The sequence below is a fragment of the Fringilla coelebs genome, assembly GCF_963513975.1.
Source record: "Fringilla coelebs genome assembly, chromosome: 1".
Lineage (NCBI taxonomy): Eukaryota > Metazoa > Chordata > Aves > Passeriformes > Fringillidae > Fringilla > Fringilla coelebs.
Genome location: NC_140028.1, coordinates 26,351,387 through 26,495,565, shown reverse-complemented (window position 1 = coordinate 26,495,565; position 144,179 = coordinate 26,351,387). Strand labels below are relative to the sequence as shown.

The following is a 144,179-nucleotide window of genomic DNA, read 5'->3' as shown; positions in this document are numbered from 1 at the left end:
GAGATAACACTCTTTTTATTGGCAATTTGAGAGCTTTTTTTACTGGCAATTTTTGTATTACTGGTTTTCTCCTTCTGGGCTAAACACTGCCTTACTTACAAGGTGAACGAGTGGTACTTGTGGACCAGTCAGTTGAACAGCCCTGCGATCATAAGATCAGAGATTTTCCAGTTATTTGAGTCACATTAGTAACAGCTCAGCTAATTAGCAATTTTAAAAGGATCAACTCACTAACAAATTAAAAGAAGTATCTGTATACAAAGAGAGATTGTTCGATTTGGCTCCAGTCTTGATAGTAATAAATAAAAGCATCTATTGTGTGAAAGCGGGGAAATGTCTCATCTGTAGTGATAGGGATTCATTTTGGATGACACAGCCACAGTTTCTATTTTTTCAGTGTTTTGTGGGGTATGTTTTGGTTTCTGCTTATTGAGAGTGAAATTTAAGGTCAGAGGCTAAATGATGTCAAAATGCCTTCCAATCATTTGATGTGACAAGGCAGCTGAGCTGTTCAGGATGTGTCCCGAACGCCACAAATATGAGGCAATGTTTAAGGGCACACTGTTGGTGGACTTACTGTTTCTTCTTGCAGATAATATTTCAAAAGTAAAGTTAACAAGGACATCTTTGAAAATACTGCCATACTCCTCTAAAAGTGGAAATGCTTTTATTCTAAAACAAAGAGAGTGCAATAGAAAAAGTGATTCTAGAGGCATTGGCTGAATGCCCCATTGCCCCAAGCACTGTGATGTCTTTTATGGATGCTATGAAACATTTCAGTTTGCCTTGGATTAGGACACTGGCAGTACAGAGCATGTGATCCCAGCCTCAGCAAAGCATTCTTTCTCTTTGGGATACAGCTATGGAGTGATTTTTCCTAGGAGATGAGATGAATTTAGCCTAGGCATCTGCAATACTTTTTTCTTTCACATAATGGAAAGCTTTTAATCAGAAATGCGACACAAGCTAGTTACAGGAGCCCTCTTGGTTTTCTCAAAGCAAAAGCAAAGACACCAAACAAAATAAAAAACTCCAATGACCTTAAACTAGTACCCTAAATATACAGCAGAGACCTCTTATTACTGGGAGAAAACAAGGAACCACACGTTCCCATAAGTAACGTTGTTACTGCAAGTTTAAAAAATATTCTAAAGCAAGCTACTTGCTTAACATAACATTGTCCTTGTATCACAACTGAAAAAAAAAAAAAGTTTAAATTACTTCAGAATTGCTAGTCTGAACATATCAGGAGTACTATGAACACAGTGCCCTGACTTCCAGGGGACTGGTATTAGGCACTATGGAAAGAATAGATGGCCAAAGCCACAGGGCTTTAGTCTGTGACTATGAAGTCAATAGAGTTTGTAAGTGAATGCCATGACAGGATGCCTAGACTACAACTCAGCAATTTCTGAGAGGAAGATTATGAAAAGACATTGCTTTTAATGTGTTAAAAGCTCTAGTGCTCTTTCATGCAAAAAGTGCTGTCATGATCTGTCATCTTCTAAGATGAAGCTTTTCTGTCATTGTTTCATACTGAGCATGGTAGCCCACTGCTGCCATAAGTAACATCACATCAAAAAAGGTAAAATTTTGGCTGGTGGATATCCAAGGATTGATTTTAAGCTTTCCAGAAAGAGTCTAAGCACAAATTAAAAGAGTCCTGTAGATTTTGATTGTAGTTGAAATGATGTGCAGTTATATATATTCTGCTATGATAATTTCTTTTAGTGATAGAGTTTTGTTGTTCTCAGCTGAAGCATTTCTAAACAATATGTTAGATAAATCACAACAAATAAAAGCAAATAAAGGAAAGGTATTAGCGCAGAGAAAAGTCCTGTAGGGAAAGTAAGCTTAATAGAAGCAAGCTGAACACTGATGTTCATGCGCTGAACATATGGTGGTCTGAGGCATGAAGTGTTGGAGAATGGATTTGGAGAACTTGAAATGGTTTTAAAGCAAGAGAAGAAGGAAAGTATATCTGATATTTAAAATAGAAACAGTGTCATAAGTATCTTCAAGTATTTAACCCAAAGTCATGAACAGCTGTAGCTAAGTGGATTTTTTAAAATAAAGAACATAATTGAAGAGTGAAAAATCATTAGTGCATATCAGAAAAAGCAAAATTATATAATAATAATGCAATCAAGAAACTAAAGGCAACCAGAAAAAATCTGGGTTTCATACTAAAAATTATCAAGAGAAGTATTTTTAATTGTAACTAGTGACCAATACTCAGGGGGGAAAAAAATCACAAAAACTAAATTCTAAATATATAAAGCATTGCTTTTCTCCTTCTCTTGTCTCTAGTTTATTTTACACCAGCTTTGCCATGTAGAATTTACAAGCATGAGCTTGTCAAGGACCCAAAAGGACAAGTGCAAATAAAGAGACTCTACACTATTTTGCTAAAAATCCTTTGCTAATTTATCCATGCCTTTGCACACCAGAAGAGCTGCATAGGTCAACACTAAATAGGAAAGATGATGCATTTCCCAAAGCCATCTGATACAGCTATGGCAAGCAGACCTGACTGGCTCCAGCTGATGCAGGCTGCACACCTAACAGGGCTGTGCAGGCAGCAGCCAGAAATCATTCCTAATTCCCATTCCAGGTGGGTTACTAGAGTCTCATACCTTCCTTACCCTGCCAGATCAGTGTAAAATGAGTAAGCCTAAATTCTGTCCTAAAGTCCCTGGAGTTACTGAAAATTTAAAACAGTATCTTCACTTTCATCTGAATATGTGACAGCAAAATTGAAACGCATATAACACATGGTTTTCCAAGGATGAGGTCCCCAATACTGATCACTCAGCAATGCGAGTGCATCAGGGCTAAGTATTCAGATCCCACATTCCCAAGTAGTTCGGCTGAATGTGTACTGAAACGATAAATGCTTGCAATTGTTTTCTGTAATACGCAAGGGCCAGTTGGCTGGCATGTAGAACAGTTAAGCCTTTATTGTTGCTAGACTTAACATTTTCAGCAAGGTTGAATAAAGCTATTATCAGTGAGACTTCCATCTGTTGTTTCAGGAATATAGCATGGGGCTTTTTAGGCAAATGCAGAGACCTATGCGCATTACTGAGGCTGAGCCCAAACCAAAGGTGCCAGAAACAGTAAGCCACTTAAGAACAAGCAAAATTAAGGGTCTTGTCTGCTTCCCAACCAATTGTTCACAGCAACTCGTCTCCATAGATTTTCATGCAATCCCAGCAAGGAGGTAGATGACTTTATTTCCATCAGGCATTCATCAAAGAAAATTCCTTGAAGATGCAAATCAGTACATCTGGTCACCAGGAAAGTATATTTGACTACTGAGATAAATACCTCAGGGGGGATAATAGCATCTGCTTTTACCTGGTACTGAACACTGCTTATTTATTTAAAATACAATTATAAATATGCCTTTATATTGTAGTATTCTCAATTACTACAATCCAGACTACAGTATAAGAACAATACATGCTCTAGAAATAAAATAAAACCACATTACTTTTCCCTCAAATTCTGTAGAATTTAGTACTGGAGTGACAAAAAAAAAGAACAGAGGGATGAAGATTGCCCTATAAGAACTAGAAAAATAGAAATATTTGTTATAAACACTTTAAAGCATTATTATTAAATAGCCCTCAGATTTTATTTCACTAATTTTCTCCTCAAAGTAATTGCTATTGTTTTTCTTCAGACCTAGCTAAGGTGAAGCAAGTCTTACTGTTGAGTTCAGGTAATGCATCACGGTTCATTTGGATGGTTTGGATTTTCTTATCTAATTTCATCATCACTGTGTTACTCATGCAGATTAAATGAAAAACTCAGATAGCCTGTTCAGAAAAACTCAGATACCTCTTTCACTTCTTCCACAACTGAAGACTTCCTAACTCCATAAAAAGTACACACGTTTCAGCTGTGAAATGTGTAGGAGGTGGCCAAGTGTTTAAGTGTTTTTCAGCTTGCTGGAAAAAAAAAAAAGATTTGCAGTGATGAAGCTGCTAATTTTATCAGACAGAAATGCTCCTCGAGGAATTAACGTCCTTATATAATACTGATCTTGAAGTATATTAAGAGCAGTTTCTTTAAAGCTTTCTTTTTGGACTTCATCACAGCTATTACAGGCGGTCTGTGACATGATCAGTCATCTGTTTCAGAACCAGGTGAGCAAATATTTCCTACTATTCCATTATATCGAGGAGTTTGGCTCAATGACCCTGTTGGGTTCCTTCCAAATAAGTATATTCTATCTTTTTGTCTTCCTCATATGGGTTCTCGAGTTTAAAAGCATTTGCCGCTCCTCACCTTTGATGCTAAATGCTCTTTGGTATAAAAAAACATAATAATGTTGGGTTTTGACATGTTGTTTTATAACATGAAGAATTGAAAATACAATTTTTAAATAAAATTTTATAAAATTAAATTAAAATATTAAAAAAAATCTATATCACACCACATCAGATGTACTCATTACTTAAACACACACACATATATATAAATGAATCCTCTTTTAGAAATTGTGGTGGAAAATTTTACTCTGTAAATCTAAGAAGGGAAACTGACAATATTTGAATCCAAATTTTGATATTGCCTAAGGAGCAAAGCCACATTAAAAAAAATATGGCTCTTAACATTTCACACCAAGAGGTCTGTGTTTATTCTCAAAATGTGTCCTTGAAATTGTATTTCATTCTGCATTTTCTCTAACACAAAGAGGAACAACTGCTTTGGAATCCATCACATCTTATGCAAACTGCTGCTGAATTTGCAGCAATGAGAGGAATATTCACACATTCAGGCAAATTATCCTTTAGCCCATGTACAAGGAAATCAGAGAGAGAGAGAAAAAAAAAAATTGTGGAATAATCCATTTACTCTCAGAGAGAAAAACATATACTAAGTTGTTATTTATTTATGTGCCTCAAATTCATCCTTAAAAATGCCCATCAAGTACAATACATACTTTCTTCAGAAAAACAAACAATCTATGAGTACAGTTATTACTGGCAAATGCTTCCAAAACTTTTGCCAAGTAACTACCCAAGACAAACACCATTCTATCCTCAAGATCGTGTCCTGTGGTCTGCAAAAACAAGACAATGCAGAACAAAAGACTGGGTTACAAAAGAATGGGAAAAATTATGGCTAGGCAGGCTTACAAGAGGCTTGAAAATCTATTTGGTACAAAATATAAGCAAAAAATCCTGTTGTTGTTTCTAGAGCTTTCTGCAATACTTGTCAACGGGCTGGTTTGCTTTTTGGGCTGGATTTTGTTACTCATTAAGGACACCCATGTGTAGTTAAAGCACACAGAGAGGCATATGCATGATAACACCTTTTTGGTTCCCTCTCCTGTAACCTGCAGTCTCTGCTTTCCTACTACCTCCTTTCCACCTACTTACCTCATTACAGACTGGTCATACCTTATTCCACTCAAGTTCCAAGGTCTGTGCAGTCTTATACCTTTTAAAGACAGGAAGCAGTTAATAGATGGGACAATTAAAACATCGTCACTTGAAATAATGAGGCACGTTCATATGAACTGCCAAGGGTGGTTGAAGCGTTGCTGCTATGGAGGTGCAGCTATAACCAAGCTGTCAGTGGGTACTGGGCTCCTAGAACACACAAATCTAGCTTTCAAAGGCAGAAAAATTTTTGTATGGCTATTCTTTTGTTTCCCTTGGTACCTAATGGAAGGAAAGGCAGAAAGTTTGTAATAAGCATATGGTGGGTGTTGGATACTGTGAGAAGGGACTTGCCTTAATTTTCAGCAACATTCTGTGACAAAGATATAAATCATTAGCAATAGAGGGAAAAAAATCCAACAATTGTCACTTTTAATTATTATAGGTCAACTTTAGGAAATCGGTGTATTAGAAAAAGCAGGGACTAGCATTTTGATCATCATGTGGCAGAATCATAAAAGTACTGACGTAAATGTCACTAAATGTGATGTAAAATGTCACTAAATGTCACTTTATGTAGCAGTCAATGTCACTAAAACTGACATTGACTGCCACATAAAGTTTAGTGACATTCCAAATCAGCAGTAACTGTCATTTTCACCAAAATATTTTCATCATCTCCTATTTCATGGGTTTCTTTTCACTCCCACTTACTGAATTTGGTTTACTGCACAAGTTGAAAGGCCTAATCAGGAACAAGGCTCCAGGACAGCAGTGCCCACCCAAACACACATTGCTCTCCTAAGAACACAATCAGAAATAAAATATTACAAATAGACCTTGCAGATAACAGGAAAAGCAGCAAAGAAAAAAATAGCTGTTACTCTATGACCCAGTAAGTAATTGCATTGTCCAGTTCAGTAAATGAAAGCCTTTATTTTCCTTTTTAATTAAATATCTTTAAGAGCTATTTTTGAATGCTCCATCTCTTACTACTTGATATCCTCTCTCCCATAATCTCCTTCACTCCCAACTTCGGCAGTACAATCCATGTGTGATTTAAAGAAATGTGTAAAGTAGAAAAAGCAATAGGATATTTATGACAACTGGGTTCTGAATAGATTAAAGGAGGGAGGAATGCAGAGGCCACAACAAAAACCCTTCAGTAGGCTGGAGCCCAATAAACTCAACCTACAGTAACTGAATAATTTCAGCTCTTTCAACCCCTGAGGTTTTGTCCTTGTTTTGAAAACTATTATTATCATTCTTTATAATATTCTTCAAACCCTTTGGGCTTTTGTATATGCCAGCCTTGACCAGTTTGGTTGGCACACAATCTTCTCCTCACACTTTTCAAACATCCATGCGAGTACACAAAGCTTCCCCATGGATTTGGCACTATCCCCAAGAGATGCAACCTGACTTTCATAACAGGCAGCTTGGGCAATGGCTGGGAACAACCTGTGTTTCAAAACAGAAGAACTGAGAAACATGAAATTAACATGAATACAAATGCAGTTTTGACACTTTTAGAACTATGTTAACCTTCCAGACCCAGTTAAACCAATGGCAGAATTTTTGTCTCTTTTTTAATCACAGAATACTACATAGACACCTTTTGGGATGTTCAGGAAAATTGCACCTTGAGGTGCAAAAGGCCCATAAAACTGTCCCGTCAAAACTTCTGTAAGATAATTAGAATAAGATAATAACTTTTAGTAAGATAATTCTTTGACACAGAAATTGTTCAATCTTTATTCTCAAGCCAGTATTGTTTCATTAGCACTTAGTAACATCTGAAAAGGACCACTGAAAATAACTTTATTCACAGGTGATGAAAATATCCCAGGAACCTTACAGACTTGCTCCTTTAAGATAGTTTTATAAGCATCTTTTCTTGGTCCCTCTTGACAAGAATCTTGGCTTTCTGGCAAGATCTGTTACAACTGCAACAGAACTTCTTCACTGAGATTCTCCCAATTTTACAATTTTTTCTTTTTTTTTTTTAAACTTGGCCAGGCAGAGCGTTGTTTTTCAGCTAGGCTGTCTAGTTGCCATCTTGCTTAACAGTATTGAGAGCAAATAAACTCAACCCTTCCTAATCTCTCCTGGCCTTTTTTCAGCACCTCGTGCTTCAGGCTGAGTGCCACAGGCTTGTGGCAAACTTTCTATTTGCTCATGTCAGAAAATGTTTCATTACTCTGTCACTTGCTGGGCCTTGCAGTTCACACATCTTTTGGAGTCATTTAATGTCACTGGGAGCAAGTTTGCTCTTGATGAGACATCTGTCCTGGGTAAGCTCCAGAGCTGAGACACTGCATTATTCATTCAGACAGAGTTGATAATAATCCTGTCGTGACATTTGAAGCCTTGCAGGTTTATTTTGTTCTTATTTTGTACTTTAATCTCATATTGCAGTGGGTGGGGCCTGGGAATCTTACCAGAAGGTTGCAGTCACTTTCCTTGTTTCCCATGCCGTATGACAAGGTGCAGGTTGCATTCAGCACACAGTTAGAATCATTCTTCAGCTATTCACTGACCTTGTCACTTCTACAGAAGAGGATGAAGTCCTTTTTTCCCATGCTGTGCATCCTGATTTGAGGCAACAGCCTCCTCTTCTGATGCTCCCACCACAGGCAGGATTTTTAAGAATTCTGCAGCATCAAGTACTAAACATATTTAGTTACCAGACAGTTGATCAGGAGAAGCTACAAGTTTTGTTAATAATACCCTTGTGCTTAACAAAAGGCTGTTTAATGCATTTTCCAACATCAATAGTTGAGATAATGACTTCCCAAATACTTGAGGAAAAATATTTTCAAATTAAATTGATTTTGAAAAAAGAATATTCTTGAACAAATGTACAGTTTTATTACCTAAATTAGTATCATAACTGTTAGCAAGAGAAAGGATATTTAAATTAGCTAATTGGCTAGCATGATTTAAAATGCAAAGATTTGGAATAAAGCTAACAGACAATAACTGCCCAAATCTCTTTACAAAAATGAACTCAACAGGAAAAATAGATCCCTTTAAAATGTGAGAACAAATGAACTCAACAGGAAAAATAGATACCTTTAAAATGTGAGAAAATGTTTGCTATGGCTTCATGTGTTTTAGTCTCTTCTCATGTGTTCCAACCTTAGTGAAAAAAACTAATAGAAAGGTACATCTAAAGAAAATATATTTTATTCTGACACATGGAATTTAAATAAATCCCAACTACAAAACTAAGACATTTGAAAAATCCAAGTTAACATGTAGAATTTAAAGGGAACAGAAAATTTTATTTCTGGGAGAAACATAATTCATTGAAAATCCATGCAGAACATAATTTCCAAGGAGGCCCCACTAGTACTTTTTCCAAACCACCTTTATATCACAAACATAAGGTCCAATATAATCCTTTAATTTTAAATGTGAAAGCATGCTGGGGGAACATTTGTACTGACCTTAGACATGAACACAGAGTGTTTGCTTTCCTTCTCAAGTGTATATACATAAAGATAGCACAAACTAATAATAGGACCAGTACAGCTGAGGTTCTGTGTTATATTCTAGATGGCCAGAATGGTTTGTGGGAGGAAATAAGGGCAGTACTTAAAGCCAAATACATCCTTAATACATTGATTTTGAAGTCAATGTCACTTGATGCTGCCACCAAGTAACTGGTGAAACCCCAAAAACTTTTGCTTGGTTACAGCTAGTTTCCTTTAAATGTGAGGTCCTGAAGACATGGAGTTTTGTGTATGGGAGGAGATTGTCCTGACTATGAGCAAACTATTATGTGAAAAAAATCAATAGTTTTTTTCAATTTCTGCTGTAGTTTTCTGCAACTCACTGAAAAGCAGAACACAACCTTAATAAAACAGTATGACTATTCAAATAGTATGAGTTATCTGGTCAACAAAAAAACCATTCACATAGCTTCCTGGACTAAAGACAGTATTTTTGAGGACAGAGCAAGCTAAATACAACTTCATGTTGCTAATTCTGGTCTAATGACATATTAGACGTGGTACTGCACTGAAGTAACAATGTGTTTAACTGAATATGTTTCATCCTTTCAAAATATAGATTTTTTTAATCAATATTCTGTATTTCCTCAGTGGTACAGCTCAGCTCCTGTGTTCTTTTACCTTAAGCTTTTACAGAATACAAATCTAATAAAGTCATTCTTTGTACTGGAACCAGACCAGACTAATAAACAGTAAATATTCTCTGACTACAGACATGGCAGTGTTGAATGAGCAACTTTGAGGTGAACTGGGACTGTCAGCTGCCAACAGCTACACAGCAGCTCCACAGCGTTGTAAGATCTTGATATTGTGGATTTATAGAACAGATTCACAATGAAGAAATATCTAATTGTGAAGTTTAACTCTGTGCGGAAGGCTGTAATTGTTTAATTAATAGTCACAGATTTATTGGCATTCGCTCTTATTGTCTGGTAGACTTTGAGAGAGAAAAGCAGTGTAAGACATTGGTGTCTCAGCAGACTGACTACATGAGCAGAAGCTTAGAAAGCTTCTGGGACTGTTTAGCCTGTGGAAGCTGCGACTGTTTAGCCTGTGGAAGAGAAGGATTGGAGGAATCCTTAATCCATAAATGGGAGAGGAAGAAGAAGACTTAATCAGAAAATGGGAGGGAATGCAGTGGTTCCCTGGGAAACGATGCAAGTCAGTGGGCACAAACTGAAAGACAGGAAAATCCATGCGAACACAAGGAAAAGCGTTTTGATTGTCAGAGTGGTCAAACACCTGAGCAGGTTGCTCAGGGAGGTCATGAATCCCCATCCTTGGAGATACTCAAAAGTGATCTGGCCTTGGCTTTGGGCAGCTGGCCCGGGGAGCCCTGCCTGGTAACGGGGTTGGTCTGGATGACCTCCTGAGCTCCTGCCAAGCACAGTCCCTCAGACGGGTGTGACTAGGGAAGGAATGCTTTCTCCCCAGATAAGCACTCCTGCAAAATATTTACGATAAGACACAATTCAAAGCTACTAACTGATCATATATGAAGCATTGTTCCCGAATAGGTGGCTGTTAGTCAAAAGGTGCGTCGAAAATTTTTTAATTGTTTGATTTCTGTCAACTTCTTCATGCGCGTCTCTCGAGAACCCCGATGGGGCACAGCAGGGCGCTGCGGGCCGGGGCCCTCCCGCGCCGGCCCCGCAGCGCGGTGCGCGTCCCCTCAGGCACGGCAGCCCCTCACGGGGCCGCGGGGCTGCCCCGCGCCCTGCGCCGCCTTCCACCGACCCTGCGCCCGCGCCAGGCCGGGGCTGCCCGCGCCGGGCCGGCCTGCCCGCCCTCCCCGGGGGAGGCGGCGCAGCCCGCATCCTCCTGCGGGAGCAGGGCCGGGGGGCCGCGGCAGCGCCGGCGGGGGGAAGCGGTACTCTCCTCCCCGCTCCCCTCCCCTCCGCTTCCCTCCTCTCCTCCTTTTGCCTCGCTCCGCTCGTCCCTCCTCCCTGCCGGTGCTGGCGGCGGCTCCTCCTCCGCGTGTGACCCGGTGCCGCATGTGAGCGGGAGGAGGGACCGCGCGGCGCGGATCCCACTGTGGCGGCGGCAGGAGGAGGAGCGGGAGCCGGCGTGCGGTGTCCCCCCGCAGCCTCATCGCTGGGCCCCGCCGGCGCTCCCCATGCCCGTGTGGTGCTGCCGCTGCTCCCTGGCCGGTCACTTCAGGTGAGGCGGCGGCGGGGGGCGGTGGGGCGGCGCGGGAGCCGGGCCGCGGGGCAGCGGGCGGGGGCGGTGCGGGCAGGACGGGGACATCGTCGGGGCTGCGGCCTCCGCGGGGCTGCGGCGGCGACCGCGGCGCTGCCGGCCCCGCACGGCCCCGCCGAGCAAGGGATGGCGGCGGCGGGGCCCGGGCGGGCGCGCCGTGACCTTGGGCAGCGCCGAGGCGCAGCCGGGCCGGGGGCAGCCCGCGGCCGCTGATGCTCGGTGTCGCTCCGGGGTTCGCAGCGCTGCACCGCCCGGGATGCCGGCCCCGAGGGGCACCGCTCCGCCCGCTTACCTGAATGAAATGCAACAGTCTGGCAGTGGTGAATTAATTCTCTTCTCGAAGAGGTTGAGACCAAATTCAGATTCCTTTTATATAACGAGTTTTCTGTTAACCGCCCACCACACACAGTCCGTTTCTTCTTTTTTTTTTTTTTTTCCTGAAAGTACGCAGTGTATTCTAGCGTCTTTCAAAACGGCTACCTGGAAAGGTACCATTTATTTTAATAACTTGCAACAAATTATGCGTTGTTATCAAATTATTATTATTAGCTTTTTCAAATGGGAGAAAAATTGTTATGTGTATGCTGTGTTTTTTCTCTTAATGGGTTAAAAAAGAATAGGCAAAACCATGAAGGCACATTTTTACATATGTTTAGAATCTGTGTGTTTGACAGAATGTAATTCCCTAGGTTATTTGAGTGACCAGTATAAGATAAATTAGGCTCTAGTGTTGAAACTGGCTCATCTTGTGCCCACTTGCATGTCTGCAGGACTGGAGCCGTAGGTGATTGTGCCAAGTCCCCACCACTGCAAAGCTGTCTACCGTGAGTTTTATCAAGATAAAAACTGCTGGTACTTGGTGGCTTTCAGTGCTGCTCAGAGTTTAGGAAGGTAGTGGCCCCTAACTTCAGATCTTGCTAGGTTCTTGTATGATGTTCTTACAAAGGAAGAACATACTGCTGACAACACTCCTTCGTATGCACTGCATTTGGTGTGCAGGTATTCTGGTGCAAAGAACGAGAAACTGCACATTGTGTGCAGATGTTCCTGTGCAAAATCACCAGTTCGGTAATAAGCTGCATAGAAGCAACTTTTTTATTGTTAAAAGATTCTTCTACAGCATTGTGCATATATCTCTTAAAAGAAGTTTTGAGATTTTTTTTTTTTGGTTTTATGTTCCATCAAGCACAGCAAGTATAGTAAAGCCACACTAAAGCAGGCATGCTCGCCTTAAGCCTGTCTTTTGCAAAACATAAGGTAGTATGCCTTTGTCAACTTTGAGCAAAGGCTGGAAAATAAAACAGTCTTCCTGCTCCTTTCTAAAAGCAGAGGTAAAAAAAATCAGAATGATAATTAGATATCCCCTCTCTGACTCCTCGTCTTCATCCAACTCATGCTGTTTGGATGTTAGGTGTCTGCAAGAGCTAATGTGCAGCTGTAATCAAACACTAAGCAAATAATTTGCTTGTTTTTTTTTTCTGTTGTACTGCAGGGAATAGTGATATCAAGTACTTTCCAAAATAAATGCAAGCTCAGAATATCTCCCCACCCTTTTTAACAATGCCATCAGAGAGATGTGTTACAGATTGTGCTACTGCTGTTGTTACTGCACGGCTCTGTCTCCAGTTTACTTCAGACTTCCCCACTGAGGAAAGGCTTTTGAAACAGAATCTTGGGTGCTGTGGGAGTTGAGGCAGTACATGGTTTATGTGGCTTCTTGAAGGCCCTGGGAATTGGATCAGCATCTTACAGTTTTGATCCTGTGTAGAAAATAATTGTTGAAATGCTAGAATAGCTTTAGGATATGCAAAGTCTTAGGAAATAGATAAGAGTACTTTTATTTATTATTGATAATTACCATGTTTAAAAAGAGAATTGTTTTTTAGAAATTTTTCTAGAAAAATATCCCTTTGTTGATACAGGTATTTTTGATTAAAAATTGGTTGTGCTTACTTCACAAAAGACAAAATAACTACTGTGACAGACTGTTTTTAATTTGACTCTGTCTTTCTAGTTAGGCTGATAGTTTGTGTGCTTCTTCAATGACCTGGAAAGGTTTCAGAAAGGACTCCTAAATAATTAAATAGAAAACATTATAAGACAAGTCTTTGTATTCTAGAAGCACATCTACGTGGTGAAGAGTTACAAGAGAAACTTAAGTGTATTTTTCAGAGAAAGAACTGAAAAATCTAGGAAAATGGCCAGTGGTGAAAGCAGTCAGCTGTGCAGGAGCTGACCTGACTACATGGCAATTCCTTCTGTAAAAACTTTTAATAGTGGTAGGATGATTATGTCTAGGGCTTAAAGGGATCACTTCACAAGGATCCATCCTCGCACCACTGCCAACTTTAACCAGCCTCACTTCTCTCTGAATGCAGATATGTTGAAGTGAAGTCCTGTGTGCTGCTCAGCCAGCAGGAAGGGATATGAACACTGCTGTTGTACCTTAGCTGCTCTAAGGTACCTTCAGGCTTTGTCTGGCCTTAATGTTGTTAATTGGCTAGGCAGTGTGTATCTCCTGATTTGATAAGGATAATGAGGAATGAGTTCTACTCTGTGTGGGATCAAAATAATGCTTGTGGCTATACTTTGGCTTTGTATAAACTGAGATTAGAAATCTGCACTTCTGCAGAGCCATCTGTGCTTTTTTGTTATCCTTCTGTAGACTTTGCTAGGAGAAAGTAGTTTTAAAAAATCTTCTGTTAGAAAAGCTGTGCTGAAGAGTAAAATTGTGTAGATTGGATAAAACATATCTGTTTTGGTCTCAATTTCACCAGTTTCCTAGCTTTTAAAGAAAAACATCAAAAGCGACTATTTTTGAAGAGACTGTTCTGACAACAGTTCACTGTTTCATTTTAGTTTTCTCCCATCTGTCCTTCTTAATTAGAACTTACAGCGGCACTGAAACCGAAGGACAGCTTTTGAATTCCTTTGTTCAGTACTTTGGTGACAGTCTTGGGAGGAAGATTAAAAGAATGCCTTTAATTGAAGAAACTGTTCTGCCTGGCGACTCCCTTCTTACCCTGCCTGTAGTAATAATAGGTGAGTTTTTTCCCTTTTTAAAGATTCACTGTCACTGCCATTGCCTTTATCAACCTGCTGCATAAATAATGTATCAATAACTAGTGCTTAGAACCCTTATAGTGAAGATCTTTATTAGAGCAATACAGTTGTTATAATTAATAACAGTATTATAATTAACAACAGTAGCATTATATTATGTTAAGGGACTTGTTGGAGTATATTTGAATTTAAATTGTGCTTTGAAAAAATCAGCTGTGTTATTTAGCAGCAGATATGGGAGTATTAACAGAAGAACTGTATTGATTCTAGTGTTGATAACACATGTTTTGATTAATGTGATATGTCTATTTCTGTATGCATGGAGGTTGTCAATGGTACACCAGTAGAAATCTGTGGGGTGATGTGGAAGAGTGAGAAGCATAATGTGTGCTCTGTGTTGGTTAGGTGCTAACCTGTCATTAATTGCCTTTTTCTCTGTTGCATCCATCACTAATATCTAAATATTCTCCCATCTTTTCCAAAATGGATCCAGCTCAACTTGGCTAGTTTTAAATAATAAATTGTAGTCTTGATTGAACACTTAAGGTCTTGTACTTGTAAAATGACAGGGTAACAGAGGGAGGAGGCTCCATAGGTACACAACTTAATTGAGAATGTATTATGCCTAATGTGTATTGGGCTGAGGTTTTTCAACGACAGCAGATCACCAGCTCATTCTTGCCATGACTTCATGAGGGAATAAAGAAAAGATTTGAAGTAAAGAAGGTTTTCAATATTCTAGTCCAAAGCTGTTGAGACTAGAGCAAGTACCTACCTGTAAACAAGCAAATATTTTGGAGATTGATGTTGCAACATAATTGTGTTCACAGTTTCTCCACAACATTGAAAGACTGGCGTTTGCACAGTGCCTGTTCTCAAAGCGCTCTTTATGATAGTTTAAAATAGTGCTCATGGAGCAGACTGAGGTGTGTGTGACAGACATGAATCACGTGACGAGTTCTGCATCACAGTTGAAGAGAACAGTGTCCTGGCATTTCATCAGCCTTAGTATAGGTTTGTCATATGGTTTATGATTCAGTTTCCACTGTTTTGCAAAATGCGTTATGCAAATACCTGTACTCAATACTTGCTTTGTCTAGAGCACCTTTCTAGGTGCTGACACCAAACACAGCTGCCTTGACCACTTCTCCATCATCAAAATGCTTCTTCACAGATATATTTGAGCCACCTTGCAAGCTGATCTTCTCCACTGACAGCCTGTTATCACTGAAGAGCCTTTGATGGGATCTAAAATGATTTGATAATGTAGCAGAGGAGCATGAAAATAGTTGTCATCCCCCCTGCCCCCCCATATATGAACACACTCTCTACTGGTTTAATAACTTCTGTGCAGTAGCTGTGTACCTGGAAAGAAACGCATGTACTCCATCAGGGTTGAACAATTTCATGCTGAAACTCTTAAGTTGAGAATGTGTTCTATGCTAAACATTTTTATCTTCTACACCAGTTTTGATCATTACTATGTGGAACATTGTCAGTTCTTAGCCAAATAACAAGGCTGTTATGATACTTGAAGTTGAATATTTGCTTTAAATTTAGACACATAATGTAAAGGGATTGTACTACAGTTTGATGTTGATCAAGAGAAGATTTTGCTGATATTGAAATAAACTTCCAACTCCTTCTTAAATGAACAGGACCATGGGGTTTCTGATTTTATTCATTGTACAAATAAAGTTTGTGTAATAGTAGTATCTTTTAATATCTTATCGGAGGCACTGTGTGCAAATAAAAACCAAAATTTGTCATTTCAAAAAGATTTTTTTCTCTTTTTCCCAAGAATTTTCTGAGAAAACCGTAGCAAGTCTCATTGCAGACCTTGCAGCTGAACCTTCATCCTGTGTGTTCTTAACAGCATATCCTCAAGGGATTTCCTTTCCCTTGAATTCAGTCTGCTTAAAGAATAGGAGCTGGGTTTGGATCAGCTCTCTGGATGGTCCCAGAAAAATTCAGGGAACTCAGTGACTCAGTAATTCACCTTAACATCACATAATCTCTAGGTTGGAAGAGACCTTCAAGATCATTGAGTCCAACCCATGCCTTAACACCTCGACTAAACTGTGGCACCGAGTGCTACATCCGGTCTTTTCTTAAACACATCCAGGGACGGTGACTCCACCACTTCCCTGGGCCGGCCATTCTGCTACTTTATCACTCTTTCCATGATATCACTTTTCCCTAATATGCAACCTATATTTCCCTTGGTGCAGCTTTAGACTTGTCCTCTGGTTCTGTCAGTTGCTGCCCAGAGAAAAAGACCAACCCCCACCTGGCTACAGCCACCTTTCAGAAGTTGTAGAGAGTGATAAGGTCACCTCTGAGTCTCCTTTTCTGCAGGCTGAACCCCCCCAGCTCCCTCAGTCGTTCCTCACAAGGCTTGTGTTTCAGGCCCTTCTCCAGCCTCGTTGCTCTTCTCTGGACGCACTCAAGCCTCTCAAACTCCTTCCTGAACTGAGGGGCCAGAACTGGACACAGCACTCAAGGCATGGCCTCACCAGTGCAAAGTACAGGGGAAGAGTGACCTCCCTGCTCCTGCTGGCCACACTGCTCCTGGCACAGGCCAGGTGCCATTGGCCTTCTTGGCCATCAGGGCACACTGCTGGACTTAACCTCAATAAATTTGCATTCAGAGAGAAGTTAGGCTGGTTAAAGTTGGCAGTGGTGTAAGGATGGATCCTTGTGAAGTGATCCCTTTAAGACATCCATAGACATAACCCATCCATCCCATCCTTGGGCTTTGCCAGTCTTTGTTTGGGTGACATTTGTTAACCATTTACTTCTTTTAGGCTTATTCAGTAGGAATTCACTTTAACATGGCATCCTTGGCTATGCACACATTTTCCTCTTTCCATTGTGGATGAGCTTTCTTTATATCCCAATGGAAAAATAAAGCTAGCTGTGCAATTGTAAAAACATTAAAAAATTCTTTACTGCATTCAAGTTATAATTCTAAAAACAATTAAGAATTTATTCAGCCAAGGAAATGCTTGTGAATTACTGGTATGATTAAAGTGTTTTCATAATTTCATTTGATTTTGTTATGGATAGTTTCTCTGTATTGCTGCAGTTCTCTCTCACATCTATTTCATGGCAAATGGGTGACAGGAGGGGCTTGCATCTTCTTTAAGCTTCAAATTCCTGGACTGAAGCATATCCAGCTATCTTATGTTGATCTGTTTGCGAGAGGGCAGAACAGTGTGAGAGTAAGAAAGATCTTTTTCACTGTCTTTAGATTCTTTAGATGTTTTCCTGCAGCCTATGGCTTTACCAGTCTATGTGCCCAGAATTGTAATAAAGTATGGGATTTTCTGCCACTGGGGACCAGGTGAGTATAGCCTGGTGAAAGAGGAAAGAGAGATCCATTGTATGAAAAAACTGGGAATAAACAGGGCCTCAGCAAAGTAATGGGGGATTTAGGACTGAGGAATCAGGAAAAGGAGAAGAGACAGGCATTGGAGAAATGGAATTGTTAACAGGTGATGAAAATGGTGTGTGCAGAGGTGATGGGGAAAAGTTAATGAGCTGTGAATTCTTGACATCAAGAGGTGAAATGGTAGGAAGTAAGAACAAACATCCAACAATGCCTGCTATGTTAAAGTATGAATGAATTAATAACCTAAACCCAGAATTTGCAGTGTGTGCTAAATACCATGTGTCCAAACAAAGACAAAGTACTGACAAGTGGCTCATTAGGAGAACACTGTGCTTTTCATTCAGTTAATGAGTAAGAGGAGCTATAGAAATAACAACACATGGCCACATATTTAAATTTTGTATCATAGCACATACTTTTCTGATTTCTCTTTCTGTAACTTTTGATGTCTGATTTTGCAATATGAATGTTACTTCTGTATCTGCATGTGATAAATATGGTCCCCTACTTCGTTTAATAATGTTAAATAAATAGGAATATTTACCTTATGGTAATGTTTTGGTTCCATCTATCGCATACTTTTAATAACATTTTAAAAATAATTGTCTATAAAAATTGCAGCAATACACATATACAAATTGAAAATGCTACAAAGCTGGTTAAAGTTTTTAACTTGATACTCTTCCTGAACAATGAATGTGAACTTAAATGTGTTTCTTTTTCTCTACCACTTACCTACAGGATGTCTGTGGTCACTTAACTTTTATGTTGCTGTTTTGCAGTGTCTGTAACTTCTATATTGACTTTCAGTTTTAAGCTTTCTGCTTCTCTTCCCTTTATTTTATGGACAGACCTGAAGAGAATATAATCCAGATAGTCTTTGTGCTCTGTGTTGTACAGTGCCTGTGGGAATGCAAAATTGTAAGATGGCAATAATATTCAGTTATCACTGCGACTGACAGGCAGGCCATTATCTGTCAGGCCATTTTCACACAGTAGTGAATTTGACATAGTAAATTAGGGAACTTCTTTATATGCATTTTGCTTCCTGGTGTAAAAGTCACGCTTGTTTCTCTTTAACTGAAAAAAAAAATTTCTCTATATTTGGAGGATGGTCCTTGTAAAAGCTCTATTTTACTGCAAAGTTTATAAACTGCTTTGAAATCAAGACAGTCTGGCATTAGGCTACTTCAGTATTATTTTGTTGCTGTATATTTAGTGATTAACAAACTGTAGATTATAAACATTTTTACTAAAGCAGTGAATTTTTTCTTTAATAGGAAATGGACCTTCAGGAATTTGCCTTTCTTATCTGCTCTCTGGATACAGGCCATATTTGTCTCCTGAAGCTATACACCCAAACCCCATTCTACATACAAAATTAGAAGAAGCTCGACATCTTTCCATTGTTGACCAAGTAAGTTTTGGTTGCCTTCTTGTCTAGCTCTTTTCCTACTGTAAGCATTAGTGCATTAATAAGTTATTTTGTTATTCTGTTAATTTAAATAGAATCAACTCATGACCATTAGATCCAAACCTGTGGACTGTGGACTGTGGACTGTGGACTGTGTAGTGTTGTTTGGGGCTCTTGAAGGCTTTTAGTTTGTGGTGTTTTTTGGTTTTACAGTCTGCTCTTTGTTGTGTTCTTACTGCTTGCCAGGAGTGTTTAAAGCATGACTTGGTTAGTGGCTGATGCAGGAATTCCAGTTGTCATGTCCTGGGATGTTTGGGCACTATCACCAAGGACCACATGCTACTAACATACATAAAGTACACGTAGTTCAAGTTAAAATATTCTTAAATATTACAAAATATTCTTAAATACTACAATTCTTACTAAGATTTCAGTTTTAGTTGTACTGGGGACATATATTCTCTATAAACACAATCCTTTTTTCTTTTTGGAACAGTATGCATCCTTCAGTGTTTGTGTTGTATTGATAGTTGCTCTTATGCTGTAGTTGTTAGCCATGTATACGTCCAATTTTTCTGTCAGGTTTGATTTGTTTAATCTTCTCCAGCATTTTTCTTTCTGCTTGTCCATTGGTTTGCCATGTTAACACTGTTTTCCACTCACCTCATTGTACTCCTGATGGATTACTGACAGTGTCACTGTATTGCCTTTGTAACTAATTTATTTGAAATACAAACATGGATTTATATTTGTAGGGGGTAAATAGGAGTTTGTTTGGCTTTGGATTTTTGAGGGTGTTTTTATTTCAGTGCTGTGCTATTTGCATGTGATGTTTACTCTAGGTCTCAAGGGCTTTTTCTTTTGCAGGAGAGTAGGTTGCCTAAGTTTTGGCTACAGATGTTTCATGTACTTCATCCTCTCCCAACCCCCTGATATTTTGACTAATTAGGAAGCTAAGCTGTACTGACTTTGTCAGCAACAATTGGTCTTATGTCTAGTTCTTTCTTCAAATCTCTATTTTCTCTTCAAATAATTGCTATTGTATAATTTTTGCAATTATTGCAATTTTTAGAATAAGACTGGTTAATAGATGCTGAAATGGGAACTTTACAAAGTTCTAGAAATTTTTCTCAACATTAACTGGTGTGTAAAATAATCCTAGTTTTACTTTTTAAAAATAATGCTTATTTTATCTTCATGATTTTAAGATATTATACAGTTAGTGTTGGAGCTAGCTAAGAGCTGTCAAAAGAGCCTTTTCTACTTGATGTTTAAAGCTTGATGTTTTTAGATTCCAATTTTGCGTTATCAAAATGGGGCTCCTAGAAATATTAGCAGTCATTTGTTAGAAACAGTCTGTTGTCTATAAATATAGATGCTACTAAGTTGCTCTGATCTCTATTTGTCCACGTACTTCTTTGTTCTGCAAATACTGACTTGCCCCAGAATTGCTGTTATTAACATATAATTTTTAAATGAGTGAGATGTACTATTCAGAGTTACAAAGAACTGAATCATAGCAGTTATTTCTGAAAAGTGTTTTGATAGAATCTCTACATTAAATACCTTTACCTAAAATGCAATTTGAATTGTGTTTTCTGTTGCAATTCAACTTCTGCACTTCAGAATAGCATGATGAACATTAAAAGTTTGGAATTTGTCATCCTTCAGGATCTGGAGTACCTGTCAGAAGGCCTGGAAGGACGCTCCTCAAACCCAGTTGCAGTGCTTTTTGATACGTTGCTTCACCCTGATGCTGACTTTGGCTATGACTACCCGCCTGTTCTGCACTGGAAGTTAGAACAGCATAATTATATTCCCCACATAGTGCTTGGAAAAGGACCACCTGGCGGGGCTTGGCATGTGAGTAAAATTTCATCTCGCTCCTAGAGTAACTTGATAACTGTGTATTTTGGGATTTTTCTTACTGCCTTACTCTAGGGCTTTTTTAGATGGTAGTGCCAGTTGCAGTTTCAGCTGCTCATTAGCAAAGCCCAGGTAAGTGGGGGATAAGAGAAAGGAAGAAGTTGCCTTTTACTTGGGTGTTTGTGACCATGAGTGCTGTTTTATATTACTAGGTTTTTTGTTAGTTCACATGTAATGAATTTTAATGGATTGCCTATTACTTTTTTTTCTTGTCTGCATTGCTTCCTGGTGCTTTTATATACAATCTTAAATGTTGGTGTCTTTATATGATGCTGCTTTCACATTGTGTGTTTCCTTTCTCTTTTTTGATTTTAAATAACTTGCTTTTAGTCTCCCTTTGACATGTTCTCTCTTCACCTTCTTTATTAGCTCACGTGGTTGCTTATTATCTAAGTGTAACACAGAAACAGTTCTTCAGTTTTTCATTTAATGTCCTGGTTTTATGTTGCATTCTGGTATTTTGTTGCTCTAAATGAGTACAATGAGAAGAGCTTCACTGGTTTTTACATTTGAATTTTTTTTTTTAAATTTACGTTCTACATTTGAACTGAAATTTGAATTTGAAATGTGTCTGATCATGCATCTTCATATTTTCTCCATAGTCCATGGAGGGCTCTATGCTAACCATCAGTTTTGGAGACTGGATGGAATTGCCTGGCCTCAGCTTTAAGGAGTGGGCAGCTAGCAAACGCAGGTAAAGATACTGCAGAATCCATTTGGGAATCCCAGTGGTTATAAAAATCCAGATAACTGGAAAATAGTCAAACTTCACTGTTCACAGGAGGGCTTCTTGTTTAGTTTATTAAAATTGTTTGGTGGCACTGGAAATTCTTCTGCTGTGTGTATTCTGATAGGAAAAAACTGGACAATAGTCAGGCAGAATAATTGCTGGTGAGTGCACTGAAAGCAAACGTACAGGCAGCGTTGTGTTCCAGCAGCATTTCAGAAAGAGGCACTTGCTGAAAACAGTTCTGATCAGAGGTGAGGGAAGATGGAGGAAGGAATTTCAAATCCACTGAAGGGAGGTATTGCAAGTTCCTCTTTCAACACCCATGCAGCTGAAGTTGCTGTGCACACCAGCTTTCTTGCAGTTCAGGAAGTTATATATTTCAGCATTTGCTTTTACAGGCAAAGCTGCAGCACCTGAAATCAATGAATTTTAATTTTAAGAGAATAATTCAGTATTTCGGTGTTAATTTCTAGCAATAAGTTTCTTGAAAAAACATGAGAACTTAATCTTGTGCAAGCTCACTGGTTTTACTTCAGTTCATAAAGGTCTGTGTCAGCAGATGAACTCTACATAAGCTTTTTCTAAAATTTAATTTTTTTTTTACTTTGTTCTAGCAAAATTAAAGGAAGTTGGTTTTTGTACCATGTATGGGAAAAGAAGAAGTACAGTTACTTGAGCATATGTCTTTAAGGGCAGACTGTTACTCATTTCAGGACAACCCTTGAAGTGAGGAAACTGTAGCTTTGTTCTTTAATCCTTTTCTTAGATAACCACAGCAATCTTGCCTCCTTGCCTAACTGAAATCCCATAAGCTGCTTATTATCTGAAGCTATGTATTATAGTTTTCAACAATGCTAAAACCAGAAATGCTGACCTGTTATACTACAATTAAACAAGCTTATTTAAAAGGATTGATGATAATGTAACATTCGAGTTACGTAGAATAGTTTCCTAAGTTTCCTTGCAAGAGGTGTCACGCTGTCACATTATTCTCTTCCAATAAATATCTCATGAGGATTTCCAGAGTAGTAACGTGAGCAATTAAAAGAACATGTGCTATTATATTGTTAGTCTAAGAAAATGAATACCCTGATTATTTGTAAATACGGTTTTAAGTGTAATTTAGTAGCAATGCTCATGTTCACTACAGTTTGTTTTGCCCTTTTCCTAGAGCTTACTTCTAAAGAAACAGCAAAATTCATGCAACTCTTCCAAATAATTACACTGTCAGCTATTTTTCTTATAAATGAGACTCCAATAATCACGAGAAAAGCAGAGATGTAATAGCAGGGTTGCAGTGCAAAAATGGTTTTTATTGAACACTTGAACCTCACAATCCTGTTTACATAGTTGCATTAACACTCTGTGTCATGTTTGCTTTGCTCATTCATGTGACATGGAACTACTTCATTTGATACTGAACTTAACCGTACCCAAGGGAAAGGTCTTTTGTAAAGTATAATGACTACTTGGTTCCAGTAACATATTGAACCTAGAGTTTCAAAATTAGCACTTAACTATGACATTTAATTAATCAGATCATAAGTAAGTGTATTCTCATGGGGTACAAGTTTAGCCAATACTGTATTGTTGATAGTTGTGATGTTAAACTTTGTAAAACACTTCCATATGGAGCTGCTGTGATACTCCAGAGCTTTGTTACACCTAATTTCTTAATCACCATAGCAATTTACATTGTATAAACACAAGTATGTTTAAAAGTTAGCTGGTCTTGTGTATCAGGAAACAAGAGAACAAATAAATGAAATGTCTTTAAAGATGCTGAACTCAGTGTCATTTACACTGAGCAGATTCACTCCTCATGAACTTGACTTGTCATGTGGTATATCATATCTGAAATTCAGATTACCAATAAGGTCTATTTATTAACCAGAACCATTCAATTTTCTTTCAGAAATATAAAGAGTGATCGAGTAATGCCAGAGGAAATAGCTTGTTATTATAAACACTATGTTAAAGTCATGGGCCTCCAAAAGAATTTCAGAGACAATGTTTACATAACATCAGTGTCCAGGCTTTACCGAGAAAAGGATGATGAAGGTAGGAGTCACCAAAATGAAGATATTTCAACACAGCACTTGGAAATGGAAGATGGACAGAAATCGCTTATTAAGAGAAACTGGGAAGTCAGAGGTTATCAGCGAGCAACAGATGGCTCTCATGTGCCCTTCTGCCTCTTTGCTGAGAATGTGGCTCTTGCAACTGGAACCTTTGATTCTCCTGGCCGACTGCAAGTTGAAGGAGAAGACTTTCCTTTTGTCCTCCATTCCATGTCTGACTTTGGAGCCGCAATCAGCAAAGGAAAGTTACGTGGGAAGGCAGACCCTGTGTTGATTGTGGGTGCTGGACTAACAGCAGCTGATGCAGTGCTATGTGCCTATAACAACAACATCCCAGTAGTCCATGTGTTTCGCAGAAGAGTTACTGATACAAGCCTAATTTTCAAACAGTTACCTAAAAAGCTTTACCCTGAATACCATAAGGTCTATCACATGATGTGTACTCAGTCTCATACCGTGGACTCTAACCAACATTCTGCTTACACTAGTTTCCCTGAACACAATGTACTTTCCTTCAAGCCTGAGATGAAATGTGTTCTTCAGAGTGCCTCTGGACTGAAGAAAATTTTGAAGTTTTCTGTAGCCTTAGTTCTCATAGGTTCTCACCCAAATCTTTTCTTTTTAAAGGACCAAGGACATAGCATAGGTCATCACTCTAATCAGCCCATCACATGCAAGGGCAATCCTATAGAGATTGATCCGTACACTTACGAATGCACTAAAGAAGCCAACCTCTTTGCTTTAGGGCCTCTGGTGGGAGACAACTTTGTACGGTTTTTAAAAGGAGGTGCCCTGGGCATTGCACGATGCTTGGCAATAAGACAAAAGAAGAAACATGAATTGATTGAAAGTGAGGATGGAGGAGGTGAGGGGGTACCATAAACGAGACATTAGAAACTCTCACATCCAGGATTACAGATGTAGTCTTAACAGAAAACTCACTGGCAGCAAAAGTTGATAGCAGTCACATTTCTGTTGTGTACAAGTAACCTGCGCTTGTATTGCTTGGTAAAGGATGCTGATATTATGACACTTCACTCTTTAAAAATACAAAAAATTGATCTGCTATTTCAACTGATCTCAACTGGAATTGCTTCCAGATAAACAGAAAATAAGACTAACTTATCTTGGCCTGCCTTGTCATCTCTTGCTTAACTACAAGAGCAGACTTCATCTGTGAAAGGCAATGCCTACCAGAGTGGTTTTACGTTTTAGTGTCAAATGTGACAAGAATACTCTTACCATGAAATTGAAATAACTTCTAAAAGCAGAAAGCTTGTTTAGTACAAAGTGATTCTTTGTCCCAAAGCAAATCTGGAGCCTTCTGCTTGAAACAAGGATTTTATTTATTTGCCACAGTAATACTTGGAATGAGCACTTAGTAAAATGGTTCCTGCTATAAGAAGGACTTCTGTAAGCAAGAAGTATTCCTCAACAGTTTTAAATTATCCTGGCAATTGGAATAAAAGAATAAGCATTCCCATTTAATCTTTAATGATTTGACACAACACAGTCCATTAATGTTTCTTCACACTATGCCTAGACTTGGGTGAGTGCACAAAGACGAACATGAGGTGTTCCCCTACAGTGATATGTACATTTCTGAGAATACGCATTAACATAAACAATAAAGTACTGATGGAAGTGCTCTTATTACAGTGTCAATATCATGAATATCTAGTGTACTACTGAAAAATTAGGTACATAAGAAAATTAAGGGGTTTTGGTTCCAAGCTCAGGAAGACTGAATGGTATCACTTGGCTGATGAAGGTGGGGTGGGTGATAGATATTCTCCCATTTGGCCAAAAATTGGTTCTCTTTTTTTTCTAGAGCAACACATGATAGTAAAATATTTTAGCTTGCAGTTTCTGAAACTTAAGAAAGGCTTATATCTTACAGACAGCTAAAAAACAAACCAATCTCAAAACAAACATGCAATAGTACCTTTAAATCTTAAAACTTCTAATGAAAGACAAAGACTTAACTTGTACCTACCTCTGAATCCATCTTTCTGCTCCATAATGTAAGACCTAGATATCATTTGCTGGGTTTTACAGTAGTTAGTTCAACTAAACACACTTGTAGGTTATTTACCATCAAGAGGTTAAGTTAGGAAAGTGAACTCCCAGAACTCTCAATAGACAAAAGTGATTGGTCTTAACTGTTTCTTTACCAAATTTTTCATTTGGGTCCAATATGATGGAAAGGGTGTTATTTTTCTGTTTGGGGTTTTTTTGTGTTCAAGAATGCTGTGTTAGTTTCAGGTATTCTGTTTGCTTGATTAAAAATCTCCATATTGAACTTCAGCAGATTTTAAAAAGGAAGTTAGGCTTTGTGAAACTGCTAGTGGTTGCTGGTTTCCCATCTGCCTTAACTTTCATAAATGGTAGATAACTATATTCAATAAATGCCTGTTTTCTGTGCCTACTGAATTACAGGGTTCTGTGGCTACTGCAGGTCTTTATGCATCTGAGTAAGTTACTCAGAATTTGAAAAGGTTACTCAGAAGTTGAAAAGGTAAAGGATGCGAGGATTAAAATTACTATTTTCAGTGGAAGTCAAAATAATTTATGATATTATGCTACTACTAATAATAAATTTTAGTGTAGAGCCACTTAATAGCATAAACACAAAGGAGCATTTCTATCAATTTCTGCATTGCCCACATAGTTGGCTTTAGCCATGTATTGTCAATACTAGTTAAGGTACTTTTTTATACTGATATTGAGCTGATTTTAATTCCACTAAAGCCTAAGCTTGTTTTTTCATATTTTAATTGAGATTCTACAATTTTTCTTCTCTGGAAGAAATCTGTATATAGAAACCAATTCTAAACCTGTGATACCTAATAATTTTAACTAAGTGCTAAATACTTGATTATAGAATTTTATTGCAGTTTAGTTATTGGGAATACATCTGCACTGTGATTAAATTCTTGCAGCTTTGTATCAATATAAATGTCCAAATACAACACATGGCATGTTACAGCTTTTTCACAAAATCACAAGAGACATTTAAAATGCCAACAAAAAAGAGATTTACTTAGCAGTTATTTTGCAAAAGGGGGAAAAAACTTCAGCCCCTTTTCTAGCCTCAGCTGCTGCAGCAACTCACAAGCTCTGTGTGTTGTAGTGACAATTTTGTAGCAGAGATCTTTGTTCTTACTCAGATATCTTTTACTGCAATCTTACAGCACCTTGAGGTTCAACTGCTTTTATTTTTTCATCAATCTTGTCAGTATTTTTGAGATAAAAAGTTGCATGTGAGACTCCCTAGTTGGGCAGAGAAATCTCAGTGGTCATGTTTATTAAGCCAGTGTAAAAATACTTTTTTCAACCAAAGCTTTGCTAAAAGATCACCTTGTGTCTTCTAGGAATTGCTAGATTTCAAGTTGTAGCTAGACTTTTTAATTTTCACCTTTCTGATTTTGAGAGAAATTTCTGTTTCTCTTCTGTTTAGTATTTTGAGGAACTAGGCAATAGAAAAGTTCGGCCTTTGCCTTAAGATAGTTTTACCTACTGCATTTATTGTGAATTAGATGTTGGCACTGAAGTAGTTGTCTTTTGGGGAATCTGTTTCTCAGATTAAAAAAAAAAACCCAAGCATTTGAATTTCCTGTGTAATATAATAATTTACAGAAGGGAGACTGTTTCTTTCAGCTCTTCTTTCATTCATGAGAAGAATAAACTTTTAAACATGTATTTAAAAAGCGTACTTAGTACTTAAGATTTATCACAAAAATGTAGACAGGAAGAACATAATTTTTTAGCTGAAGTAATTTAATTTCGATTTACAGAATTTTTAAAGCTGGGTTAACCTGTGCTGTGTATTTTCTAATAGGCTAGTGGAAAAACAGCTTTTACACTTGGATTTGGGTCTTAATGCTGTGAATGTGTCTTCTAGTTAAATTATTGCTAAGAGTATTTCAGGTAGTGTCCAGATGCTGAACTGGGAGTAAGATTTCCTAACAATCTGACTCTTTCCAGTACCTCTTCTGACTGAATTGTACTTAAAACTTTTTCCACAAAGGAGTAAGCCTAAGTTTCACCCAAGTGAGTAAACAGAGGAATCCTCTCTGCAAGTAATCCAGAGAGAGTGGTGACAACATCACCAGATTCTTCTCTCAGGAATGGGCTTTGTCTTGGACTAGAAGCCTGAGCTCGCCAGTGACTGCATGAAGAGTATGGCTTGCAGGAACAGTGATTATGCACTGAGAAAGGGACACCAAAGTGTATTCCACAGCTCTAGGTCCCTTGTTGTTATCATAGGGAATTCTTGTATTTTACTTCCAGCCTGGTGGATGTACGCAACTTCTTTTGAGTAATTTCATAGAGTGATGTTTGCATAATGAAAAATACTCATTTTGTAGAAGGAGGTGGCTATAGCTTCTTTTTCTCACAGCTCAAGAACTGAAAAGAAGGCCAGAGCTAGAAGTCCAGAGTATTTACTCAAAGCTGGAGGAAATCAAACTAAAACCTCAATTTTGAGACAGGCCTGACCTGAATAGGCAGTTGAAAGGAAAGGCCATTTTCAGGCCAAATGCTCTTAAAAGAGAATGAAAGGGAGTAAAATTTGCAAACTTGCAGTGAGTCTTCACAGCTGACAAGTGATGACCAGTGAGGGATGATGGGAGGAAAGCTGTGAAGAACGTGTGCAGTATGAAGTGCAGATGTACAGCTGCTGAAGTACCAATAGGCTGGGGGTGTCCCATCCTCCTGGGGGCAGATGTGCGGCTGTGACAAGAGCTCTGCACAAGAGCTGTTTGTCCAACACCTGGCCTGGGATTTGTAACGTGTGTGAGAAATTGTCTTTGCTGACGAAGCTGTAGGACCAGATCAGCGACCTGGGGTGCCAAGAGATAAGGCTTTGTTACTCTGCTACCATATTTTGTACTTCTGAGAAGCAAGCAAGTATCTTGTAATAACAGGATCTTGACAGTGCTCCCAGATCTTTCTAAACAGGAAGAAGTAGCACACATTTGCTTTAAAGGCAGCTGATTTTATTACTGTCCATATAGTAATGATTTAATTTTGAGTAAGTTAGGGAACCAAAAGTGCCAAAAGGTTTATACTGTTAACATCTTAATTTAGATGATCCATTAGAACCTTACAATAACAATGTTCTGTCCTAATTTTTGGGTTCTTACTTTAGAGTGAGAGCAAGACAGGAGTATTCAAGAGATGTGAGAGCTTGTTGTATAAATATTTTTCTCATTTCTCCTTGCCCAACCTCAAAGAAAAGTCTTGTTTGAAATAACTATAAGAAGTGATTTTACTTAGCAGAAAGAATGGAAATTGAAGCATCTGACAGGAAAAGAAGGGCTTTGGTGACATTTAGGCGTACAAACCTGAAGTGAGGAATTATAAACAGCCTTTTTCCTGAAACAGAGTATTTTTGGGAATGTGATACACTGGGAGTTTCAATTTAATTTATTTTTGAAGCTTGAATTACACAAAGAATTGTGTGGTCAAGGATGAATTTGGTGTAAGGAACAAGGATTATAGGCAAGGGGGAAAGCATTTCTAGTGTTATTTAGTAGCTATAGTGAATCTAAGTGCTGTTTTAAAGATGGTTTTGTCTACAGACACTAGAACATTTCAGCTCAAGCATACCTTGAATGAGTTCATATTATACTTGTCTGCATGTTAGGTAATTTTCTAACTGATAATTTTGTACTTTCAGGGCATCATAAACCAACTCTTAAAACCTAGGTGTAATCAGAAGTCAGCAAAACCAGGAAACAACTTGTTCTGAAGACTAAATAACTGTAATTTGCACCTTCCTCCTCCATCTCTTTATTCTGAGATCACTGGCAATAAGTACCAGCCTACAGTAGATGCTTCAATAAACTGTCCCTAGACACCCTCTGCAGACTTACTTGCCAGCATAACGAAAAATAACAACTAGGTTTGCTATGTATTCACAAAATACTATAGAATCCTGGCATTTTTTAGGTTGTCCTTTAACTAGATATATGAATATTTTTTCATCGGTTTGGATGCTAAGACCAGCTGCTGTGTGAACAGTGAGCTATTGTTTGAGAGCTGATCCTGCTACCTTACATCTCCCTGGCACAATTTACTGAGTCAAAACTCTGGCCTTGCCCATTTCTGTTAGACCTGCTATGCTCGTTGTATGCTGGAATTCCAGTTTGAAATTACATAAAGAACTGTAGTCATCTACCTATGTTTGCTTACACATAATGCCCCTGGACTTGGAGATATGTGTAAATATAATTTCTTTGTGTGTGGCAGTGCCAGTTTTCATTTTTTGCCAGAGTATTCTTGCATCATACTTTTTTTTAAGATGAGCAATGTAAACACATACAGAATATTTTCTGTAAACAACTTGTGAGCAAAACCTCTCTTTTGATTAGATGATAAATATTCCTGTAGTTTGCATGCTAGGCTTGTTTTATCTTAATGTGTGAAAACTGATTACAGACTGAAGGCAAAAAAATTAAAATAGTGTCACCTAGAAGTCAGTTATTTTGATTTTGAGAAGTAGGGAACTCAAGTCAAATGAAAGATCAAACTGCAGAGGAAAAGGCGTTCAGAGAGCTGCAGTGTTCAGAATGAGGGAAAAGGTGTTTTGCATGGATCTGGTACTGAAACCAATGACTGACAGATTCCAATAATAAGAGCTGCAGCAGAGCAGAACGGGCAGAGCGCTAAAGCAAGTGGTAGAGAGAGTTGCTAGTCAGGGATATCTGATATTGTGTAGCATTTTTGTAACTATCTCTCTGGAATGTGGTGATGGCAATCAGAGATTCCAAGAGGAAGAGGGAGGAATAATGGTAAGGAAGAGGGTTCATTTTTTGGCACATTTGGCTTCAATTCTAATGAGATACCAGAACAAACAGAACACAACTGGAATTTGAGAATCAAGCAAAAATCAGTTAGGGAATTTGTGACTCAAACCAGATGTAGTCAAATGCGACTGAGGATTGATTCAAGAAAGGGAAAAGAACAAGAGAAAAGGGTGCAAGACTCCCTTCAGTTTCATGGGAGAGGGAGAGACAGGAAAAATATGGACTGAGAAATCATTTGTATAACATGGACTGGAGCAAGATGGGGAGTGGATTAGAGATAGGTCTACAGTAGAAGCTTCAGCTACTGTCTCAGTTAGGATTTATCATGGAATAGAGCCTAGCACATATCAGGAATGAAGGCAAGGAAGGGACTTGGCATTTCAGAGGAAGGTGATGGGGAGGTGGCTGGATGAAGGAACTCAAGCTTTCTGCAAATACAGTTTCCACATATAGGAACTGGTCTAATGACAAAGGAGAGGGCAGCCCTGACGCACAACCGCCACCATTCTGGGAGAAGATGGGGGAGTTAAGGGTAGGAGAAAAAAGGACAGACTCATAGATGTGAATGGACAGAAACAGAAATCACACTTCTATAGTGTGAATATCTTGGTAGTCTCCAAAAAAACCCAAACCTGTGGCTTCCCCAGCTGATGTAGAAAGTGGGAAGTCAGCTGAAATTGGTGTGAGTTAAACTGAAAACTAAACATGTTCTTATGCAGAGATCCAGCACCTATCCACAGTTTTAGTAGTACCTAGAGTGATTCAATCTGCTTTTAACTGTTTTCATCAGCTAAACAACTGAATGCAAGACTGTATGTTAAGAGCCTTGCTAATAAAAAGTTTATTTAGTTTATATATTGTGTGCATCTCCTTCCTGTAAGCAGCATGAACAAAAGTATTAAGTGCTACCAAAAAAAAGCATCCCAAACAAACCCTCAAACTTGGTTACATACAAAAAATGTAAGAAACAAGATCTGAAGTTTCTGTTTAGATATATTTTTAAGGTGAAGAACATAACTTTGTCAAAAAAGTGGGCATACTTGCAGACCATCAGTGTGGCAGATGAAAGAAACCTTAGATATCCTCTCAGATTTACTGAACTTATTTTAACCTTCTCAAGAAAAGCAGCACCAAAAAAGCTCACCCAGAAATTGAATGGTTGAAACCAGAGAGCACAAGCTGCACAGTGAAAATAGAGCATGCAGCAAAATTTCTGAACCACAAGATGCAAAGTTGATTGCCCTTGCTTGTGCTCATAACCTTTGTCTCACCTACAAAAATGCCTCAACCCATGAGCTTTCCATCCTCTTTTCTGATTCTGTGATTCTCCCATCCTGCTGGGGAGTGTGTGAGTACCTGCCTGGGGTTTAGCTACCTAATGTAGGGTTAGCCTACAAGAGTAGTATGTTCTATACCATAGAGGAAATACCAGGTTAATTAATGCTCTAGCTCCAGGGATAAGGCAGATATTGATGTAATTTATTGGAAATTGAAATTTATTGGATCATGTAATTATGTCCTTCACCATCTACCTCAGAAACTTCAGTAACAGAAGGCCAAACCAGTAAGCCAACAAGCATATTTCCTCTAATGTATTGAGGTGAAAATCATGACAAAAAATAAGTTAAAATGGAAGGAAGACTTCAGAATAATGAGTAGGACTTGTAACATGAATTTGGTTGTTACAATTAAAGCCATGGTTAAGGGGTTTGTACATCTAACCTTTTAATGCAAGCCTAACTTCATATTAAAACAGCAGAAGCTGAGGTGCACTTACGTGCAGGCTTTTCATCAACTAGACAGCAGCAGAAACTGGATTACAAATCAAACTATATCACCTGTATCACCTACTAGATACCCTCAAGTTGGAATCCTAGAATATTCTGAGCTGAAAGGGACCCACAACCCTTAAAGACTAAATAAAAAAAAAAGTATCAAAGCTGGTTAATTCAGTTGTCTGGGAAACTGGATTTGAAAAGCCAGAGCCCTAAACCATAAAATATGAAAAAGAGAGTGCTCTCAGCTACGCCACCAGGTTTGCTTGAGCCCCTAGCAGATTGCAGTCTGAGCAGCAAAGGATTTAGCCTTTACTTTGTTGCAGAAGGCTCCTATACATTGCATGTCTTGTCCCTTCACCTCAGAAATTCTCCAGCTTTTTTACAACTGTAAATACAACCTTTCTGAAGAATCTTGGAAAATCTTGTTCATTGATACTCTGCTATCCAAACTATTAGCTTGAATTTAGTAACAACAATCCAAAACGTCAGCAGTCTAGAAGAGCTGTTAAATCAGTAGGTCTTCAGCCAGAAAACCTGGAAATTTTCACAGTGATAGCAGAAAAACTCACCTGAGGATAGAACAGTCAGTACATCTCCTCCAGAAAGAATTTCAACTGCTTAAGTACTGCTTAAGTCTTTCTAAAGGTGTTTGGTGGATAAGATTTGATGTGCCCTGATGCAAACACTCTCACAGCTTTTGTGGAGCCCAGAAGTATTGGGCTGCACTTTGAGTATCACTCTGGACACTGCTGACCAGGAAGAGGATGCAAAGACAGACCCAAGAAAACATTGGCTTTGGAAGGCCAAATATATTCTGCATGTTGCAACCATGATGACTTCAGCACATCTGCCATCTTGACACGCACAGATCTCACAATGCTGTTCCTCAGATCTGATACACAACGGAGCGGCTTCAAACGGGGCAGCTGATGCTGATGGTGTGCTCAAAGCTCTTGGCAGAGGGAGTGATTCTCTTTGTGTCAATTCATTTACATCAACCAGATTACTTTCTCACGTGAGGAGGGAGATCCTCCCCCTTGAAACAGGATGCAATAGAGCTACTGTCCATCTTAATCTGTATGTAAGACAGATTTCATACACCTGAGCAGGAAGTCATGAAAGTTTTTCTCACTGTACTTCCAGGGTAATCTCACTAACAATTCTCAGATCATTAAGATGAGCTCTCCTAATCCACAAACAGGTAATTGTTTCATATCTTTCCCTGTCAATCAAACTATTTTGAAGGCCGTATTTTTACACAGTGATTGCAAAAAGTAAAGGCACAAGAGAAAGAAATGGGTCGTATACCTCCAACTGGAGTGAAACAGCTCTTTAGGACTTTGTCTGCCTTGGAAGTAGGTTTTAACAAATGAACATTCGACCACACTGATTTAAAAGTGCAAATGAAAATATGTTTAAGCAAGAGATATCAGTTCCAAGATATTCTGTACCAGTAACTATAGCATATGCTCTATAAAATGAACCACAGAGAAGTGGCTCATTACAAATGATATAATGATCATATCTTATCAACCATTTCATATAATGATCAAATACCAGTTGCATCTCAGCCTCAATATTTTCAATTCTTAAGATAATACCCTTGAAAATGCCTAATTAACAAAGCCTTTCTAAAAAAAGAAAAAATAGCCTGATGCTAACTTCCTTTTTTTCCCAAAACAGTACGGATAACTAAACATTAGAAATAGCCTAAAATGAAATCCTAAGTATCTACAATATTTTACTGAGCATTACTCTGAAGTAACTAATGGGAAGGTCTTGACAATGGTGCAATCTGTAAGTACCAAGCAGTGAAAGGAACTTTTCTTTTTCTTTAATAAAGGCAAGACTTAGAAAACATATCTTACAATAAGAGATATTCAAATGGTCATATATAGGAACATCATACACAGTGTAACCAGGAAACTTAAGGAACAGAAAGAAGGTTTTGCCAGAGAAACACTGTAAATCCAGGTCACATTTTATCTTCTTCTTTTCACATTAGGATCATATCTGCAAGAAAAATATAAAATTTGTCACAAATAAGTAAATCACTGATATTCAAAGTTTATATAGATATACAGTGTGATGCAAACAGCTTTATTATATATTCATAACAAGGGAATAGCCAGTGCTCAGTCCTTTCCCTGACTACACCCCTATAATTAACTATAGTTACTACTATTTGAATGAAGGATGCATGAGGTAGAAGAACCTCTGTATGAATTTAACTCTTAATGAAATTTTCAGATTTCTTTACTTACAACCTTTAAAACTGATGCATGAACAAGCTTTTCCAAGCCTTTCATGTCCCAACACTAAACTCTTGACTGGAAAAGGACACCACAAAACACAAGAGGAGGGAGGGAAAAGGGGTCCTGTATGTTTATGCCACGTACATTTGGCCACAACTCCTTCAGATGAAACCTTCCTGCTGCTTCCTACTCCTATCTCAGATCCTCACCCTACCTTGCCCTTTATACGGCTTCTGATTGACTGTTAGAAATTTAGAGCTACTTTCTGGATATACTAAATAATTACCTGATTTACTGTAATATGCTTATATTTTGACTCTACTTGACACTGCTATCCCTTGGCCTTCTCCATTTGTGCTTCATCTTCCAAACTCCTGTCATTTCTTTGCAATTCTGATGTGTTTTGTATTCATGCATTAATAACTTACAGACACAACTGAATGATTAGGCAGTTTTACTTCCACTAATTCTCCTTTCATTCATCAAGACTTTACGCTTAGACAGAAAAATGTGACAACTTGTGAGCAAATTACATCACCATGTATCTAGAAAGGTATTAAAAGTCACTGTTGTTGCTGTACAACTCAGACTTCAAAAATTAAATGTATACCCTTTAAAAGAAATGTTCTTTTATTAACTGTTAATGAACAGAACAAGTTGTTAATGCAGTAAGATTTTCTGAATAGCTCTAACATGTTAGCTCTAATGTTAGTAGCATGTTTGTTTGACAGTGATTCAGAAAAAAAATCCTTCTTCATCACATACATTTCTCTACGCAAACGTACAACTTTTGGTGTTAGTCAAATTCATGAGAGGTGAAAAGTCACATTGGTCACTTGTTTCTTCACATAAAAAACATAGAAAGTAATGAAGTTTTTGCAAAACAAAATGAGGTCCCTGTATTAACTCTCACAACAGTTATTTGATCTTACTGTTACAGAATTGTAACATGATCGTTCTAATGCTTAAATGTCTTCTGGACAGCAATGTCTATGGAAGAGTCTATGGATTGGATATGGATACTATGGGCAGGGGAGAAGTGGGGAGATAAAGCAGATTCTAAAATCTGCCCCTTAAAACCATGCCCAACTTCTTATTAGGCACTACAGCTGAAAGAAACTGAGTAGGAGATGATTCATGACGGAAATCTCGCATCAGAACAACAGCAGCTTCAACCCTGTCTGTGACTGGCTACAGAGATGCTGACATGAACATCTTGTTCTGTCACGAACATTTTGTTATGTTAGCTCCTCCACCTCACCTCCTCCCATTTCCCATGTTAAATGAAGCCTGAATAGGTTGGTTTTTCTCCGCAGAGAAATTGCTGCACCACTTTGACTACATTCTATATTTGACAATACATGAAATTTTGTAAAGAGCACTCAAAGTAATCTTTCCAAAATCAAAACTTGTCAAAAAAAGATGTGATGCAAAAATACACATTTTTCTAAGTACAAACACAAAACTCTTACCTAAAGAGATCATCAGCAAGTGATTCTTCTCTTGCGTGTCGGTTTTGTTCCTAAGAAAATTGATTTAATATTTGATTGTTAAGGATAATTCTAATAAGCCATATAGAAAAACAATATTCCTGCACTAACACAGTATTCCCAAAAGAAGTAAGTTTTCTCTAAGTACTTCATTTAATGCATATTCACATTAGACAAGTTATTTCACTACCCAAATTTAGCTACTGCTACCAACTAATGAAATGGAATAGTTTGTGAAAGGTATCAATTTTGGTCAGTAATGTGGGGTTTTTTAGGTTTTAAGCACCATTATAGAAATATGCATTTTTTAATCTGATTATTTGTGTGTAAGGGGAATTTTAGTTAGCATTATCTATATTCAGGGATTAAAAAAAAATGAGATTAGAAGTGTTGATGCAACTGCATCTCAATCAGGCTCTGAAAACAATATGACTCATCAGCAAGTATTTTTAAGGAAACTGTCAGAAAATGAAAGTGCTAAAGAACTGCCATGATAAGTGGTTTTTTAGGACTTTTACATCTAAAGAAGCACACAAAAGAAAAAAGTATTGAATTTATTCTTACTACATCTCTTCAGTATACCGCAATAGAGTATTACTCATGCACTTTCTGCTCCATTCAAGACTAGAATATCAACTGTACTGTACAACTATTTGGACACAGTTAGCCATATAGAAATTCTTTCTAGCTTCCTGTCACATTTTTACAAGTCACACAAATTTACACAGCGCTTATTTCACTCATCAAAAGATTGTGCTCATTTAGGTTACTGATTTTGCTTTCTATAAATATTTCTGATTTACATGAGTGTTGTATGCAAAATGAATTTAAATAACCAGAAAAAGATGAGAATTGAAAAAGAATTTGAATAACCAGAAAAGATGTTACCACTGACCTCTGACATTCTGTAACTTTACTACTGTACATACCCCTATGAGCATGCATGGACGAATACCCAGCTGAGGTTTAATTTAAAAAATAAAATCCTGAAGTACTCCAGTAATGATCACAGGTTGGTATGACCACTTACATTACTCAAGTTTTTATTTGATCATGTTTAAAAACTAATTTCTTACCTCTATTTCTTGCCTTAACCAGTCTTCTAGCTCTGAATTCTTTTTAGCATGGTGAGCAATCAAATCTGATCCTCCAATAATGTGTGGAAGTTGACCTGCCCCAGGATAAGCTACCTGTTGGACAATAAATTCTTACAACTACAAGGCAAGCACAGTGCAAATAAAAGATCTATTTTAACAAATTCAGAAAGTCTATTCAGACATCACGGAAGAAAGTCAGGCAGTCTTTCCTTGGTTAACATTCAAAGACCATATTTAAAAGTGACTGTAGTTAAAAAATCATTTACAGATAGCTATTAACTCCCTCCTTTTACCAAAAGAAACAAACAAAAATACATCTGGTAAGTTAAATATAATAAATAAATTTCAGAGTGCATTAAGCAGAGTTTGAAATATCAATAAATATCAGCTTATATTTTATCGTCAGACTGCATAAGCATCTGTTACAAAACGGTGGAAAATAAACTATTATCAGAAAATTAAAACATTATCTAAAAATGAGAGCATACCCTCAGGAAGTAGTATTATGTGATCACATTCTATACATAGTATTTTACTGAAATGCATTTCTAGTCATCTCATACCATATGATTTTACTTTTTATTTTAATTTAAGTTGAAGCAGTACTTTTAGACTGAACACTAAGAATCATTTTGCAATTGTCTTCAGAACCCAAGCAAGCAATCATCTTTTGTATGATAGAGATTTAGTCCTATTTAGAAATCCAAGATTTATTAGTTAAAATGGAAGATTCTGAATCAGCCTATGCTATATATATAGGTCTTTGGAGAAGTGGAATTGCTCGCTTTTGGAAGTACAACCTGAAGTTATGGCAGCTATCACTCAACAACTTATTCCAAGTAACAGCTTGGAATAGGGAGTGCAAGTATCTAAATAATCTAGCACAAGGTAAGCATTTGTCAACCTGATACCTTTTTAGTCAATTAACTAAATACTGTTTACAGTATAATATGGTATTTAAATTGTTTCTTTCTTCAGTTATTATCAATTTCTAAAACTATTTTTAGTAATATATTTCTACAATCTGAAGGCAACAGTTTTTAGTATTTTTAAATAGTGCCATCTTGTGACCATTCAAAAAACACACCAACCTTTTTGAACATTTTGAAATTTTTCTTTCCCCCATAGCTGTTATTTCCAGAGAGATGACTGTTCTGTCTTGGATGGCTGACAACCAGTGATCTGAACTCTGTCAACAGAAGCCTGCTAGGAAGATTGCTGGAGTCATCTTGCAGTTTGCTGTGGTTCTTATGTGGGAAGAAAAAGGAAGAAACATTCAAGTGTGTTAACAGACATACAGCATAACTAACAGTACAAACTGCAGAGAAATTATCTCTAGACTAGAGCTAACCAAAAGTTAGGATTACAAAACAGTGAGGGAAAGCAGCAGCGGTGCTAGAACTAAGATGATGTACAAACTTCTCAGCCTCCTTATATACCGTAAATAGAGTAAATTTGTTTTGCTTGTGCTTAAGTATGTATTTAAATACTCCATGGCAGACAAAGTTGAACATCTTCAGATCAATTCTAGCCTACAGATATTTGGCCAACTTTAGGGCTGTAAGCTGAATTTGATTAATAGATAAAATTTTTCTTGTCCATGAGAATGCTCATACATAGCAAGTTTGCATGCACACTTTGCTGCCTGGGGCTACACCTATGTGGATTCCAAAGGATGTCTGGGTGCAGGACAAGCTCACAAGTAACATTAAACTGCGTTCAAGGACAGCTCAGTCCAGATGCAGGACAGCTGCTTTACAGTAAAATATAACTAAAAGTCCTTTAATCTGACCTGACCCTGCACTTTGGTATACCTGCTCAGCATTCCCTCTTCTTGGTTTTGTTTTTGTATGTAGGTGAAATGGTATTATTCTGTCCCTTGTTGACTGGCTACACTCTATCTCTTCAGAATTTTTTTATCTCAGTTTCATACAGCCTAGTCTCCTTTTCCTCTGCCTCACTGCCACTCCAAGCAATTCTCCTCTCCTTCCTTCCTTCATCTCACCTACAAAAAATTAGCATGCTATCTACTGTTAATCACTGTATATGACATCTCTTTTCCCAATGTTCCATCTCTTCATCTCTTCCATTTTGTGATCTTACAGCAGACAAGATTACATCCCTGGCAGGTCTTTAAGCAGTAATCTAAGAAAATCATCAGTACAACTATTAACCACATTGAAGAGTTAATACAATGACATGTAGTTCCAGTCACCTTTAAGTATCCACCCAAATGCCATTACAGAAGCACACACATGAACTACTTTTCATCACAGTCTACAAGCTGGACTGCACTACTCAATTTTACATATGATTATGTTAAGGAGTACAATCCTCCAACCTCCTTTACCCTGAAACAGGATCTAAAAATACTATGTTATGAAGAGCAAAATTTTGATGTGCTTTTGTAATGCTTCTTAAAGTTTGCTGCTCAAACTTACAATTAGCTGGCTCCTTACCAAGACTGGAGATTCTTGCTTGATATTACTTTTCATTTCTGAAGTTAGAACTGATCCAAGTTCCTCTTCTTTCTATTTGATTAAAAATTATTTTAAATATACAACTGAAATGAAATGAAAATTTAATTACATAAAATTGTTTTCTGCTCTTCATGGTAGAATAAACATATTCAAATCAATATAAATTTTTAGACAGGAAATAAACTGCCCCATACTTTATTTTTTTTATGATTTTATGCACACTGTAACAATCATTGGAGACTTTTCTCTATTAAAACATCACTACAATTTGTTCACTTGTTTTTTCTTTCTTCCTTATACACTAGGAAGTTTTATCCTTCTGTTCAATCTTCAAAGTTCTGTCAGGTTCTGGAAAACTGTCAAAGCATTTGAATACAAAAAGTAACATTTTCAATTCTGGATTTGAAGTGTACGTATGTGTAGAAAGGACATTTCATTACCAGGACAAGAAAGTGTTCTGCAGGTTGATTATGTCCTATAGTTTAAATCTAGATTTGCATTACATAAATTATTTTCAATGCTTGATAAAATACCAAATCAGCTTTATGCACCTTGTAGGTTTTGAGTCAATTACATTCTTTGTCTTGCTAGATACACAAGGTGCATCTATACTTAGAAGAAATAGTTATCAAATTTGCCTGGGAAGGTTTATCATGAAATCTCCTTCCCAGTCCACTGGAAATGTATTTTACATGAATAAAGTAGGTCATTATTAACCTATGAAAAGACTTCTTTTCAGCAGAAATCTTTAAGTGCATATTTATCTGCCAAATTACCAGTTTAGTTGCACATAAGATTATTTTTCTCCTTCAGAATCCTGACAAGAAGTTAGACTAGAAAAACTTTCCAAGCACCAAGCAACAAATTTCAATAGACTATTGCAAGTACCAATTTTAGTCTGTCAGTATGCTCAGACCTAATAAAAAGTACCTATTGCCTGATAGGACAAAAAGCAAGTAACAAAATTCTCTAAATTATATGACTTGTCTTTTAAAGTTTGCCTGTTAGCAACACATACAAAAAAAGGGCATTATAATGAAGTTAAAGTTCACACTTTGCCAGAAGCAAGCTCCAGTAAAGCATCAACCAGGTGTCAAGCTGCTCTGACCTAAGGATGCATAGACAATTACTAATTCTCATGTGGTCCAAGGAATCTTGCAAATTCCAGTTAATCATGCATTCAAACTTTTAAACACTTAAACACTGCCTACACTGTAAATGGACTGGACAGTAAGTGCTAAAATATATATTCTAAATAAATAACAAAAAAACTCCTTCTCTTATTCCTATTGTATTGTTAATACTCTAGACCTCTCAACATTGTTTCCCTTTATAAACCCTTTTTTTTTAACAAAGTGACCACTGTTAACTCAAGGTGTATTGTTTTCTTCATACCTCTTAGAAAATTTCCATAGTGTCAAAAACAAAAACCAGAAAAATAATCACAAAAACACAAGCTGTGTTTTGGTTTTGCTGTTGTTTTGCTGGTTTTGGTTTAAAATTTCTCATACAGGAATTTTAACAATCTTTCATACAGTATCAAAAGACTCAAAATATGTTGGACACTACTGTGGCATTCAACAGAAGAGGTCAACCAGAAATTTCTTTAGAAAATTAATTACAAAAATATAATTGAGTACTATCTTAGTATAAATAACAATATTGTAATTAACACAGCAACAAGCAGTATGAGAAACTTTTCTTGGACCAGGAATATATTCTCCTATTCTACTTACAGTATATAAAAAAAAAAAAACGGAAAAGTTCAGAATTTCAGGCAGCTTTCAATACACAAAGAAAAAAATGCCCAAAAGAATGAAAAAACATTGGTTTTTTTCGTTTACTTCTTTGAGCTTCCCGGTCATGATCTGCAATTTGATCTTCCCTGTCTATATCTCCACTTCCAAACACAATTTCTAGTGCTTCTGTATCTTTAGATAAATCATCTAATTCCTTTCTCTTTTTTTGGTACATGATTTTCATTAAAAGTGGTTTTAGTGTCTATCACTTGTTAGTTTGACACTTCCCCTCATAGGCTCTATACCCCTGTCTTCTGCAAAATTTAGGTAGGTGCAAAACTGCAATGTTCACATGTAAAATATGAATAATTCTAAACTAAAAATTGGTGTATGAGATTTAAGCAAACAAATGTTACAAATTTTACACTTTCTGTATACAGGCAACCTCCCCCTTAAAGGAGTTAATTGCATCCTTCTAACAAAGTTGCAAATTTCAAGATTAGGCACCTGAGAAGAATATAAAACTTACCAATACTTTATTCTCCTCTTGCTGATTTACATTTACTTCTGGAATCCTGCTTCCTTTGGCTTCCAAACATTGTTTTTTTCGTTTACTTCTTTGAGCTTCCTGGTCATGATCTGCAGTTTGTTCTTCCCAGTCCATATCTTCACTTCCAAACACAATTTCTAGTGCTTCTGTATCTTCAGATAAATCATCTAATTCCTTTCTTTTTTTTGGTGCATGATTTTCACTAGAAGTGGTTTTAGTGTCTGTTCTATCACTTGTTAGTTTGACACCTTCCCTCATAGGCTTTATACCCCTGTCTTCTGCAAAATTTGGGTTTGGGTCAAGGACGTTATTTTTCTTTAGATGCTGTTTTGCTTCACTGTTGCAGATCAATGAAGTTGTGGATTCAGTGCACTTGGGAAGAGGCGATGACCTTTCCTCCAATTTTGCTATTTTGGCTACAGATGTTTCTTCTTCTTCAGCTCTTTCCCTTAGCCAGAAATAAATTACAAAAGAAAGAAATTACAAAAGCATTTTTGAGTATGATTAGCTGTACCTACAACATAACAGCTTCTGGTGTTTTAGGGACTGCATTGTAAAATTTAAAGTACCCTTGATGAAAAACATTCCATTTCAGGAATTTGATCTAAAAATTACCTTTTTAAGTATGTGTCAAATTTAAAGTACATTGCTTGAGTTAAAATTTTCCAGAAACATCATGAACACGCCAATAAGGGAAGTAATGTCACGAACATTTCAACTTACCTTTTTCTAGAAACCGGGAAGTAATTTGTAATTGAGTTCGACTGGTGATGTGAAGCACTCTCACGAGGTTTGCCAGCTTCTGGAATTTTAGATGGTGAGACAGGCTGACTTCTTTGACTGAACCCAGATGTTCTGTTCCCTCTAGGTATCGATGCTCCTGCATTTACACTGCCACTTGTGCCAATGTTTTTCTTTCCAGTTGTATCCTGGAAAGCCATTTTCCTTTGTCTGTGCACCTGGGAAGTATTCTCTATCTCCATACTAGATAGAGAGGAAAGAAAGACTAAATGACACACGGGAGGTTACCAGAGATACATCGAATCAGAGACACACTTTTTAAAAAAGCTATACCTGTACTTTGAATAAACTTGTATAAACAATGTTCTAAAAACAAACTGTGAAATCTGCTACAATCAATACATTTTTATAATTGTGAAATGGCTTGAAAATTTTTAATAGTTTAAACAGTCAAGACAGATGTGCAGTATCTGCATGTGCATTTGAAAGTCATATAAATCCTATGGGATGCTTTCTGTAATCTAGTACTCCAGAGCAGAAATTATCTCACTGCAGACAAGTGACAGCAATTTAGTGAATGGCATTTCTAACCCTGTATATCTTTCCCCATGGCAATGATACAGTTCCTCTGCCATAAAAAACTGCTTTATTTGCAAGTATTAGCTTAGAAATTGCCATGAATACTTTACCATGTCTGCTCTTCTGTATCAGCTATGTATAAGGTGCTGCTAGCTGCAGCAGTTGGCATTATGGTTTCATTCACAGCCAGACTCTGGGAAATGGCTCGGCCTACGACAGCTGATGCAGAACTTTCAGGTACAGCTGCAAGACCAACACAAGAGAAGAATTAGAAGATTAATATAAAATCTGTGTTTCTTTGCATGTGCTATTGCACATTACTACCTGATCACGTGAGATCTTTGTAAAATGATATTAAAGTGGTTTTTGTTAAAAAATAAGCAGATTTATTAATCTTTCAAAAACTGACAGAAATAGTTCCAAAGAACCATATTCTGGAATTCAAAATTAGTTACATATTCTACTGATTAAGTAATGAAATTCTGCTTAAATAAAAATGAAGCATAATGAGAAATCATATACCAGTATGCACATAATGTACTGAAAAAATCATGTGGCATATATTTAATGCAAAAAATAAAATATATATCATGCAATATATAGATCATGCAAAACTGTCAGAGCACAAAATTCCTTGCATTTACTTCTGTATGATGATCTCTAATGTGATTACTGTATCCGGGATACAGGTTTTTTCAATTTTAAACACTGCTCTCTTTGAACTCTGATATACAGTCTGTTTACACAATTTCAGACTACCTAACTTTTATCCAGTTGAACTGTTCAGACTGGAAACAAGAATCAGCATCTCTGACAGTACTGCATATATGTCTTTATTCAAAATACATTTTCATGTAAGTAATGTTCCTGCATGTAAAGACAAACTTAGGGGTATTTTTCCTTGATTTTAAAAATAATGGTAGGATTTTCTAGCTAATACAACATTTTGTAGAACAAACCAGAATCTATAAAACATAATTCTGATAATTTCATAGCAACAAAATATAGAATAATATGAAGAGGCGTGAAAAGAGACAAACAAAACCTCTTTCCGTCTCTCCAAGACTTTTGTTATTACCACATTAGCAAATACACGCTTCAAGGCAAAACTTGGAATGTCCACTCCCAAACTACTACTTCAGCAAATGTGGTGATCATGTCTCATTGTCTTAACTTATGGAAAGATTATTTTTAGTTTTGAACTGTGCAGGAAGTGCCTGTATTTTCCTAAAGCAAATTCTGTTTAGAGCAAAGTGCAAAAAAGAAAAAAATGCAAGCCTTAAAAAATTATTTCCATTCTTATTCTCTTGATTTCTGAAATTCATCTGAAAGTCATTCTGGATTACCCCCATCTTTTATGAAAAGACAGAATAGCATGGAATTCAAACTACCACATACATATGAATTCAGTGGTCACTAAAAATATGAACTTCAGATGTTTTTAAAGTACCTTTCCTTTCAAGGTCACTCCTCTATGTGTCTGCCTTTTAGGCTAGCTTTAGGTCCACTTTTTTATTTATATCTAAGAGTCATATAATTTTCATTGCAATTTACTGCAGGACAATTAAAAACCAATTACCTCTTTGGAGTTGTAAATATTTTTCATAGAATGTCACTCCTTTTTAGTGGTCTTGCAAAACAGAACAACTTGAACATCATAACTGATACTCCTACACAAAAAGAAATACTGCCTCTTTGAGGCTGTTAACTTATTATTACCCTTCTTCCAATTACCTTTGGAAGCAGGCTGCTTTTGAGGGTTGCAGTATTTTTCTGTAGACATGAAGATAACTGCCAATCCAATTTCTGCCTCTGGAATAGCCCTAAGGTTCTTGCTGTTAATATAAAAAAAAAAAAAAGGCTTTTTCAGTACAGAGTCAAAGATGAACAGGCAAATGACGACAGATACGGCAAAATACAAAATGTTCCATTCTTCCTCCAAAAAAAAAATCAGCCTCCAAGAAACACAACCGTTTTTCCCAATACAGTAAGTCAGCACAATTATCCTTCATTACAGCCATGTCCTATATGTATGAACTCCCATGTTTCTGCTGCTGTCTAGCTCCAGTAGTCTGGCCCATACATCTCCCGTTTCCCAATTTTTGGGCATATAACCAATTATGTTCTACCTCTGATTCAAAAATGTGTGAAAAGAGACTTGAAAGATCTGACCACTTCTTACAAGCCAGGCACCCTTCCCTCCCCAAATCTTCTGTACTACAGTCATGAGGAGAGATTGAGTACTGTCTTCTTTGCTAGCAGGAAAATTTAGGGGAACTAGGTTTATGTGTTAGGATTGAGATTTTTGTATCATTGTTTTAATAAAATGGCATAATGATAATCCTAACATTTATAATATATGCAGTCTGCCCTCTCAAACAAAACCTACCACCAAAACAAAAATAATTTTCATTAAACAGAAGCTGTTCTTCAAAAATACCATACAAATATTTATACAACAGTGAACGACATGTCCTCAAGGTGCCATCTCATCTCCTTTTGATGAAATTACATATAATTAATGAAATATCATAAATTATCTATCTTGAATTCTTAGAATATATTAATTTTAACTTCTTTTAAATAGTAGAAGAGAAACTATTTGCTGTCTGTAATTTTAAAGCAGCTTCGTTATAATGAATTTTTGTAGAACTGAGTTCTACAAAAATATAATAAAAAGAAGAAAGCGGGAATTCCATCGAATCCTCACAGAACTGCCAAGTTCTTTCTTTATTGCTTCAAGAAGTTTTAGTTACTCTGCTAAATACTCAGAACAATGTAAAAATGACCTCTTTATAAGCAGTCTCCAGCTTAAATATGTATGTAAACACCATGACCAAGTCTCTGTAAGAGTTCTGAAATTACCCTGACACTGTATAAGAGAACAATGCTGCACCTTTCCAAGTCAGTCAGAACGGAATCAGTCCAGTTTGTCATAGAGTCAGACCCTGAGATCTGAGAGTTTGCCAAACCCACGTCAACTACACAAACGTCAGGAGAAAGTAGTAAAGGCATTTCTTTTCTTCCTTCTGTTATCAACTTTACTTCCCCTCCTCCAAGAACAACTGCTGGACCCAGTTTCTTGTGCTAAAAAGAGAGTAAAAAAAAAAAACAACTTAGAATGCAGTCAGTTCAGAGGTATCAGAATACAGAACTATCAGTGTAGTGATTCTCACTGATGCACTACTGCAGATGAAATATGTTCTGTTCCTCCTCTACCTTTTATCTTGCTTAGGCCACTTACCATAGGATAAATACACAGAAATCCTTCTTTCCTGATGAACCCAGAATGAATGTGATTTCAGAGTGAACAAGTCTGAACTTAGCTATCCCTGCAATACTTTTGCAATGAAAAGCCTAATTACCTGCTTGGCAGTTAGAAATACAAAAGTTTTTCCACTGAATATTTTTTTCCTTTCATGATGCTCAGATAAATCCAAGTTTTCGCTGCCAATGGAAGGCTCGTCAACTGGAGGATAAAAGCTGCAAGAACAGAAAATGAAAGTTACAAAATTCAGATTTGTTTATCAGTCGTGACTCACAGTCCTTTCTGTTTTAAAGTTCTGAAGTTAAAATCCTACATTTCTCTGTTAAAACCACTTACATAGATAATTAGAGACTGTTAAGAAGAAACAGAGCCCCCAATTTCTCAACATCAAAGGTAAGACAAAGACTTTGTACTTCAGTAACTAAGAAAACACTTTAATCAATGCATTCACCCGAAGTGCTGTACACATATCCACATTCTTACTAACAATACTGACAAATGAGATTGCAACTTCCTTCTGCACTTACTCTAGACAATAGTAAAACTCCACACAAAATAAGTCATCTTGCTTCCTCTACCCTCCATGTGTGGACAGTCACCCCTCATTCTCTTCTACTGTGTCAAATTGTGTACCACCCCACTCAAGAACAGCCTACAATGTGACAGCAGACAAGTACACTTTCCTTGCTGCTGGGATAGAGAACTGAAAGGATTCACTCTGCAGATTCTCTATTATTTCGTCCAATACACGGAAAGTGAGCAAAACTTTAGCTGGGAAACATATTAGGCAAAAATAAAACCCTACCCTGAAGCCTTAAATTATATCACAGCCTGTGACCACAGCTCCAGTTGATGATGGCCTGCCCAGAGCAAGAAAAGCCTCTGGAGTTAGGACATGCATCTAACTAATAATTTCAGGATACTTACAAGATCTTTTAGCCATATTTTCACTGCGCTACAGCAATTCTGACAGAGCAAGGTGTAGGCATATGTCAGAAAGAATGGCAACTATAGGTCAATTTTAACCAAACTATACCACATCTGCACCCAAACAGCTGTTTGTGTACATAGTTTGGCTCATCACAGAACTACTTATCTTTATTCTGATAGCTGATTATGTATCCTTTCCATACTACTATTCAGGAAAAAAAAAAGAAGGAACACACCAAAAAAATTCAGTTTAACAGCAAAGATTGGCAGATTCTAAGGAAGAAACATATGAAATGCTGAAATGATGCTTCGGAAAAAAATCAACCATATGCAAACAGAAAAACATCTCTCAAACACAAAAAATAAACCTATATTTAAAGCTGAACACAAAAATAAGCACATAAATTTTCTACTTTATCCAAATATGCAATTCAATAATGATAGGCTAAAATGTGTTATGAATAGGCTATATAGTTACAGGTGCTTTTAAATAATCTTCATTCTTGTGTGTTCTTCACAACCAATTCTTCAACCTTTATGTACACAATGAAAATTAAGCAACCTAAATCCACCAGATTTTGAAAGGTATTTGATCTATTTCAGCAGCCTGTTCAAATCTGTTTACAGAAATATTGTTGCATTGAAATTGAATAGATATGATGAAGCCTACTAATTTCAAGTAGAAGAAGGGCAATTCAGACTTTAGTTATTATGCCAGAAGATTTCTGATAGCAGATTCTCTAAAGACAGTTATTAACCTAAGATAAATACAAGGGACAAAGTCATCTTTAAAGATGAAAGGACAAAAATTGAAAAACAACAGTTTTCACTACTTTGAAACTAGACTCTAGTTTCTTCATAAATATATTTTAAAATCTCCATTTTTTAACTTCAGCATACAACTTTAAATTATGATAGTCTCCCAAAAAAACAACCTCTGATTTTCCTTATAAACTCTTACTCAACAGGCAACAATCTTTTGCAGTCATAATTCTGAAGTGCTCCTCATATTTGGCCTCATAAGCTTTTAATAGTAACACCATTATCTTGAAAAGATCACCTACAACCTTGAATCTCTCAATACATAGATTATGATTCTTGGTGGGTTTCTGTCAAAAACTCTTGTTACTTTTCTTCTTTTTCAAAGCCCTGCTGACACTGGGCTGCAGTAATAAAACATTATTTCACACAGGATTGCGCTCATGCAGCCATTTGTGAAATCTTCAGTTATTGTTCTTCCTTGCATAGCTCGTCAGAGAGTACCAGAGGACTGGGGTAACACCATAAAAAACTCAAGTCTCACATTCATATGGGAACTGCAGGTCTGCCATTATTTGAAGTCTTACTGTAAACAAAAAGATGCTTTAATTATTTTTTTCTTTCTAAGATAATGTTTCCCTAGGCTTTTTGGGAGGGACCAGCTCTACAATAATAGTAAAGATTTAATGAGCCGTGTCACCCAGTATTGCCACCTCAGTATACTTCTTCTGTTTCACACCCAAACCAGTACAGTACTGCCCCAAGCTATCTGGTGTCCTGTGGTTGTACCAGATCGGGTCAGCTCCAGCTACAATGCACAATATAGAGATTCCCAGTCAAAGTTACAAGTATTTTTGAAAGTTTAATGAAAATAGTTGCTAAGTAAATTTTCAACATCTTCCCACAAGCTACATCTCAAAAACATGACCTATTTGAAATACAGCAATTATTTTAAACATAGATCTGTGTATTAAATCAGCAGTTTCATTTAGCTTGATGTTGAAAGCTACATAATGTGTATACTGCTAATGTCATTACCATTTAGGCTTCAGCATTTTAAAAGTTAGCAAAAATATTTCAGAAAGGTTTACATATCCATCTGCTTCTTTTTCAGGGAGCACTTAAAAGCCAGTTATACTGTCACTTCTGTATTAAATGGACACACATCCTGGCTGCAAGACAAAGACACTGTTTATTGGTTCCTGTAACAGACAGGAACAGCAGCATTACCACCAGGTAATATTCCACCAAACAAATTTCAAGTTGTACAACCAATCACTAGCTTTTGATGGCTTGTATGACTTGTACCACAAAAGAAAAAAAATTCTCAAAGGAAAGTATTTCAGAGAGTACTAAACAGTTTGTTTAGTTTTCTTACACCCTCAGAAAACAATGCAGAAGTTTAAGTAGAAGGGATTAAGTTTAAGTTACAATTCATCCAGATTCTCTCTTTCTTCTGAAACTGAAGAACAAGTAAGTTTTAAGCCACTCACAGATGACTGATTTGACATATTACATAAACCCTGCTAATGTAAAGCAGCATCTTAGAAACTAAGGAGTATTTCCTACCAATTGCTCCAGATTGGTATCTGTATTTTTGTAACAAGGCAGTGTCATGTTCTGTGAAATATATTTTACTACATATCAAGCACAGTTTATTGTGAATCCTCATTTTGTTTCTATTTCCATGTGTGCACCAGAACCTGGTTTACTATCTACCCAGCCTCAGTCTTCAAACTACCAATGGCTACTACCACACCTACTAAAGAAAATAAATTGCCTTTTCCTAACATATATGCATATTTATGCCCATATGAATGTATATACATAGTGGGACTTTCTTACCTGTATAAACCACGTGTTCATACAGTAAAAAGCCAACAACCATAACCCCCAAACAAAACACAAATGTCTCCCTTTTCAAGGTAAAATGAGTAGCAATATGGGCTCAGATTAAATTGTCACATACAATATTGTGACTATTTTACATCTTCTCACATTGAGAAAACAACCAGAAGAGCTATTCTGCAGCATTTATTGATTCCAAATTAAGAATTCCCTTTTGAAGTTAATTTAACCATGAAAACAATGAATATTTTATTCTCATTTAGTGAAAGCCAATCCATATTAGTCTCACTTCAGCTCTCAACAGATAATTAAAAACGTCTTCTATTTCAGAGAATTCAATGGTCAAGCTAACTCTATTCTGACCAAAGTTTACTGTAAACTCAGTAACCAACAGCACACTGGAAAAATACCTCTATGTAATGAAATAAACTTGATACAATTTCTTTTATAAAAGTGTAATTTCTTTATTTTTATGTATCAATTCCCAGAAGCGTTTGAAGCAACATTTAAACACCAACAAACAAGTTACTTTTCAGAGACAGTAACATCTCTAAGCACAGAGTCAATTCCAGAGCTCATTTTATAACTCTAGAGATGAGAACAATAAAATTGCTGGAATATTAAAATGTTAATCATAGTAAGCCTTCCTCCACAAATAAAATTACTATGAATTGCATATTATGTCAAAAATCATCAGATAAATGTGTAGTTATCTGATAACCTAACTCCCATAAATTGCATTCTGCAACACAGTAAACAAGATGATTTGGCAACTTACCTTTCATGATTTGGCAACTGTTGCCTGGACTGAACAGCTCTGATTAATTCACAAAAATACTCTGGTTTAATAATTGGTCGAGCACAAATCAAAGCACATATAGTCTGAAAAACCAGAAAACACAAATTTACTGCATAGAAAAAGTTCAAATAGAATATGGTTCAACTGATGTTAGCTTTTTAAGATCTAAGATGTGGAAAGTATCAAACAAATAAAACAATACTGATTTATGCTTCTAGGATTGTTTTGCTTCTAACAGCCTAGCTTTTAATTGGTGTCTTGATTAAAGTTATGAAAATGTAGAAGGCAACTGATGAAAATCACTAAGCCTTCAAAACCGGGTTTTTTAGTTTACTTTCCTTTCGACCTCCTTTTAACATAAACATCTTCTAAACTTGGAAAAAGAAGAGCTGACTACAGTTTTGTAGAGAAAAATCTTAAACAGGTCTAGAATTTAATTAGCAGTCATGGGAAAACTGCAAAGCAATGCTATCAACAGGCAAAAGCTCAACATACCTTAACAGTAACTTTTACTGATACCATTACAAGGTGGGTACATTCTTTTGTCCATTCATTCACTACAAGGCCTCCAAGCTGCTGGATGGCTTGATTTAAAGCATTTTTCTGAGCTACATCTAAACACGAGGAGCAGACAACCAAAGGTTCATATTCCACTCTGCAAAGAGCAAGTAAAAGAGAATTGCTTAACTTAATTCAACTAATCATTATGATGAACAGAGCTGACTTTACTATCACATTTGTATCTCATGGAAATCTGAAGGAAAAAAAAGACCCATACTCTAATCTACATCAAAGTAAAATCTTCCTGCTTTAAAATTTCCTGAAGAAACAAAATACTAATTTTTATTCAGAAAAACTGATGACAATTTGACCTGATGTCTGAAATATTTCTATGGACTTGTGGCTCTTTTACCGACATCTCATAGAACTAGTGCCTCACAAGGTCTGGGAATATCAAAAGAAATTTGAGTGTGTGCCTCCAAAAGCAGAAGTATGCTCAACTGCACAGGCTGCCAGAAGATCAATACTTAAAAATACAAATGTCATAAAATGCAATTTCAAGTAAGCTTCCTAACATTTCCATTATCCTTGACCATAAGCCTTGATATATATTTTAGATCTTCCATATCAAATTCCATATTAAAAATTATATCATTTTTATATTATTTAAATTTCTTTCTACTTTGTAGACTTTCTAGTAAAATATCCATGATGTATCTGGTCTCATGGTGTGATTCCTGTATCATGTTTCAGGTATGTTTACCTAAGATTTTAAAAAATAATTTATTGCACTAACTGGAGGAGAATACCAAGTTTTTTCTAACAAAAAGTAATACCAGCAGCATTGATAAAGCTGAATAAAATTTTAAGGCACAAAGCCACTTTCTGGTTACATTAACATTGATTTTCACGTTCATTAGACTTTTTCTATTTATCTGCTACTTCATTTTTAGAAGTTCTTCCTGTAAACAAAGAGATAGCACTGGCTACCATGGTAAATTTGGAAAAAAAGTCAAGTTGGGTTCACATCCTCCTGCAATGTCAGTTCTTTTCTCATTACATTCCAACAAGGGCTCCAACAAATTCTGAACCTTTCTCCCTTCTTGTCATTTGGTGTACGATTTTGTTCTTTGCTTAAAAGAGCCTGAAAATACTCACTGTACATGACATATCATCTTCTAAAATGCCAATGCTTTCTTATCTACAATTTTAATCTCCTAGTGTCAAAATAAATTACATAAAAATATAATGGAAACCTATTTCAGAAGCAGGTGTGAAACACAGGCAAAATGCTACTTACCTCCTTTGCTTTCTAAAAATTAATCATTGCTGTATCACTTGTGAAGTTGTATGATGTGCTAAAATATTCTTCCAAAAAAATTAATTTTTACTTGATATTTATAATCAAAACACTTACCTAAACTTGCTCTCAAAGACTCCAAAGTTGATTCTGTCACCAGACTGCAAAGATACTGAAGTACCATTGAGTTTTGATCCATTAACAAAAGTACCATACTTGGATGTATCTCTTACTGTTAATACAGGTACTGAGAGAGACTGACTCTAAAAATAAACATAAATAAGCCATTATAATTTATCAGAATGAGACAGCTTTACCAGAACCAAGTTTCTATCATTGTGAATCACAGCAATGGATTAAATTAGAAGCAGCCCACAAAATATCATCTTAAATATTTTGGACAATGAGGCTTGCTATATGTAATTATTTATCTTCTAATTTTTGTAGAGGGATGAGAGAAAACATATATATACCTGTTTTTAGCTTTAGAATATTTGTGCTTCTTACACTTAGTACTTTCGGAGATAGCACTTCATCTTTCTGGAGACTGTGCATAGCAGTCATTCATTAGCCCAAAGCCTGAGCTAGTGCAATTTAACAAGGCTCTGAGATTTATTATGTGTTTACCTACCACTCAGTTCTATCCTGGGCATTGGGCTGAATAGCAAGTAAAGGCCTAAAGTCACCTGAGGGCACTTTCTTGTGCTTCCTTCCATGAGGAATGCTAGTCTTTCCCAAACTGCAGGACATGGAGACACCAGCATCTCTTGAGAAGAGATTAGATACTGTCAGATTTCCAAAGTGGCTCACAAGCCAATGAGAACATTGACAGCTTGTTTTTATGAAATTCTGCCATGCAGTTATATGCTACAAAACAGAATGGATAAGGTGTGAAGGGACCACAGGAGGTGATCTAATCCAAGCTGCCTGTTGAAGCAGGTTTCCTTATAGAACATTACTCGGGACAGTCTCCAGGCTCCTTTGGAGCATCCAGAGTAGAGACTCCATAACCTGTCCGGGCATTCTGTTCCAGTGCTGAGTCACTCTCACAGCAAAGTTTTCACTCGTGTTCAGGCGGGACTTTCTGTGCTCCAAACACTGATGAGGTCTCTTCTCAGTTGTCTCTTCTCAAGGCTGAACAGGCCCAGATCCCTCAGCCTTTTCTCACAACTGAGGTGCTCCTGTCCCCTCATTATCTTCATAGCCCTCCACTGGACCCACTCATTATTTGCAGTATTAAAGGGACAGATATATTCTGCATGTTTTATTTTAAACACTACATAAGGTTACATAAAGGAAATTTCTGCTGACTGGCTTCAAAACATCCATAACTGTCACAACACTTAGTGACAGTAAATTGCTGATTGCTAATTCTCTTTGGTACATTTTTCTTTTCCGTGCCCTAAGCAAATACAGAATTAATGTTGTGAAATGGAACAGAAGCTAAGTCTGCAGTAAAACAACTGAAGGACTTCCCAGAACCTAAAACTTGTCTGTGTAATGAAACTTAATTGCATGATTTTCCTGCTATGATTATTTTAATACAAATTCTTAGTGAATCTTCACTCTGGGATAAAAGGAAGTTTGGACTACTAAAATTATGCCACAAAACTCCTCAACGAAAGCAAACAAACCTAAGGTGAAAAAAACCCCAGACTTCAAAATAAAAAAAAAAATACAGGTGACCAATGCTTCTACTCCAAGCATAAAACTGGTGAGAGAAAAATGAGAGCATGCATGGTCATGACAGCCTGAATTATCCCCACAGGGCACTGATAATGCAGTAAAATGGTGGCTACTTACAGGGCTTGTTTCAGGCCGACTTACGGTCAGAACTGCATGACTTCGACTGATAGACTGATCATCCTGAATTAGAATTGTGGAGTTCCTGCGTCCAACAACATATTCTACACCGCTTAAAAGCCGATATGGCTCTCCTGGAAACAAACAAGAGACAGAAAGATACCAATTTAGGGAAAAAACCACCAAAATACCTGAAGCACATGGGAGACACACTGAGAAGTTTGTAGTACATCTGAATCTCAACTTTGCCATGCATTATTTATGGTTAGAGCACGGTACCAATAATGCCAAGGTTGTGGGTTTTATCCCCATGTGTGCCATTCACTTAAGAACTGGACTCAATGATCCTTCCAACTTAGAGTATTCTGTGACTCTGAATTCTGTGATTCTCATTAGAATTATCCATTTAGCTTATAGACAAAACCTCTTCCTTTCTTGCTCCATTGCTCTGTCCATTATAAAAGGATACATTTTACAATAAACAAAGCAGTTCCAAAAGTGGCAGCACAATTTTTTCAAGGACAATATATTTCTACCAATACTCTCTTGAAGATTAAGCGTGACATCTAGAAGAAAAAAAACCCCACAGTGTACGATAGGTTTTCTAAAACATCTTTGTAAGGACACATAATTTCTGAGGTTGTATTATTTATTCCCATAACTGATTAAGAGGTTCAGAGGAAAATGTCCTCCTAATGAATGTAAGCAGATCTTCATGTAAATCAAATTGACAGTACGTTCAGCCTCTGACCAATGCTTATGCTTTAGCTTATGCTTTGTACCTGTCACCTGGACCCAATGGTGGCTTCCCAGTGAATGGCTTGACTGCCTCCCAAAGGTGTGCTACCACTGATCAGCAGAAACAAAAATGTTCCTTGATGAATATGAGTATGTAAAGACAGATTCCAGTTATCAAACCCGGCAAATAACTTTCCAAATATGAACGGTGCAGAAATGATCATTCTGAATAGAATAAAGAGTGTTTAGATTCACTCAAGAGCTTTCCAGGCAGTAAGAGCTAAATCAGTTCATTTCAACATGATTAGGTGCTGTATCCACCAGGAAATAAAGCAAACATCCAAAATTTCCTCCCAGTGAACAAGGAAATAGAGCAGATGCAGTTGTGTTAAGTCTGCTCCTTACAAGCACTTAGAAAGGAATATATGTATTATAAGACGCCTATTATTACAGCTCCTATAGACAAGAAAACAAAGAAAAGTATAGAGGCGATTTAGTTTCAAAACTCTTCATGCAAGAAACGCCATGAAGTTCAACACTTGGTCCTTGAAACACCAACACGATAGTTACACATCGTTTCTGACGTTGCTGCCTCAAGCGTTCAACTCTCCAGGTATTTTAAAGCAGGACTCTGTAACCTGCAGCACCCTAAGACATCCCACACAAGTTCGAAAACAAGCCCTACTAGGTTTAACAGGCGCTGTGGTCGGCAGTGCTCCAGGAAAATACGGAGGCCTCGCTGAGGACGAACGCCCCGAGAGACCAGGACTTCGACCACCATCGGCCCGAGGCAGCACGGACACGGCCGCCCGGCTGGAGCCGGCCCTAAGGAAGCCAACGCGGAGACACGCCCGGCTAGAACGGGCCCTATGGAAGCCAACGCGGAGACCCGCCCGGCTGGAGCCGGCCCTATGGAAGCCAACGCGGAGACCCGCCCGGCTGGAGCCGGCCCTATGGAAGCCAACGCGGAGACCCGCCCGGCTGGAGCCGGCCCTATGGAAGCCAACTCGGCAGTACGCCCGCGCACGCGACGGTCGGGGCGGGGAGGGGCCCGCGGTGCCCGGGCCCAGCCCGCCGGAGCGGCGGAGGCGTCTGGCGTTCCCTCACCGTTTCCCGAGGCGGGCACCAGCTTCCACATCCTGGAGCTCCGCCTGGCAGCCCCTGGCGACCCGGACAAGACCGGGCCGGGGAAAGAAAATCCCGGATCTGCCGCTGCCGCCGCGATCCCGCGCGCCGGGCCGGGACAAGGGGAGGGACGCGAGCGACGGCGCCACCTACTGGCCTAAAGCTGCCTCTGCAGCGGTGGGCCGAAGCGCATGCGCGGAGAGGGGCAGAGGGCGGGGTGGGGCGGGGCCGGGGGCTGGGGCGGGGCCGAGCGAGGCCAGAGCGCGCCCGGGGCAGGGGCGGGGCAAGGCGGGGGCAGGCCCGGGCCGGGGTGGGGTGGGGAGGGGCCGGGGGCTGGGGCGGGGCCGAGCGAGGCCAGAGCGGGCCCGGGGCGGAGGCGGGGCAGGGGCGGGGCAGGTCCGGCCCGGCCCGGGGTGGGGCGGGGCCGGGCCCGGGCCCTGTTGCTTCGACGCCTGCCAGACAGTGTGCATAACTTAGGAAGATGTTACCTACTCTAGAGCTTGCTGTACCAACAGAGCATCAACAATTTTTTTTTCCTAAATGTTAGAGAAATGTTTTTTCCTAAATGTTAGAGAAAATGGCTGCTTCGCCATTTTTATATAGGGCAATGATGACTTAGCTGTAGGATTTAAATTCTGCTTCCTCTGAACTCCCACAGCAGTGTGTAATCAGTTTGCCTGGAATTCTTAACTCAAAAGCTGATAGCACAGACCAACTGATAGATTTGTTGTCTTTCAAGCCAAGTATTGTAACTGCATAGATTCATCAATGTGATGTCCTCCCCTCAAAACCTGAAGCTTTATTAAATCTGTAGGTTCTTACTACGCTACTCCCCCAACCCCTTGCTCTTCCTTATGAGTAGTTAAGGCTCTGCAGGTTTCTGTGGTTACCAAGGCTGTGCAAATGGGTGCGTATCAGTCAGTCATCACTTTTTCCATCAGTCAGGCTCTGTGCTCAGCACAGAAAAATCAAGCATTCTCCAACTCTCACAGCTGGAACTGAAGGCACCGGGGCAGTGGCTGTGGCTGAGAAGGTGCCCCTGTGTTCTTCCAAAATAGGTTCTTTCACCTGGTGTGCAAGAGGCCAATCCACATTTGATTTAATTACAGTTCTGTGCAGAAAGGCATGTTGGGTGACAAATCCACAAGGCCAGCACAAGGAAACTTTTCACTATTTAAACATTTTAGCAAAAAAGGGCATTCATGTTCATTGGCTACCAGTTACCTAGTTCTCTCATTAATTAGCGTTCTATGTTCTATTGGTTAAGGATTCTTTCACTTCTCCTGCTGTTTAGTCCATATACTCAGTCTTTCTCTTCTTTTGGGTCAGTGGGCAATCTCCCTCGTCGGAAATACCCAGTCAGAGCTGACCTAAGCGAAGTTGCCTTTATTAGTTTTTGTTTATCACGGGAATTCTGCCAAATGCCCTTGTAGCCCATAAATTCTACATTCTTTGTGTCCACTGTCAGTAGTACATCTCTCTTCCCAAGTTTTGTTGAACTCTCTCTAGATCTGAGATCACTGAAACACGTCAAGCCCTAAGCCTCAGCAAGGCAATTCCCCCGACAAATAATTTGTCTTTCACCTGGACATCGCTTAGAGCTTGTTTGCTCCTTTCTTGTTGATTAGGCTTGAAAGAATTCAAAGATCAAACATCAAAGAACGTCCTTTTAAAAGAATTTCTTTTACCTATGATACGTTTGCAGCCCCTGGGGCGGGAGCGGTCTCGCCGTTTGCCCGGTGCCCGCGGCTGCCGGGTCCCGCCCTGCGGCCGCTCCTCCCCCGGAGCAGGCGCAGAGCGCGGCGGCGGAAGATGGCGGCAGTGGCAGTGGCAGTGGCGACGGCGCGGTTGTGGCGGCGCGGGGTGCGCGGCCCCTGCGTGTTCGGCGCCGGGCGGGTAAGGCGCTCCCTGGGCTGCCGGGCTGAGGGCGGACGGGCGGCGCCGCGGAGGTGTTCCGCCACCTCCTGCCCCTCTGCCCGGGCGCCGGAGTTCCGTCAGAGGGAGGGCACGGCGGGGCTCTGCGGCTCCCGCTGCCGGGGTTGGGGAAGCAGCCGGCAAGGGGCTCCCCTCGGTTCTCCTCAGCTGCCGGCCCTGCCCGCCGCGGAACCCGCGCAGAGGTGCGGGCTGAGCTGCCGGGCGCACGGCCTGCTGCCGCACCGGCGGGAGTGCCGTGTCACCTAGTTGAGTGTGTCGCCCTTTGGCCCCGATAGCACAGCTGTGCAGGGCCATCCATTTAGGTAAATGGCTGGAATGTTTCTGTCTGAGCAGTGGCGTGGCTTGACTTGTGACCGAGTTGGCGTTATGACAGGCTTCTGAAGAGAGTACCTGAAGGGAGCCTACAAGAAATCCGGAGGGGATCTCTTTTCAAGGGCATGTGGTGACAGGACAAAGGGAAATGGATTCAGATTGAAAGAAGGCGGTTTAGGTTAGTTATGGACATGTTGCCCGGAAAAGCTGTGGATGCCCCGTCTGTGGAGGTGTTCAAGACCAGGTTGGATGGATCTCTGGGCAACCTGTTACAGTGGAAGGTTTCCCTGCCTATGGCAGGTGGGTTGGAACAAGATGATCTTTAAGGTCCTTTCCAATCCAAGCCTTTCTATAGTTCTATGACTGTGTGGATGTGCTGGAGGCCATTTCTGGTGAGTTCTCCACGACCACTGTGCTTCTTTCTAGTGACTACTTTAGTGTTTCTGAGAAGGCTTTCTGCATTTATTTCACAGTTCATTTCCACCCCCTGGGTAAGGGTTGTTTTTTGGTTTGTCAGTGATTTGTGTGTTTGTTGTTTGATGTTTGGTTTTTTTTAAGCTGTTTACTGGCTTCTTTATGTCTGTGTTTACACCTGAGATTTAATTTAAAATCTCAGCCTTAAGCAGTGGAATGATTAAATTGCATGGATGCTGTCATAGAAGTCTCTTGTGCAAGCCAATAAGGAGATGATAGGAGTCTGACTAAAAGATTGCTCAATTATACCAACTTTACTGGCTGGTTATCATTGCCATACTTTATTAGTCTTGGTGCAGCCTTCTGCTTTTCCTCTGTTATGGCATGTCCTAATCTTCCCCCCTGGAGCAGAAGGAAAGCTGCTTACAGTGTTTATTTAATGGAATGCAAGAAGACTGGGCTGTGTCTGTCACTACCAGAGCACCTGATCAGGGGGTCTCAGCACTCAAAGGGGTTATCTCCATGTCCTGAAGGAAGGGGGAGTCCAAATGCCGTCTTGATTTGCAGTCTCTGCCAGACTGCCGTGAGCTGAAATTCTCCAGAGGGAGCTTCTTCCTGAAGAGAGATGAGCAGGGGGCTACTAAGAAAGTTCCAAAAGAGAACCTTCACATTTCTCTTTCCTGGAGGCTTAATAGTGTCCTCGTACTCTGTGAAAGCATGCAAATTTTATTTTCACTGTGAGAATTAAATAACAGTAGTGGTTTACAAATGTGATAGTTCTAGCTCCAGTTCAAGCTTTGCTTTCTGAATTTTGTCCTATGTAGTGGCTCCAACTCTTCAATTTAACTCAATATTAGTTTTTCACAGAACATTCTGAGTTGGAAGGGACCCACACGGATCGAGTCCAGCTCCTGAGTGCCCCATGCAGGGATTGAACCCGTGACCCTGGTGTTATTAGCACCATGCTTTAAGTTGTATTAAATTGTTTGTGCAATTCCGTGGTTGTTCTCTCTGTTTTCACCTGAGTTACTTATGCATATGTGTTACCACACAGAAAGATTCATGCACACACTTTTGCAGGCCAACTTCAAACTGTGAAACCCCCAATGCACTGTAACTGTGGGAAAGACAGAGTAATCGTCTACCACTAAATATGTTGTCTCTTAAATTTAGTGTTCAAAATGTGAATTAGTAAACAGAACAAAAAGGTGCAATATTTTTACTATTTTCAAACTACCTTTCTTCTTCATGTCAGTCTTTTGAACAATTGCATGGTTTTCTTAACAGGATCATACAATAGTAACCATCCACTCTTCTTTCACAAAATTGTATTAGATTTTTTTTCTTTGTATTAAAATAAACACATTAAAGGCTCAAGTACAAGGTAAAACCTGAGAAAATAAGTGTAACTTACAGTCTTCTAATTGTTTCGCACATCAAAAATAAAGTAAATCTAGTTTTGTTATACTTGGAAGCATTTACAGCTTCAGGTTGTGATAACTTCTGTCTTTTAAATAATAATGGAATTTCTCAATTGTTACTGTAGTGCTGCTGTCCCAAGACATTTAATTCAATACTTTGATTAGGGCTTGAGTTAGCATATTAGGATGCTAGAAATATCCTGTTTGTTATTTTTGCTGCAACTTCCTTGGTGACATCACAAATTTCTCATTACATTTGTGGGGTATTTTCTTACTAGCATAGTTTTCTAGATGTAATACTGAATTGTCGTCTTTTTTCATGTCTGTTTTTAAACATGTTCCAACCATGTGTCTTTTTGCAGGGACTAATCCTTCCGAGGCTAATGTACTGTAGATGGTATTTCTGCTGGGATAGAGTGTGATGCTGATAACCTAACCCTGCCCAGTCTTGTCTGGGAGATGGCATTGGTTTCCTTAGCAGCTCCAGTGGCCACAGTCTGATGCCCAAGTCCTTCTGTAATTAGTTGTGAATGGTTTTCATGCTTTAGTAAAAGTGATAAGATACAAAAAATCCATGAAGTAGCAAGAAGTATGACTGAAGTATTTTTTCAGTAGTTCTCTAGTTGCAGTATAATATATAAAAATAGTTCAAGTGCTTTCCTAATCTAGTGAGAGCGTTTAAGTAAAGGCCCATGTATGTTGGTATAATGCAATCTAGTCATTCTTATAGTCATATATATTTACTTATAATAAGGGAGTTATGGTGTTGCCTCCACTGCCATAGGAAAATCTGTTCCTGTGTAACAGTCCTGCATACAGAAAGGAGAAAAAACTAACATTTCTGGGTTTTTTTCTTTCAGTTTTTCAGCCGTGGGCCAAATGTGCTGCATCAAGACAGCAGTGCACCACAAGCTGCATTCTTCTCACCTGTTCAAAAAGTGATGTTGCCACCAAATACCTATCAAGGGAAAGTGGCCTTTATAACTGGTGGAGGTACTGGGCTTGGCAAAGGGATGACTACAGCTTTGTCCAGTTTAGGTGCCAAGTGTGTTATAGCAAGCCGGTAAATATTAATGAACGTGTTTTAGAACTTTCATTTAGTACTGACTGCTGAATAGATGTTTTTTTCTTTACAAACCAGAAAAAATTATTCTATTTATTCTGTTGCAGTACATGTTTAAACTACAGTGTCATATTGTGGATTTTAGGAACTTGCAGATTTATCTGCAAATGTTTAATGGTATAAAAATCAGTAGGAAGAAATAAACTAAGCACAGTTTTGTGAAATGTGGCTGCAAAATAAACAGCCTCAAATATTAGGCATAAATTCAACTGAAGCCTTAAAGAGAACAAAAATTTGCAGTGAGCAAATTATTGAACACTAATAATTGTTATTGCAGGTGTTCTTGATACAGATTTAAATGATAATAGAGAATTTAATCCATTCCTCTTCTGACTTTCAGCGAGAGCTCTGATTTTCCGTTAATGATTTTCTACAGCTCTCAAGTACTGCAGTAGAGTCTAGAAGCACTTCAGTGAAGTCTAGAAAAACAATCTCATTTTAAATCAAAATAAACAGAAGTGGTGTGACATTCATCCCAATAGTAATTTGTTTAGTTTTAAATGTGGATTTGTATGTCCGTTATTAAATACTAGTAGAGTAGTAGCTAAAACTAAGTTTGATTGTGTGCTTTTTTTCCTGACTTATCACATGTTGTTTAGCTTTAGAGTCTCTTACCAGTGTCACTTCTGAGTTGCTTTAAAGTAGCACTAACCATAAATTACTTAAAGTTTTCTTTCAGAAAGTTAGTGGTTAAGTATAGTTTTAATCATATTTTAAATTTATGAAAATCAGCAATATGCATGTGCACACACACATATTTTAAGTTATAGTTCATATTGCTCAGAAAAAAAAGATTTTAGTAATCTGAATTGTAATTGCATTTAACTGACATAAGGGATGTTAATAATTATTTCTAGGAAACTGGATGTTTTGAAAGGAACAGCAGATGAAATTTCTTCTAAAACAGGGAATAAGGTAAATTTTTGCAGAATTATAAATATGTTACATATTATACTCTGCATTTTATTGAATTTTTTTTTGCATTTGTATGCTTCTATGGACTTGTTTAATTTATGAATGATATAGTTTTTAAGTCTTAAAACTGCCTTTCCATTACTTTTAGGTTCATGCTGTCCAGTGTGATGTGAGAGATCCTGCTTCAGTTCAGAATGCTGTTGCTGAAACAATAAAAGTGGCAGGACATCCTGATGTAAGTCTTCTAAAGAAAGGAAAGAACTCATTTTTCATTACTGAAAATACTTTGCATAGTGGCTGTGAAGAAACTTAATAAGATAGAAAGTTAATGGAATCTAAAAAGACACTAGACAGAACAGTGGCAGTACTTCAAGGTAAAGCTAACATTCGTAGTTAGACCAGTTACTCTATTCCTGTGGTTCTTAAAATATTTGGTGGCCAAGTAGACAAAACATTTTTACCCTTACTCTGAGGTCTAACATCTCATTTCAAATAACGGGACAATTCTGGAGGGATTCTTTGAATTAAGTGAATGGAATATTGCCCTTAAATCCTCCTGAAAAGGTGATTTACTTGTGTTTGCTGAATTATATCTTAACACAATGCTTCATAAATTAGGAATGGAAATAACCATAAATGTCTTCTTTGATCCTTGCTTAGCTTATTAATATACACAAAGAGGGTTTGAAGATAAGGTTCTCATAAAATGAAGAAAAAAGTCTTCAGTCAAGCCAAGCATCTGCTTTTTTATAGTTTGGCACGAAGCCGACAGAGCTCTTTACATCAGATTGTGAGGAGGGTGGTCTGGTGGAGTCTGAAAGATGATAATCACCAAATTCTGATGTGAGATAACAACTTGGATTCTCCTAGCTGATAGAAAGTGTGATGATGTAGCATCGTTGTAAAGGACAGCCAGTTTTAAAACCATTTACTGTAAATTTAAAACTATTTTATGTCCGTTGTCAACAATTTGCACATGGGGAGTTTCCTACAGGTGTGGTAGAGAACCTGCTGAGTTTTAAATATTTTAAGCAATAGAGAAATTGTAGGCTATATAACTGTAAGAGTGCTAGAAATAAGGCAACTCACTGTCCTGATTTGTAGACAAGATTCTCTAGATATTATTTTAGTTAGGCAGTTAACTATTAGTTAGTTAAGGCAGTTTTTGGCCTAAGTCAAAATTATGATCTTCAGGATTTACATGTGTGCAGAAAGGGAGGAGATTTCTTCCTGTATGGTACATTTTTAGAGCACCAGTAATTTTCTGAATAAATGCTTTCCATTTGTTCTTTACAAGCATTTACCTTCTCTTTAATTTCACGTATTTTGTGTGTTTAAGATAGATGGCAGAGTAAATTGAATATTCAGTTCTTTTTGTCCAGTTTTTCTCTTTGTTGCAGACATGAGAGATGTTAGTTTGTGAATCCTGGGTATCACTCACTGCCCTACTGCATGTGAGGTGAGATCTCAAAGACAGAAGTTAATGACAGTAACTTGAAAGTCCTTCCAGCCTTGTTTTGTTCATTCCATTCCCAAGAATGTTACTCCCAATTAGAAAGCAATAATTCTTTTTTCATGGCTTATTTTGGCAGTCATTCATACATACCTCAAAGATCATACTGTACAGTTCTTAGTTCACTAGTTTTATTGTTATGTCCTTCCTGTATTTATTCAGTGATTCAAGTAACCTCCTTAATATCTCAAGGTGTTTGGATTTTTTATTCCTTCAAATTTCAGGGAGGCCTTTCAATTGAATTTGCTGTCTATATGTATAATCTATGGCTGTTGTATATTATTAGTTTTACATTAATGTTATATGTACTGTGCCCTGTTTTGTTATTGAAAATTCAAATATGTTCATTGGAATTTAGCCCAGAAGTTCTTCAGGACAAATAGTTTATTTTATCTGCAAACATACATGAATCATTCCATTAATAGTGCCATTCCATTAATAGTCCGTCACAACACATTATATTATTAAATACGCTAGATCTGGCTACATAATTTTTGGTTTAAGCACTACTAATGTGATGCTTAGTCCCCTGAAGTGAAGGTATCCTCTGCCTGATGATTGTTCATAGGAAGTGATGGAGGTACATCTATTCAACAAAAGTTTTGTAGTAGTTGTTTGCAGTACCTTGTATCATAATACTCTCATCATGACTGATTTGAATTCCTGTTATACAAGAGTCACTTCATCCAGACTTCAGTTATCAGGTTGCTGCCTTTTGCTTCTATTCCCATGCATCCATTATATTAAATAGATGTGATGCTGGAATTTGATGGGGGCAAACTTTTCTGTTGGGATGTATTTGAAACACTATAGAAATTACTGACTTAAGTCAGCGTCTACATGATACAGTTCCTCAGTACAGTAGTTTGGAAATACAGCTCATTTTCTGTTACTGATACTTCATCTGTGCTGCAGATGGTAAAATTTCTTCTGGATTTTTCTCCCTCTTCCCCTGCCCCCCATACCTCATTCAGTGAGAGTATATTTACTTTTGTCCCTGGAAACGCTAAAAAGCTCCTTGTAAATTCTTTACTTTTGTCCCAGGAAGACTTATTTTTAGTTAACTCTTTTTCTTTATGTGTTTCAGGTTGTGATAAACAATGCAGCTGGAAACTTTATTTCCCCTTCTGAACGGCTTTCTGCTAATGCCTGGAAAACAATAACTGATATTGTACTTAATGGTACTGCTTTTGTAACTCTGGAAATTGGAAAGGAGCTCATTAAAGCAAAAAAAGGTACCTTGAGCTTTGTGACATGTTATTACTTGCTTTCCTTGCCTTACTGTCATTATAACCAGTCCTGAGTTCATGTGAGAAGAGAAATTGTTCTAGAAAGGAAGTTTTTCAGTGAAAGCTGTACTTAAGTATCACACAGTAGATCTGGCTAACAATTACTTCATTGTAGTATCAGGCCTTACAGTTGGCCCCAGAGGCCAACTGAGGCTGAGTATAAAAATCTAATTGCAGAGTTCTAGTTGTAAAACATTTTTTAAATTAAAAAATAGAACTTTATGTTAAAAAAGAAAAAAAGCTGGTTTTTATTCTGAATTTTCTCTATGTATGTTAATTTCATTGAACCGAACATGGGATATTTCTTTAAATGAGCAAAAATTCAGAATATCCCTTTGAATTTTCCTCCTACAGTAAAATAAAATTTACAGCTGTGCTGTCTGACTAATAGTACTAGAGAATATTACCTTTAAGAAAATTTGAAAAAGAACTTTGAAATTTAAATCAGTATTGGATTTTATTTTCCCAGGTTTAATTCTTAATTCTAGACTACCTAGAAGTTTAATTCAATATCAGAGTTTCACCTTAAAAATATGACAGTTCTTTTATATACTACTTAGCCAAAGATTTATTTAAACAGATTATTGTTTTAAAAGGAAAGGTGATGTATGCCCTTCTATGTTATATCATAGATATTTACAATGAGCTGCTTTCATTTTACATTCCAGTTATAAATTGAAAAACAAGGAGTTTATTTTATGAGATCAGAATAATATAATGTCAAATTAATTTAAAAGCAGGGAGATATAATTCTGGTTCTCCATGTGCCCTCATTACTGAGCCCTGTTTTCAGAAATGGTACAGAAAATGTGTTGAAATACTACTTTTGTATTTACAGCAGTATTTATTTAACCTCTGAATTAGTTTCTTCTTTTCTTCACCTTCTGAATTAATTTCTTCAAAATCCTCTCCAAAAAGTATTCCATGAGCTTACACTATTTTATTATAACAATGTGAAGTTAATATTGTTTCAGTGGCTCTGTAACAGTTTTTGTTAGTATACAAGTATGTCCCCTCTATATTTTAGCAGCTCATGAAAAATTAATTTCCACCATTCCAGTGCCAGTGACAAACCAGTGACAATCCAGTCCACGTGACAAACCCATCCCCAGCTATGACTTACTATATCATTATGGCAGACCATCGAAATAGGTTGCCTTATGGTCTTCCAGGTGCACGTGGTGTGCCCGTATAGTCACGTGAAATATGAAATCAAACATGCTTTTGTTTTTGCTGTTGTTGAATGAAAACAACATTACTTTCCTTACTTCGTCCTCAAATTTGGTAAAATCCAGATGTCATTCACCTTCATGTTGTCTGTCTTTCTTTGACTTCTAAGCTTCCAAAACATTTGAATTTCTTTGGCTGTTACTTGCATGTCTTCTTTCTAGGGCAGTCCATCTGTAAATAAGACTTTTTGTTAAAGGCTTTCTTAAGGCATGTTTTTGTAAGTCATATGTATGTGTTTGTCTTTTTGCCTTCATTTTATTTGTTCTTGCTTGGTTTTTTTCAGTGTGGGCAGAGGCCTTAGTTTCTAAAGTGATGCTACCTAGTGCAAATATTTCAGAGCAGTCTGTAAGGACACTGAATCTGACAGTTTCTAGAACACTGGGATGTCCTTTAGGTCTGCAGTGTGACCTGTATTAAGTCTAATGTAGTAAATAAAAGTTCTCTGCTTTTAGACTGCAAGTTTGTGCTGGTATTTAAAAGGAATTTGTAATCTGCTCTTATGTTACTTATTTTTACAAAGTGAGAGGAGCTAGTTGATCAGTTATTGTCCATTTTATGAATATAGGCTTTAGAAATAAAAGTTGTGTATGAGCTGAAGTGTTCTTTAAATATTGAGCTGTAAATTTCTCAGTTATTCTTGCTTCTGTGTTAAGTTCACCTAGCTTACATATATTTAACCTATATTTTAAAATAAAATCAGTGGTTTAATTCTACAAAATGTGTAATTAACAATAATCTCTAGATAGCTTCAAAGTTGTTCTAGGGTTTTTTGCCTTTCAAAGTCTCTCAGTGAAGACTCCTTTTTTATAAACAGGACCCATGACTTCTGGATATTTGCTGGCATTTCAATTAGTGGTTGTTTTTGGTTCTCTTTAGTTTCTCTTGTGTAATATTACTGTAATTTCTTACCTGAGTCTACTTACATGCAATTTATCAGTATTGTATATTGTTTTAGAAATATCCCCTGGGCAGCTATTCTAATGAAATTATTTTTGAAATATAGTAAGTAGAACAGTTATTTTAGTTACTATGACGTAAGTAGTGAGCTGTCGTCCCTTGTCCTTCATTCCCAGCTACAGTAAGCTCATGCCAGTCATTGATCAGACATAATTTGCAGGATTCTATAAAAGAAAGATTAAATAAGCAGTTGCAGTTTCCATTATATTCTAGAATGTTTTTTGCTAATTCTGTTATAAAAGACAGCATATCAAAGAAAGTAGTTCTTTTATAATGGAGTTTGTTGTGATAATAATAGGAAAAGTTATGGAGGGTCACTCTGTAATTGGCTCTGCTGCAGAAAAAGCTTCTGGAAATTTCTTTAAAATCTTTTTTTTTTTCTGCATAAATGTTAACTCAAGCCCTAAGCTGTTAATTGGAGATTATGCCAAACCTAACTGTTAATGGTGATTTTTTTCCTTGGTTTTTTTTTTTTTTGTTTTTGTTTTTGTTTTTGTTTTTGTTTTGTTTTTTGTTTGTTTTTTTTTGTTTGTTTTGTTGTTTTGTTTTGTTTTGTTTTTTGTTTTTTGTTTTGTTGGGTTTTTTTGGGTCTTTTTCCTCCCACTCAGTAATTGATGAATTTAGGGCAAAATGTCTGGTTAGTGACAACTAGACTAGGGCAGCTTCTGAGAAAACACTGTAAGATCTTAGGTTTTCACTCCAGTTAGACTAATTTATGCATTACGTTCATTATCAGTGGAAGTCTGAAGGCTTAGACCTTCAGAACCTAATCAATAGCTATTTGCACTTACTGGAACAACTTTTAACATTCATGCAAAAGAGGGAACTGAAATAAAAAGGCTTGGAAAGAAAGTTTCAAACACTATGTTTTTAAAATGCCTTCAAACACTATGTTTTCAAACACTATGTTTTTAAAATGCCTTTTCACTGCCCAGAGGGGAGAGGTATCCCTACTACTTGAGCTGAAAACTTCTGTACCTTTTAGCTTGCTTTTACCTGAACTTGAGTGTTTGATCTTCAGGGTTGTTTGGTTTGTGTGGTGTGGGTTCTTTTTAACTGTTTTTTGCACCTTCTAGGAGCAGCATTCCTGGCTATTACAACAATTTATGCAGAGAGTGGTTCAGGATTTGTGTTGCCGAGTGCCTCTGCCAAAGCTGGTGTAGAAGCAATGAGCAAGTGAGTAATACAGCAAAATGTGTGCTTTGGTTTTCACATCCTTCACATGGGGTAATTAATTGGTCTATAAAAATGGAGCTTATTAGTGTAGTCCCCCTGTTTCACTGTTCCACAAGAGTTCAATCTAGGCTCCAGTATCCTAGCAAGAAAACAGTATGCTGGCAGCCTCTTACAGAGGAAAGTATTAACTGCCACTGTTTTTTTTTACAAGACCGAGATAAGGACAAGTAGAACTACTTATTTTGGAATTGCAAGTCCCAAAGTTTGTTTCACAGAGTTTTGATAATCAGGTTCTCTTGCATTCTCATTGGTGAACCAGCACCTAAAGACAGCTATGAGGCGGACTGTTTGAGATATATATATAGCACCTTCTACATTCTTTTGTCTGAGAAAAATACATGCCTGTTATTTGGGTGCAGTATAGTGTGGCTTCAGCTCTGTTTAGATTACTCAGCAAATTTGTTTCCTGTCACTATTTAAAATTAAAGTCTGCTGTTCTGCTTAGTTCAGAACAGAATCATGTTGACATATCCATTGTGCTCACCAAACAAAAGGATTTCTCTCATTTTTAATTTCAGGCTAGTCCTTCATAGCACATAGATCTTTCCACTGCACTTCAGCAGAAAGAATTGAATAGATTGAAAGCCTCTTAGTAACTAGAATTCTTTATCTGGAAGAAAATGAGGGACTGAGTAATGGTCTTGATTTCTATTCTACAGAGCTGTAACGGAAATATGTACTTTTCAGAGACTTTATGACTCAGTTAATTCATTCACCATAGTAGATCCAAAGTACTCTTCATGCAGAGAAAATCTCATAAAGCAAAACTATTCTAGTGGTCCTGTTTCAAAATGTATCCTCTGTTTTATTTCAAAACATAATGTGAGAGCTATGTTGCAAATGTTAGAAATGTATGCTTGTGGGATAGTCTAAATTGCCACAGAAAGATGATGGCCTAATGGTTGTTTGGTAAGGAATTCAGGTGCCAACACCATCCGTGATTTGCAGGGGGGAAAGAATTGCTCCTTCACCCTGCTTTACCTTTGATTACAATATTCCTCTGTTGGTGAATGAGATTTTTTTTTGCTTCTCTGAAATTATTTTGTTAAGCACAAAATAAACCCTTTAAGTAGAAATTGTCTGGTTCAGGAATGTTCTAATATTTATACATTTGATTAAATTTTAATTTCTTTTTTTCTGAATAGGATTACAATATTGTGTTTAAAATATTGATGCATTCTGTTAATGAATTTTTAGGTCTCTTGCGGCTGAATGGGGTAGATATGGCATGAGATTCAATGTGATTCAACCAGGTCCAATAAAAACAAAGGTACATGGCATGAAGTGAAACACAGCCTTGAATATGCTTTGTAGTACAGACTTAACTTCACAACAGTCTAACTTTTCTGTAGCTGTAAATTCTAATATGATTTCCTTGATAGTCAAGACTGTGCTGGAATATTGAACACACTTCCCTCTTAGTCTTTTTGTAAAAACAGGATTTTTTGAACTTCTGAGACCTGCCACGGTCCCCTCTACTACACTTGATATAAACAGAACCTCTTTTTTTAGTGTTTCAAAGAATTGATATGTTAAAGTACTTAATGATGATTCTTATTTCTGTGTACTTAGTTTGTCAAGTGGAGTGAATCTTTACAGTTGTTGGAGTAAAGTTCCTGCTTCTGCCTAACCCCTAATTTTTAAATAAAACATCTGAAACATTCCAAAATCTTAGGATCTCTTTTAGGTATATGAGAACAGAATCTCACTAGTTTTGTTGAAAATCTCAAAACTAGAAAGAGAAAAACTAAGTTGGCAAGGAAATGAGAAGCTTTGAAGTGAGTGAGAAGGAGGACTGAAGGGTTTGAAGGAAGTAATCCAGAGCAGCTGGAACAGGAAGAATAAAGAAAGCAGTCCTGCAAGAAGAGAAGGAGGATCCATTTCCCATTGAATCAAATTATTATGATTATGAGCACTAACAAGTAATAATGGTATTATTTCTTCCATAAAATATTTCACAGTTGTTTTTGCTGTTGTTTTGGGAATAGGGCTGCAGAGTTGGTTCTTTTTTACTTTTTTATGTGATTGTTTTATTTACTATTCTTTCCTTTTTCCCTCTTGTCAGTTTTAGATGCTATACTGGAAAAATTAGTTTTGACTCTTTTCACTAGAAAGAAAAATAAGTGGCAGAATTAGCAGGATTATAAGAATGTTGAAATACCATTAGAGGATCAGACCAAAAGTTCTCCAGGCCTTGTATCTTGTGTATTTTTGAGTAGAAGAAAAACATTTGGCAAGTTGAGGGATTTAAGTGTCTGTAGTACTACCTCCAGTTAATGTTCCTTTTTTGAACTAGTAGTGTATAACTTGTTTGAGATAATGTATGTTCTTAATAAAATGCTACATTTGGTGTATGGTTCCAACTCGAAATTTTCTTGAAAGCATAAAAGGGCAGACAGCATATTGCAAAATCAAGGTTTTCTGCCTTATAAGCAATATCAATGGCTTTAAAACATAACTGTTTTAAGTCATGATAGGAAAAGAACAAGGCATACAAGCACAACACTGTTAGGCTTATAAACTGGCAATTAAACACATGGCAATAGAAAACTTAAAATGGCATGCTTGCAGCCATGATTACATGAATTACAATGTGCTTTAAATCATAACTCCAGTAATTTAGCATAAATGTTACTGATACATTTCTGATTTTGAGTGAGGCAGTTATTTCCTTGTGGAGGAGCAGAAAAAACTCCTTTTATTTCCCGTGCCATTTTAAGCTATTCAAGTACTAAAGTTTCTGATGACTTCCTTTAGCTTTAGCAGTTGCTGCAATTTAACTGAACTTGATGGTTTTTTTCTTTTTCATTTTATTTACTGTGTCACCTATAATTTATTTTTGGTCACTTTCCTGTTCCTCTTCTCCCTGTGTTCCTCTCCTCTGTCCATGCAGCAATTTTGAGACTTCGTTATTTCCTCAAATGTTTGTCAAGGGTGTTTGAGGAAAATATGATAATTAAGCCCTTTTGTTTTTCGCAGATGCATGGTGGATGACTATCCCAAATGGATTAAATTCCAACTTATCATAAGTAGATGCATATCAGTGCAACAGGGATAAATTGCTTTTCTTTTCTACTTCTTTCTCTTTCATTCTACTGACAATTAGGGTGTAGACAGCTTGCTCACAAATATTAACTTCCATATTGTGTATGTGGAGTCAAAGCTCTGTTGGATTTTATTTTCTGGTGTTGTAATAACGGTTTTTTTTAATGTTCCTTTTAATTCTCAGGGTGCTTTTAGCCGCCTTGACCCGACAGGCGCATTTGAGAAGACGATAGTTGAGAGGATTCCCTGTGGTCGTCTGGGAACTATAGAAGAAATTGCAAATCTTGCTGCATATTTCTGCAGTGATTATGCAAGCTGGGTTAATGGAGCAGTGAGTTTTGGTTGATCTTGTTTGTACATTTAATCTGATGATGGTGTGAGTATTGCTGATTTTTTTTAAAGCCCTGGTTTCAGAAATGAAACAGAACATCTTGATTTAAAATTCTTTACAAGTATTATTCATCTTTTAAGTGTAGTGCATGGTTGTTAGCACATTTAAAAAGGACTTTTCAAAGTGATTGTATTGCATTATTTTTTGTATGGGCATTTTTCACCCAAATCAGTAAAATTTATTTTCACAGTTCATAACAAGAGAATACTGCAGAAATCACACAATTATTAAAACACTGTTTATGCTCTTTCTAGGTTATCAGAATGGATGGTGGAGAATATGTTGCTATGGCAGGAGAATTCAATGAGTTGAAGAGGGTATTAATTTCCTTGTTTGCTATTTTACATTCAGATACTTTGATGTGCAAGTATTATATGAAATTCCAATAAAATCTCTTTTCTTTTGTTAGGTTACCAAAGAGCAGTGGGATATGATGGAAGCAATGATTAGAAAAACAAAAGGCTCCTAAAGTACATAACTTTGTGGTGGAGATTCTTGGAAATGAACCACTACTTTTTCATTAATATTTAGAAATAAGCAATTGAGAAATAGCCTTTGAAATCATTTTATGCTAATTTCAATAAAATATTTTGAAATTGTTTTATTTTGAATATAGTTTGTATATTTTTTCAATGTAAAATCTGTTCTGTTGCCAGTAGTGAACAACAGTTGGTCACTAATATTTCTTTGGTGTTTAGATTGTCTTAAATAGCCATGCTATGGTCTACAATCATCCTTTTTTCTTTTTTTTTTGATCTTCTGAGGATTTTTTTTCTCATATATATGCAAGTGTATATTAATATTGTAATACCAATAGCATTTCAGTAGTATCATAACTGAATGTAATCATTAATCTGAAGAGAGAAACAAAATACTAAGTCCTAATCTTCACACTTCAATAGGAAGTTCTGAACTTGCAGATATAGTTTCACATTATTAGCAGGACTACATACACTGAGAAAAGATGTAACTCCTGTGGTTACTTAGGAAATCTTGAAATGCCTGACTGTCTTGATCTCATCTTTTGTGACATTTTCAGTCTGTTAATTATCTTTTTCTGAACTTTAAAAATGGCATTTACGGACCTGCAGTGCCTTTCTAAGGAGTTTGCTCTTTGTCATTATGAAGTTAATGTTCTTGAAAATGAGAAGCTGAAAATCATTTGTTATTACATGTGTGTGACTGAGGCAGCTCTCCATAAAAAGCGGTTTACTTAAGACTGTTAAAGGGATGTTGGTATATTGGGACTGAAAGTGTTGAAACCTTCATTTGTTGAAATGTATTAAAAAATCCCTAGGTTTCATTTGCATTCACAGGCTGGTACTACAGAAACTTTTAGATGGCATTACCTCTGAATCTAGTCAATTTATCCATCCCAGATAAACAGGTGATAAAAAAATTACTCTTCCTCTTTTATCCAAATTTAGAGAGTTGGTAGGTTTTGTCCCTCATGCCTCAGACAATGGCTGAAATTCTTCAAAGAAATTATCAGCCTCTGGCCTTTACAACCTGAAATCAATGCCTTTTTTTTTTCTTTTTTTTTTTGGTGTTTAATCAGAGCTCCAGCCAGTCACCACATATGAGCATGTACATAGTTTTATGAACTTTGAGACTGATACAGTGATTTAAGAGTCAGGGCAACAGAATCAATTTAAGGATATCTTCCTTCAGGTGCTGATGGCAGTCATGTATTTTTCCACACAATCCAGGCCATACTTAACATGTGCCAACATCTGACTTTGAAGTCACTTGATTGCTTTATTACAAATCTGAAGCAAGCTAAGATGTATTCTGCTGAAAGTGTGGACTGTATTAGTGCAGGCCTCCATGTGCCTTTCTCCTGTGAGTGATGGTCCTGTCTGGGATTGAACAGCCACTGATAATAAAACAAATCAACTGTCCTTATTGGAGCAGCATTCACAATGTAAAGCTTTTTTATGGTAACTTGGGTTTGGTAGGTGTGTTGTCAAGATCAAATTCTGACATGACAGCCATACCTTTTCCCTAGGAAGTGATTTAATTGAGAAGTTAGGCTCACATATACTATTTTTTGCTGGTCATCCTTTGCATACAATTATATTGTCTCCTTGTGCGAGACACAGTTGCATATAAGACTTTGACATTTGAAAAAAAGTGCTTCAGAGAAAAATTCAAATGTATGTTTGTGGGATGTGGTAACATCAATTATTTCTCTGTAATGTCTAGTAAGTTATCCTGGCAGGCTGTCAATAAAAATCAGTTCCTATCAGTCTCTTGCATCTGTGGGTTTCTGCGATTTACCGTAGCTAGGTGTGTTGTGTGGTTAAGTACTGGACTGAGACTAAAGATAACCATGTTCAGTCTCTGAAATTACCATAGACTTCATGTGACCTGAAGTCATTTGAGGTCTGTAGCCTGTGAACAGCAGGACAGGTGTACTTTGCAGTATTCCCTCAGAGCTGTTCATCTGAAGCAAGAAGACTGGCAAGTTCCTTCTAGCTCACAAAACATAGGTCCTGTGTGGGGCACAGGTGTGAAAGATCAAGAAAGAGGCATATTCCAAGTCTCAACATGAAGTTGGGATCCAGTTTGTGCTTGGCTTTGGGTGCTAGGAAGCCCTTCTGCCTGTCATGGATCTCCTCCCTGTGTATAAAATAATAGCAACATAGCATAGCAGATTTTACTTCATCTGACATTGTCAGAATATTGAAGGGCGGCCTCTTAAAGCCTGTCTTGCAAAGAGATACTGGGGATTTATTTACTAACAAAATGTTTGTCATTTGTAGAAATGGGTACTGCTTCTGAAGTCTTCTACCTGTTAACTGTTCATACCTTAATGAATTATTAATTGTAAAGTGACAAAAAACCTATTTTTAAAGCGATGGAACTAGAAAGCACATTTTAAGTTTTAATAAGCATCTGTAAGAATAGGATTTCTTTTATCTTGCTTATGTCAGTGACATCCATTTCAAGCTACACAAGTTAGTTGCTTTTAGATGCTGAACATTTTGTCTTGACAAGGTGTATACAATATGTAGGTTTTAGAAATGGCATTTAATGTTTTAAGAGTTGTATGTTACTTACAAAATGCTTGCTAATGTATAATCTTAGTTAAGTGAAAAAACGTAACTGATCTTGTCATCCATTGCTACAGGAGAATGGAATAGTCTGGCTGGGACACATTTCCTTCAGTAAAAGTTGTTAGACTTGGTAGGGACAGGAAAGGAACCTTACTATGAAGACATGAATCCTAAACATCTCAAGTTTACATTTTGCCTAAATACAGTGTAATTGTTACTGAAGTAGCAACACATGATACCTGAACTCAGGAAAAGAATAAGACAAAGAAGCTTTATAGCTACCATGTAACCCAGGTAGTGTCTGATTTGGAAACTCCAAAAGAAGCTGTTCCTAAATGCTGATGAGGATTAGACTGTCCTGAAAAAGGCATAAAATAGTGCTAAAACCCAAGAGGTGTCCAATCCATAAGCATGCCCCACAGCTTTGTATTACTCACAGAGTGAAATAAAAGCTACTTTATTCCAAACATAGCTAAACTGGTAGGAGAGGTAATGTCTATGCTGTCTTAGGCTGGCATATTTGCCCTGAGATTATTACATTTCTCACCCTGAGATTGCCAGTGAGCCCCAATGTAAAGGGAAGGATAAAAAAAAAGTATTGTTTTGTGGCAAAATCATTTTATGAAGTTGGAGGGACAGGATCATGGAGGAATGAGTCAGAAAAGGAGATGGTGTACATTGGAGATTGCAACAGAGTCAGGGGAGTGCAGAGGCAGTTTAATTTTCATGAGTCTCAAGGATGCTTCCCTAAAATCCAAATACCTTTTTTAAAGTGACTTTTGCATGGTCCATCAGTGAAAGGTGTTACCATTTCCGTGAGCTCAACTTGGAGACGCCCACAATGAGGTTTCATTGTTTGTTTTCAACTGAAAAGTATATCTTGTCTGCTTAATTAAATCTTGAAATTACCCTTTTTATTTCTGCTGGTGATTTACTGTCTTTGAACCTGTTACAATTTATTAGATTAATCCAGTGCTGCAAAAGTGTTATTGTGCTATAGTAGGGGCTTATCAACAAGTTATGAAAATAATTTAAGATTGCAAATGAGAGAAATTTGTTGTATTTCCTCTTCACTATGATACCAGAACTGCTGTCAGTCTTTAGTTCTTCTACTTCTGGGAACTCTCTCCTCTTGAATATTTTAATTACTGTTGAGAATATTGCTTCTATTTCCCTAGTTGAGGATTTGCTTTATAAACAGAAGATGATATTATTTGAGGGAACTGTGAGTTCCTAGCTGTCCATAGTGGCTTCCAAGTTCTTGTGAACTGCTCATTTATACTTTCTTTTTTTCCCATACTGATAACATGCAACTAAAGACACTGAACTGTAAGAAACTTTGTATCATTGTCTTCCTCCAATATAGCATCTTGTGTTGCAACTGCTAAATAAGTAATGCCACTTGAACAAAGGTAACCCCACAGTCTTTTAATATGCAATAATTTAATATGCAATAAAATAAAATAGTCTTTGGGATTTGAGTGCACTGACCTGCTTTTAGTTTGCTGAAGAACAACTTCAATTGATTTCATAGGGAATTGGAGGTGCTCAACACTTCAGAAAATCAGGCCACATATGTTCAGGTGCCCAAGTATGTATTCTGTATCTTTTCAAAGGCACAGCAAGTAGGAGTGGGTTTCAGTTGCTCTCCATAACCAGTGGCTATAATCATGATTATGATGAGGGCTTAGTAAAAATCAGAAAAAGCGAACCTTATGTAAAGAAACACAGCTTTAACCGAGGTTTAAGGGGGGTTTAACAGCAGTGTGTATGTATTTTGTTGATTGATGAGGTTCATTTTGCATAAAAGTGCTGGTGACTGTCAGCACCCTAGTCTGATTTGACATTTGCCCATGGAATATAGCGTTTAGAAATTTCATCAGCTTGTGTGGATAATATTTTCAAAGGTGGATAACTAAGTTCCAAACAGGGAAGATTAGATCAGTGCGGTGCATGAACTGTTGATGATAGAATAGTCAAGCAGTGAATGAAAGAATGCCAATGTATTTGTTTCAAGGGCTGTGTTCAATCCTGATTAAGTTGGAAATTCACGTAATATTCTCCATAATGGTTAGCTGGGCATTGTTAATGGCCCCTGAGGTGCCCTGGTGGACAGTACTGTGGGCCCAGGTGGAAGCAAGCACTCACTCTTCCTGACCTGGTACTGTTTAAGGTTTACTTCTGTCAGCAAACACTGCATTTATAATGCCAAGGGTTTGAAGGGCCTCATCATTACTGTTGTTATTTTTCTTTCAGTTTGCTGATTTGTGCTTTAAAATTTCTAGATCACCTTCTTTGACTTGTGCTATGTTAAGTTTTAATCTGTACATATTTAAACTAGAATGGGCTAAAACATTTTAAGGCATACTCGTAATTTGTAGGACAGTGATTTTTGGTATTTGTTGGCTTGAGTGTTTCTTTGCATGTTTATTGTAGTATTTATAGACAGCAAAATGGTTAATAGCTTCAGTAAAGGGGATCCCAAGTACCTCTGTCTCAGTTTCTGTGTTTAGCTGGAATATGGCATATCTGAACTACATCATGTAAATAATCTTCATGTATGCTATGATTTTTCTTTGGTCACCAGATGTCTACCAGAAGGAAGAAGAAGTCTTCCCTATCATCAATTATGCCTTGTTCTGCCCCAACCCTGACATTTAAAAACCAGTCTGCCCAGGAGTGATTTCAAGTTTAAAACCAGGGGGTTTTACAGCAGTTTTGACTTAGCCATACTTGTCACAATTTGCACTGACAGTAGGCACCTGCGCTAGAACTGGGGTTCTAAACTGCTGCCTTTTAATCCAAGTTTTCTTTAAGAGAAATAACTGCAGGAAACACCCCCCTGTGGGTGACTGAGACCTGCTTTCTGTGTTATGTCCTGCAGCAGAGCCAGCTGGTGGGCAGCAGCAGTAGCCCAAGGGGGGCTTCAGAACAGATCTGTGACAGTTACCTTTATTTATGTTCAGGAAGACAGATTTCAATTTCTGTGGTGACTCTGTCAAAAACACTTTAAAAGCTTTATCTCTCACTGTAATGATGCAGCAAACATATTTTTACACACAAGGTTTGGGGCTTTTTTCTTTACAATTTTAAAATGTTAAAATAAGGCAAAATCCAGGGTTTCAAGTGGACAATATGAACAATATCAATCATTTATTGTACTGATAGGCAGATTCACTTTTCCTTCACTTCATGTACACAACTGTATTTCACATTGCATAGAGAAAAGAGGAGACAAGCAGGTAAGACGTTAAATCACTGTGCATGGAGTGGGAGTAAAACAGTGAGAATGAACTGGCTTAACCTTATTTTAGTTTTTTGTGTGGTTTTTATTCCCAGCAAGACCCCATTCAGCACCACCTCCCCCTTAACTTTCTGAGGCTCAGGCTGGAGAGAGCCCAAGGCCATTAGGCCATTCCTGAAATGGTATTTAGTTGCTTGAGTTCACCAGAGGAATTCAAGGATTCATTTCAGTGGGAGTTCATTGACTGTAATCTTGAAGGATTGAGCCTCATTGTTTGAGACACATTTCAAATAAAATGCATCTGCTTCCATATGTTAAATAAGACACAGAAATGCATCTGAGAAGTTGTATATAGCTAATATGCTAACCTGGAATTGTTTCCAAAACAGTTGTACATGGAGGCAGCATAGGTTTATTGGCATTAAGAGACAGCCCAATTTCCTTCCTTCTCCAGTACTTACTGGGAGCAGTGGCCTGGATATTCAGGAAGTTGTCTGGCATAAAACTGGTGTAAAGTGAAAAGGGAGCCAGGCCAAAAGAACCCCAAGGATGCAAGAAGATAGGGCTGCTTCATAGTATAGTTCCCCTTTAAAAAATACATCTCTAATATAATAAAAAGCAGAGCCCACCATGTAAACTAAATTAATAAATTGTTATAAAATCTGTACTATTTTTTACTTCATTTAATGTCAAATTTTAATGCTAGTGAGACTAATAATTCAGTGTAAGATCCAAGGAGGCACATTTTTTTAAAATAGTCAGTTTGTCCTTTACATGGTACAGATACAAGAAGCCAGGAGATACACAAACTAGACACCAATAATCTTAGGATATTAAATTTAATTATAGATTACACAGAATATGATGTAAAAACAGCAATTTACTAGAATAATTATAACCTGCAAAATGTGAAAATAGTTTAGAAAATGGATTGTCATATTCTCTGACACAGCAATAGTCATGAAAGGTACACTTATAATATCATATGTTAATCTGTGTATTAACTATACTACCTGTCATTTAGCCAGGATTTCAAGACAGATTAAAGGCATTTATTTCTGAAGTGCCTATGTTTAAATTCAGTAAAACAGCTAGACTGAGAACACTATCTTTTTATCAACTACTGCATGGAGATCTATTCCAGATAAATGCTTTGTCTATATGCTATGAATTTGCAATGAGAAGAGTAATTGTAAGACTGCAGAGAGTACAGACCTGTAAGTGGGTGTTTTAACAACTCAAAATATTTCTTAGTGCCTTATTAAATTTTTGAAATCAGACATGCCAATGTCTCTTTCCTATTTCAGACCTAGATCATATTTAATCTGAATTCATGTTTTATATTTAAAAACCCCACATTTATTTGTTTTGGGAAAGATACGTGTTTATGTGTAGATCTTTTTGTTATGTAATTTAACAAGAAATGTTGCAAGTGTCAAAGGATATGATGACCACAGCAATGTCAGCAGGTTTAATTTTTCTCCAGCCATGTTTACGAAAGCAAAAACCCAACCAAAACCAACCCTGACATATTTAGTTTCTTTTTGAATATACAGACTGGCCCAAACACTGACATTCTCTTTATCAATCTTATTGTTACAAAAACTGTACATTACAAACAGTATAGAAACAAACTGAAAGGAATGTGCCACACATCCTGGCTAATTTTCTATATGCAGTTTAAAAATACAGCCTACTCCCTTATAGTGCACAGTTATTGTGTAGAGTACATCACTAGTTAAGTGGACATGATAGAAGAGCTCTAGTTTTCCTCAGCACAGAGAATAAGAGCCAGTTCTGCTCGGTAAAGCTTTCCTCCATCAGACAAGGCCATGATGCTTTTCTTGTATGTTGCAAGGTTGGTAATGTCTAGTTCCTATTTAAAGAACAGATAATGCTTTATAATCCTGTTTAATTATCAGCATGAAAAAGTTTACTTCCAATGGCAGGAAATGAGAAAAAATCCCAGGTATTCTCAGCCTGTCCAACAGTAACACACTAAAATGGTTTTTATATATTTGTATGTTATCCATTACATGATAGCCATATGGTTAGCTTGCTGCTAGCTGGTGTCTCAGAAACAAGCAAGCTCTTGACAGTGTAACTGTGTAATCACAACTCCCCTAGTTCAGGATTTACACTGCTATTATTTCCACCACAATTTTTAGTTGTACTTTGACTTCAGGAATTATGACTTAGAAGCTCTATATTTATCTTATTAGGGTGGATTAAAGCGTCCTTAAAATCCAAATTAAATCTAATCTCTAAGGGGAAAGAAGCCCTCTAGGATTACCTTTTTGTTCTTTTCACAGAGATCCTTCAGTAGGGCATCAAGTTCATTTTCATCTATATAGCCATTGCCATCCTGAAAAATACCATGAAAGACAAGTTTAAACATTTATATTTAGTTCCAGAGGTTACAACTAGTTCTCCACATATTCAGAAAACAAGCTCCAATAAACTACACCATTTATAAAAGCATTTTTTAAAGACTTACTTGATCATACATCTCAAAGGCATTATTGAATTCTTTTGCACACATTTTGACACCCTAAATGCCAAAAGGAAAGAAAACAAACCCATTAATGAACCAGTTATGTGTGATGGTAACAGATTACCTGAAGAATGCGAATATTCATACCTGAAATTTAATAAGAAAATTTTCCTGTACAGGGAGCAGTCTTTGGAGAGAAAAAAAAACAAAGGTCAGAATATTTAACTGTTCCCATTACAGCACTTGGTATATGATATTTCTTGTGAAAAGAAATAGAAGACATACCTGGCCAGTTCAGTAAGCTCCAACTTTCCATCATTGTTTGCATCAAACATCCTGAGCTAAAAAGAAAATATATATTTAATATATCAATCAAAATTTATCAACCTAATGAAGAAAACACTTATTTGGAAAACTTAAATTAACTTTGCCCTGAAATTATGTCCCTGGGTCACATTTGCTGTTTAAGTAATGACTAAGTAATTAATAGTAATTAATTCTACTGCAAAGTGTTGATAAGAAAACAGATAAGCAATTCTGATTAACCTGCAGTAAGGTAAGTCTTAGCCTGCCTACACTGCTGAATGAATTTTCTGTATGAGAAATGTGCATGTTATTATTTATAAATGAGAGGAATGTTGATGTGATAACATTTCATTTTGACTTCATGTCATGATTGGGTAATAGAATCATTATTCTCTATTTATAAAGATGTAAAACTGTTGGGTTAAGTGCAATAGAATCCAAGGCATTTAATTCCCAAGGCAGAAAACAATCGACATTTCATTCACTTGAATAGGTCTAACTATTTAAGTAAAGACTGCATTTTTTTACTGTGAAATATTAAAAAAAAAAAAGTGAAGAGATGTTGCAGATGATCCTATTTCCTTCATGGTACGAAAATAGGAAAATAAATCTCTCAAAATAAGCATAATTAAATTATAATAGCAACGATGTTAATATAATTTCACAAGATAAGTTATTATTTCTAATAATTTTTAATAGCTCTACTAATAAAGTGTTTTCCTTTGAGGCCTTGAAAGAATGAGTTCCTGCCACTTGAAAGGCACAAACAGCATATAATAGCTGTTAGAAGTAGATGAAGATATTGTTCCTGCATAGGACTTTTCTCTTCCAGTATTTATGTCTGTATAGTTCCATTTTTCTACTTTCAAACGTTATATTGCACTTGCTGTGCAATAAAAGAGTCACAAAAGCAGAAGACTACAAAGCATTGTATTGAAAGCACCACCAGCCACACTCCATCCCATCACCTGCAATCCCAGCAATTTTAGATGTCATTTATAGATAAGAAGAAAAGCAACATCCTGTCTTGACATATCTACATAAAAACATATCCTTTTAAAGAGGGAGCTAATGCAACGCGATGAAAAAAGGCCTAATTTCACTTCGTTAATACAAAATAATTGACAAAGGATGCCAGAAAAAGTGACCAATTCTACAAACACTTATTTCTACCCAACTCCATGGTTCCTTTTAGCACTTCCTTCCTTTGTATAAAAGCATCTGCCTTGTATGCATTTCCCAGGAAAACAGATTTGCATTTGAGGGAGGTAAGCAGTGCAGCTGTGAACTTATTTTGTATTTTGATGAGTTAGTGGCTGGCTCTGCCTGCCAGCAGCTGCTCAGGACTGTGTTTTATATTGTCCTTCTGTTTTCTGCAGGGATGATTGGAGAGCTGGGCTTATTTTTTTGTCTTTTTACTAAATTCTTTGTCAATGTGTGTCTCTGCAGAGGGCAGAACTTATAGCACACTTTAGGATAGAGGTCAAAAAGCTCCCTGAATGAAAATGTCATCTTCAGCAGTGAATGAACAGCGACAATTCTATGTAAATGGTTTATCCTGGTACAATGAACCAGCAGACATTTTCTGGGAGAGACACAAGTTTTGTTCAGCCAATCTTAAGCCAGTTTGAGGCCTAGTGCACCTACCTAGCACATTTTTGATTTTTACAAGTATTGTAGGATGAAAACAAGCTGGTAAAACAAAAAATATAGATTTATACATTTCCTGAAGACCAGAATTCTGTCTTTTTTTTTCTTGAAAAGCCCATGGAGGAGCCAGTACTGGTCCTTACCATGGAGTGCCATAGCAATGGGATGAATGGATTGTTCAAAGGGTGGGATGACCAAGGAAGTGACAGTTTTGCTATAATGTTTATCTAAAATATCTTCCTTGAAGCAAGGGGAGAAAGAAAGTGTGAGGTATTTGTAAATGTAAGGAAGCCACCATGCAGTGATATCTTTTAAGACAAGAGACAGACACGGCACTGAAAGAAGACAAAATATAGAACAACAAATTAACACCAAATTAATTTGATCTAAACAATATAATTATGACAAGAACAATTTTGCTCCTATGAAATGTGAAGACTCTGGTTTTACAGCTGGCAGCACAAGGGAGCAAACCAGGGAAAATACAATGGCATGGCATGATACTATATAAATACCAAGAAGGTTAAAAATTCCTGGACTTTTCTTTTTGAGCAGTACTGCCCATTATGGGCAGTTACTGAGTAACTTCCCATTACCCCATTATGCCTTTAAATAAACTTACCATTATTTCTGTGTATTCCGTTAGCTTTGAGTCTTCAATCTGCTTATTTGCTTTCTGTAATAAATCTTTCAAGAAGCTCTGTTAAAATAAATAGAGTAATAGGTGAATTTTTATCTACAGTATAAAATGTTTGACTTGCTAACTTCAGATTAAAGTAATGGGAAATATTTTGCTTCCACTTTAATATTTACTACTGAAGTGTCAAATAAGTAGAAAAACATAGTTATTAAGAGCTAGGAGTACATGTTTCTGTGGGTAAGTTGAAGTATACAGCATTTTATTTGGAAAACGTAATTAATAAAACTTCCTGCATTGCATGCAATTAGTTGTATTGTGAATTTGGAAAAAAAGTTTGGCTTTCAGGTATACTGCTTCTTAATATGCACTATCAGTAAACTAAACTAATTAACCTTGAGTCTCCTTGAAAACTTGTATGCCTAATCACTTCTTGCAGCATCTGAACAATTTTACAGAAAGGATCAATGATTAATTGAGTTTTGTCCTTGCCTGTGGCATTACCTCATGCTAGAACTGAACATTGCTTCTTCCTACTTCGTATTTTAAATGTGTGCAGCCAATTTCATTGCATTTTTGAATGAGGATTTGATGTCACATGACTTGAAACACCAGCCATTTTTACTTTAAAAAATAAGATGGTTTCCACCCATTCTGTGTTTTAATCTTCTGTACTACATCTGTGACATTCAAAAAAAGGAGGACACCAAATTGTAAAGCAAGGGCATTACAAGACCTGAGGAAGGACCTGATTCCTGTCATCAGTTGTAGTGTCATTATCCTTGCAGAATTTTTGGCCACATTTCAAGACAGAAAATGGGAGAGCTTATAAGAAAATATATTTATATTCCCGGACCTGAATACAACCATGTCAATAGTGGTATGACTAACACTCCCTATAGTTCTTCCAGCCTGGCCCTCTCCAGGCTGGAGGCCCTTCCTGGTAGCTTGTATAATGAAGAACACAACTGAAATGTTGTGAATGGATGTTACAGAAACCTGTTTAATCTTGTGTGCTTCAATGGAAAATAGAGCTGGAAGGGAAATTAAAAGGCGATTCAGTCCAGGTCTCATGAAAGGATTCTACCTATCTAAACTTCCTGAATTAGTCTCTGATCTGAGCTATTGCCAAACCTTTCCTAAATACAGGCAGTGATAAAGAGTCTGCCTCCCCCTTAGACAACATACTCTACTGTCATTACTATTGTTAGAAAGTTTTCTTGATTTTCAACTAAATTTCACTCATGAAGTTGTAAGTGGGTGTACTCCTCCCGTAGCAAATACTTTAAAATGTTTAGGCTTGCCAAGAAATACTGATCTAAAAATAAAACTGGACATTTATGTCTTAATTTCAGTGTTAAAATGACCTCTTTCTCTGAGGCAAACGAAACCTCACAGCACAAGAGAGATGAACCATTAGAGATGCAGTTAAAATGTCTTCGTTCTTCAGCTGGCCCTCAATCAACCCTGCCTTTTAAAATCTATTTTAAAATATAGCAGTCAGCAGGCATCATCTAACAGCTGGAGAGTTCTCAAGTGCTACCTTTTCCTGATCCTGCAACTTTAACAACACTGGCTTGGTGCAACCAGTCAGCAGAAGAATGGGTTTGTCTGCCTGAGGGTTACCCTAAGCTTAGATCCTCAGCAAATGTCACACAGATATCAAACTCAAAAGAGAAAGGGAAAAGGAAAAAAGATGTGAATTTTCTGTGATGGATTTCTTTTCTGAGCAGAAGGACAGTAAAGATTTTGAACAGTTTGAGCTCCTGGTGCTTTATTTAAAACTTACATCACTCTTCTTTATACCACATATGGACAAAATAGTCCAAATTAGATGGATAAATACAGACGGTTCTCTTGCTATGAATTCCTTTGATTCCTTTGAATGTAAAGCTACAATAATGACTCAAATGCAGTTGAACTGGGGAAAATGTCACCTTTCTACCCAGAAAGCTGTTGTATATGAGCATCTCTGCTATGAAGAAAGGCAGAGAGAATTGGGACACTTAAGCTTGGAGAAGTGAAGCTTCAGTAGAACATCATCAAAGTATATAAATGCTTCAAGGGAAGGTGAAAAGAGGATGGAGCTAGGCTGCTGACAGAACCAGAAACAACGGTGACAAAGTGAAACACAAAATGTTCCCTCTGAGGATCAGGAAACATATTTTCACTGCAAGGATGACACAGCACTGGCACAGGTTGCCCATGGAGGCTGTAGAGTTTTCATTCTTGGTGACATGCAAAGGCCATCTGAAAAAGGTCCTGGGCAACTAGCTCTGGGTGGTATTGCTTGAGCAGAGGGGTTGGACCAGATGACCTCCTGAGGTTCCCAACAACCACCCTGTGATTCTGTGACACTAACTCTGCATTGGCAAATTGATGTTGGTTGTATGACCAGGGAAATAAAATCACTCTTGTTTCAAGACTTCTTAACTGTGCAAGGCCGAGATGGCTAATAGGGTAACCTTGATCCTGCTCTTATTTGTGCTTATGAAAGCTGATACCAAAATCCTTCTAGGTTAACCAAGCAGAGGCAGCACAATACCATTTGTGTTAGTCTAGCAATATTAGAGTTAGGAAATTGCAGGGTTATGTGGTACTTGAAACAGCATCAACTGTCCAGCAGCATAGTGATGAATAGTAGTGATGCATTAAGAAAAAACACAACAAAGCAGCTATTTTCCCTAAGAGGCCAAAAAAATAACCAACATAGCTGTCAGAGACTCATCTTGCTTTCTTAATCTTTCTTATTTCTAAGCTAGCTGGTACCCTAAGGCATTTGAGAACAACACTGATCTGAATTAAAACATGGCTTGAAAAAAACATTGATCAGATTAGAGTTTCACTTTAAATAATTTACTGGCCATAAAAACATCAGCTAATTGTATTGCATTTTTTGTCATGTTTGAAATGCAAAAACATGCACAGGTGGGTATCTGAAGAAAGAGATAGCTGCACAGGCTGTAATCCAATGCCTGTTCTCATGTTGTTTATGCTCACATAACAACTGGTTTACCTTAAGTTCCTCAGAATCAATGAAGCCACTGTGGTCGCTGTCATATTTCCTCCATGTCTGCAATCAGAATGGGAATGCTTTAATGATATTTTTATGGCAGGCAGGTCTTCGATGGTTTTGTAACAGACAACTTTTCATACTGTACCTGCATGAAATCTTCACTTGACTTTAGCTGCTGGCATCTGAAGAACAACAGGAAATTCTCTTCCGTTGGCAATACCTGAGCAAGCTGTAAGAGGATTTAAGAAAGATTAAATTTTGGCTCTTTATCAGGCCTGCTGAGCCTGTAATAGAGCATGAAGATTTTTAAGAGTGTATGGAATTCTTTGTGCTCATATTGCCTCTGCTGTAGAGTGGCCCACTTGGAAGCTTCATCCCGCTAGCTGAAGTGTTTGGAAGGTGCCTCTGAAAGGCTTCTGGCCTGCAGCTTTGTCACAGTCACCAAGGTCAAACAGAACTCGAGGTCAGAGAGGAGGGAGTGAGGTAGCACTTTACCAAAAGGGTAGCTGGGGGAAAGGGGAAAAAAATCACCCATGCAGAATTAGAATCTGTATTAAAATCCATTGAATCAGCATGAAGGGAAAGCATAACACAAGGATTCACAGAGGATAAGGGTGAATGACCATGAATTAGAAAACAGAAATATAGACTACTAAGATACCAAGGAAGAGCAAGGAAGAAAGGAACACTGACATGAAGAACATGTGTGTAAAGCAAATGGTTAAATATAAGGAAAAGCCAGGAGAAAAAACCCCAGAAAATAGGGAGGGTAAGGGATGGCAGTTCTCATTTGTCAGTCACAGAAATGTGTTCAAAAAGAGCTATAAATACCAGAAAGAAATCAAGAGGGCTTTTAGCCCTGCAAAACCAGGGATGGTTCTTCCAATGCCTCTTCTTTACAAAAGGCTTTTTTAAAATCAGACATTATTGTACTGATTATTGAAAATGTTCATTTACTATAACTCAATTTTGGCAAGTGACAAATGTAGAAGATGGAAAATATGCTGTATAATTTAATGTAAAATCATGATTTGTTTTTAACAAAAGCCCAATTTTTTTTTCTGTCCTCAAAATGTATGAAATATGTTTTGATTAAAAAAAACTTTTTACTTGAAGAATAGACCAGCTGTGCTTACTATGGAGAAAATGGAGAAAGACAGATTTCTTAGCTGCATTTTTTTATGTAAAATGACATCTGCAGACTTTCTGGAGTCCCATCTTAAAATTTTGATTTAAATTTTTGTTTTTCCGCCTTCATTTCACACCCTCAAATATTTTGTTCTGCCTATTTCAGTGCTATTGCCTAATTGCTGAGGCTTTTTTATTGGGAACCAGCAGAGCTATAAGTGACTTCAGTTCTCACCTCACAGACACAACAAAGTTATGGAGACATATCTCTTGTTTCTCTAAAATCATATGTGCAAGGAATCAGTTAAATTCTCTTAGTGTTGGTACAGCTGAAAAGACACATCAGAGCACTCTCCCCACCGAAATGGCGCGGCTGATGACAGGCTGTCAGGCCCATCAGAACCTTCTGAGTGCTTTTGCTAAGTGGCTGAACATGAAATCAAAATCGACCCAAGAAATGCGTTTTTGTCAGCAGCTTTCAAAACCTACTGCATCATAAATAGAATATACACGTATGGGTGAGTATATATTTATGTGTATGCAATAGCTAAATGTGTCTAACTCAGTCCTGATTTACGAAAAGTCTTTATTTCTCTCATGACAGAAAAGCTTTGATTTTTACAGTATGCTCCTATTTAACAGCAAATGATGAATGGAAGAACTATTCAGAATAAAAAAGATAGTTTGGGTGAAGTGACTGATTATAACAATGGGAAAGGATTTGCTTTTGTGGAAAATATAAATAAGATGTCGTTCAATGACATAGCTAACTCCTGTGAATTTTGCAAGGGCACCATAAAATAGTAACTATCCAAAGGATCATTAACAGCTTATTAGCAGTACAATACTGTAATTGAGGCACAGAATATATTACCTCTGAAAGAAAATTACCTTATTTTAAGCTATACCTCTCACCCTTTGTAAGTCTCAGGGGAAAGCATTAAATTGCTTTTTGTGGAAAACTCTGCAGTATTAAAGGGATGAGTAGATTGTGTGGAAACTGGTTCAACTTCCCAGTCCCAGTTTTATACCACTACCAAGAAGAAAGATGGAAACCTGGTGCTATTTTAAGTGATGACTTCTTTGTGGGGATAAGCATAGGGGGACTTTGTGAGCATCTTTGAGTAAGAGTACAGACCACTGCAAGCCTCTTTATGGCAGCAGTAGTAGTTTAGTGAGCCTTGAGCTTTGCTGCTCAAGAGAAGGTTGGTTGTCTCTGGATCACAAACAATAGAGGACAACTACAAAGCCTGAGACTGGTTTGACTCCTCTCTGGTCAGCTGCAGGCTGAGGTGTGTCTTTATAGGCTACCTAGAAGAAAAAATACTCTCAGTACCCAAACCAATATCAGAAGGTTTTTTTAGACATTGTTCTCTAAGTAAATTCCGTTGATATTTAATGCTATTTAAAATTCCTTTCGCCTGATAGAGTGAATTTGCTTTTTAAAATCCCATAATAGAGCATGGGAGTACAAAGAATATTTTAGGCTAATAAGGAGTCGATTTTTTGGCAGCAGTAATCTTCAAATAATTTGAATGTGAAATTGCTGCAGCTCTGAGTTTTGAAACCTTGGGTTTCACAGCCACATTTTAGTAAAAGCATTGGTCTCAATGAGTACAAAAGGTGAATTAAAGGTCTCTTACACAACGGAAAGAAAGTGGGCAGGTCAGGCTCTGCCTTTAGCTGGAGGACACTGGATAATAGCCAGCAAACTAACTGCAGTGTGCTTGCAAAGACAGAACCAACACTTGAAGTGGATTTTCACTGAGCTGAAAATCCACTTCTTCCTCTGTGAAGCCACCCAAGCCTCCTCTTTATCTCAGTCAACAGACCTTTCCTGAAAACTCAATATTGGCTGGCACGTTCTTTGTCAAATGCTGGGTGTCCATTTTGAGAGCCATGAGTCTGAATGGCTTTACGTAAGTTTTCTTGAGCGGCATTCACACAGTTTTCAGAAAAACTATTTGATGTACTGTGTAAATGGGAACAATCTGGAATTACTGGATAATTTTTTTAATATAAGGAAAGAGAGTCAAGTCCAAGTACCAACTTTCATATCATACTGCTCGGCACGTACCACACATTTCATGAGTCCCATCAGCAGTTTCCAAATCAAGCTTCATGCTGATGTAAGGGAAACAAAATACAGCTATTGGGTTTGGAAACTGCTATATTAAGGGAGAAAGTCCCCTCAGTCACTGAATTCCATACTATCACTATTCAGTTGCTTCCGTGAATGCTGAGCATGCTTGGCCCTTCACTGGGGGTGGTGAGCCATATCAGACCCCGCTGGATTTGCTCATCTTCCCTCATTAAGTCAATATCAGAATCAGAAATAGAATTTGAAAGGTAAAACTTCCAGTTATCTTCCCTAAGTGAAGAAGCACAGTCTTTTTCAGGCACCGTTCACACTTTCTTCTAGCATCAGTGCTGGCTCCACAGATATTCAAAAAGACTACTTTAAATAAAATTCTTCAATAACAAATAAATTAGCATTTTTTCGTCCAAAACAAAAAGAGTGGTTAAATCAAATAAACTCTACTTTCTAGATGCAAAGCTATTTGATCAATGCTCAGTATTGTTAAAAGATGCACTTTTAAAAATCAATTGTGGCTGCAAGTGAAACAAATTGTTCACATTTCTGCAGTAGTTTTGTCATTAAAACATATGCCTTTAAACAAGTATATAAAATTCAGACATACGACAGAGGAGAAAAGGTATCTTGAAACGATCTATTGTTTCAGCAGGGATACTTTCTATTGACTTCTACAGATTCTATTCAGTCCTCAGTTTTAAAATTAGATACTGACCCAAAGCTGGTCACTGTAGAAATTTTGCAGGCCTGGCTTGTTTCCAGCTGTTTTCTAATTAGCTCTCTAGGTCAGATTTCTTATTATCAGGAAAAAAGTACAGTATCATTTAATAATAAAACCGCAGTCTCACTGCACTCAGAGTGACATAAATGAGTCGTTGATTTAAGCTCAGAGAAGTGACTTCTCAAACTGTAACCCTATAACACAACAAACTCTCCTTTTTGAATTGCAGCGCTGAAGAGTGAAATTCAGAGAAAACACAATGATTCCCTGCTTCCTATCAAGTTGTCTAAGTTATACAATTGTTGAGCAGCTGTACAAAGATAAGCTGGTTATCTTTAGCCTCTTCAGAAAATGGGAGTAGGGAATGTGAGAATTTTCTGCCTGCAGTTCTGTTAAGGTTCAAGAAAGGAAATCCTAAGAAATTCCTTCTTAGTCATGATTAACATGCTGACTTACTTGGGTTACATACTTGGGGTTTTTTAGAACAGATTACATACAGTGACTGCCCAATTAACTTCACTCAGATGTTATCATCACTATCAGGAATGGTGACAGAGCACGAGTTCAAAATCACAGGTAGCACTACATCACATTGCTTCTCATCAAATTACCTTTTTAATTTAAATTTCTGAAATAGAACTTTATTCTGCTTTGTAGAAAACTTAAATTGCTGTTGATGCTAATTTGTATTGAACGAAGAGAGAAAAGTTGAATGACTTGTGGTGAAATGTCTGGAATGTGGTAAGGAATACATTACATGTTAATGAAAAAGTTTCATTAGTGAAAATAAAAAAAAAAGATCTTAACAGCAAGGAAGAAATATTCTGTGTATCTAAAAATCCAAAGTACTGGCATATTATGCTCACATTGTTCTGTGCTAAACGTATTTTCTTCAAGTAAAGTTACAAATCTTACCTCAACTATACCTATTTTTCCATCAGTAGATTTCCCGTACTGGTCCACAAAAGCTTTCATTTCAGGTGTTAAATCCTACAAAGTTACAATGATAGAATCATTATTTTAAAATACAAGAAACATATGTAAACATACTTGAATAATCTATTATTTGCCAACTAATATACCACATTAAATGAAGTACTCACACAGTGAAGCTGCACTCGTCGCGTTTAAATGATTTTTTTTTCATTTTACTTCCTAGGGAATTCTATTATAGCCTGTGTGAATGATTGGCATCTAAATGCTTCGAACGCTATTTTAGTTTACAGAATGAAAAAATTATAAAGACAGATGTGTTGGAAGATGTGTCTAACAGTTCCTTTTTTTGAGAGGGTGACAGTGAAGTTCATAGGCAATTATTACTCCATTTTCTTAGTTTTCATTTTTAAATTAGTAACTTGAAGGCAGTGCAGAATCTTTCAAAATAAGGAAAAATTTCAGTATTATACATCTGAACACCAAAATAGTCTTTCCGCATCTTTGAGTGGATTTTTCCTGAACAATGGATGCTATTTTAGTCTTAAAAATCTCATCACACTATCATATTTTTCACTGTTTAGTATTTGGTTATCATGGAAACAGAGTCAAAATGTCACTGCTTAAGTGTAGAAAGGGAGATTTAGTCAGGAGAAAACTTTAAGCAGTACCAGAACAAAGCCATCGTTGTTGTCCATATAAATTATGGTCCCTGCTACATATCTGTCTTCTAAAGACTATTCTCATTCTAGGCTATGGCAAAAAGTGCCAGCCTCAGGGTAAATAGCTAAATATTTGATTTTACACTTCAACTTGACCTGCCTTTCTTTGATATGAGATGTCATCAACCTTCAATATTGAATAGACTTTTAATTTTCATTGTATTTCTTAGAGGTGGAAGCCAGTGAAACCATTCAGCAAGAATAGGGTTACAGTTATATTGAAACAATGGACAATTCTACAGTTATAGATGAAGTTACATCAGACTTTGGAAATTAAAGGTTTAGTTGTTATAAAAGATCTGATTATATAGGACCTAAGTGATTTTCTCACTAGAGACACGGGGACTCTCAGCTGTACAAAGTCCATTGTAGCTTGTCCCAAATTTCACCTGCCCAAGCTAACTAAAATGTCAGTTCCTTGTAGCTGATGCAGTCACGGCCTAGTATCCTATTTCTGTCAAAGTCATCCATAGCAAGTTAGTAATTTGCCGTGGCTTTAATTAGAGATGTGGTTATTAATACAATGGACTTCAAAGTCACCTTTCATCTAATGATCCCAGAGTGGGGACAAGTTTGCTTAGCAGGTAGAATGGAGAATTAGACACTTGGATTTTAATTAGTCCTGGTTAAATATTTTACTAATCTTTCTAATAGCAGCTCTGCAGTGCCGGACATCCATCCAGTTTCCAGCCATCGAAGGAGGCACAGTTGATTACAGTTTAAACAAACCAGGAAACTTATCCTCTAGTTTATTATTCAGAAATTATGGTGAGTTTTGTGGTGTTTACTTAACCTGCTCATGAGCTGCTTGAAGAGTTATTTTGGTTATGTTATTTGAATAAATGTTCTTGGTCAAAAAAATTGCCTAACTTTCACTTAGTCCTAAACCTGATACAGATGCAGCGCTCAATTTTTGAAATAAAGAAACTAGCCCTTCATGCATTAATCAGATACCTCAGAAAAGATACTTTTCCAACAAGTGGAAAAAATTAGCTTTTTCTGATACGATTCGACAATGCAAGGATAATTGGCACTACAGAAACGCTCACATAATTGTACTCATAAATAACATACTTCTGTGCAGAAATATTGTCATTTTCTATACAGGCAGGGAAAGTGAGAAATGGATGTGGAATAGCTCACACAAGACCCACCTTTTGGCACTTTATCAACGTCTGTGATGGTTACTTACAACCCAGGGTTTCTTTTGGCAATTGGCACTCCCAAATAGAGAATGCATTGCATAAATGTGGGTCACAATAAACAGAAGCTATGTTGATACACATTTGTGGCTTTTATCTTTAAAAAGAGTTCTTTTAGCATGGCTGAAGTTATACCAGATCAATTCAGTATCTACCATAACGCATGAAACAAAAAGGCCTGATGTTTCCAAAGCCCAAGCACTAACCCTTCTGAGTAGACATTCCCCCCTTCCAGGGGGCTAGACTGAATCAAGCTGCATGCCACCTCTCTGTCTGAGAAAAAGCAGCTGTGAAAGTACAGGCTTACTGAGTGGATTAATGCAAGGATTAGCATCAGAACATAATTAGAACAGTTCTGCAGTTGGAAAGAATATTGGGAAATATTAAACCATCCTATTCAATGACAGCATCAATGTGATTCTTTAATGCATTTGGCATGACTGATGTAAAATCCAGCTATGAAGAATGCATAATTGAATATTTCAAAAATAGTGAGCAGAAGAGCGACCTGAAATGCAGAAGTTAATGATGACAAAGAAGCTTTGGGGTGTTAAAAGAAGGACAGACAAGGAAATGACACATAACCTACACTTGTTTCTCAATGTGTCCCTCCTGGCAAAAGAATAGATATTCAAAGATACTGAATTAGTATCCCGTGAGACAGGAAATGAACTAATGAGATGCTTGTTTAGCAAATGAGCCTTCAAATGCAAGAATCAGGTTAGGTTTGAAACCTAAGATGACATATAGCTGTACTCCAGAGCCCACAGACCTGGTGCTGAATTTGCTACTGTAGATTGTTCTTTTCAGCAGAACACTCCAAAGCTAGGTTTGAATCAGAGAAATGGGACAGAAAAACTTAAAACATCTGAGCATTTTTAGAATACAATGTCAGATACCGTCAGGAGTTATTAAAAAAACTCACATACATTATAACATTTGTAGCAGATAAGAATAATCCTGCAAGGATGTCTGTGTTGCTTTGAGTAGGCTATGTTTTAAAGAGGTGCACACTTGCTTCAAGAGAGAAAAGATCCTGATCTTAAAATTATAAATATTTTTTACTATGAGCCTCTAATCAATTTTTAACTACTCAATAATATATCAGCATTTCTACTAACAATGTCATTCTTACTAAATATAAAGAGGCTTCAATATCTTCTTTCTACCGAGCAAACTTAAGAGTTTCCTGCACTTTAGCATAGAAGAGAGATTTGTTCTGTTGCAGTACTTGAAATGTATCAAAGTTGTTTAATATTTTCTCTGAAAAAAAAAAGACCTTTTCCTGCTAAAACACCCACACTGATTTTCCAATTTTCTGTTTTGTTTTGAATTTTTTAAACTTCAATTTTGATTTTATCTTTAATTTTAGTTTGAACTTACACTCAGGAAAATGAGAGCCTACACCAACGTCTCCTATAAGAATTAACTGCTACCTAGACTGTAGTAACATTAGAGACATTGCTGAGAGACAGATTTTCATATGTAGAAAGTTTGTACTCATACAATTTATATTATGCAATTTTTCACAAAAACAATTAAGTGTCATAATAATTATTTTTTTCTGCATTTTGGTCTAAAATATACAGGAACTTTCAAAGAAAAATTAATTATTGAGAAGCTATTTCTCAATTTGGAGGCATTCTTATTAAAAAGTATTAATCTATTTTCTCCATGCACACATCATCCACTTAATTTTTTTTTTTTTTCTGTTTCTTCAGAATTCTTTTAGCATAGATTCATTTAGGCTGTTTCCATTAAGTTATATATTGGGCTTTGATGCTAAATGTGGCTGTATTTTTGCATGGAATCTTTAATTTCTTTCTTTCTTTCTCCCTTTTCCTTTCTCCCCCTGCATGGGCATAGTTTAGAGGAAATTAATAATGAATTTTTCAGTAGCTCATACACAGACGTGTTTTGACAACACTACCAAAAACTTCGCTGTCCCTCTGAGCCATTTAGACAGCCAGGATTTGGTACTCATACTCCTGGTGAAGAGCAATAAGTGTTTAGGAGTCATCTGCAGATCTATTTAGTGACCACCAAGGGGCAGAAACGCATTTCAGCCCGTGCTGCCCATTAGGTGGGAAATTAAGAGTCCAGCTACCCTGACGTGATGGGTTTTTCTCTTCTGCTTTTTTCTTTTTCTTCATCCTTTTTTTTTTTTTCTTATGTGTGTGTGTATCTTCCCCTCCTCTCCCCGCCAGTTTTACTCATCTGGATCAGATAAGATTAACTGGGACAAGGTCCCATCCAAGACAAAAAGACAGCATCCATACATTTCTTGACTTTTCTTTTTAAGCATTGTCAGAAGTATCAGCTTGAAGCCTTGCAAGGTACGAGCGGGAGCCGCTCATCAGTGAGGTGGACCCTGGTTTCACCTTTCCAAAGCAGACGATTTATCAGATTTGCAACCTGCTCATTTCTAACCAAGCTCTTTCCCTTTGCCCGGTGCGGTAGGTGCGTGAACCGCGGGATGGCAAGAGAGAAGAACAGAAGGAACCGGGGCACTGGAGTTTGCTCAAGAAAACTCTTCTTTCCCGAAGAAGACGGAAAAGTGGGGCGAAACATTAACCTACCAAGCCTGCCTTCTTCCGTGCCTGCTGCAGCTCCTGGATGAAGTTTTGTAGCTCCTTCCCGTCCATGAACCCATTGCCTGAATGAACAACAGAAAGAGTTACGGCTGCCGTCACCGCTCCCTCCAAACTCTCTCCGTTCTCCAGCGCCGGCAGGGGCGTCTCCGACCCGGCTGCTCCCTCCCGGCGAGCGGCTCCCCGCGCACCTCTCCCGGCACCGGCCCCGCTCCCGATGGCGCCGGGGCTGCGGGCGGCGGGCGGGGACGGGGCCGCTCCCGGGCGGGCAGCGGTGCTGTCCCCCCAGCCTCCCGCGGGCTCGCCCCCCGCGCCCCCCGCGCCCCCGCCGCCCCGGAGGGAAAGGAGTCACCGTCGGAGTCGTAGTGGTGCCAGATCTCGAAGAACTGGGCGGCCGAGATCTCCACGCCCTGCAGGTGGGTCTCCGCCGTCATGGTGGGCGCGGGGCGGCGCGGGGGGCGCTGTCCGCGGTCCTGACTCGCCTCTGACCGCGGCCGGCGCGGAACGACAGCGGCGGCTCCGACGGCTCCTCCCGCCGCCGCCCCGCCGAGGGCTATTTATGAGGCCGTCCCGGCCGGGCCACTCCCCCCGGCGCTGCCCTCCCTCTCCGCGGGCCCCGGCGCGCCCTCCCCGCCCTGCGAGGGGGGGCCGGGGTCTCCCGACGGCGGCACCGCGGCCGGGGCCAGCCCCGCGGCGGAGCCCTCGGGAACCGACACCCCGCGACGTGGGAGGGGTGTGTGGGTGCCGAGCGAGGAGCCCCGAGCGGAGGGAGCAGCGCTGAACGACCCGCTCAGGAGTTACTGCGCATCCCTTGCTGCGGAGAGCGTGCCCATGAGACGTGGGGGCAGAGGGTGAGCACAGCCTCCCAGTTTAGCCGTGGGGTTTCCATGTGGAAGAGGGTCCTGAATTTTAGAGCATGGCTCACAGCATCTCCGGATGTCCCGGTACAAGAAAAAAAAACAAAACAAACGCTTGGGGCACCATGTGGGCTGCAAGGACCCCGGCTGCAAGGTCCATCCCCAGTCCAGAGCTGCAGACAGTTTTGCACAGAGATGATCTCTGAAGAGCCACCCTTTACCTGGTATCCCTTCTGAGGTATAATGGGATCTTGACATACCCATATTGAGACAGCATAGAAACAGTGCCTAGGCATAAGGGACACTACCACAGTCTGCTCTGACTGAGCAAGAGCTTCTTTTTCATAGACCGGCTTTGGAGCCTTGCTCTCTTATAAGCAGTGAGTTGGAGGAAGGGAAGAGAGCAGCCTATAAAAATCTTCCTCTTGCAGTGGGGAAACATGGTGCTGTGCTGATAATGCTGAGTCCCTTTTGGGATGATTAATTTTAGTCATTAGGGCTACCTGGATACCCTGAAGCACTGAAACTGCCTTTCTCCTTCCAGCAGTGTCGTTCAGATACTACACTGAGTTGCGATGGTTTGATGGTCAAGATGACTGGCTGACAGGACACTGGCAAATGCAGTAGGTAGAACAGTAAAGATGAGAGATGCAAACAGCTGGGAAACCCAGAAATCTCCATGTGTGAAGTGACTGGCATAAGTAACATTAGGGAAATAGTATCGCAAATAGCGTGAGCATGCAAAATAACAGGGTAATGCAGAAGACAGCAAAATGCCAATGGGGATGGATAACCCCTTGGGATGAGGGGGGGATGTTTAGTTAAAGGCTACATGTTGTGAGAGGGATTTCAGTAGATTGGGTGGCTGAAATCTTGTATGCATTATGGAACAAGATGTGGACACAGTGATTAAGAAATCATGAGACCTTATACTTGATTCCTTCCATCTTTCCATTCTCCTGTTTCTTCACCTGTTATGTGCAGCCCTCTCTCCCTCTGGCACTGCTGTTTGGCTGTGAGTTGTACAAGAGATGCACCAAGTTGGCCCGTGTTTTTTAGCTACTGAACAAAGCAGCAGCTAAGAGAAAAGACACAAGAATCTGATTATTAATCTCTTCAGTTCAAATATTTGTATTAGTGAAAAATGTTTAGACTAGTTTTGCCATCACAGATACCCATTATACTTACAAAAGGGCTGAAGAAATTTTTATATTTTCTTATAATCAGGCTCTGGGTTTCATTGTGTAAAAAAGAAAAAAAAAGTCAAGACTGGACCAATTTCCCATCTAGGAACTACTTTTTAGGCATGGCTTTCTCAGAGAAGGAGACTTTAGCGGGACCAGTATCATGAAACTTTTGCAATCTGCCTACATTTTTTCTTGAAAATAAAGATCTGAACTAAACACGTTTCCTTCCATAAAGCAGCAATAATGACCAGAAAAGCGAGAATTCGTAAGGCTTTTTTTTTTTTACAAGGAGCAAGGACATGGCCGTGCTCTGGCCTCGACAAATGGAAGCACAGTGAATCAAGCCTGGGATTATTCTTTGTACTTGGAAAAGACAATGGGGTGCCAGTGACGCAAGGACACTGGAAGGAGACAAAGGTGGAACTAGCATTTCCTTCATTTTTAGATAGAAGATGTCTGTGCCAGTGAGGCAACTCCTTATACGCCAAGTGTATTGAATTACCCTGTCCAGTGCAGAATTTCAGCTTCCAGCAAGCCTGCAGGAAAAGAAACCAAGTACTGAACCTGTTTCAACAAACCTCTGACTTGCATCTGATGTTGATTTGCTCCTTGCTGCTTACCATTTTCCAATGGCACATCACATCTTGTTCTTGTCCCTTTTCCTTGACCCAAAAGATTGTAGCTGAATGGGAGCAAAGAATTTAGCATTGTATGGGGCCAGTTCAACCTTGTTCATCTGACTGTTCAGACTTTTAAACAAAGAGGAGCTGCGATGTTTACATTTTAAAATGTTCTCAGAATAAAATATTTTATATAGGTCATATGTGGCCAGGAGGATTTAAAAGAAGTCTCACATGAACTTTTGCTGCTTCTCCCCGTAACTGTACAATTGAATGCAGATGCTTGGATACGTTGACCTCTCATTATGCTAACATCTACAAAATCAGGATTGGCTCCAGAGCAATTTATGCATCTTTGTGTGTTTTTTATAAAACAGTACATCAAGGTGAATGGGTCTCTAAGTTCTCTGATGCACTTGACATAATCCTTCTGCACAGGCATAAAAGTAGCAGACATTTCCGTGCCAAAATAATCACTTACATAACTAACTGTACACCATATTTTTATGATTAATGAATAAGCAAGCCAGCATTCATATTTAATCCCACTGGACTCTGCTTATGCAAAACTAAATTGGAAACTGGTCATTTCAATTCAAGAAGCTATTAATTTCCATTGAAAGAGGAAGCACTGGAAAAGATTTAAAAATGTAGATATATACAGGATGTGATCCATAACTCAATGAAGTCCATGCAAATTTTCCCAGTGATTTTAGAGGGCTTTATGCAAGGACAAAATTCTTCTCATTTTCAGAAATTATATGTATGATAAGTGTATATTGATTAATGAATTACTTTACTGAGAAGCCCAAGCCCTGTCATTCATTTTTATAAGACCTACATGAGCCAGATCCATATCTGGCAAAAATCAGAAGACCTACACTGAAGCCAGCGGGGAACTTGACCCAGTATCCGAGTGACAATGATTTTCTTTGAAAACATTTGTTGTTCAAATGCTTTTCATTAATATTTTTTTGTATGTAGCTTTTCTGAGACTTCTTAACTTTGACTACCAGACTTCTCTCCTCACTTTCAGGAAAGCACCTAATGATAATAGCCCAAGGATTTCTCAAGATGTGTGGGAATCCAACATGCCAATTATAACATAGAATATCCCCCAAATAAATAACAGGGCAAGTAATTCTCAGTCAGAAAACACAAAAATTTAAGCAACCTCTGAAGCATCACAAACCCGATTTTGTTGAGCGGAGATCAAAAGAGATGCAAATGTAAGAACTTTCAAATGAACATGTCCAACATGAATGACACAAAAACTCCACAAGGACCACAGAAGTTTACTTAGCTATTCTCAGTCCTTCATTATAAGTTATATCAAAGGCAGGGACTGTTTTGTCACCTCTCTTTTGAAAGGCCACATTCTTGTGTGATCCTGAGTTGTGGCTGGATTTGCCTTATGAATTTCTTCTTTCCTGTTAGCTCCTTAGTGACCATTAGCAGCACAGTCATTTCTGAAAGATGTAGAAGGAAATCCTGGTCTTTGGCTGAAGTTACCCATTTTTCCATATGGAACCATAACAGTAAGAAGCATTTTGAAGCAAGTGATTTCAGAGATTTTAATGATAACATTTTCCTGATACAGAGAAGGTCTCTCATGCTCTTCTACACTCTAACATTAAAATACATATCTGAAAAATATAATAACTGGAAGTCTTTAATAAGAGAAAAAGCATGAAGATTATGTTAATTCTCAACAAGGGAAAAGCCTTCTACCTATATAGAGTACAGCATAGTATAACATAATGAACACTGCTATTGTCAGTCTTGATGGTGACAGATGTACAGACCAGATGATAGACGAGCTTTATAAAGTGATCCTTGGAACCCAAACTTTGGAAGACTTTTTTCTTTTAAATCTTTGATCCACATACTCAAATAAGATCCCCAAGCTTATGCCTGACACATAAACCAGGCAAAGAAGCTGGAACCAGTGTTCTGCCACAGCCCAGTGTTAGTACCTGGGCTGTGGCAGAATTTGTTGGGCTCTAGAATGCATCTTGAGATGTGTGCAAATACCACCAAGTATGGCTGCCTGTGGCTGGGGAAATGTGTCTTTTCAGAATATGTGGCTAATACTACAGAATAGTTTATTGCTTACTCTTTCTTTATCTACATTTCAATCAGTTATTTGTATTCTTTAAAAATGAAAAAGAAAATGCAGCATTGAAATGCACGCTCTGTGTTAAGCTGCCCTCAGATTATACAGTCATTATGGTAAACCACTATTGGCACAGGAAATATATTATGTAAATAGTACACAAGCCTTCGCTGGTTTCTGCAGACAGCATTATATAGAGACAGAAATATATTTTTCATGCACAAGACAGAATTGTCCAAAATAATTTTGAGGACTTAAAATATATTTTAATAGAAAGTGCAAATTGATGAGTCATTTGTGAATTCAGATTGCAGCATAATCCAAGGCTTAACCTTCTGACAGGTGAAGCTAGGGCCTAATTCATCCCTTTCTAATCTACTTTATATCCTTACAGTCTCATCTGTAGCTTACCAAGAAGCATAATGACAAGGCAATGCTTATCAACAGTTTTGTTAGCATTAGAAGGCCAATAGTCTATGCAACCATGCTTTGCCATGTCTTCCCTCAGAGATCCTCAGAGATCATTGTAAGGCATCCCTTGTAAGAACCTCAGAGACATCAGAACATTTCATTCTGTACTTTGCAGCTCCCTTCCTTCAAGAAATAAATGGGTGCCCAGCACAGACCTCATAGGTGGCAGTGACCTGACTCCAACCCAGCCATTCCCAAGAGCTAGGAGCATGATAGCCTGTGACTCCAGACATGGGGAAACAGCTTTTTTGTTTGAAAGAACACAACACCATGTTCATGCTTGAAAGGTTGTACTGGGTTGTCAGAGTATCAGTACCACCAGAAATAGCACCTGATGTGGATGGGATCTGTGTGATGATCTGTTTGGTGCTATAGACCAACTATAGCCAAGCAGAAAACAGAAATCATGCAGCATTCTTGCATTTAGCCTCAGCTTTCCCAAGATAATGCCTAACTCTGTATTGTCTTGTATTTTACTGCTAAGTGCCTGGCTAACTATGAGATTTAAAAGAGCCTTAGGGATGACCTAACTCATACCAGTAGAAAGCAGTTTGGGAATGACCTAACTCATGCCAGGAAAAGCAGCTCCTCTTGCCCACCTACCACAATCCCATAATACCTTTACCCTGGTGTCCTGTGAGGTGTTGTGCAGCTGCTGCTACAGCCAAAGCTACTCCTGGCACAAGGAGACCTTCAGCTGTTGCCTTGGGTTTTGTCCACGGCACAGACTGCCTGGGGATGGGCTGCAGGTCGCTGCACCCAGTGCTATCTGTGAGAGCCTGATCAATCTTTTCTTACATCAGTGTTCATCCTTGATTTTCAGTGAGTTTCAGTGGGATTTTTAGTGGCTTCTGTTGCTATAGGACAGACTGGATTTTTATTTTCTTTTTGTTTGGATTTTTCTCCTGTTCCACTGTTTGGATAAAATTCCAAGCAAATTCAGCCAAGTATGATTGTCTAGTAAGTACTTATCTGGGATGTTAGTGCTACTATTATTGGTGGTAGTTACTAAAGCTTTCAGAGATCTGCCTTGTGAGACATTTTACTGGAAGACAGCTGGAAATTTAGGATCCTAATTTAAATGGTTTGCCTGCCTCTTAGGAGGATTTTAGAGTTCCTATAGAGTATTTAGGACATTTGTATTCTGGAGAACTCAGACTGTCTAGTTTACAGGGCAGTATGCATGCTTTGGCCAAGCATTAGCTCTGGGGTGGGAGGAGAGCTGGGTGTGTGTCAGTGGTCCCTGTTCCCAGAGTCCTCACTTCCTGAGCACTGACTTCTTTTTTTTTTTGCAAAGAAACTTGAGCTGACAGCTGAAAGGAAAAATAGTACACCCACAGGTCCTGCTGTCCTGGTGAGTGGGGGAGCAGGGCTGTGGGGAGCACTCTGGGGCACACCTGCCCTGCAGGCCAGGCACATCCACAGCACACTATTCTGCTTGGAGGAAAAGCTGATTGTGTGACCAAAGGCATGGAACTGAGGGGTACGTTAGATGTGACAGGAACCATGGTGTGGTTTGGTGGGTCAATGCCCTGGGACAGAATGAGAGACAGATCTTGCTCTCTGTTTTCTTTGCATCATCTGAGCTGAACTCAATGCTCTTTAAGAAGAGCATGCATCATGAGAAACACAACCTGTGTCCCAGAGTAGTTATGCAGGATGATGGCGTACTGTTAATTTGTAACTAGGAAATGCAGTGTTCTTCATAAAGGTTGAATTAAAAACATAAACCATAGTCTTTTCTTTGTTTGGGTTCACAGCACAGGCCTATCCCATACAATCTGCGTGTTGCAAGGGTCTACCACAACATAACAGTCGCTTGAAAAAGTACTAAATTTAGCAAAGTTACAGAATATGAAGTTGTTTAATAAGTAGCTTCAACCTTTTGTAAGTAATGGAAAAACTTGTGTTATCTCATTCCAAATTCTTTTATTACAGTTATAGGTCAACCCACACAACTTCAAAGCCATAAAATTACACGGTGAGAGTCTCAAAGGGTAATATGGAAAAACAATAAATAAAGCAAACAATATTATAAGGTGAACAGGTTCATCTTCCAACTGTGCTGAACTCAAAACTAGCTCAGCAAAAATGATGTCAGTGCCATTTTAATAAAAATTCCAGTCATTGCATGCTGCTGCACAGCATTGTGAGTTCTTGCTATGTGTGATCAATTATTACTGCAACTAGAAGTCTACAGAAGCAGGCATGTAACTCCGTCTACTTTTTCCACACAAATACCATAATTATAATTCAGCTGTAAAGTCCACTCACTGAAGCTCACTGAAGATCAGTGCCTGGTAATCCTGTATGTCAAAGGGAGAATAACTCTTCTATATGCTGTTTATCTCCCAAATTATATGAGCTCTTTTTACATAGACTTTTGCATTCTTCTATTTTTAACTTTTATTCTACGTTTCATGTTTCCACCATCTTCTTTCTTATCCACATATTAAAATGTGTGTGTGATTTTTTAAAGAATATAGAATATTTCACTGTGCAAGCAGACTTTAGAGCACTGTTTTCCATCCCCCTGATCTATTTAAAAAAATCTTTAGAAATTTAAATAATTTACTTTGTATATGAGTTCAAAATTAGAAAAGAGAAATTTAATAAGGAATCCCTTTTTTAATTCTCTTAGGCATATTACTTTTGAAGGGAATTGACAGCTTCTTCTAAGTAGCTCCTGGAAATGATTGCAGCATCTGATAAGCGCAGTGGCTTCTTGGAACCTTGTAAATGAAACATTAAACAGCATTTATTTTGTTTTATTTCCAAATTCGATCCATTCTACATGCCTGCACTCAAGTTCAATATTAAAAGCTTTCCTTACAACAATTCATAACATAACTACTTATCAAAATTGTCCAAGGTTTGCAGTAAAATTATGATTAGAAAGTTTGATATAAAAGCTGGACCCTTTTCTGAGCAAAGATCAGGGCCTCACCTCATGATTGTGGAAAGAAATGACATTTACAACAGCCAGAGAATGGAAAATGTTAGCAAGTTAAAGCAAACAGAAGCTAAACGTTAGGCTTTCACAACACAACAGCGCAGTGTGTCCAACCTGTTATCAGTTTACAACTTTAGCCTCACGGTCCTCTTTCCAAACTCACTGAGTTCTTTGTTCCTTTTTGATTGAGATCGACCTGGATTGCACGGCCATTCCCACCGTCCCTCGTGCAGCCCTGCTGCTGTGGGAGCCAGCAGAAGTGTAAGGGCTGTGCAGACCCACCTGCTGCATTGTTCCTCAGCACTGAATGTGAGTATTTAGTACCTTCATGGAAAGATTTTGAGGCGCTTACTTTCTCTTCTCAGTTAAGGACTAGCTGAGGCCACCAGCAGGGCTGCCAGTTTGTCCAAGTGGAAGCAAAGTAAATGAGGAAAAGTTCATCCTATATTTAAATAGCTCTGAACTAAGCAAAAACAATGAAATTTTGCACTCAATCATACAGGAAAAATTGCCATTCATACTTCAATTGGTCTCTGTATTTTCAGGGCACAAACTTACTTGCCCAAGTGATTTTGTCTTGATCTCACCAATTGCAACACAAGACTGACCTCAGCTCCAGGTTTCTAGTCCCACAGCAGTTTGTGTGAGAATCACAGAGACACTTCCAGACAGCCTCTTGTCTTCCACAGTCCCACCAGCAGGATTTTTACACAGGTTTTCTTTATGTTCCACCATTAGCTGTAGTAAGGCTCTTCACATGAAGCATAGGAATCCTACACATTCAGGTTCTTGGGCTGGCTCTCAGATGCCAGTTTGTCTGCAGTGAACCTATCCCAGACTTGCTGGGAATGAGAATGATAGCCAGAGGTTTCCCACAACTTTTCAGCAACATCTCACTGGCTGTATCAGTCACTCAGTTTCAAAATTGCTATTTTGAAATGTCTTTCCCTCTGCTTCTCAACATATCCCTACTCTTCCCACAGCCTGGAGCAGGGTACGGAAGTACTTGCCTCTGTGCCCTGGAAAAGGCAAAAGTGACAGATAAAAGCTGTACTCCCAAAATGAGTGTGAAACAGCCTGAAACAATATATGAATCTGTGGCCAGAATAGACAGAGGAAAATATCCCAGAGAGACACCAAAAAAAAAAAAAAAAAAAAAGAGAAAAGAAAAAAAAGAAAAAAAAATAAACCAACGGAGAAATAGTGGAACTTGTGAGCTTTAACACCAGCATTGTTGCAGCCTGACAGAGCCTAAGTTAGATCTGAAGGAGGACCCAAGAAAAGATTATTCTTCTTCCTCCACCTGTATCAGGGGGTGTCTCTATCTAGCCATATCTAAGAAGATGAACTGTTCTTATGCAGACAGCTCCAGCAGCTTCTCTTGAAGTCATTCCAAAGGACAGACTAAAGGACAGACACACCAGAAAGTAAATATTTGTTCTGGTAGTGAGCTCCATTCAAGTCCTGCATTTAGGTAATGGAGCATATGCTTGACTGACCAAAAACTTGCACTGTGGGTACCTGACATACTTTAGAGCAGGCTTATTCTGATTTGCCATTCTTATGCCATTCTAATTTGCTAAATTTTACTGTTCCCTTTATTTCATGAATGTTCTATATCCCTTTTGGGGTGGCACTTTTCCTCTTTTTTGTGATATTCTCTAGATTAGGTGTGTTTTGCATGGCTGCTCTTCAGATTCTGAAACACATAGATCCTTTTCCTTTGAGAAAAGTTTGCTAACTTCAGTGAGTGTTTTAAGTACTGTTTCTAAAGACTTAGAACAATCTCTTTCACAATACATTTTTCATTGACAAACCGAGTTCCTAGAGTGGGATCAATCTTTAATCTTTGCAATTAATGTTGTAAAGATTCCATCTTCAGTAACCTGAAGATGTATTTTTAAATACTGTAAACTGCATCTTCCCTGGATGTCAGGGCAGGACTTTTTTTAGTTCACAATGCACATGTGTGTGTCTGGCTTGTTGATGCTTTGCATGTTGATATAAAAGCCATAATACTTCTCCAGTTTCTTACACGGGAGTCATATTTTGCTACACATACAGCTTCAAGGTCATTTGTTCTTAAAACTAATGTACAAAGCAGATACAATTCAAGAAAGTGGGAGGAGGCTTTGGTTTCACAGGAGGCACAGTGGGCAGGCTGGATTCTTTAGGCAACAAAGTCAGCGGAAGCTTTCTTCATGGTCACTTCTTCATGGGGAGAGCACCGGTAATTGCAACTCATGATCTCCCCTCTCTCCATATCATTAAAAGACAGTAAAGCACAAGTAAACAGCAATAGGGTGCTGCTAAACTGTTGGCAACCAGGAAGTATCTGTAACTTGCATGTTGAAGACATGGCCCAGGAAAACCCACCAGAGGTGATCCCCATGGAGCAGGCGGAGTTCAAGCAGGATCTTTGCACTGAGCTAAGTGAATGCCCAATGTGATTTTCTGTTCTTGGAACCAGAGTCATTAAAAAGTGCTAGAAAACAAGTAAAAATGTAACACTCCACAGCTTGGTTTTTCAAGTGGATCTTTCTTTCTCCTAAAAGGAGGAAAATTTGGCAAGAGTTTAATACATATTGTTTAGTCAAATTGCCTGATAAAGGCAGTACAGTTTAGAGATATGTATCTGTCTCCAAAATCTTTATCTAGGCACCTGTGAACACACCACATAACTTTCCAAAACTCAAATACACACAGATCCTATTAAGCATTAGAAGCAGCAGATGCTCACCATCATTTCCTGAAGGTTTTTTCCTGAAGGTGGTAAAGATTATCATCCTTATCAGTTTTACGATTTTTTGTGGTGAGTACTGTAGCTCAAGATGGAAGAAAGTGAATTTCCTAAGTGGAATAATATTTTTTTTTTATCAGGACCATAGCTAATTTATGATTTCAACTGCAAGGGCCATTGAAACACTCATAACTGTGCCTGAATGGTCTTCATATTTAGGTGTCTGATGTTTCATTTAACTCCACTGAGCTCAAGCTATAAGTTTGGAAAGTCCACAAATTTCCTGTATCTACAATTCAGTGCAGGCTACATAATGATCAAGATGATTTTTCCCACCACCGAAAGAGAAGAGATGAAATAACTAGTCTAAGATAAAACTAGTTGGATCAGATATAGTTAATTTGAATTGCTTGTGAAGATCTATTTTAAACTTAAGATTAACAAGTTTGTGTTGCTGCAGGCATCACACTCTCAGACTGGTTAACACCAGTTGCTCTCCCGGACATGCTCTCCAGATTAACCAGGCATGAAGTAACAGAACCTAAATATAGGTTTCTATTTTTGTTAGAAGGTGTTGTCCTTACCAGGTAAAATTTCTCATTCCTTCTCTTAGTAGAATATATAGTTTTTTATACAGTCACTTTCTTTAAAGCAGCTATAGAGTGATCACTGATAAGTGTTTGACATTGGCAAATAAAAGTATCTGCAACCATCAAAGGGAATTTGGTGCAATTGTTTTAGTGGCTCTCCTTAATGATGTTGAAGTCTTGCTAATGCCTTTAAGTATGTGGTGTTTATAAAAATATGACTTAAATCACTGCTCATGCAAATGATGTTAGCTGTCAGGGGCTGCTAGTCTCGGAGATGTACCTTGGCTTCAGTCTCCACTATCAGCTTTTCTGGTTTGTTTGTTGGTTTTTTTGGTCTATCTCACTTTGGACCTGAATTCTTTTCTAAGCAAACATTTGTGCATTTGTGTATAATTCAGAATATTCTGGAGTCTTTTTTATTTTCTTAGTTTGTGGGGGGGAAAAAAGACACCAAAAGCTTTCAAATGTGTCAGTTTCTGTGGTGTTAGAAAGCAAGAAAATTAGTTGCTCATTTTCTTTTCTTTTTTTTTTTCCCTCAGGGTTTTTTTAGGAGAGGGTAAGGAAAGAAGTTCCTTTAAGCTTTAGCAGGAAATACCCTTGTTTTACCAGCTGCTGCAGTCTTGGCTCAGCAAGGCACCTTGTTACCAGTACCAGGTCACCATGCCCAAGAAATCTCACACCACTGGAAGGAGTCCCAAATACTCTTGTCCAAACATTCCTCTAGCTCAGCTTTGTATCATCCACACAAAGCAGCCCTAACATCAGATTAACTGGCCTCCAGATGATCCCCAGCTTGGGGTGGCCCTTGGTACTGAGAAAAATCAGTTTGACAACTGCCATGGCACCTCGGTGGACCAAGGCAGCTGGGTAGGTGAGAAAATTACTCTCAGTAATTAGAGGAATCCTTCAGCATCTCCAATGACCAGGACAGGACATGTAGGGGAGACTAAGAAGAGGGTGAACACCCAGGTCAGAGGGCATAAAAGCCACCTAAGTTCTTCCTCATTAAAGTGATGAGCAGCACTACAGGTCTCTGTGGCTATATATTTGTGTTAATGCACAGAAACCTAAATTTTTTTTCACTGCATGGTACTCCACATTTGTTGTTATACTAGTGACTAACCTGCTTATAAATGAGTTGGGCAATTTCTTGTTTCCACCTGTGCTTAAAAAAAATGTGGTTCTGGGAGGGAAAGCCGACTCCTGCAGAATAGATATAATAATCTAATAAAGGAAGGGAATTAAAAAAAAAGCAATAAGTGGGAATAATTTCTAAGTTAGTTGCTGTTATTTGTATTTTCTTGACATTTACAGCTTCAAGACCTGTAGGGTCAGTATTCAAGCTTTTTGCACCTGTGGTAAAACATGCCTCCAAAATTGACGCATCCCACTTTTCTTCATTTGTATGTAGGCAGAGCTTAGAAATATTTTGTTTTACAAGGTATTAGTACAAATGTTGCCTGCAGAGCAATACTGGCCCAGAAGAAAGGAATCCCGTTTTCTCCAGAGGAATTTGAGTGAAGCCTGAAATGCATTTGTATTGAAAATGGTGTGCCGATTTGTCCCAGGTGTGCAGATTTGTTTCTAAAGGTATCTCTTAAAACCATCCAAGACACTATTTCTTGTCTAGTTCACTTGGGTAATATGATATGCAAGAAAGGACTAATCAGTCTTCTAAGATACGTGACATAGAGTTCATTATTACATGTTAGACATAAAAAGTTCCAGTTTGTTTAATACAGGTTTGAATTAAATTTTTATTGTATAAGTTAACTTCTTGCTGGTGACCTGCATCTGAAGAAGGACACAGACACACAGACTTCTTTCTATGCGGGTTCTGCTTGCTCAAACCCTGTTACCACGGCTTGTGTGGTGACAGCTGGGTATGGCATAGATGTGACAAATTCTCTTTATCCACAGGAATCTCTTGTCTTTCATTTCTTCTGCATAACCTAAAAATCCAGAAGGCATTTGACTCTATGACTCACATTTAAAAATAAGCATATAAAGAGCACAGGTACATTTTTTCAAGGAATATTTTCCCATTTTCACGGGTGATTCAGAGCTAAATAACCAAGGAATGCAAGTCGTGCTTTTACTGATCCGTAGAGTGGACGGCCATAAAGCAACCATCAAGGTGGGACACATGGGTCCTCTGCCACAATTCTCTCTTCAGAGGTTGTCAGGTCTTCTCCTGAATGTCAGCTATTAAACCCTAGTGCTGCTTTTCCCAGGCTTGTGACACCTGCTTGTGCAGCCCTAGATGTCACCTTTCTTTATTTCTGTTTCCCTCAAATCCCTCTTTATTTGCTGAGGGGTATCTTGAGCTCAGGAAAGGAGAATGTAGTTCTCATTTCCAGAACTACAGTTGCTCCGGATTGTAGGGGACTCCAATTCTTGTGGACCCTGGAGAAGAATCTAACTTAGTCCAGGATTTGTACCTCTCCCCTTTCTCTTCCTGCATCTCCAAAACTGTAAAGAGCAGTTTTGCCCTCTTCTTTCTGCCTGTGAGTCAGCACATGGTGGGGTACTTCAGGCTGGGGCTCTCTCCCATCCTTCTCTTGAAGTTGTTGGACACTGAATTGTGTAGCTGCATGTTCTTTGTCCAAAGAGAAGGAGTACTGTTCTGTGGCTGCCCCATTCTTAAGTGTTCTTTACACTGTAAGAGGAGACATAACTATTCTGAGGAGAAATGCTTTAAAATGCCCCATTATCACATCATACAGCCAGCATTTAGGGGCTGTGAGTAATACCCTTGGGGCCTAGGCAGCCCCAACCAGACTGAGCACTTCGGAAATTTCCACTTCGTTGGTAAGAATCTTTGTCCCTGCCTTGGTCCAGCTCCCAAGTCTGGAGGCAAAGGTCAGAATACATGGCCAGAACATTTACTGGTGCAATGGATGGGTTTTACAAGGTCTGTCCTGAGGACTGTCTTTCAACAAAGTACTGGCCCAGTAAGAATTGTATACTTACAGTATGTAAAACAGAAATTTGCCATCCCAGAGTATTTTGCTGCCTAAGTAGGAGGATGATAAAACACACTGTTTACTTTTATGGTCAATAAAGTAAAGCCTGTTCTCAGATGCAGGGCTCTTAAGTGGCTGTCCATTGCTAACATGAGACTTTAGACAGATTTTATCCTTCTGACGTTCAGTGGAACAAATATCCTGTAGTTTGCAGATAAGGATCACTCCAGGCTCAGTTTCAGTTTGACACAGTTGTTTCAAAATTCACCTTGGGTATATTTTTTCCCTTCAACTTTATCTAAAAAACTAATCAGCCTGGCTAATGAATTAAAGGGGTCAGAGGAATCAATGGTCCTTATTTGCATTAATTTAAATTAATACATAGCTGTTTTATTGAATAAGGAGAGACAGGTCTGGTGTTCATAAATAACTGATAGAGAATGAACACGATTCAGTAAAAATATTCTGGTTCTCTTGTTATGAACATACACTGAAAATATAAGTATTTTTTAAATTAAAAAGACTTATCATGTGAAAGTGATCTCTGGACAGGTAAATGGTGCAATTGAAAGGCAGGATGATTGAATAGCTGAGGTCCTGCTGTTAGACCTGGGAGGTCTGGACTCAGTGCTCCCTGAACCGACTCCCTGAATGGCTCTGGGAGCTCTTTGGATCTCTGGTGCTTCAATTCCCCATTCATGAATTTTCTTTCTTGGAGAGGTATGGTGAAAATGAATACCTGAGAAGCTAAGGATGTCAGATTTTCAGTTGTGCAATATGGTAAGAATAGAAGACCAATACAAAAGAAAAAAGGTCAGTCTCTTCTGAATGGAGTAAAGAAACGTAGTGGGAAAACTAGAAGGGCTGACAATGCTTTTTTGTTAAAGTCCCTCTTGTTTTCCCATGACATGCTAAGCAAGCTCTGTAATATGGAAGGCTATAAGAAACTTTATTTGAAAGCACAAGGTTTGTTTCCAAAACTTCATGGTCCCTAATAATTCTTGAGACCTCTGGAAAATTGAACTGCATTCTTCTGGAAATTATTATATGTATTTAAGGTAATGAACTTACTTGACTGACTGCAGGCTGCAGAGTCCAAAAGACTCATGACTATTGCTGTAATATTTGCTCAGAAGAAAAATATTCTGAATTTAGGTCCCACTTCTGCTGAAGCATACCTGCTTTTCATTGCAAGGACAGGGGATGTCAGCTGGCAGGACTGTTAGGGTCAGTGAGATGGCTCAGGTGGGAAACAAAACTTTTCTGAGCAAGTTCTCTCTATGCAGAAGAAATGGAAGTTCAATGTCACACAGTTCAGTGCCACACAAGCAAACCTGACCCATTCCTGTGGCTCCTGCTGGGACCAGGGGGGCTGGATAAGCTGTGGCAGCCAGTGTGAAGTGCTGCACTAGCACGGCCCCACTGGGGAAAAATGGGTTCATTTGCAGTAAATACTAAAGTAAATGCTAAATATGAAATATTTTATGCAGCCATAAGTTGTAAAAATTAACTCCTCAGATTTTCTGAGGTGATCTTTTATTGAAAATTACTTGATATAAATCCCATAGTAACTCTTAGGTGTCTTATTTCTCATATAAACTTCCTCAACCACTAGACAGAGAAAATGTTTGTTCTCCTCTTCCATGCAAAAATGAATGGCTTTTATGTCAGGGAGGAGATGCCTTTTTTGCAGGGCCCTCTTATGCTCAGAGTTCAAACCTGTTAGGACAAAAGCAGAAGCTAAATGCAGATCTCTGTATCTGAGGCAGCTGGAGACACCAACAGGGGCAGCAGAATCCCATCAAAGGTTTGAATGAAAGGGTTGTATCATGATTGGCTTAGAAAAGGAACAAACTTCAGCAGGATTCTCAAGCCCTGTGGCACCAGTTCAGCGCTAACCAGCACCCAGTGTTACTCCTGCAGTCAGGAGAAGTTTGCCTGGTATGACACCAATTCCTGAAAGGCCACCTCCGTCTCCCTGAGGACCTCAGTGCTTACCTGTATGGGAGGGGATTTGTGGGAACTCAGCAAATCGCTCTGGATGTCCAGAGCTACTGAGAGGACCCTTGGGGGGCTCGGAGGTCTAGGAATGCTGCCAAAAGTACCTGGTGGCTTGACTTTGATCCTTCTAGGGATGTGCCACCTGCATATGAGGATATGAGAATCACTGAGGTTTAAATGGTGAAAAAACAGTATATTTGCAAGGTGAAACACAGGTTTTAAGGTTTTGGTACAGGGGGGTTATGGCGACAAGATGGAGGAATTTAGGCCTATCTCGTGGTTCTTCTTTCTTCTTCTTGTCATCCATTTTCTGTGTGATGTAGGCCCTTCTGGATAGGTTCTTGGTGAAGGTACACTTGCCAACAAGGGTGAAAGGTATTGGGGACAAAAGGTAAATGTGGTTTACATAGGTTTTGTTATAAAAAGACACGACTGCCCCGTGGGCAGTCAGAGTGCCTTTGGTTGCCTTGCTGGTCAGATCCCGGCTGGGCAGAGAGAAAATCTTGTAGATAAGAAATAATAAACAGCCTTGAAGACCAAAAATCAGAGAGTCCAGCCTCGTCCTTTGAAGCCCGATCTGAGCGAACCATCCTGGGCAGAGACAGACAACAGCCGACCCGGACAGAGATTTTCAGCTAACATTGGCCAAAAAGGATGATTTTAAGACACTTCTTTGGGGCTTTTCTGCTTTGCTGACTTAGGTGGCTTTCCCCTGGGTTACCAGTTTTGCCTGTCTCTTTAGAAATGCTGCTCTCTTTCCAGCCTGTGTAAGCCAGGCAGGCTCCCTCTCAGGGCTGTACTTTGGAGGGCTAGAGGACGGCTCTCTAAGATCCCTTGTGTTTCCAGCCCTTTGTTAGTATTCATCATTGAATAATAGTTCAAAACTGAAGGCATTCAGATCTTTTCTGTCTTTAGAGAAAGAAATGAAACAAATATTTCACTTGTTTTAACAGCAAGGCAGGAAGGAATGTTCCACAGAGCTCCGTGATGTTCCTATTGACTTTCTCTGTGCATCATGCTTTTGAATTTCTTTCCTCTTGTTTGGTGAAAATGTGAGGACAAAACTCTTCAAGCTCTTTTTATCTCTGCAACAAGTTCTGGTTTTAACAGGAGTCATTTTCAGGGTACTAGAGAAAGAAGAGGGAACATTGGACCCTGGGGACACATTTCCATAGGGTAATGCTATTGAGCTCCTTGATTTGTGCACAGCAATCTGCCTTGGGATTAAAGCTAGGAAGGCATTTGGAAAACTACCTGCTCACTCAAGTTATTTGGTTGAAGTGTGCTCACAAAGTACCCATTTGTGTTTATAACTGCTCCGTGCAGATTTTTGGCAGATGTTGTGCTGTTAGCCTGTAATATAGCCCTTTGTTTTCCTTAATGATCAAGAGCTGTTCATACCATGCTGTGTTTCCGATGTCTTTTTGTTGGTCAGTACTCTTCCTCTTTGCTCCAGCAGAAGCAGGAATGGAAGCAGTGATAGCAGACTCCCACTCATCTGATGGTACAGGCTGGAAAAGTGAGAAGATGTGTAGGAGGAAGAGCCATTTTCTTTTAATCAATTATTAACGGGTAAGGCACTCCAGCTAATCTTTGCTCAGCTGAGTGAACCCTGTCAGCAGATCTTTGAGCAGACCAGGCTTAGCTGAAACCAAGCGCTAGAAAAATAATATTCTGGGCAAACCTGTTGAAAAAATTCAGCAGATAACAAATGGTGGAGAAAATGAGAGTATGCCTGCTTATATTTATAGACATGTTCTCATCCTAAGTATCATAAAGCTCTTTAGAAACCTAGAAATACATAGAAATAGTGTGTCAGGACTGTTTTGCTTTACCCCTAGAAACAATAAGTGAATGAAAGAGGCCTTTCTGTTACCACACATGGTAGCACTGCAGTGAAGAACACCCTATCTAGTAGCAGGTTATGTTGGCCAAATATAACTACCTAGTACCAGCTTGGCACAGCGTTGTTACTAGGGCAGCTATTTTTACTGGGAGTGATATAACACCTGTAGCTAGTAGATGTTGTCAAAACACTGATGATGTCTTCATCACCACAAATACCCCTTAAAATGGAAGTGTGCAGAGATGCAGTACAGAAATAAAGCCCTCATTTAAACCCTTTTTTTTTTCCCCAGGGAAAAAAATGCAAAGCTACTAAATTTTTTTTTTTAATTTTTCCTCACAATAAACACTAACTTTCCTCACAATTAATACTCATTGTTAATATGATAAAAAGAAAGATATATCCAGTTTAGCAGTCACACAAGCTAGGTACTCTGACAAAGGTCATGAAAAGATGCATATCATTTAAGAAAATAGGGTCAAAGTTTTGGATTTGCAATGACATTGGAAGTAAAGCAAGCACAATCCAGATTAAGGTACATCATAGTAAGCACCCAAGTTGACCTGCTGGAAAAAGTAATTACTGTAAGTTTTCTGTTTAAAGCTGATATATGTTCTCTACCTCTGATTCATGGTTGACAAGACACACAAACCTGGTCACCTTTTAACACCAGGAAGACTTTTTATGGCTCTGCAATTGTGGCTTTCTTGGAAGAAGCCCTCTGGGACCTCAGATTACCAGTCATATTGCAACAGTGTGCTAGAGTTTAAATGGGGACCTGAAGTAAACAAAGACCAAACATTTGTTAGAAGTTATTAAGTGTTCTCAGAACGCTAGTTTCTTAAAAATATGCATCTGTGTATAATTGTTATAGTTGTCTTCAAAAGAGAATTTACTCTAAGCCACAGAGGTCTATCATTAATGAACAGCAAATTAATCAAAAGATTCTTCTGATAATGTGCTTTTCTTCAACTTACATAAGCATTACTTTCAGCAAAAAATTTGCTAATGGGTTTCCTGCCACAGGAGGACTTACTTGACAGAAAAAAAAATTGAATGATGTGCAGAGAGAACTATGTGAGGGTTTAATGCTTCTAAATTATCAGAGTTATTCAGATGCACTCCTCAGAGCAGCTCCAGTGTGAGCTGTCACTTCTATACGTTAAAAACCCCCTGCTTTATATGCTTTTTATTTACTTTAATGCACTATTTTGGATCAGAAGAGTGTTTTGAAACAAATGTCTCTGCTCATGCTTTGGTTCCTGTCATGTATTTGAAACGAACTGGATTCCTTCTGCATGAAACTAAAGGGGAAAATACTCTCTAGTAGTTTAGCTAATGCATTGCAACCACAAACAGGTCTTCAGTCTGTGGGACGGGACTAGAGCTGCTCTGGAGAAAAAGGCAAAACAAAACCCTTTGAGAGGTACTGTGTGGATGTTGGGTTCTCAGACTCTTTCCTTATATAAATCTACTCCTACTGATCCACAAAATTGAATAATACAGATGGAGGTTGTATGATCAATTCTTGCTGAACCAAACCAACAAAGCTGCTGTTTGGTTTTGTGTGTCATTTTACAAGTTTTCTTCTAACGCTCCAGTCCATTCCTATGTACAATCAACAGTCTTGCTTAATGAAATGCGAAGGATAGCAATTGGCAATCGCACTGAAGTAACAAAGGTTGCAAAGGTCCCACTGCAGACTGTTTGGAATGCCATGGAGTCCACACACGCAGCTTTATTTCACCTTGGCTGCCTTATTAATGCAAGCAGGAGTAACATTTTGAGTACTGACCCCTGCTGAGTTCTCTGGGCTGTAGTGCATGTACCTTATATGTACAGGTAAGGTGGTACAGGTAGATCCTAGCTGTGCTACTTTCTGAGAGGAGAAATGGAGTTGACATGAAGAAGAGACCCAAACTAAGAGATTGGAGATGGATTTTAATGTATAATTAATGGACCAAGAGACAGCATTCATAAAAGACTAAAACTGTTTGGTTACTAAAGTTCTGTAGCTACTTTCTGTGTTAGTTCACCATGTATGGGTCAACCCTTTTGTCTACTGAAGCTGTTAAAAATAATCCACCTGGCATCAGAAGGACAGAGCCAGGGTCCATCAGAAATGAGCAGTTCCCTGACAGGCAAATACCATCACATGCATAAACTCCAATGCACTCACCACTGCTGTGGTGGTAATATATCAATCTCTGTATTAGATTTCTCTGGATAGAAATGAAAGTGAAACCAATGTATATTTCAGTGGTAGTAGTACCACGATAAATTTTAGAAAAATTCTAAGCATGTGTATGTCTTCACAGTGAAAATTCTTCAGATTTTTTATAGGATGGATTTTGGCTAATACCACTCTGTGATGCATTTATATGCCTTAGATAACAGTCTAGGTTTTCAAACTGCAAATGGAGGTGAAACAAGTGTCTCTTTTCAAGTTAATTTCACTTCCAAGCCATCTCAGTAGTGCTACTAATGAATTTCTGTCTCTATGTATATGATATTTCTGAATGTCTATCACCAGGGTACCCAAATGTCATTATAAATTTAATGAACAGCTGCTGCTGCCCATTAAAAGTAAGTGTAACTTCTATTGCTTAAATTAAACTAGTTTAAAGTAAAATGAGCATTTAGGTTAGGCAGGTTTTGCTGCTATTTATATCCAAAAGTTGAATTTCTCCCAGACTGAGGGATAGTTTCAAATTGCATTTTTTTCTGCCACTGTTATTTTGACAGGAAAAAAACAGCTCCATAAATTAGTATCTAAACTGCATCTCAGCTCTGGTAATTTCTAAAATATAAGTAATCATGGCAGAGGTTTGAATGATATTAGATGAGGAACTTTTAGCATTTGCTTTTTATATTGCCAGTTGAAGATATTATGCTGAGGTTAATTGGGCCATTCAATTGTGCTCTGCCACTTTGTCTTTCCTGAAAGGATTCAGTTAGATGGCTTGCTAAAATTCCTATTATCTCTGTAACAAATCTTAGTTTTACCACTGCTGGTCTAAGAGCAGAGGAAAAAGATTGGGGTAGTTTCAGAGTAGAAATAATTTGTGTCTTTGATTCTCTTTTGAATACTCAATTATCAGAGTTCACAGGGGTGTCCAGAACCAAACTTTGTCAGGGCAAACATACCAGGACAATTGTAAACTCTCTGCCAGGTAACTAATAGCAGCAAAAAAGGCCAGCTTCAGTATGTCTAGGAGTGCTCTTCACGAGCGACTGAGCAAGGTTCAGTCCCAAATCACAGAGCCCTTTCCTGTGCTTGCAGAACATCCAACTGCTAGCTCTCTCTGATTGTAGGAAATCTGTTTATTAGGGTGCAGAAAACGGACATAATTGTGGGGAAATAGAGAGGCATATCACACATGCACAAATATTGATAGCTTCTGCAAATCAAGAGGAAATGATGCTGTAAATAAGCCATTTAGCATCCTTCCTCTTCACCAATGAGTATCTCTTATCACTCCACTTTGAATATCAGCCCCACACTCTCCTCAGCTTAGCTCTGCAGAGAGCAGCTCTGTGAAGGTCTCTCTGCCTGTCTCAGGTCCTCAGGGAGCTTTTTCAATCCAGCTGTGAGCTGCTGCTCTGTAGTGATTCAGCTGCATGAAGAGGCTGAGAAAGCAGGACTTGATAGTAGAGCGCACTGAGCGATGCTTTCCATCCCACCTTCTCTCATCCAAAGGGTTTCCTGCAGTGTTTCCTCAGAGCAGGTTTGCCAGCCTGCAGATTGGCCTGGACATTTAGAAAGGAATGGAGAAAAAGGCAAGGTGAGGACAGAGCCCACAAACCCCTTTGTTCTTGTGGTGACCTCCTAAACGCTGCTGGAGGACATATTAGCCTGTGTCCTTGCCCAGGGAGGTGCCTGATGTCTGGGCTGCCCCGGCTGCCCTGCTCCCTGGCTGGGGCACTGGGATGGTTGAGGCTGCCTGGCCCTGCCCTGTGGCAGCCCCTGAAGCCCCCAGCCCTAACCAGACCCAGCCTTGCTGGGAGCTCTGTGAATGACCCCACTTTGACTGTGTGTCTGCAAATATTTCCAGTTGTATTTCCCTGCATAATGTTAATTATCAAAAACCTCAGAAGACTTTTGATGCATCTGGCTGAGGAGATCCTCAAACAAATTGGAATGGAGAGTAAATTTTTCATTATCTAGTGGCACTGTCTGGAGCCCACATGTGTTTTGACTTCACACCTGCTGCAGGGCACTTAGCAGAAGTCAGGTGGAAGAGCTCTTTTGATACTCACTGGCCAAGGTTATCCCATGTGATCCCAGCAGATCCACCACAGAGGTTTTCTGCAGTTCTCCAACAAGCAGGCACCCATTGAATTCACCATCTTATTCAGGTGGTGGAAATGTAATCCTCCTCTTTGACAGTGCTACTGTCTCCCTTGGATTTCTTCTGCTGTGGGTATTGAGCTGTTGTTGGCCTTATTAATACACTTCTTCCTGCAATTTGCTATTTTTATTTTGAGGAGAAATTAATGCACTTGGTTTCTTTGTTAGCCTGGTGAACTCTTTGAGTAGCAAAAGCAACACAATGCCTTCGTAATTATTTAGTTTGCTTGGAAAATATCTTCCTACCCCTATGAACTTTAAACTTGGCATTTACTGTAGGGCAAGGGAGAAATGGTGGCTCTGTGACATGGTGCCTGACAGCTGACTGTGGTGTGATAGAGTGGGTCCAGGTCTCAGTAGGGCAGTAAAGAGTTTGTGTGGCATCCTGCCTGAAAGGAAAAAAGGAAAGACTCAGTGTCCAGGAGAGCTGAATTTAGAGGATCACCTCAAAGGATGACATCAGAAATACAGGTAGGGAGGTTTCAGGACATATTACATCCTGTATGTCAGCCATTGTGTCAATCACTTTCTCACAAATATTCTCTTTTAGTTGCAAGTAGTTCAGTAACAGCTGGGTTTGGTTCATCCTTTACAAGTAACTTGGAGTGAAGAAGGAAAACAGCTGAATGACCCACAACAGCAGTCAAGTGCCAGCAGCAAGCATCTTGTATTTTAATCCCAGCAAGGGGCAACAGAGGACTAGAAGCAGAAGTTAATTTACCATATCCAACCATCCTCCTGGGACATGAGAAAAAACCCAAATCTTTTACACATCCTGAAGCTATTTTAAAAAATGACTAAAAGCAATATTTTTGATGCTTATTGTTGATGAATGGGTACTTTGATACATGCTGAGGCAAGGCTTTGAAGTGCTGTTGTTTGACTTGGAATGCAGGATTTTGAGGGTTTGCCCCAGTTGTTTGGAAAAATTGAGTCCAGGGTTTCTAACACTCTTAAAAAGGCTTAAAGAAATGCAAAACCCTTTTTTCAAATTTCCTCCTTTGGTTTTGTATAAATGGGTCTTTTCAGAAGGTTTCATGCTTGTAACCTCCTTATTCTGGGTGAAGACCCATTCCATCACCTTGCTGAATTCTGGATAGGAAGACCCTGAGCTCTATTCCAGATGCCATGTACAACAGGAGTGACTTTTAAAATCATATATATACATTGAACTATAAAAAAGCTTGTGTGGAAGGAGTTTAAAGATCATCTAGCTCCAACCTCCCTGCCTTCCAACTTCCCTGCCATGGTCAGGGACATCTTCTACCAGACCAGCTTGCTCAACCAGTTGTAAACTACTGTGTATATATATATATATATATATATATATGCATAACAAAAAGGATTTAATGAAAATGATAGTCAGGTCTGTTCGCTCCCTCCCCAACAGACTCACTCTATGCTACTAGCAAATATCTGGTTAATTAGTAGACTAAAGAGAGGTAAAATGCTGCACAGAGTCACTTCTTCCATGAGAAACAGGTTAGAGGACTACAGTTTGGAGACAAATAACAGATGGGTAGAACAATTATTTTTTTTTTACTTTCCTCATATCAATAGGGTGTTCTTAATTACAAAGAACTGATTATGAACAAAATGCTGGCCAAAGCATGGCTTCACCAAGGACAAATCTTGCCTGAGCAACCTAGTGGCTTTCAATGATGGAGTGATTACATCAGTGGACAAGGGAAGAACTACAGATGTCATCTATCTGGGCTTTTGTAAGGCATTTGATATGGTGCCCACAACATCCTTCCCTTTTAAATTGAAAAGAGGTGGATTTGTAATTTGGACTGTTTGTTGGATTAGGAACTGGTTAGATGGTCACCAGCCAATAGTGGTCAATGACTCAATGTCCAGATGGACGCTGGTGACAAGGGACATCCCTCAGGGGTCTTTATTGGGAGCAGTATGGTTTATTATCTTCATCATCAGTGACACAGAGAGGGGGATCATGTGCACCCTCAGCAAATCTGCAGATGACACCAAGCTGAGTGCTACAGTCCACACACCTGAAAGATGGAATACCATACAGAGCTGGACAAGCTTGAGAAGAGGGCTCATGGGAAACTCATGAGGTTTAACAAGGCCAGTTGCAAGGTGGTGCACCTGGATCAGAGCAATCTTTGGTATAATGTAGGCTGCAGGATGAAGGGGTTGCAAGGAGACCTGTGGGGATACTGGTGGAGGAAAAGCTGGGCATGAGTCAGCAATGGGCACTCACAGCCCAGAAAGCCAGTCATGTCCTGGGCTGCATCAAAATAAGGATGGTCTGCAGGTGAAGGAAGATGACTCTCTACTCTGCCCATGTGGATCACTGTGTCCAGCTTGGGGGTCCTCAGCACAGGAAAGACATAGACCTGATGGAGTGGGACCAGAGGAGGGCCATGAAGATGATCAGAGGGATGAAGCACCTTTCCTGTAAGAGAGTTGGGACTGTTCAGCCTGGAGAAAGGAAAGCTCAAGGGAAACTTTGTTGAGGCTGTTAAATATTTAAAGAAAAATGCAGACAAACTTTTTAGTAGAACCTGTTCACATAGGACAAGGGGTAATGCATTTAATCTAAAGGAGGGTCTATTTAAACTGGAAAAAGAAGAATTTTTTTACAATGAGAGTGGTGAGCCGCTCTAAGAGATTGCCCAGACAGGTGCTAGGTGCCCAATCACTAGAAACATTCAAGGCCAGCCAGGTTGGCCAGTCCTGTCCAGCCCAAAGTATTCTATGAATCTATGATGCAAAGACTTCTGGGCAGCCTATGGAATCCTGTTTAATACTGACCTGGAGGTGTTACAAGTAAGTGTAGGGCACTTCAGAGATTGAAGTACGTTTTGCTGCCTCATAATGTAATTGATCTTGTTCAAACCTCCAGAAAGGTTTGAAAAATATGGTAATATTTTTCACATTGCAGCAGCTGCAGTGGTGTGAAACATTAATCAGTTCTACATGATTTTTAATTAATGGTCTTTAGTCTCTATGAGTGTACAGTGGGAGTAGTTTTCATTTGTGCTCTACTGCAGTATTTGCCTTCCTTTAAGAAAGCATGAACAGTCTAAGTCCGTAACGCTTCTCAACATGAAAGTTGGGCTCTTAAATTTTAAAACAAATCTACAGTTAACTCTGTGGATCTTCGAAACCCTTATTCAGGGAAGTGAATTTAGAAATTCATGTCTGAATGTTATTTCATTAGGCATGCCCTTTCAGAAAAGTTAGTCATTTAAAGAGCACAAGATGTCTCCACATCCCTCCCAAAAAGCAGAATTGGGATAGTAGAGATGTCATCATCAAGCAGAACAAGGGCTGTTAAAACAGCAGTGATCTGCTTAAGAAAAAAGCAATACAGTAGGATTAAGAGTGCATGTAAATTACTTCTTGCTGAGCACTGGAAACTCCTTTTTGAAGGATATTATGCTTTATCTTGGACACGTGTATTACTTCAATTAGGTGGTTTGCTCTTTAACTTGGAAGCATGAGGTGTCTGGACAGTATTATTTGAGCTAGCTGTATTCTCAGGGCCCTGCTGTGCAGCCAGCAGGAATAATTTTACCATTCTCATTTATGAGCCTTTGGAGCCATAAACACCTCCCAGCTTTTCACGAGGAGCTCTGTAACTGAATAAGCAGTAAGTTCATTAGCAGTCAGGTTGCAGAGAGGGAGCAGGAGAGAGTGTACCCCCACAGAAAACCATATACCTTCCATGTATTAGCTGGGGCAGCCTTCTAATGAGGACTGACAGCAAATTCCTGCTTCAACACCACCATTTGAAAAATTCAAGGAAAGCAGGTGGAGATCAGATAAGCAGAATCAACCAAAATTTTTCTTCCCCTTTAAATGTATAGATGTGTATATAACTAACCCTTTGTCCCTTAACTGGTTCACACCCAGTTCTTGTTAGCAGTACTTAAAACTGCTACAAGATGCTTCAACTTCTGTTAGATGTTCCTTTCCATGTGGATGGAGAATGACATCACAAATACCATGACCATAGCTGGCCCCAAATCTGACAGTCTCAGCTGGAGCCCAGAGTTGTAACCAAACCTCTTAGCTCAGAGATGGGTCCTCCTGCATCAGGGTTGGTAGGGACTGGTGGGTCTGCCTATAGAGGAGCAGACCCTGATGTTAATATTCAGAGGTTAAGTGCAAGATGCTGGTCGTGTCTACCATTTCCCTATGAGTGTTAAATTTCCTTGATATTATGAGAAGTGTATTAGAGGATTAAGTGTCTTGCATCTTCATCTCTGCAGAATTTTCTGCTGCCTGGCTGTGGGATGGTGTGAGAAACTGTCAGATGTGACAGGTTAACAGATTTTTACATGCATGAGACCTCCACAAGCGTGTGGTGGGAGGGAGAAGTGCATGGGGCTTTTTATCAAACTTCTTACAAGGCAGAGAACTCATGATCTTAAATGCACAACTTTTTCATATTCATTGTGTAAATCTGACACGACCCAATTCTATGGGAACATTAGCAGGGAAACACACAGCTTCACTGAGTAAATGTGCATCTGGGAAGTGCCATTTTTTTTCTTCATTCATGCATTCATTAATTCCTTGTTAGACCACGGAGAAGCATTCCTCAGCAGCAGGGATGAAGAGACAAGGCAGTTATTCCTCTTGTTCTAATGATCTTAAAGTCTAGTTGTTTAAATCCAGTTTGTCTCTCCATACAAAGTCTCTTGAGGGAAAAAGAAAGGAAAACAGGAAGAGTTTCACCATGAAAAGAAGAATTCCCAGTTTTACAGCTGGGACAGAGACATGCTGAAGCCACACATACTCTCCATGGACCTCTAAAGAATGGTTTCTCCACTGGCCAGCAGCTAACAGAGCTTTCTGCAATGTCTGCTCGGTCAAATGGTGTCAGGAAATGTCACAGGACAGTAAAATATTATATATTATGCTAGACTGATAAAATTGTCCCCATTGCAGCTCAGACTGGCTGCCACTCTTCCATACAGTTTCCATGAAATCTGAGGCCCAGTGCAAGCTGGGGACCCTTACCCACACACAGTTTGTCTTGGAGGTTGTTTAACACCATGGTCACAGTCTGTTTGGGGATAAAGAAATGGCATAACTCTAATGTAAACATAGCTGGCTGTAGAGCAATACATCTTTCAGTCTCTGTTAGAAGATGAGTGGTTAAACTTTAAATAATATGTGCTCTTCTCCTGGTGTAATAAATTGTGTTCCTGCTTCTGAAAAAGTAATGGTTCGGTTTTGGGAACAGTGGTTGAAGTGCTGAGTTTGTCATAGGGAACAGTTTTGTGGAGTGTTTATGGGTGTTAAACACTTTATGGGTGTTAAAACTCAGCTGTCCAGAGGGTACGTGCAGATGAGAAATGGGCACCATGGTCCCAGACACAGGAGAAATCTGGAAGAATTCCTTCAGAAAAAAGACAAAGGCTGATAGCAGAGAGGGTGAGTAGGAGGCCAGAAAGGGGTTGAAAGTGCAGGGATATCTGGCTTTGCTGAAACAGCAAGCAAACTATGACTTGTGATTAGCTCATCAGCTGTGACATCTGTGCAGCCCAGGGACCCAGGAGTGCATGGAGGCTACCCTCCTCCTCCTCAGGAGTTTTCCACACTGCTGTTAGCACAGGCAGACCTTGATCCTGGGCAGCACAACATGTGCATTAAGGAACACACTTAGACCCTTGCTTAGAATGTTTAGAATCTTATGTAGAGTCTTACATAGAGTGTAAATGATATGGCCCCCTAAATTCTTATTAAGAAATAAATCATAAGGTGACTGAGACCACTTTGGAACAATCGAATAGGAAATGAATCTGCAGGAAATGAAATGCGTCTAGAACAGAGAACATGAATTTATGCATCCAGCCAGTAACTGGATCTCTGTTCCTTTCCCATTCATTAGCCTCTTTTCAGCAGAAGTTTCACACTAAAAGGGATGACTGTTTTAAACACAGTATCAATGAGAAAAATACAAGTTAAGCTCCCTTTTTGGACTCCAGCTTTGTTCCCAAGCTGAAGCATGTGCAATCAGGATGCAGGGTAATGCAATATGCTGGGGAATGCAATGTCTTATTAAGGGATTTGTGAGTGAAATACTTCCACAATCTGCACACATTCACCCAGTGTAAAATAATTGTTACATCCTGAAAGTAAATCAGCACAATGAGATAGGGAAGCTGAGTACCAAGTTGTTTATACCCCTTCTTGATGTAAGATTTTGGGAGTCCAACAGCTGTTGGAAGAGATAACTCCCTGATTGCTTTTAATCTTCACAGCTAAGGCTGATTTCCATCTCACCTTCTAACACAAAGTTTCATGCTACACTGCTAAAAAGTTTTCAGGGTTTATGTACAGGAACCTGATGTGTTGGCATTTTTCTCTCCCCGCCCTGATGTCTCTTTTCAGGGGTAAAAAACAGCTGCAGTATTAAAAGAGTAGTCACAGAGACTGCAGGCATAGCATGATATCCAAAGTTTAGGTTAGCACCATCATCAGAGTTGTGGGATGTGAAAGGAGATGGGGAGAAGCATTACATAGGCAAGGTAGTTCAACAGAAGGTGGCATTTTGGTCAGTGGCCAAAGCTACATTGTTTCTTTTCCCCGTAAATTAGTCCAGTTCTTCTTCTTTTTCTTTTTTTTTAATTATGAAAATCTTTGATTCTGATCTCCAAGCACTGTATGTGATTTCTAGTATTTTTATCCCCAAAGCAGGAATGCAAAGGAGCAATTATCTTGAGCTCCTGTTCTTTACTAAAATAATGCAGACTTCTTCAAGGAACTTTTTTGGATACTCAGTCTGTGGGTCTTACTTTATAACCTTCTTACTTGCCAAAAAGGATGAAGAAATTTGTCAAGAGTATGGTGAAAAATTTGGGTGATGATTAAAGCAAAGGATTTCCTCTGTCATTCACATTTAGATTACTTCAAGCCTTCCAGCCTGAATCCTGAGATTACGTGTGTAGTTTTCCAGGTCCATGTGGGATCTCACAAAACTGCTGCACGGTTGAACTGATAAGATTTAAGGTGAGCTGAAGCTTTCAGGAGACCAAGGCTCTGCTCTTGAACCTGGAGAACAACGCCTACTTGCTTTAAGTCCTAGTTTAGCAGGAGGAGAGCTTGCAAATCAAATTGGCTCCTGCCCTTGTTGACCCTGATATTATGTTGATATACACTGCACAAAACCTTCTCATATACAAGAGCAGACACCATACATTATGGCAAATCCAATATTTTCCTGGAAGTTAAGAGAACAGGAGATAATCAAGATTGTTCCTCTTTCTCATTTAGGAAGAAAAGTCCTTTCTTTTCCTTTATTTTTTCTTAAATGTTCTTTTCAGTTTTAATCAATAAATAAGGGTTATTAAATTGAATAAAAAATAAAATTAATCGGTTTTGATATTACATATTTTTATTTTGTTTATTTTGTCCAATGTCCCTCTTGTATTTCTTTGTGACCTCTTCTTTTACCTTGTCCTTCAAACCTTTCATCCTCCTTTGTACTTTTACAAGGCTACAAACAAACATGCTTGAGTAAAATGGACCTGGTTGCCATGCAGTCTGTCTTGTAATTAGGACACCAAATGCTTTTCTTTTAAAGTAAGTAAATCAAGTCTGATGCAGATTGGCTGCAATCATGCCTTTCTATCTTCTAGAAGTTGTCCACAGAGCAGTGTTAAGTGCTCCTTGTTTCCTTCCTGACTGAGAATGCCTCAGCATAAAAATGTCTGACATTATAATTAGTTCTTCTGTTGACAGCTTCAATAGAAAGACCTAGGTCAGAAAGAACTGAAGGCCAGACTTTCTTAGCAACAGTGATCTGCTTATTTATTTGATCCGTGGTTAGCCCAGGGCTTTCCAGATGAGGAAAATTAGGATCTTCACTCAGATGTACTGAAGATTCAGGTGTTCATGCTGTGTACTGTACTCAAGGGCAGCACACCTGATAGTCCATGCTGCCAGATCTGGTTTCTCTAAGCAATGGAGAGAAATGGGATCTGGATTCAGGCTGCCCTCTACAGCTATGTAATATAAATGTTTAGCATGAATTGGAGAGTTTACCATGGCCATGCAGCAACAGGGCTCCCTATGCAGTCATGGGGCTTCCTAGGCAGCCAGGACAGTGATCAGGATGGTCAAAACCAAGAAACTGTGTTGTGTCTGACAGCCCAGACTGTCACCAAGCTGGATGTCACCGAGTCTACATCACCCTGAAGTGGAGTCTGCCTCTTCCTAGCAATTGAGACACTGTGGTTCAGGTCCTTGCTGCTGCTCTGCTTGGCTTCTTGTGTGCATCTTGCCAGAGGACAAGTAGTGCCCCTCATCCACCTCTGTGAAGAGGGTGTTTGCTGAAAGTCACCTTGTCCTTCATTGTAGGTTAGGTTAATAACTTCAGCCTTTTGGCCATCTCCACAAGAGTGGCCTGCTGTGGGTTCTGAATAACTCCAGGCCAGGAAAGTACATCCAAGTGATAAAGCACTGAATGTTGGGCCACCTGAAATTGCATAGAGAAATACTCTCTTTTCCTAGGAAGGTATTAATCCAATTCATTGTTAATCCCATTTTCCCAGGATCCAAGTCTGTTGCTTTGTCTTTGCAATCTCAATATTCATGGTATTAATAGAAGTCAGGAATTAAAGCATTTCCTTTAAAACATCCTAAAATCTTTTTTTTTTCACACTATACACAAACATTGTTATTGCCCACATTTGTGTATGATTGTGGAGTATGATGGATTAGGGGGTGTGGGTGTCATTCTTTCCCTAATATCCCTCTCTGGAGAGCTTGATTTTTATCTCTTTTCATGCTTCCTGATTTATCAATATAAAGATGACATCAGCTGTTTAAAATGGCTCAAAACTGCTGTTCTTTGGCAAAAAGTGAGTCATTCATAGCTAAAAGGAATAAGATTAACATTTCAAATTCTTGCTCCAAACAATAAACAGGCACAATAGCAATACTGATTTTTCTGTTCAGTGTTTTTACTGTCCTTTGCTTTATTTCAACCTGCACAGCATGGGGCTGATCAAGGAGTATATTGAGCATTCACAGCACTTTAACCAAAAGTGCAATTTGTGGAAATCCTGTGTGTCTTTAACTTTGATCCTGTTAAAGAATTCAACAGGATATGCAGAAAAATCTCTTTTCTTTGCATAAGCTCCAGCTGAAGCTTTTCAATCCCCACTTGAGACGAGTCTTTAACAACTGCACTTCATGTCATGGATGCTTGTTTTTATGAAGTAAATTTGGTTTGGGGTTCTGTATTTAACACTGACATGCTCCAAACAACCACACCTCAGGTCTATGCTGAAATCTTGTTTCCCAAGTCTGCTTAAAGCTTCAGTGAGAAAGAATGCAGGTCTGGTTACGCCCCAGCCTTGCAAGATTGTAATTATTTCTCAGCACATTTTAGGGCAGAGGCTCTTACAACTCCATCTTTTCAGTGATGATCACAACAGTCCCCGCCTAAGTCCACAACAGGACTAAATGTAATAAAATGTAAAGTAAGGGATAAAGTATGCAGAAGTTTAAAAGTCGCTTGCAGGGTGTTTGTGGCTGTGTGACACTGCTGCAGGGCAGTGAGTGCCTGCCCCCCTGGCTGCTCCTGTGTGTGCAGGATCTCGGGCTGCTGAGGTTATATCTGCTCTGGTGAAGCTGTTTCCCACCAGGAGTTTTTATAGCTTCCCTAGGCTAGGCTTAGGAAGTTGATTTCAATTTTATAAAAAGCAATAATTTCAGATGGATTATTTATGTTTACAACAAAGAATTAAATTTCATTAGTGATACACAATAATTCCATTTGTTTTCATGGCAAAAGAGTAGAATAATTAAAATGAGATATTCAGTGTCAATTTTATATTTTCTGACATATTGAAATAGAGTGAAAAATCTCTTAATATTGAATTAGTTGCCGAGCTTTAAGTTGGCTTCAGAATGATATACTGAGTCTGTGTGTTGGGAGAGGTTCATTGGCAAACTGGCTTTAAATGTCCTTTCTAAATTTAGGTTTTTTAAAGTATACATGATTTATTAAAAAAATCTGTAGGAATTTAAGCCAAAAAAGCCCTGTATATTTGAGTGAATAAATTGTTCACCAGAAAGTTCAGCTAGCTAGCTCTGGCTTATCTGGTCTAACACATTCACCACAGTAAGCTTTTGAAACATATCCAGTATTTTTTAATGAGTGACAGGCCAAGTCGTGAGGCTTGAATGCAAACTCACACATCATATCTTTAAAGATTCTTATCTGGCTGAGGTTTGATGCTACTACCACCAAACTCCACTGTGAAATGAAGCAGAACTGACCTCTCTGAACACAGAGCTCAACTAAGCATCTCAACAGATTTTCAATGTATGAACAGAATTAAGCCAAAATTGGCTTTGATGGAATCTGCCAGTTCTAAATAAAACTTGTAGCAGGAAAATCCTTATTGTGTACTGCGTCAGTTGACATGTCAATACACTGAATTTGCAAGAGATTCAATGTATAAAAAGATCAATGTCTCCTTGGGTTCTTAACAGCTTCTCTTGTCAAGAGATTTCTTGTACTTAAATGCCTTTAGCCTTCACTACAGCCCTTACATTTGCTCTGCTATGATGCATAAGTGATAAAGATATTTAGGATATGGTAAGATCTCAAGATTTGCTCCTTGTGTGATGGGTGGGTAGGGAAGGAGAAGGATGAAATTTAACTACAAAGACAGATTAAATATTTTTGGGTAAATTTGCTAGCTAGAAAACTGACAGAGCTTTATTCAGCTTACTCATTTAGACAGCTTCGAGTTCTGGAGGAAGAACAATTAATGTCATTCTCCAAGCTGGCAGACTCTGACTCTTATGAAGTCTTTCAAGAGAGGATGGTGAGACACTCAGGTTAGACCAGTGTGTTTTGACAATTGGATCTCTTAATTAAATGTGCAGGAGGTCCAGGGATGACAGCCCTGGACAGCAGCAAGCTTGGATCAATATGCATCAATCTGAGATTAATTCTAATTCCTTAACTCTGCCTCTGCATTTTGTATTTAGCAAACCTCTCATATGCAGCTACCCTAGGCACCACCCTCACCTCTGCTGCCCATCTGTAGAAGATGTACAGATTATATTATTACTGACTCCTCTCCAAATGCCAGTGAGGCTAATGCTGCCAAAACCAGGTCTGATCACCACCAGGCTCTGTGCTCCTCCACCTTGTATTTGGACAAGTGATCTGCAGACAATACCAGAATTTGAGACACACTGCAGATCTATGTGGCCCATCATCCTTCTTTGATGATAACCAACACTGGGAAAAGTAGCTGAGATCTTGGAGGACATGGAGCATCATGTCCTCCAAGATCTCAGCTGTCTGAAATTTGAGACTCAAGTATTTCCTGAACCAAGCTGTTTAAATCCTTACAGTGGGTTCCTCTTTCATTATCCATAAGCCCTTCTTGTATGGAGATAGAACCGAAAGTCTGGAGACTGGGTCTGTCTTTTCATGTGGTACCAGGAGCAGCCAGCAGGTCATTCTCACAGACAATGAATTCAAATGAATTCAATGAATTCCTGCCTGTACAAGTCCCCCATGAAGCCAATGGCTCTGTCCACGGTACCCAGGGCAGGGATCTGCCTGCCACACACCCACACTGGGAGCTGCTTTGAAGCCTGCCTGAGTGCATAGGAATATGGAATCTGTTGGGAGTCCATTGGTGTCTTCTGGCTGCCCAGGAAGACAGATTTGCAAAATTTCAACTGGTTTTTCATGTTTTCCTGGGGCAGCCATTTACACACAAATTCAGAAATATCACTAAATACTGGGTTTGTAAGAGCCTCATCCTAAATCTACCCTCTGCAAAGGAAAGAAGTTGATATTACCTTTTCTACCTACAGTGCTTTGGAGAGAAAGAATACTATTGGAAAGGCATGAAGCTGTTTCAGTGACAGGCAGGGTAAGAATGGAAATCCTAGATCTGAAGCCAAATTAGAAAGGTACCAGATTGAATCCCCGCAGCATTACAGATGCATTTGTGTCTCTAATTGGTTTACCTCCTAAAGGACTTAAACTCTTTTACTATTTCATTTAGAGATATTCTGCACAATTAGGATTGTGAGGAGAAACTTCATGATTCTCTGCAGTTAAAAAAAAAAGCCAGGAAATCCCTGTTCCATTTTCCTTTTCTCACAAGTTGTTCTGGACATGTGCTTCATCAATGCTAGCTGTCCTGGTGTTTATGTGCTGACACTTGGTATTGCTTTTTCCTGTTAGAAAAAGAATATATTATAATGATGAACACAAATCACTTGAGGTTGTCCCCACCATGTCTGGTTCTTTACCTCTGCATATAAAATATTACAGTTTGGTCATTGCTGCTGTCTCTTACTTGTCTATTTTGGTGCAGGTTACTTGGGGACATCCCCAGGTCTTTGCTTTCTGTTACTCAATTTAGCCCCAACTTCACCAGTGGAAATTCTAAGGATCAGGGAAGGATTTTTTTACACATATCAGCTTGTGACATAACTTACAATTTTCATCAAGCCTGATTCAGAAGGAAATGCAAAATAAGCCAATTACCAAACTTCTTCCATCTCTGAAGATTTCCCATTTTGCAAGAATAGAGGGGTCTAACATACATAAAATTGATTAGGAGACTTTGAAAGATTATTCAGTCAACCAGTAGACAGATTATCTCACTATGGGACAGTCAAAAATGCACAGTTTTATGATTTTTTCATCACTCTGCCTTGTGAGGCTCTAAACTCTTTTATGCCTGACACCTTTATGTATTCAACTCTGAATATATTCCATCAGTTTTTAGGAACATATTCAGAGTTGTCAACTTGTAAAGGCCTCTCTCAGATGTATGGAAACAAAGCAGAGTGTGGGGAACAATACTTAAATACTGGCTGAAATGAGCATTTAATGTGAAAAAAACCCCAAAACACTGGCTGTTAGTGTTTAGTGCAAGGACATGTAGATTTGGCTAGTGTCAGCAAAACCATGAGAAGGCACTGAACTACTGAGGAGAAAATTCATTTAGCTAAATTTAGAACCTCCTCGAAATGACAGAAACTCCCATTAATTTCAATAGAGCCAAGATTTCATGTAGAGCTCCTAAATTTAGTACAGAAGTTGAAACATTCATAATTAGCAAAATGGGAGTTCTGGAATGGTGGGAATGGCTTTATTTATTTGCTCACTAACTTTTATTTCACTGTAATTTGAACAATCATTCATTAGGGGAATGGTTCATATGTTTCCCAAGTTCTTTTCTTAAATTTTCCGAAGATTTTTGAGGGAAGATTCCTCAAGTTTTGTACAACTGATAGGATTTTCATGCACTTCTTGAATCAATAAATGATAAGCTTCCTTCAAAAATCTGTTTTGATTTTCAAAGAGCTGATGGCAGGCTGTTCCCTGTACTAAAGTAGAGAAAGAGACATACATCCTTTGTCAGTGTAAGAAAAAATGTAGATCTACATTTTCATTCATTCATGCCTGGCTTCCACCCAAACACCAGAAAGGATTTCTTGTTTCCTCCATCAATTGTAAACCGGAACGAGCTTGTATCTTGTTCCTCTTGAGAAGGCAGCTGTCAGGCAAATGGCTTCACAAAAATAATGCTTGTGCATACTCTGCAGTCAGCTCTAATCTGTGCGTCCACAAACTGTAAATTGTGCAGAACTGGATCTCTGTCAGCTGACTTATTGCAGGGAGAGCTGTTAGCTTCAATTAAGAAAGTACAAACACAAACACCAAACCTGCTGACTTGGCCTGTATGCAATTTCACCTTCTTTGGGCTTTTTTTTTTTCTTTTTTTTTTTTTTGTGGGAATGAAGGCCTTGAATGGTTCAGTAAGTCTTCTCATTTCTTGAGTCGAGTCATACCAAAGGCTAACTAGGTGGCTGTGGAACTTTGATAAGGTTAATCCTGGAATTTTGTTAGGAAATCTCGTGACTGATAGCAAGTATTTAAATGCCCTCCTGCCTATTCTAAACTTTTTGCAGCCATGTAAATTTCAAGAGATACGCTCAAATGAAGGGCAAACTTGCCTACTTTGTAGATAGAGGCCTTTAATAGTGGAACTGTGGTGTTCTGGCTATCAACATTGCCAAAGTACTGATGTCTATGACATGCTCCTCCTTGCTCTTACCTCTGGTTGGAAGTGAGCTGAGCATTGGCTGAACACTTATGAAACAATCAAGAGAAGTGGTATCTTATATTCACACAAGTATCTAATCATAATATTTGTCACAATAAAATATACAAAGTGAAGAATGAATGAAAATACTGTGCAGGGAGCTGCATCTCCAGCACCACCCAGTAATGAAAATCCTGAAGACTATGTGTAAAAAATAGACATGATTGGCTGATGCTTCTTTCTGTATATCTTCCTGAATATTACCTCTTCATTTACTCTCTTTCCCTAACATAATTTCTCCATTGTGAAAAAAACCCAAACCAACAAAAACATTTAGAGATCTCTGGAGTAGAAAGCTGCATCTATCTATAAAGTCTCCAGCACTCTGTTGAGTTGCTGAATGGTCTCCCCAACACCCTATGTCAGAATTCCACCTTTGAACTGTATCCCATGTGAAAGACAACATTTTTGATTCTTCAGAATGCTGCTTGATAACACCACAATTTTCTGGAAACCTGAAGCAATTTTAAGGAAAGTATATCTTATACCAATAAAAAAGAAGTCACCTTTCCAGGGAGCTGCTGATTGCCTACTGGCATACAACTGAAACAAGGTATATTGTGCAAAATTGATCCTCTTTCTAATTTAGTGCCTGGCTACCTCTAGGATATATCTAATTTGGGATATCACGTGCTGGTAAAATAGAGATTAATGCAGAACTGCCTCATAAATATCTCACAATTCCTTCCATAAATATCTCACAATTCCCTCCACCTTTGGTCACTACACTTGCCTACTTTGCCAGGGCATTCAGAAGCTGCTGAACTATTATTTCCTTTGCCATGGTAAACTGAGAAGAGAAGCCTCTAGGAAGGTCTGCTACATGCTGACTGGGAAAATTAGGCTTTCAGAAGTTCCCTTTGTCCTTTGCTCACCACTCACCCATCCTGCTTTCCAGAGCATGGCGAGTGGTTTGTTGGGGTTTTTTTTTGGTAAAGTGATAAAGCAGTTTTTTGTCATCCTATCCTTCCCTGTATGCTTCTTTTAGCAGAAAAATAATCCATTAGGAGGAGAAAATTTCTCTTTGCATGAGTTAGCTCCTCTCAGCAACCTGGCTGAAAGGACCTCTTCCCTTTTTCTATTTACCCGAATGCTTAATAAAATACTCAAACAGAAGTTTATTTGTTCTTTGTTCTTTTGTTTGCTGTTATGAAGTTTCTTCAGAAATTTTAAACCTTATTTTTGTAATTATAGTTTCCATGTACTAAATAAAATAAACCCCCAAAATTTTGTCAGAGTTGTTCCTCTTTTTCTAAAGAAATAAAGTTCCTTCAGTCACCCTGGGATAATTACTCAAAAATACATGCAGAGTGCCAGTAGTCACTTCTAATAATCTTGGGGTTATATTTGACAGCACATCCCATAAGTAAGTGGGTGTTGAATATTTCTGAAGACGGGTGAGAAGTACTGCTGCAGTACATTGCTATCTTTGCCAGAGTCACAGTAAGACAGAAAGCACTCCAGGCAGAGCCTCAGCCAAACTTCCCAACTGGGATGGGTAGGGGGCCCAGCACAGGTGGTTTCTTATGCAGACAGGCTCAGCCTTCCATTAACTAGAAAGAGCCAGATTTGAAGGTAGTGCCTCTGCTATATCTATCCCCTGAAGACTCCAACACTCCTAGGATGGTTGGAGAGAGACCATCCTGGGCATGATTTTAGGTCTAACTTTTCCTTGTCTGCAAAGTTTGAGTGGATGCCAGAGAAGCTGTGTCTTGTCCTTGTGGTTTGTGGCTTCCTGCTATGTTAAGTCCAAACCAAACATTGGTTTCTGAACCAATGGCAAGGTAGAGGAAAGGCAGAATCTATGTTTAGGATACAGACTGCCATCTCCTCTCCATGTAGCTCTCTCTGTCCATGGCCATACTAAGGAGTTTAGAGATTATTACCTCAATGTCCAGAAAAGGTAGAGGAAGTAGTTAGTTACCCATGGATCACTTTTGATGAGTGGGAGGCATCACCACCTGACCAGTAAAAGAAAGGAGGACAGGTTTCTTAATCAGTGCTTTTACAAGTTTTATATAACTTTTGTTGCCAGTGGGGTTTCCCTGAGGTGCTGTGATATTCACTGTGGTAAGGGGAGCCAGAGGAATTTGGTTGTCTATTGCCTAAGGAGCATCTGCACATCTTACCAAGATGAAAGGGGTGTACTAGTAATTGGGAATGGTCACTAGCACACCTCTGAATCATCCACAGGTGTCATCTCCAGAAGTGCTGTTCCTTCAAAGCCAGCCTGTGTTGGGCAGCTGCATGATGGGCAGGATACAGGCTTGTTTCTTTTAAATTCAGATTCCCCAAAAGTGAGGGATACATTTCTGAAAGGAGCAGAGAGAGGCACTGCTTAGCTGCTAGCCAGCAGCAAACCTGATTTAGCCCATAGCAGGGACATGCACGTGTCAATACCAAAAGCTGCTCTGTATGGACACAGAGCTGGCAGCATGTTTCAGACCTTGCACCTCTAACTGATGAAAAATCTGATATGTCTGCAAGTGATGGTGTTCCTGTTCCTGCAGATAGAGGATAGAGGCATCACATGTCATGGCATCATGTTGCCTTTCCACAGTTACCATATGCTTTGTCATCACATCAGTGTCCTGCTTCAGAGCAGGATGTTTTATCTGAGGATGAACCTGGAATTCCCTCCCCTGAATGCAGAGAATGAGCCTGCTGGACTAGGATACTCCTAGAATGAGTCCTGTTTCACCATGTAAGGATTTACATATCACAGGGGATTACATTGCAGTGATGGGTGCCTCAGATATCAGCTAAAGATCCAATTGCACCAGGAGGAAGGGCTGCATCCAGCCTCTAAAGCTGGATCTGCTTGCTGCCTTTAAGGAAGGAGAGGCACAAAGATGCTCATGCCGACCTGTGGACTTGGGTATCTCAGAGATTGCTCATTCCTTGGTACATTTTGGAGCAACTGGAAATCTTTCAAAGCACGTGATGATGATAAATAAGCATTCAGAAACACAGATGTGTACCCTACCTAAGACTCCAGCTGGCAAACTCAAGAGCTGCTGTCTTCCTCCCTGTATCTTAGGCTCCCACGTACCCAGCACGTGATTTTGGCGGGTTCCCTGGTGCCTCTGGAGGTGCAGCTTCACACCTAGCCTCCACTACACAGACCTCTCCAGCACATGGACTCTTTTTCAAACCAGATTTACAGAATAATTCCTCCTTCCACTCCCAAACAGTGCCTTCAATCTAATGAAGTATTTCTTATACTTCCACTTGGGAAAAAGAACCAACAAAAAACCACCCCTCCAACTTCCTTCTTTTTTTCTTCTGGAATACTTATGTCAAAATGTTTTCTGAAGTTCTCAGCACTATCCTGAAGAAAACACATAAATGCAGTAGCCTTTTTCCTTTCCCTAGGAGTGGAAAATGTTCTGCTGCTGCCCATATATCCTGCAGGAACACATTGCCCTGTGAAGTATGCTTAGGCAGTGCCAAGGATGGAGAGTAGATGAAGAGATTATCTGATTTGGTTGAGCCTTGCTCAGACTCTCAGCAAATTACTCTTCTCTCAAATGCAAATTTTCATTCATAGTTTCTTTTTCTTGCTCATTCTGATGGGTTATAACAGAACTGTTTTGAAGGTGTTGGACAGCCATGCTCTCCATGCAGAGCTGATGGTTTTACTAGATTTGAACAGTGGAAATAGATTTGCTTCTGCAGTCCTTAGTAAGAACTGTGTTTTGGATAAAAACCTTAATTGTCTAATGACTTCCCAGGGTTTTTCCTGAAGATTCAACAGATCTATTTCCAGTTGTTTTTTAAGTTTCTCCTAAACTCGCCTTTCTTCACATAACTTGTAACTTTGCAATTTTGAGGTTCTGCTGCTTATACTCTGGCTGAGGTTACACGTGAAGGTCAGTGGGAACAGTTCCTCATGTGCATTGCAAATGCATGCCTATTAGGTAGTGTTACCTAGTAATCATTACATTAGCTCATTTCTAGTTGCTCTGATCTTTCAGAATCACAGAATGGCTGAGGTTGGAAGGGACCCCTGGAGGTCATCTGGTTCAACCCCCCTGCTCAAACAGGACCACCTAGAGCCACTTGCCCAGGACTGTGTACATACAACCTGGGAATATTTTCAAGGGTGAAGTCTCTACAGTCTCTCTGGGAAACCTGTGCCAGTGCTCAGTCACCTTCGCAGTGAAAAAGTGTTTTCTGGTGCTCAGAAGGAACTTCTTGTGTTTCAGTTTGTGCTCATTGCCTCTTGACTTCTGCAATTCAAACCGTCACGCTCCTTATATGATGCCCAGAGTGATTTTGTTCTTCTTTTCTGAGAAACTTCCTGTAATCTTCCATAGCTCTCCTTAATCCACTCTCCTCCAGTTAATTCTGAAGACAAAAAGTTTGGTGGTTCTCAACGTACATCACATTTAAGGACTACCACCTTTCAACCAAGAAATTGTTCTCCTAATGCACATTTACACCAAAACTGGACCTCAAAACACATGTTAGAACATGACATTTCTTGAATAGCAGTCACTAGAAGCTGGAATGGAAATAACAGCTGTGACTGTTCTGATTTAATAAAAGCCTTAATGCTGCTTGCTTTTGCATTTGATGCTCCAAGGAACAGAAGTGCTTCCGTTCTTTGCTAATTCTTACTCTGCCCTGTTGTACCTGCTGCAGTTACTGTGCACTGCTCTGGATTTGGAGACACTATGGGAAAGAGCAGGATCAGAAGACACCTAACATAGGGTCTATATACAGGGACAGAATTTCCCAGCTATTTTCAACATTCTGAGCTGAACCACAGGTTTGTGTACTTGTTTGTAAGGCACTTGTCTGTGAAAATTCCAGGTCAGGGCAAGTAACCATTTGGGGGATGTAACAGGTTAATTTATTCCTGTGCATGTTTTATTTTGTCCCCATTTAAAACCTAATGTGGTTCTTTTACATTAAAACTGTTATCAGATTTCTGGAGTTAATGAGCCAGAGAGACTAGAACACAGAAAATTTTCTTCCACTGACTTGGAAAAATGTAGTCATTAAAAGAAATGTTATCACTTGTTATTCCGTGGGTCTAAAAGTTGTTTATTTGTTTATTTATTTATTTATTAAAAAAATGAGAATGACAGTGACATTAGACTTGGAATGACAAATTTCAGAAGGAATTGAACAAGCATTAGTGATATCTGCTATTTGAAACTTTGGCTGGTATGTTAAAGAACTCTGCTTTTAATATTCTCTCCAGCTTTAGAAAGGGGTGAATGCTGAGTAAAGCATCAGGCCCTAACAGCAAGTTACCAGCTGTGATGCCAGATGTGGCTTGGTGTCTGTGAAACCTCTTTGCAGTGCCACAGCTCTACTACAGGCTGTCTGGTGGGATTGACATCCTCAGGGATTCAGGGCAAGCTTCTCTGGGCAGCTCCATGCAGAACCAGAATACAAGTTCCTCTGCTCCTCCTCAGGGCTTAACTCAGTACTAAACATGTAGTCAGCGTGCATCTATGGACAGGTATGCAGGTGTGGATATATCCTAAATGAACCCATTTACCCACAGAAATTAATATTTAATATGTTAACAAGTAACCAACATATCCTGGTGACTAAGCAGGCAATAGCAATAGAACAGACGAGGGAAACGAAGCTGTTCAACTCTCTATAGTCACTATATATATATATGTCAGTCACTATAACCAAGGTAAAGCCAGCTAGCCTTTACAATTGCTGCCTTAGTTGCTTGAACTCAAGGTACTTCCAAATACTGCAGAAATTTCTGGAAGGATGCAGAGTGTGCCAACACTGTCATCTCAGTGTGGTGCTGAAACACCTGAGCTCTTCTTCTTAACCCGCCTCACTGTGGCTAAAGGACGGGGCTGCAAGCAGGTCTACTGACAGTGTGCCATTCCTTGCCATTGGAGATGGGAATGATGAGCCACCCTGCATCCCATGGGGAAACCCACCACACCCCCTGGCCTAGCTGCCCTGAAGATCCTGCAGGAAAGAGTGGGAATCTGCTGTGCAGGAAGTCGCCTTCCCTGTAGAAGTGGCTCCAGTTTTCCATACTAGAAAGCAAGTCTGAATGAAGAAGTATCTCCTTCACTTGTTAGGCTTGGAGAAATATCTATTTAAGTTGCTTAAATGCTGCTTGATTTCTTTCTTGTTCTATATTTTGAAAGGTTTTGTTTACACATGGTAAAATTACTCCAAAACCCAAAAAGATTTGTTTAAAATGGGTAAGGTTCACTGTGAAAATGTTGCTAATGAACTCCTCAAACCCAAAATTTTAACAAGTTCCAGAAAATGACATTTATTATGAAGATAGCATGAATTCATCTGAGTCACTTTATCTACTTGTCAGCACCAGACTATAACATGGACCAAAACGAAAAATTACTAGAAAAATTTTAATTGTACTTGAATAGCTGTTTTAATTTAACAGATGTTGACTAGATCTAATACGCACTTTACAAACTAAGATCCTGAAATGAAGAGTCTCATTAATTTAGAGAGATGAGCTTTATTTTGTTCAAATAAGAACATCCCAGAGAGCAGATGAAAAAAAATTATTTAAATCTCATCTTCACCAAGTCTAACATCAAAACCATTTTTGTTTGGAGCTAAAATGGAGCTAATTTCTTCATGTGTCTCCTTAGAAACTAATACTGTTGAGCTCATTATGCCTTCTCTCACATCAAAGATATTAAAAAATCAGCTCTGTTTGGGTGGTTTTCTGCTGCAGGGAATCTTAGCTGGACACCTGGGGTTCTGTAGTGTTTTATTCATTTTAATACCTTACTCTTTAAAATTTAAAGTCATTTTAGTGAATCTGCTGTTACCAGAACATTGTGGGAAACAGGCAATAGACAATGTAGCTATTTCTTCAAAAGGCCTCTCTTTAAATGGCTCTTAGCACCAGGGGTCTTAATTTCCTTGAACTCACTCACAATTCAAATAACCTCAAAAAATTGGACCTTGCTCCCTTATTTACAGAAACAGCATCTGAATTTGTATTCTTTGCAAGAATTTATTTACTCAAGAATTTTCTCTCAGGCATAATCCCCACCTTTCAGAGACTAAATTTCATCTAACTTAATGAGCACATGAATTAAATGGTTCTTTAAAACATTTAAAAAGCAAAATCCTATACTAAAATTTAAAGTAGGTATGTCAGACCAGATTCCAAGGAAAATAAAGAATTTCTGAAAGAGACACATATTGAGTACAGGGATTCTTTTGTTTATTATCCTCATGCCTATGGGGAAATAAAACATTTCAATTGTATCTGAAAATTTGTTTGCAAACTGCTGACCCGAAAGGATTGCCCTGGAAATAATTTGTTACAAGCTTCTAGGTGAACTGCCGGAAGGAAAATTCAGTTGTTGCAGAAATTCTCCAAAATCTGAATTCTGATACAAAGCTGCTGCAGTATTCAGCACAGGAATCCATGAGAAACACGATTAAGTGATATGGCACACCTTCTGAGTGAGGCTGCAAAAACGGGTTCTTTTGGGGATCAGTATGCTTTACTATCCAGAGCAATTTATAAACCATGGATTCACATAAGAGAAATCCCCAAGAGCAGGGTAATGAAGGCAGTTTTACAGGCGCTGTGTGTTGCTGGAGCAGGGAAAAACATCCTGGCCCTGGAATCATAATTCTAGGTGTCAAAACCTTATATTACTATTTGCAAGACTTTGTAAACATAGACGGGAAATAAATAAGTGTGTTCTTGTGTCTGACAAGAACTGTATAAGGAGGAACTGGGGAAATGTAAAATCATTTTGTTTTTCAGAGGATGAAATATATATTTGTTTTCTTCCATGAAACCATGGCAATATTCTGTAACAAGAGGAAAGGTGGCTGCTTGCTCTTGGTCGTTTGATGGGCAGAAATAGAACTGCTTTTCCTTGTGCTCTACAGCAAAATCTCCACGCCCTCAGACCAAGATGAAAAACCTGTGTGGGTCAAAGAGGCATCTTGTTTAAGTGAGACATCTAAAAGCTCTCTGCCAGCCATGGGCAAGAATATTTGTGCAAATACTTTGACAGGAATTCCTGGGAATAGGGCAATGTTCTGCCAGACCTTAGAGTTGCATGGTCTGCTCCTAGTCCAGTCCCTTCGCTGGTTAATGTTCACACTTTCCCAGAGCCTTTCCTAAAGGTATCCCCAGTGTGGGTACTGCAGGAGTAGATCCCACAGTCTGTAGAGAGTCTGGACAAGGGGACTGTCACCCTGTTCTTCTAAAGTTCTTCTAAGACTTCTGATGCTTACATTTTTGTAATGGAGTTTCTCCTGCACTTCTCATAATGATTGATTTGCATTCCTTTCTGGAGAAAGAGAGAATTAATGGGCTGTTGGTTTGACCAGTGTGGTTGGAGAGGTACCAATTTCATCCTCCAATCCATAGTCACTTTTGAGAATTCTATAAATATCAAGGTCAAGAGATATATGTCCCTTTTTTTACCTTGGACATCTCAGAGTGTGAGTGTCATTCATTTCGTGTCGTATTGTGACAGGGGACACCTTGGGAGGAGCTGCAGCAGAGAATGTGAGAGCTCCTTCTGCATGCCTGTCTTGGAGCATCTGTCCACGCACAAGCTCTGCCTGGGTAGCCTGAGGAATAATAAACTCAGTGTTAAGTGTTGCCAGAAGGGTCTTGAGGAATTTTGGCACAGGGTTGAGATGCTCTGTGAATGGCAAACTTAACTCTCGGTTCTACATTTGCTACTCTCTCTGCCAGCAGTGAACACTCTGTGTGCCATGCACCAGTTAAGAGAGATGATGGTCTTTGCTGAGAAACCACTGAAACCCTGAGGCTGAAAATTTTGTGATGGAGCTGGGTGGAGAAAGGCATTGCCCACTGAGGCACTGCAGATGGAGCAGGTACAGGTGATTGCAGCATGGCATCAAAAGCAGCTTCCCTGAGCTCTGGGCTTCTCATGAGTGCTCCTTTCAATGTACTTGCTTGCTCTGAGATTGTAAGAAAAAGACACAAAGCCCCCACAAGACTCAAAGCTCTATCAGAAAGCCTACAAGTGTTGCATGTCTTTCTGAAGTTTGCACCTTTCATACTTCTTTCCCTGCTGCAGAAACAGCATCAAAGTTACAATGAAGAGAGCTTCTACATTGCCTGCTAAACTAAAATGTTATGAAAGAAATATTTTATTTAGGTCTTTGAAAGAAATATCTGATCAGAGAGAAAACCTACCATTCTAAACTATCTGCATTTTTACTGGAAAATAAATCAGTTCACTAGCAGATTTTACTGTTACAAAAAATACATTACAGCCTCAGGTGACCCGATAACTGAGCCCAAACTATAACTCTGTGGTTAGGGGCATCTTCTCCCCCCACAGCCCGATGAGAGAGAGCCCTCAGCAGTTGTACAAGGACACAGGGGAAAACATCTGCAGAGCAATAGGTGCCACACCTGGGCATTGCTCTGTGCAGCACTCCTGGACAGAAATCTCAGACCCAGCAGCAGGACCCAGCAGCTTGATTAGCTGCGAGATGGATTTTATAAACTGATGGACAGAGTGGTACCATCTGGTAGCCTGCAGGAGCAGGTAAGTGGATCTGATGATGCAAGGGCTCTCGTGAGCCTGTGTGCCTACATCCCAGTTTCATCCCTGCATCCTGGAGGCGTTCTCAATGCAGGGCTCCTGTTCTGAGAAGTCTTCAGGCCACCTCTCTAGGGATACAGCTCAAGAAGAGCTCTCAAGGGCCACAGCTGTCCAAGTTTCCCTGTAATTATATTGTAACAAGTTTATACCAGTGGTTTATACAAGTAACTCTCTCCAAATCTACTGCTCTGCATGGTCTCTCTTCCTCCTTCTGCAAAATCAAACTGCTTTAATTTTTATCCTAAAATTGCATAAGCCTTTTTTTCTAAACAGATAATTTTCTAATTTCCCCTGAGTTTGGATATATTTTCTTTATTTTCATCTACATCAGGTCCCAGGACAAATACTGGTAAAACACTCCACCACACCTACCATAACTGGTTCCCCTGTAAGACACGTGGGTGTTACAGAATTAGACAAAAGAAAGTAAACCGGGGCAGTTTAGCTGATAATGCTGTTTCCCTGTAAGGTTATAGAACGTAGCAATGTGTCCTAATGAGAGAAATATCTCCTTTATCAAGGGAAAGCTATTTTTAACTGATGCTTTTAATTGACTTGCAGTAACTCCTTACATGGAGAAGGAGATGTTGGAACATCTCAAAATCTTCTTCTCTAGCTTCCTGCAAAAAAACTGCATTGGTTAAGAATATCTATAATTTTTGTGTGCTAAAATCAAAACTAAAAATTTGGATTTTGGCTTTAGTTCTAAGTCACTGTAGCATAGTATGAAATTAAAAGAAAGAGAGGAAGAGAGAATTTGCCTTTTTTTATTTCCTGTCTGTTGTGCTCTCTCTGGAAAGCTCCATGTGTGGATGTGTTATGAAAGAAACAAAGGTGACTAAGGGTCCCAAAAGGGTCCAAGTAAAATGTGGGTTATGTTCTAATTTCTATCACCTCCATTATTCTGATTTTGCAGTGTGATGGGACACTTGTTTTATCACTCCTCCTTAAGAAGTCAGTGAATACTTAAGAATTCCTGTAAGCTGAAGTCTTCCTGATCCTTTCAGGGGGATGCAGAGGGGGAGAAGAGAAAATGGAAAGGGGAAGGATGCAAGGGGAGAGGCTACTTTCTGTGTGTTTCTGAGGGGTCTTGCAAAAGCCTACCTTGACCAAAGAAATTGAGGTTAAAGAGAGATACTCACCACTCCTGTTCTGTCCCATAATACCCTATGGGCCATATTCCCCAAGATGTCAGTGCTGCCTGAGGGGAGACAGGCTCTCTTTAATCATGTTTTCCAGGTCACCAAACAAAGGGGCTGGGCACTAAGACATGGACTTTCTACCCTTGATATGCAGGTTTACTCTTCTCATATAGTGAGACTCTCAGGCACTGAAATGTTTTCAAGCATTTCCAAGAAGCAGAATGTCTCACAGTGTTTCCTCTGGGACATATTGTTCTGCATTATCCTCTCTTCAAACTGAGCCTTGAAGTTAGATTTTAGCCCTATATGATCAAGAAAGGGCTTTTTTTCTGCATGAATTTAATCTTGTGTTCTACTGATTTGCAGGTAGTGAGAAAGCTTTTTTCTCCCCTATGCACCGAGGACTTACCTTGCAACCTACAACAGAGCAATTAGTGTTACAAAGAGTTAGGTGCATAAATTCAATCCCCTAGATAACAAGTACATATTAGCTGCATGGGTTTGAATTAGGTGTGTTATATTTATAGAAAGCCTGGCCCCTGGACAGTCACCAAATGTAAGAGCAACCTGTTCTCTACAAATGCTAAGATGAAAGTAACAGTCAAAGTAGGATATTGCTGTCCATTTACAGTCCAGAAAGGCCTTGCATCTGATCTGGCACTGATTATTTTCAAGTGTCTTGTAACAATAAAAATAGACTCTTCAATTTTGATGTGAGG

At 38.7% G+C, this 144,179-nt stretch overlaps 4 protein-coding genes across 4 annotated transcripts; 2 read left to right on the top strand and 2 right to left on the bottom strand.

Moving 5' to 3' along the window:
• The first annotated feature begins 10,814 nt into the window (after positions 1-10,814).
• OSGIN2 (oxidative stress induced growth inhibitor family member 2) lies at positions 10,815-31,368 on the top strand. The gene is made up of 6 exons (XM_084217578.1): positions 10,815-11,074; positions 14,001-14,155; positions 18,851-18,987; positions 20,656-20,847; positions 21,513-21,604; positions 23,556-31,368. Exons 1-6 carry the CDS (start codon positions 11,031-11,033, stop codon positions 24,601-24,603), a joined length of 1,668 nt encoding a protein of 555 aa, XP_084073704.1. The 5' UTR covers positions 10,815-11,030; the 3' UTR covers positions 24,604-31,368.
• A 2,760-nt stretch (positions 31,369-34,128) lies between these two features.
• Positions 34,129-56,424, bottom strand: NBN (nibrin). Its single transcript, XM_084205785.1, has 16 exons — positions 56,296-56,424; positions 54,451-54,584; positions 52,765-52,910; positions 51,342-51,501; positions 50,826-50,929; positions 46,608-46,725; positions 46,139-46,329; positions 44,977-45,077; positions 43,353-43,485; positions 42,646-42,906; positions 41,902-42,370; positions 39,613-39,684; positions 38,245-38,400; positions 37,133-37,246; positions 36,039-36,088; positions 34,129-34,324 (listed from the first exon to the last, which is right to left on the bottom strand). Exons 1-16 carry the CDS (start codon positions 56,324-56,326, stop codon positions 34,294-34,296), a joined length of 2,271 nt encoding a protein of 756 aa, XP_084061911.1. The 5' UTR covers positions 56,327-56,424; the 3' UTR covers positions 34,129-34,293.
• A 1,676-nt stretch (positions 56,425-58,100) lies between these two features.
• DECR1 (2,4-dienoyl-CoA reductase 1) lies at positions 58,101-74,390 on the top strand. Its single transcript, XM_084201757.1, has 10 exons — positions 58,101-58,209; positions 61,256-61,458; positions 62,376-62,433; positions 62,582-62,668; positions 65,034-65,181; positions 68,499-68,598; positions 69,856-69,928; positions 71,888-72,034; positions 72,349-72,411; positions 72,504-74,390. The coding sequence occupies exons 1-10, from the start codon at positions 58,126-58,128 to the stop codon at positions 72,561-72,563; spliced, it is 1,023 nt and encodes a 340-aa protein (XP_084057883.1). The 5' UTR covers positions 58,101-58,125; the 3' UTR covers positions 72,564-74,390.
• A 5,769-nt stretch (positions 74,391-80,159) lies between these two features.
• CALB1 (calbindin 1) lies at positions 80,160-96,326 on the bottom strand (the record flags this gene model as incomplete). The annotated part of the gene is made up of 11 exons (XM_084216756.1): positions 80,160-80,273; positions 80,691-80,762; positions 80,895-80,948; positions 81,039-81,078; positions 81,177-81,232; positions 83,470-83,547; positions 86,501-86,557; positions 86,646-86,729; positions 91,360-91,434; positions 95,881-95,957; positions 96,245-96,326. 11 exons carry the CDS (start codon positions 96,324-96,326, stop codon positions 80,160-80,162), a joined length of 789 nt encoding a protein of 262 aa, XP_084072882.1.
• Positions 96,327-144,179: the final 47,853 nt, after the last annotated feature.

Coding starts and splice junctions, on each gene's coding strand:
- OSGIN2 (XM_084217578.1), top strand. CDS start 11,031: ATGCCCGTGTGGTGCTGCCGCTGCTCCCTGGCCGGTCACTTCAG. Junction 18,988..20,655: donor ATCTTTCCATTGTTGACCAA/GTAAGTTTTGGT, acceptor GTCATCCTTCAG/GATCTGGAGTACCTGTCAGA. Junction 20,848..21,512: donor CACCTGGCGGGGCTTGGCAT/GTGAGTAAAATT, acceptor TTTTCTCCATAG/TCCATGGAGGGCTCTATGCT.
- NBN (XM_084205785.1), bottom strand. CDS start 56,326: ATGTGGAAGCTGGTGCCCGCCTCGGGAAACG. Junction 54,585..56,295: donor GGTGCCCGCCTCGGGAAACG/GTGAGGGAACGC, acceptor GTTTGTTTCCAG/GAGAGCCATATCGGCTTTTA. Junction 46,330..46,607: donor TATTTCTAACTGCCAAGCAG/GTAATTAGGCTT, acceptor CTCTCTTTTTAG/CACAAGAAACTGGGTCCAGC.
- DECR1 (XM_084201757.1), top strand. CDS start 58,126: ATGGCGGCAGTGGCAGTGGCAGTGGCGACGGCGCGGTTGTGGCGGCGC. Junction 62,434..62,581: donor CTTCTAAAACAGGGAATAAG/GTAAATTTTTGC, acceptor CATTACTTTTAG/GTTCATGCTGTCCAGTGTGA. Junction 72,035..72,348: donor CAAGCTGGGTTAATGGAGCA/GTGAGTTTTGGT, acceptor TGCTCTTTCTAG/GTTATCAGAATGGATGGTGG.